This window comes from Falco biarmicus, chromosome 14 (genome assembly GCF_023638135.1).
Source record: "Falco biarmicus isolate bFalBia1 chromosome 14, bFalBia1.pri, whole genome shotgun sequence".
NCBI classification, from domain to species: Eukaryota; Metazoa; Chordata; class Aves; order Falconiformes; family Falconidae; genus Falco; species Falco biarmicus.
The window spans coordinates 3,812,936-3,957,114 of record NC_079301.1 but is presented as its reverse complement, the minus strand read 5'-3'; the positions used below and the strand labels follow the sequence as shown (position 1 = coordinate 3,957,114).

Sequence of the window (144,179 nt, the reverse complement as noted above, 5' to 3'; positions counted from 1 at the left end):
TTTGAAACCTATACTGCATGCAACAGGTTGGAGGCATTTTTTTTTTTTTTTTCTTTTCATAGTCGTAGTGTGATACAGCATGCATTTGAGATACGCTGAAGGTCAGAGCTGGTTTTTTGTGGTGGTACTCATCATTGGTAATAGTCCTAGAGTCAGTAATGTGACAACATTTGATGCATTGGGAAAATCAGTATTGGACATAAGTATTTTTCCCAGTATGTTCATTTGGATACTTTTCCAGAAGCAGCCTGGAGCTTACATTTCCATTTTCAGAAGCCACAGTCCCCATTGGATGTATATGTTCCTCTTGAATCTCTAGTCTTAAATTCTAGCTAGCTGAAAGCAAATTCAAATGCAGAGTTGCTGACAAAGTGCTACCTATCTGAATTAATGCAGGTACCTATGACCAATTTTTCCAGTGTATCATGCATGCTCTTCTGTTTTTAAGATGGTGGATACAGGTTTGAGAATAAACAACTGGATTCATATCTAATGAAATGCTCTGTAGAGAATAATTCTGAACATAGGGAAAAAAAGCTGTGAATGACAAGTGAAGGAGATAGATCAAACACAATGGACAGGAATGGAACCAAATGAAATGACGGAAAAACACCCGTTCATCAATCTATCATGTTAGCTCTAAATTGCTAGAGAAAAACATGGGTAATCACAGAAATGATAGCAACAGGACCTTTCTGACTCAAAATTCAAGTGGAAATAGTCTGCCTTTAGCTTTTAGCACACCATTAGTATGACTTCATCTTCAGCCAGCTGATTTTGCTTCTTCATGGCCTTCTGTATCAGACTCCCTGCCAAAAAGCAATGTACCTTCCAAATTTCAGGTTCTTTATTATATGTTTTAAAGCCTGAAATCATTGTTACAGCAAAATACAAATGAAATAGCAAGGAACTGTACTTGTGTGCCTGGACAGCAGTTTTACCAGCTCTTTTTCTGGGAAGTAAATTATCACTCCTATTTTTTTGTAACTATCACTGACCTTAGCTGAAGCAATAAGCTTCTGTTTTGTTTTGTTTTGTTGTTTGGTTTTTTTGTTGTTTTTTTTTTTTTTTTGTCTGAGCCATGTATGTCTAATTGCATATGGGTTATATTTATTCTCCCATCACTATGAAAGGCTGTTTCTCATTAATGTTAATGAGGCACATGCACTTATCTGGAGAATAGACCACTAATTCATTTTATGAGTCAAAGTTTCCTTTAACATACCAAACAGTTATCTCCTCTTAGAAACAGGTGAGGACATTTTGATTTTTGCAAATTATCTAATCATTTCTAAATTAAGCAGTAATGTCTAAAATCTTTACTAATAAGCAATTAGTTTAAATTTACTGAGTTTTTTTGCAGTACTTGTATTAAGACGTGTCTATGCACAAAAGAGGATAGAGTTTCTTTCAGTGGCAAGAGAATTTCCAGACATAAAATCTCTTCCTTGCTTTCATGTTTGAGCCTTCCAAACTTCAGGCTACTCCTCCCTTTTCACCAGCATGTTAAGAAGTACTGCCAAAATCTGCAGTACTCCTGGGATTCACCTCAATACAGTTTTTTACAGTTCAGGCAGGAACAAGGACAAATCACTTCCCTTTCTGAAATTTTCCCAGAGTATACTATTTCATTAAGCATTACATGCACATTTGTTGCTTTACTATTTTGAGTATTTTAAATCCATTATAATGTTTTGCCTTTCCCATGAGTGAGTTTTTGCATGAGTGGATGCAAAAAGAGCCCCTTAGGAGACCCTGTACGACTCTCATCTCCTTGTCAGCAGGAACTGGCTTCTTATGAAAGTGCAAATAGGATTAAAGCAGAATGCTCCAAGAAAAATGTCCGCCTCTTCACTGAATTTAAATTATTTTGTCCTATTTCTAAGATGAATGTGTACAGCTGTAGGAACAAGTGCTCTACCATGTCTAGAAATACATTCGGTGAAAAATTATGGTTCCTAACACAAAATACAAACTTCCAGACATATAGAACAACAACAACAAAAAAAAAAAGTGAGAAAGCTGCGTTGACAAAAAATTATTCTCTCCTAATATCTATCATAATACAAGGAGGTAACTAGTAGAAATGGGGGAAAGAGATTTATGAAGTATAAATGTTAGGTTAAGAACAATTGGCTGTAATCTGGCCATTAATAAATGTAGTTTGGCTGACTGACACAGTGGTCTTTAAGTAGAAATAGAGTGGAGAAAAAGCTACCTTAAGTTACAGCTGAAGTTCATTAAAGGGATTCTACAGCATCTTTGACTAAAATATTAGCAGAATAATCAAACTTTTGTGTCAGGAGCAGATCTGTGGAGAAAAACAGGTAGTGTGAATCTCCTTATATATGTTTCGGAGGACCTTTGTCGATAGTCAAGTCTGAATACTGTAGTCAGTAGTAGAAGCGCATCTTTCAGTTTAGTTTCCTTCGAAAAGAGTATACAGTGTGGGAAGTACGTAAACACACCCAGGTTTTTGACCTGGAATGTGCTTTTATGCATGAACTTGGTAAATAGGTAATTTTCTTACCTGTAGGATTTTGTAGAGATGTACATACAGATGTAGGAATAATACAGTTAACATGGAAAGGGTAAAAATATTGTAATAGTCAAATTGTATAATCTATTAGATGACTTTTATTACAGAGAAGATAAGAAATGAAAAAATATGAAAGTCAAAAATACAATTGCATAATGACTCTCTTATATTGATGTTTCTGCCTATGATTGTTGATCAAGATACTGTCTTGTTTTAATTAGAAGATAGGTTGATAATATGTCAGTGAAACGATTGATTATCAGTCCTTCACAATATTTCACTTTTCTTTTACTAATTTGAAGATCACTATTGTAGTGTAATAGCTTCAATATAACTTGGAAAAAACGGGTTATTCAAGCTATTATTGTACAATTTTTCTGTCATCACAGAAACCTTAGAAGGTTATATGCTGTATTGTTAACCTTTGTTTTTTTTAAATGTTAGGGGGTTTCCCCGGTGCCTTTATTAAGCAGCTATTTGATCTTCAGTGACTTCCACTGATTTTTGTTTTAATTATATCTTTTGATATAAATATATATTAGAAATATATAAGATTCAGGGAATGGTCATGAAAATGGAATGAAAATCCTTCTATGGGGAGAAATCAAGGAAGTACTATAAAAAGACAAGTAAGAGAAAGCGAAGTTTTGGTTTCTGTTGTACTTTCTAAACATAAGGAAAAGACCCATTAAAGTAATGTAAAATTTTAAAATTTTAAACTGTATTTGGCTGGAATAAAAATATCAGGAAGGTAGCTTTAGAACTCTTGAAAGGGGGCTAAATAAGGATAGCTAAATTGTGTAACCCTTACACTGGTAAGCACTACCAAGAATCTCCCTGCAGTGAAATACTGGTTGTCTGTATATGTCTTCTATTATGTTCAAAGATTTTTTTTCTGAAGGCATGTTTGTTTATTAGCGGTAATTACACTATCTTAATTTAGAATGTGGCTTCCTTCTCCAAAACTGTGACTCAGTGCAGTATCTCATTTAAGACAGTTGGGAGCAGAATCAGGGTCTCTGCTGTTGGGATCCAAATCTTGTTTTTAAAGCTGCAATCACTGCCACTTGGAAAGGAATGTGAAACCCAAATAAATAGAATTTTAGAGTCTGTCTGCTCTGTACTGTCATTCTTGTACTAGTCTGTAATTTAATGAAGCTTTTTTGCTAGTCAGAAAACTGTAAACAAAAGTGCCTGCATTCATGTTCACAGCATCTTTCTCCTCTTTCAAACTCTAGTAGTGCTCAAGGGAGGATTGATGTCTTAGAATACTTGGCACCTGGATATTTTAGTAGATTTTCCTTAATTTTCTTTTCTTTAACCCTTTCTCTTTGAGAGAAATCTTGCTTACAACACAACCTGGGACTGACTGTGCTTTGCCTGCCAGTTTCATGTCGTGCTTTTGAAATGTAACATATGAAAGACTGGTGTAATTCCACACTGTAAAACCTCAAGATGCTGACACTTCCTTAGATATATCCTTCCAGGTTAGTTAGAAATATATGCAGGGATAAGAAATGCAGACAATTTTTGTGTCATCAGTGAGACTGAAGGTGTGTGTCAGCCTGAAATTAGTTTTGCTGAAGGTGTTTTCAGTGTTAGTCCTGAATAGATATTGCTAATGCCCGTTAGACAGTTCAGCACAGTGAACTCCAGTGAGCACTCAGAAGAGCAGTTGTCACCTCCCCTGGAAGCATTTCAACACATAGGTTGAAGCTGGTGAGAGCTAGTTTATTTTATTGCAGATCTGTTGTTCTATCTGTATAATTGTCACCTATCTAGTAAGACAGTCCTGGTCTCTCATGGGGCATGTTATTTCTGGAAAGAGGAGAAACACCAAAAAAATCTTCTAGATTTTTTTTTTCTTGGAAAATCTAGGCCCAGGTTAAATCAGAGATTTATTCTGAAGGCAGGCATGGATTTGAATATAATACACAGAACTATAAATGTAAATTTTCCATTCTGAACAGGAATGATAAAGATACATCCAGTATCTGTTTATCCAAGACCTGACAAAAGGAAGTGTACAAATTATCAAGGAAAGCTGATTTACAGTTTTTTACTTTATACTGTCAGTATTGTTTGTATTCATTTATGCCTCTTTCTGGTCATATTTTCACACCCCTTTTCACATATGGTACCATATATATTTTTTTATAGTAGCATTGTTAACACAACCGCAATCTGTTCAGTTGGCGGAATTGTTGGGTGAGAGCACACATGTGTGGTGAACCTCCATTTCCGTTTATTTTTCTTGTTACAGCAAAGTAATTCTCCCTAGTCAAACAGGGTTAATAGAAAAATAAGAGAGAATGACTGCTTAGTATGTGCCAATTTACACATAATTTCTTCTTGATGTTGACTCTGTCTACAGAGTAAACATCTGTCACATTACAAGCTAAGTGAAATATATTCTGGTTTTTTCTTTATCTTATATTTTACCTCTGTAATTTCACCCATTATGTGCTATAATAGTTAGTAAAGGTATTCATGGAAGGATCTGACCATCTGTGGTCATATACCATAACTATAACATAATAATATCAAGGAGGGGAAGACTTACAAGTGTGTACTGTAGCATACTTGTAGTTAATACCAACGCTGAATAGCCATTCTTAGTACATATTTCTGATAGGGCTATTCTTTACAAAAATCTTAGTTTTCAAGGAAGTAGCATCTGATATTTGTATACTGACTTCTCTCACAGAAACAGTCTATTTACCTGTTCTTGGATTTGGATTTCGTTCCCAGACAATACTAAAACTCTAAGAATTTACTTAAAAGCTCTGCACAGCTTTTGGAATTCAGAAGAGATAGCACGTGTACTTGAAAGCAGCAGAACATTGCAAGGATACGTTTCTTCAATATCTAATGAGTTTATTGCTACATTATTTTGAAGTAGAAAACTTTATTTAAGTCACTTCATTACTTTTAATCAGTCTTCCATGCCTGAAAATATTCTAGCACTGAACATAGGACATGTGAGAGTTAAAATCAACATCTGGAGAAAGTTATTTTCTCCTAGGTACAATAGTATATGCTGAGTCACAAGATTTCCAACTTATATATTTGTTCTAAGGTCGTTTGGTTTTCCCCCATGGATCTGACTATTGTAATTTCAACAGAGGAGAAAATTTTTGTTTCAATGGAAAATAAACTATGTCTAGTCATATTTTTTGGACTGCTAGAAGATTCTGTAAAGAAAATAAATCAGTGTACAGAGCTAAAGATAGGTGGTCAGAAGGAATAGTCTTGCAGCTTATCACATGAGTTTTATAACATGGATATCTTTACTTAGGTATTAAAAGAAAGTGATAGTAAACTGTCATGGATGATACTGTCATATATCACATTACCTGAAGGCCATATTCTGAACACAATAGTTACATGTCATTCCACTGTTAAGGAAGAACACTACACACAGAACACTAGTGTTTAGTGTAATTGTAAAGAGAGAATACTACAAAGTTCTCACTAAACATAATCCAAAGCTGTAGGACGATGAGATAATACAGGTGCTATAGCAAGTGACAGTATTGCAGTTACTTGTACTTAACAGAAAAATTTAAGATCTGACCCTTGCTATGATGTCATCTGAACCAGCAAACATTTACTGTGGTTTGGACAGGCAGCTAGCAGAAACACATTGCAGATTTTAATATGTTGAGGCTCGTTAAGTTGATTGTGTCAATTTGTTAAAGTGCCAAGTAATGATTTTACAGGTAATTAGACTTTAAGAGGCAGAAAAAAATTTATGTCCTTCTTGTTTTTATGATGTATGTAATGATAGATATACTATCATACAAGCTGTTGGTTTTAGGTACACAACGTTTCTTAATGTCCTAAACCAAATGAAATATTACATGTCAGGAACTGATCAGTGACTGTATAAAACACATTAGTAGCTTTTCTTCTTTTACCTACTTTTAATCGAAGCTCATTCATCATGTCATACAAAGATGGAATGTCTTAGGTTATTCTTGCTGCATGGAGAAATGGCAGTGAACCTTTAAGGTCAAGTGGAGAAGACAATAGTTATAGGTTATTACAATTGTTTTTCTATAGCTGATCCTCACACTGCCATAGTAGATTTTGTTTGGTTTACTTCTCAGCATGTGAATGCACAGCGAATAGGGAAACACAGACCTCAGCACTCAGTTTGAAAAGGAGTCTGTGGTTTAGTTTAACTGTGTTTCCATGGCAGTTTGTCTATTTGCTGTTTTCTAGCCTTTGTGTACCAAAATCACAAAAAAACCAGAGGTATTTTTTTAAAGAATAGCATTTATGGTGGCAATAACAATTAACGTCTGTTTCTGTTACTGTTCTCACAGTTGCACATCCTAGGTGGTGATTACAGCTCCCTTCTAAAGTCTAGAAATCAAACTAATAGTGATTTTTAGCCAGTATTAACCGAGTAAGACATCTGCATGTGGAGATTCCTTTGCAGTTTCTCCTGGACCCAGGAATATTAGCTCACAAAAAATGTAGTGTGGAAATTGGCCAGTGGTTACTCTTTTGTGCAACAGTTCAGACTTTGAGGTTAATTAAAGATGGTGCAATAAGCCTGCTTCAGCTTTCAGCTGTGTTACTATTTTTTCCTGCAGGAAGACAACACGAGGAGACAGTATAGATGGTCCATACATTTTTGATTGCATAGACAAAATCAGTTTTTTGTTATGTTCAGCTTTTAATAGCATACAGCTTCCTGTCAATCAGCTCCATTGTTAGTTGAATTGATTATTACTAAAATGTGAAGCTGTAGTCTGCATGATGCTGCCTGTTGTCTGACACTTCAGAAATTAGTTGTTGACTTCAGTGAATTCTTACATGTAATTACAGTTTTGCTATTCATGACGATATAGTTAAAAATGCGTCACACTATTGGAAGAGCTATTTTAAGTGCTGAATAACTGAATGATAATTTATCTTTGGCCAAAAGTAAGTAAAAATATCATCTAGGTGCCCTCTCTGTGACAGCTACAAGAAGAGAAGCTCACTTTTTCCATTGTGAAAATCAGAAGACACAGTAGATCTTTACCTGAGCCTGGAAAAAATAGTCCAACAGTTAGTCTACAAAAGGAAAAAAACAAAACAAAACGGACTTTTTTGTGTTTCATCCCTGAATGGATCTGCTGCTTTGCTAGAATACTTTGGCTCTCATCTCTTTACAGGAGCCTAATTTAGTGGTGCTCTACTGTTAAGCTGGAATAAAGTGGTAAGCAGTCCTTGCGCTTTTTTAGTAGAGTCAGTTTTAGAAAAAAACTTCTACTGATGTCCAATTATAAAGGTAGCACTGCTCAGAGTGAAATTGGTTTTAACATATTTTAACTAAACCAGTGAAAAATAAATGTGATTTAGGTCAATTTCAGCTTCATCTTGTCTGTTTCCAGTTACAAACCAGTGTGAGCTGAGCTGTGGCACTAGTCAGGGGCATTGGTTGTTCATTTTTAATGAAAAATCAGAGCCTATTCTATATTGGATATTAAGTAAACATGTACAAAAATTGGGTTTCATTACCTGCTTTGAAAAATTGGGGATTTCAGCTGCTCTTACTTTTACATAAACAAATTTCTCTGAGGCTACACTATCATACAGCTCTTTCAGCAAATAAGAACTGCATTAAGATCTTCAGTCCACTTTAACAAGGAGATACATCAAAAATTACAGAAATAACTGAAAAAAGTGTAAACTTTTATTACAACAGGTGATGGAAGCATTGTTATTATTCATAATTCTGAAATAGAAGCAAATGTATGATAAGTTGATTGTGAATAGTAGTTGAGGAATTTTTTGTCTTCATTACTCTAAATCTGGACGCTACTTTTGTCTGCAGGAAAGGACTTACATTCCCCATTAGGAAAAAAGTCTGCAATTTTTGCCATGTGTGCTTAAATGTACTAATTCATTTGTAGTGCATTTTAAATTTTAAAATGCACAAAAAGAACATAACTGCAGAATTTTTATTAGAGTTCCATTATGAGTAATTATCTCTGAGATTATAGCCTACAGCTAAATTCTACAACTAAATATTAGTCAAGTCTTTTTAAACATGTTATCTTTACTGTTTTGAGGCTACTCAAGTGAGTCTGTCTCCCTCTTAGTTAGAATAATGTTACTTTGCTTTTGATCATGCCTCATCTGGATGTTACATGATTATACTATGAAACCAAAATGAACGGCATTATTAGCTGTGATCACAGCAGAAGATTAAGAGGTTTTATGTACTGTGGTGAAGACTTTGTAAATATTGTAGTTAGATCCCTGCATGCATTCACAAATAATGGGTGGGACTGCCTATAGCCATGCTCTTCATTTAGTTGTCAAGCAATTCTTAAGTTTAAAAATATCAGTTGTTCGGCACTAGATAAAATCCTTGGACTACATGAATTACGTTCTGCTGTAACTAATACTGTGTCATTCATAAAGTAAAATGTATTATCTGGAGCAATTAGAGAAATATCCATCATTGAAAGTGTGGTTACAATCTACATCCTTGGAGATATTCAAAGCTTAGCTGGACATGGCCCTGAACTTGGTCTAGCTTTAAATCTAACTGAAAGTGTACCTGCTTTAAGCGAGTGCAGGACCACTTCCAATCTAAAGTATTCTCCCATCATAAATCAGTAAAACCAAAATTATTCCCATGAAGTTGTTGGACAGATGCTAATGTCCACCAAAAATGTTGTTTATTTAAATGTAAAGTTATTTTTCACTAACGTCTTCCACACTCCCCTGCCGCTAAATATCACTAATGATGTAAATTACTTCTGGGGTTATTTGAAAGGTCTTTTAGATATCTAGATTTTAAAAATGAGAGTAACTTACTGTTGCCTTAGAAATGTAAATTTTTTTGGTGTAAAATTTAAAAAAATAATTATCTTATTCCAAATTAATCCAACTCAAACAGCTTATTTTGACTCCAGTATCATTTACAGCATTAGCAGGATCCCTAAAATGACCTGCTGTCACCAAATGAAACTGAAATACACTGTTACATTTACTTTTACATTTATCTGTACTATTAGTCTGTGGTGAGTTGACAATTTCAAATGGCAGTTCTGAAAGGCTGCTTCTTTTAATTACTCATGATTCATGAGAATGCTACATCAAGATGGTTTAGTTTAAAACAAAACAAAATGAAAAAAGCCAAACGAGCTACAGCCATTTCCTGATTATTGGTGTACCTATAATGTTTTCCTGTCTAGTTTATCATGCACAAATTACATTTTCTCATGATGATAAATTTAATTTATAAAATAAGTAGGTTCAATATTCTAGTCTATTTATACTATTAATGCTTTAACAACATTAAAACACTTAATATCTGGACTGCTATGTACCAAAGATATTAACTTCCTCATGTAAATCATTATTTATTTTTCTTCCCAAACATTGAAAACCAATCTTTGTTAGGTTGTCGTCTGGTTTCATTTCTTTTTCTTTTATCCAGCCACAAAAAAATAATTCATAGTTCTGTAACTTCACATTATTCAACTATGTGAAATATACATCTGCTTAAGATGACAAAAGAGAAACTGCTTTGAGTAGTTACATTGAGATAAAGAATTCTTTTCTAGTCATAAATTGTTATATTTAAATGAGTAAGTGCTTGGACAATTACTTTTGTAACTTAGAATCTCCGATATCCAGAGCCATCAGGTACTGCTGCAGTTCGTTGTGTGTCTCAATTCATTTGTAAACATTACAATATCTGTAGGGTAAGATAGATAAATAGATGTATTTGACACAGGGCCAAATGCTATCATCCACTTGTAGGAGTCAAGAACTATCTGCTTGTAGCCCTCACCAGCCAGCTGGAAACTCAGTGTGGCCCTTCCACTCACTAACATGGAAATTGGGTCTACATCAGAATGACAAAATATAATGTTTCAATAAAGTCACCAAGTCAGACGCTAGGATCTTGGTTTGTTTGTTTTTTTTAAACGAAATGATTGAGAGACTTGGCATAAGCTGGTGTTGACTGTTATTAGGTTCTTATCAAGGTGATTGCTTCTGCAAGTTGGAATTTGAGGACAAAAGCCTTAACTTTTCATAATTAAGAAATAATTTCAAAATCCTGAAAGAAAATGGTAATTTTATATACTTGGTGGTATGGAGCACAAAGAATCTTCAAATGACAATAATCTCTTACAATATTCAAGATGCGCTGAGAATCAGTACACCAGATGCCTCTAAGAGCCACAGGCTGGTTTTCAAAGTCAATTTAGTAGAAAAGAGTTAAAAAATAAAGTAAAAGCCTGCTGCATTTGGTCACAGTGCAGCCAGACAGCAAAATGTAAGGAGACTGTGATATCTTGCTTTAATTTATGGCTTTTAAGTTTAATGGTTTTGTGAATGTGTATTTAACATTTTGCTAGAATATAAAGTGTTCCAATACCTTTTCTTGCATATTTGACCTTTGGGCTAACAATGAAGCATTGCTGAATCGTGAACTCACTGACTTTATCTGACAGGTCTGACTTATTTTCTCCTTCAATATTCTTTTCCTCTAGTTGTTACAAATTGTTGCATGTCCTGGGAATGTCTGGGTTCCTGGCGTTTAGATTTTAATCAGTTCCTTCTCCCTTTTTCTGACAGCACCATTAAGGGAAGACATTCTTCTACCTTTCAGTTAATGCTACCCTTTATAAGTGTTCTTTGTGTACTGAATGGGGAAAAAAATGATCTGGGTTTTCATTTAAGCTGACGCTTCAGGATGTGTTGCTGCTTGTACACTCATGCCATTAGACCCGCATTGTCACAGATAGGCCAGCGCTCTTTGGCGTGAAGTTTAATTTGTAAATTGGCACACACAGGGACTTGCATTTCTTTCTCTTTTGGGAAGATCAAAGAATATATAGATACATTTTTATGATTTATAGTAGAATATTTTATGTTCTATTTCTTGAAGTATTTTAAGAGGGTTTGCTCACTAACAGTTAATCTTGCTCTTTATCATATCCGCAGAACAAGGCCTTTCTTTAAACACAATGCACTCAAATATGCTATGCTTGTATGATGCAAGTCATACAAAACTTTATTATTTTACTAAGGATATCATCTATTTATTTTAAATTTTAAATTTAAGAAATCTACAGTTCATAGAAATCCAAATGTGTAGAAAGTAATTTTTTTAAAAATCCTCTGATTTACCCATATTTTCATACTATTCTACTCAAGTTCAGCCTTTGCTTGCTATTCTTAATAGTTAAAATATTTAGTGAAATAGATAGCATCCAAGTGTATTTCCTGCAATTAATTTCTGATTCTACAATAATTAAGACAGTTGAGGAAGGAGGAGGAAATGGACTTAATGACAAAAGCTTTTCTTCACAGCACATTTCTTGATAGGGAATGTTTTAATGTGCTGACAGATATACAATTGTAACAGCTACTATTATTTGAGTTGCTTTTATACATGCATAATGTACTCATGTTCTATTTTATGTGATATAAAACTCAAATGTTAACTGGAGACTGTGGAGTGTGGGGAAGGCTCATGTCAATTATACCATAATCAGCAAGCATTGTCGTACGCTCCGGCACGCACAGAGCACAGCATAATGTATTCTGTGGCGTGAATAAACTCCAAGAAGCTGTGATTATTTGCAGAGTGCTATAGCTGCATCAACTTTCACTCCACAATTAGGGTTTTATTTTTCTAATTCCATGGCATAATTGACAGTAAAAGGTATTAGGAATTAGTAATGTGTTATAGGAAATTAAGAGAAAGAAGCACAAGCCAGTATTTCTACAGTAATTGTAAAAGGTCAGAAGAACCTTTAACAGTGGATTCTACTCATAGGCAGAAGCTCTGTGCATATAAATGGAAATGTTATAAAATGTGGAGGAAAAGCATGTTTTAGTCAGGAAGTAAATTGCTTGATAATTGGAAGATTCACTGAGTAAACAGCAGGGAAAATACTTTCTGGGAAAAAAACATACGTGCCTATTTATAGTCATTTTTCAAAGTCATCACATAAAAGAAAGCTATAGGTACAAGAAACTTCCATATCCAGCAGAAATGGCTGTTACTGCCTCTAGCAAAACTGTGGTTTAGAATGGGGTTTTATGTCTACTTTAGAAAGATTTTTTTTTTCCCTAAGCTTCGGGTTTCTGAGTGGCATTGATTCTGTATGGTTACACCAACAACGCTGAAAACATGATCAGAGAATAATCTTGTGATCTGGTGCTTTGATGTGTGAGATGCCTGACTTTCCTTCGTGTAGGACTTGTGCAGTCTTGACTTCAGCTAAAACTTATAGTCGAGGCTGAGGGTTTTGTTTCCTTCAACCCCAATGTAACAACCTGCAGCTGTGTGTCTTTGCTAAATCTCCCAGAAAGGGTTGCTAAAGGAATTATGGTTCATAGTCCCCATGCTATGCTCTAAGGATTTGTCACTGGTTCCCATTAAAGAGAAAAGAAGGATAGGCAAGGGAGTAATCTGAAAAGGGATTGCTGGAAGAGTGGGAAGAAAAGGTAGGGCTAGAACTGAAGAATAATGTCCAGAATCCCAGAGATTATTTTCTGTGTTTTGATTTTAATTTGTGAATTGTTCTTGACTTTGTAGTTGTTATGCAATTACCAGAGGCACTTCAAAAGTTCAACAATTTTAAATTTTCTGCATTTTCCCTGTCTATATAGAGAGTCACTGCATATTCAGAGAGAAACCAGAACAGCTCAGAAAGCAGTATAATGATTTCTTCATAGAAATTCTTAAAGATAACTAGTTTCAGAGTTAAGCAAATTAGAAATTATCTTCTGGATTGCCTACTGAATGTGAAATAGGTTGATCTTAAGCATGTCATGTCAGTAAAATCACCGTGATTATAGCTCTTACTAACTGACTGCATGTTTGGTCAAATTAGTTACTTGTTAAATTTGACGGAAATTAACATCAAACTCTGACACACTCAGTACAAGAGGAAAGCTAACTCCCAGAAAGGTGTCCACATGCTGACTGCATCTCATAGGCAAGTTCTTCATGTGAAGTTTAAGGTCTGATCCACTGTTCAATGCACCTTCAGCAATTTATGATCACAATGGAGCCAATCTGAATTTATTAGAAGTAAATGTGAATGACCAGGTTATCTACTCACTGAGTATGTGATCATCTCAATTCACTGAACCATCTTTCTAGTTCAGTGGCCTTGTAGGCAGATGCCAAAGAACTTCTACTGCTTGTCATGGTGCCAGCAGCACTGATGCTACGGCAACTGTTAAACGATTGTGCATGTTTAAAACTAGAAGAAGTTTTAAGTTATTTTGAAGAATTGAGGCTTTTTGCCTCAGAATGCTAAAAGAGAAAGCAGAGAAATCCTGTCCTCTATTCAATATTTCAAGGTAATTAGATATGATAAATGAAAACAGGGAAATACTCATTTACAAGAAGATACTCAGAGGAAGCAACTGCTTAGGTGCAGCGGCATGAGGAGTAGAACAAGAACAGTAATGTGAGTAGGCTTTTGAGGTTCAGACTATTCAATATTTTTGAAAATTACAATATCAATTTCCTGCTATTAAAGGTAGCTAGGATTGTTGCCACACAGCATTCTACAAGAAATTGTCTGGAATAAGTAATTCTCTGTTTATCACTTGCTAATAAAATAGACATTTAAATAATTAGAGAACACCCTGTCTCAAGAAAAAATCTAAATAGGCATCAGATATCTGTTAAATTTGTTGAGAGAAAGGCAAGAGATGATACATTCAGAGACTATTGTAAATATTTCATTTTGTAGCTATTCCTATTGCTAGAATTTTAGAAAACTTAGGGCTTTGTTATAAAAAAAATGTAATGAACTGAAGAGTTTGTATACATGACAAATGTGTACATCAGAACTACTACAATGAAAGAAAGCTTGATTCCAATGTTTAGTTGTCACTTGAGACCACGTGTAAATCTGCATATGGGAGCAAGGTGTGTACTGACCAGGAAATGAAAAATATCCTCTTTTAAATATGGTCGTCATGTCTGACTGAGAGTGAGTTATGGTATAACCAGGGGATTTCAACTAAAAGCATGAAGTCACTGTATCAGCTAAAGCACATTAAAGTTCTTCACGGAGTAAGGGCAAGCAGTAATCCCCATAAGAGCGCTTCCAAAGTACTGCAACATCCATTACTTTATAGCAGTCTCACTTCCTTAAAAACAGATTTATAAAGTGAAATATCATTTCCCTATGTAATTCTTTTTTAATAGAGTCTGTAACAGTCATCTCCTAACAAGTCACACTTTCAGCGTAATTAACAAGTAACCTTATTTAGCATGTAACTATTGCAAACCTGCTGTATTAAATCCAGTTTATGATATGTGCTTTTCTGAAAATGAAGGTGGAGATGTACAGGTTGTATAACCATAGAAACATAGGGCCGAGAGAAATCTCCAGAATCATTTATGCCAAAACTCTTAGAGTACCACGTAGACCTCAGTATTTGCCCAGCCTCTTTTCAAAACCTTTTGCAGATTATGCTGCAGCTGGCCTGTGGATAGCTCCTTTAGAAAAGAGTGTGCTATATCTGGAAAGCATCTCAAAATGATTGGGTGGGTACATTCCTGGAGGGAGTCTTTGTTACAATGTTTAAAAACAATTGCTTTTTTTCATCTGAGTCGTATATTAACCAAAGCATGTTAAAACTATTAAATCAGGCATTTACTAAAAAGCCCTCAGAATTAGTTTAAAAATTGAGTAATTAGACCCATGCTGCGATGACATTACTTTTCTGATATTATTTCCAACTGAAGCCCAGTTTCACTGCAGTACTTTCATTAGTTGCTGGATGTAAATTAACTGAGAAAGAATGCCGCATGTTTTCAATTATATTTTAATGGAAAAGAACAAGTTATTTTCTTTTAGAGTGTAAGAGTTAGTGGTAGAATATGTAGTATGCATAAAATTGGCTTTGCAATGATTTTCATTTGCAGAAGATTGGTTTGCAATAATTTATCTTTGTGAAGGGCTTATAATCAACTAGAACTCAGATTTACATAAGATTACAGTTATTTTTAAAAATACCTGTAATACAAAGTACAGCATAGTACCTTTTGATGAGCACTATTAGCTGGATTCTGTGACTTGAATGGGAGTTGGAAAAAGCTTCTAATGAGAAAGGTACTATAAAAACAAATTAACTGGTGCCAATGACTGACAGCAGCTAAAAGACCTTCCATCTTAAATATGTCTACTTTGGTACCGTGTGAAGTACTGAAAGATGAAACAGTTAAATTGTGTGAATGTTCAAATCAAAAAAGCCAAACTCCTCAAGAATGCTAATGAAAAATAACTAAATACCAGAAATACTTATGACTCTTTAGCTGTAGAAGGAGTTTTAAATAAGTAAAGGAACTTATTGTGCAGATCAGAAATAGTGATTACTTTCTCTGAATTTTGTTTTATTTATCAATAAGTATTAAACACCTGTTTCTGTGGATTTTCTTGATTAGATTATGAGGTTTCCTGTTTCAATGTGATTTACTCTGTGTGAATATATAAAACTTCAGATCATTCATTCTGGAGCTTTTCATGCAATATATAGAAAATTTGAGGTATTTTCTGAGAAAACTGCAACTTTGCACCCAGTTCATGTAGACTGCCATGACACATCCTGTGTTTTGCAGATGCAAGACACTATCACTGAAACATGTTACTATGAAATAAAGGATTTTCATTTAGTTGGGATTTCAGCCACCTTCCCATTCAAATTTAAGGATAGATCAATACACATCATCATTAAGTCCATTCTCTCTGTATACAGTAACTGGGTCACACGAGAGAAACTAATATAACAAGGCTGAATTCAGAGTGATATACTTCGATTACAAAAATCTGAAAATATTGGAAATCCTAAACAGCTCTGTCCTCTGGACCCTTGCAGCATTCTACTGGGCTCAAGTACGATGGCTGCTGACTCAATGCAGCATAATCATTGTTCCGTCCCTTTTCTGTACCCATAGTATACCTACAATACAGGAGCTAGATGAGATTTGGAGTTAGGCAAGCACTGAAAAACGATTCATCCTCAGCCTGTATCTACCTTGATTTTGATAGGTCTCTAGCATTTCATAATGATTTATTGAATTTCACTGCCAGCACTGGAATGTACAAGATTCCTGCAAGTAGGAGGCTGGCTGGTGGGTCTGTAAAATTTGACAGCATTGCATGCAGATGCTTGTTTCCATCCTGCAGCTGCAGGTTGCATTAGCACAGACGTGTTCTTACTTGCTGGCACAATAAATACAAGGCTCAGTGAAGCAGACCGAGTTGTACCACATGGGGATGACTCGCTGGCTGCTTGCCCTAGCTCCCTACTGCTCAGGAAAAGGATACGCTGTTCTGATCTGGTTTTCCTGCTCATGTTCCATCATGACATCCAATGTGACCGTGTGCATCACGGCAGTGACACTGAACCTGCATTTTTATTCTGCTTACTAGTCCTGATTAGCACCCCACAGCTGCACAGATGGTGCTCTGGGCAACAGCTCCAAAGTGCAAGGCCAGCACCTAAACTCATGCTAGTCATGTTTAAGCTTGTTAAAAGCATGCTACTGTGGGATAAAATGAGCCTCAGAAACAAAGTATCTTTAAAATAACAAACAAAGTAAAAAGTAAAAAGGTGTCCTGGTTTAACCCCAGCAAGCAACTAAGGACCACATAGTTACTTGCTCACTCCCCCCCTCCCCTGCTGGGATGGGGAGGAGAATTGGATAAAGGTAAACCCTGTGGGTTAAGAACAATTTAATAATTGAAATAAAGTAATAATAATACATCATTTCAATAGCACTAATAATAACAATTTTAATAAAGAGGAGAGAGGGAGAGAGAGGAATACAACCCAAAGGGAAAAAAAAGGAGTGGTGCACAATAGAGTGGCCCACCACCTGCTGACCGATGCCCAGCCAGCCCCCCAGCAGTGACCGGCTGCTCCGAGACAGCTTCCCCCTGGTTTATATACTGACCATAACATTCTGTGGTATGGAATATCCCTTTAGCTAGTTGGGGTCACCATACTCTCTCCCAGCTTCTTGTGCACCTCCTCATTGGCAGAGCATGGGAAACTTGAAAAGCCGTTGATTTAGGGTAAGCCCTACTTAGCAACAACTAAAACAATGGTGTCTTATCAACATTATTCTCATAATAAATCCAAAACACAGTACTGCACCAGCCACCAAGAGGAAAATTAACTCTATCCCAGCCAAAACCAGGGCAGCAGGTTTTAATTATTTTGTAGCTTTTATACTATTCTGAATTGTGTTTTCATTCTGATCAAGAATTTTATAATACAAGCAGAAACAGAATGAGTTTTGGTGATGATCCAGACTGTAGATGTAGTCAAAGGCCGTCTCTGACAGGCATCATGGAGGCATTTATCTTAAGCAGATTGTATGGTGAATTGTTTTAGCCAAAATGCAGTGGCTTCATTCTCAGATGCTAATGATCCCCCTTTTGTCCCAAGAATTTTCTGTCTAGTTCTAGGGATTAGTCACCTCTGCACCCTCATAGTCTGTTCTAATGAGAAAAAATCCTCAAAGGTTTATGCCACCTCCTACTTTCTGATTGCATTCGCCAATTACCTCCCGGCTCTTCATTGAAGATAATTCTGACTTCCTTTGCAGGCTCTGCTGAAATGTATAATTATGTCCTAAATAGATGTTTAATGCACATAAAGCATATTCAGGATTGAAAAGGAAACTCAAGTAAAAACTGGAATCGCATTTTAATATCAATTTTATTCTGATTAAGAAAAGGGATGATGGACACTATATTCCATTAAGAATAACCAGTTCCTGTAGTCGCCTTTTGTCTCATTTTGAGCTCTTTCTTGCTTTAGTGGTTTCAGATTTACATGTTGCTTTTAACACAATGCTCTCTACATATTCACTATATTATTTTATATATATTTTTATATATAGTACAAGGTTCAGTTGTGTACTACAAGGAGTTCACTGGATTGTTACTAATAAATATTATTAATTAATAATAGGGGCACTAGCTTCATGTGACCTCTTTTCCAGCAGTTATCACCTCTTGTTTCTCTATTTCTTTATGTTGGCAATGTTTATAATCCTTTCCAGTAGGTAGCTTCAGAAGTTTGGAAATGCTTTTTCACTCTAACATAGTCAAATGGAAATACTGCCATTTAAAATGAATTGTGCATTCTCCATCCAGAAACTGTGTCCTGCCACTTGACTTAATGGTGAATAGTGTTTGCTGTGATTATCCAATGACCAGCAAAAGAAAAAAGAAAGAAAATTGCAGCAGTTGCTGACTCAGGAGAGGATCACTGAAATATGCAGGGAGTTGTAGCTACCTTTTACTTTACTTTAGCCTTTGTGTTAAAATATTAAGGGATAATAAATTATCAGCCTTTAAATAAGGTTGCCAGATTAAGTACTGTTGTTGGCGCTCATACAGGTGCTGGGGAGCAGGCAGATTGACCTGGGAAGAGCATCATCCTGTATGTGTAGGGGGAAAGGGTTTCCCCTGCAGAATGAAGTGGGAATGGCAGAGTTTAATAGCTGCAGCATCAGAAAAGACAAAGATGATATTTCTTTAATTTGGAGAAATATTAGATGTCAAAATAGAAGTATGACATTGGTCATTTACTGAAGCTGGGAATCTAGTTGTTTTAAGGGTAAAATAACAAGACTTACTTGCTCAAAATATAACTAGGAAAAAGCTTCTGATTTCAGGACAAGAAGAAATAAATCCGAGTACTGCAGAGGTTTAAAACCAAAGAAAAGACTGACAAAAAACATTTCATTTTTGAAATCTTTTTGATAACTTCAGTGGGTTTGGGACTTACCTGGGAAGGTCTTATAACTAAAAATATTCACACCATTTCTTTTTTTCTTTTTGGCAGACATGTTTCTGTAATGAAGAACTATCCTAGATAAAGAGGGAAAAAAAAACCAAACCACAAAAAACGGAGGGGGGAGGTAGCTGTTTTTTCCAGTGGCGAAGTAGCAAAATGAAATATGGACATTTGTGTGTGTGTGTGTGTGAGTGTGTTAACATGCAGACATACACATCACCATTAAAAATAACTTTTTAACATTTCTGTTGTGCAGCAGCTGTTGCTATTGGAGAAATTATTCCATTACTCTGCCTGTTACGAGGCTAGTATATTGGAAAAGTCCATGTGTTTAGTAGTAATGTGCTGTTTTAACATTAGCCTCTTTAGCATAGCTTTATCAGAGAAACAAAGGCAGGTTTGGGCTTCTCCTTGCTATTCCACTAGCTTCTGGTCCTGTATTTTTGGGCTTCTGAGTGTCCACCACCCCGCTGAATGTGGGTTAATGTGCTCAGTGTCAACTGCTGCTCTTCCCGCAGCTGGTTCCCTGCCCACCTTCCCTCCTGCCAGCCCTCCCAGCCGCACGGCTGCTCCTGCTGCACGGTATGCTGAGGTATGGTACCTGCTCACTTCCAACATGGGAGATGCATGAAGTCAATCTGGCACAGATGAAGATGAGTTTCTCTTTCTGTCTTGGCAGCATAGCTTCTGTCCTGTGGCAGCTGCAACATTTCTTTGCATTAAGCAACAAAATATTGCTGGTTTTGAAACTCCATAGAAAGGTGTGAGTGCTGAAGTACACCAACAGTCTAAATATCCAAATAAGAGCTGAGGAAGGGAGCTGAAGGTAAATCTTTCTTTGCAAACCTATTATACAACAAAATTTGCAGTGTTGAACTCTTATAAGAATGGCCTGAACTAACCTGTTCCATTTTTTTTTTTTCAAATCATTTAAAAACAAACAGAGATTAAATCATTTCATTATGCCATTATTCAGTAACTTGCTTTGAGGAAACCTCATTCCCTGAAGTTACCCAGAGTGAATATCTGTGATTTTTGTTAGAGGTAAAAAAAGTATCTAGTCAAACTTCAGGGATGGAAAAAGATGATTGCTGATAATAACCTTGTCTAGTTCCCTGTCAACACTCAAGTATTTCATCAGAAACTTACTTACTAGAGTTTTGTTAGGTCCAACTTTAAATAACTCAATGGATCACCTTCCCTCATGGATTTTTGAGGAAGAAAAACTGCAGAAAGTTTAACATACCCTTTCTGTCTCATGTCTTTAAATATATGGACTATGGGCTATAAATATTTCCCAGCTTGAAAAGACTTTCAAACACTTCCCCTGTTGCTATTCCCCTCTGTATTGATTGTTATTTGAGCATTTTAAGTGAGTTCAGTATTTTCTTTCATGGTGATCTTTCCTGCTCCCTCACAGTGTTTTTTGCAGTTTTTCCCCGTGCGTGTTGGTGTTTGTTTGGGTTTTTTTTTATTTGTGTGATACTTAATTGTTTATATTCATCATACAAATTTACCTTACAATTACTGAAGAAAATTCTTCTATAATCCTTCTCTATAAGCATCAACATTATAATTATTTCTCTCAATATTTTTAATAGGAATGCAGATTTGCATTCATTTATGTGTATATACTGGTAAATGAGGGTGTTTGGAAGAAATTTTAAAAGCTAATTAAATATCACTGATTTGGTCCCTTCTAAACGGACATACCTTTCCTTTCATGTTTTTATTATGAATTTACATAGTAACAGTGCCTAGAGCTGAGCCCTGAAAATAGAAGCAATTTGGGGAAAATGTTTCCACTGTTAGTTTTCCAAATAAAAATGAATAGCCATACTTCTACTTAGTTGTCAGTTGTCTGTCAATTTACTCCAGTCAGTTACCCCAGTAACTTACCAGTAGGAATAGTGTTCTGCACAGTACCACTGAGACCAACCATATCTCATTTCAGCTGATTTGGAGCCTTCACCTAGCTTGTTTCTTGATAATTTGCCTGTTCTGCTTCTTAGAGAAGGGCAGCTTCTGCTTAAACGTGTTTGTGTAGGTGAATTGTCACCCCTGTGAGATCTCAGTTTCCTCGTTTCCGTTAACCCTCCTTCCTGACTTAAACAGGTTGTACTTTTGTTTGCTGCCTCTTAGATCCAGGTGTCAGAGACTCTGAAACTTGATTTCTTAATGAAGACCACAATATTGAAAGTCAGATTCTCTAATTGGTCACATATCTGTTTAAAGACAGTGAAAATGGGACTGCATCATGAGGGCAAATTTGAAACATATGTGTGTGCATCAACTTCATAGCAGCAACCATCTAAGAACAATCCCAATGATGGTTTTATACCCTGAAATTCGTTATAAGTAACGTGAGATTATTTTGTGGAACTATAAAGCAGCCTTGCCTTTAGGGATACTTATTTATGTTTGTGAGTGTGTGTCATATATCTCATTTTGTGTATATAGACGTAATCGAGTAAAGACTTTTGAATCAGAATTTGAATAATTCTGTAGTCATCACCTTTCCTTATGGAAGAGAATTCTGTGCTGTAAGTCTGACTCTGTGAAATGTCTTGCTTTCATGGTTGTAACTAATTTTTGTAGGTAAATCTGTGGAAAGAGGAACTGAATCTGCTTGAAACTTTGGAGATACCGGTTATTAAGAAATCTTGAACTAAATACTGTTAGAGTAAACACTTCTGTGGTTGCACAGTACTTTGCCTTGCTGAAAGGGCCAAGTTTTTTAGTGCTTGTTCATATTACCTTTTTGTTGCAATACCCTTTATAGTTGAGCTTTAGTACAATCTTCACTCTGAGTGATAGAGAAAATGGATGTGTTTTGTTACCGTTCCTACTTGGCCATCAAGTAACAGCAGAGAGCACAAAGGTGCCCTCCAGTTATTAGATCATTCTGTTGCTTTCTGATAGATAGTCTGAGTAATGGTGGTAGGTTCTGAGAGCTCATTTTATCTGTACTTACATCTTGCCTTGATCCACTGAGGCAGCAGTTATTCAATTCGAGAGCCAATTTTGGCTTAATATTGAGAAAAACTTAAAAGGATTACATGTGCTTTTTACCTAATAGAGAGCTGGGGGATGGGTGTTGATGGAGCGCTACTGGTGCTCTGGTCTCACCAAATCTATCCCTTGCTTCCTGATTGCTAATTGTCTGAAACAATGAACAGTAAATTGCTTTTGTTTCTCTCACTATTTCTTGGTATTGGAACAGGAATGATTTATGAACCACAGTGTATAACACTATGGAGAAAATACCTGCAGAAAAGTCCTTTTGCTGTTGTTCCTTTGGCCTGTGCTAAGGCAATGGTGATGCGGCTGTGGTCTCGGGGTCTATCATGCCCTGTCCTGCTAATGAATAGCTCTAGCTGAATCAAGCTAACAGTGGTATTGCTCTTTTTTAATTATTATTTCTGCAATAAATACTTTAAATAAGTAACAAAAAGAATGATCAGGAGTGGTAAAAGTGAAGGTCTTTTGATTCAGTAGAAATACAACATATAATCTATCAAAGAATATGAAAATTGGGTTTTGAGTGCAGACAATAACATTCACCTCTCTCTCCAACTTGAAAAAATTACACAAAAGACAGCAACAGGAATAAGGAGAACAAAGTAGAAAGAATCCCAGTACCAGATAAAAAAATCTGAAGTCTTATTAAAAGCAAAAGCTGTCATTTTATCACTGTTGCCATCTTTTTACTAAATATTTTAGTATTCTAGCTTATGCCACCATCTACTGGACACCAGATGAAAGTGTTCAGCTCACTCGCACAGATTCATTGTTAAAACTCCAAAATCTCTTAAGAAATGTTACAATGTCCATAAGGTTTTCACACAGATGTCTGCTCTTTACCTGTGCTTTAGGAATAGATTTTTAAAATGTCATTTTGCATTGACAGAAAAGTGAAAATTGAAACACATGATAGAAATTGTTCCTTGATCAGGCAAAGGCTTTTGAGAACTTCAACCACTAATACTCCCGATGCGCTTTGGAAGCTGGCAACTGTCACTTATTGCTAGAAACTTTGATGCAAATGCTAGAAGTTTTAATTGATGTCCTGAGTGTGTATTGTAGGTTCTCTGTTGCACTTGCTCCGTTGATAACTCATGGAATTATTTTTCCTTGGCATGAATTCACATACCGCACGTGCCACATCTAAAGAATAGTGTTCTAGTGTTAGCAATCTATTTTACCCTTACCTTCTGTTTTTTCAACAAAATGAAATAGAGAAGTGCCAAAACATATATCTTAGGATGCCAAGCCTTTAGAAAAATTTCTGCAGAATTTACAATCAGTTACTATGAATTTGTGGTTTTGGCAAGCATTTTCACTCACTGCATATGAGAAATTGGATGATACAGTACTGAGTTCTGCATGACTAGGGAGGGGATTAGGTAATTCTGCTGATGTATGGCTGTATTTCTTGTGAGCTCTGAAGCTTACATACACACAGTCCCCCCGCCCCGCCCCCACCCCCCCCTCCAAAGCAAATATAAGTGCCTGTGATGTGATGTCACTTCATCCTTTTGACTGGTAACCTAAAGAGACTTCCCCAGCTCTGGCTGTTGCTGCCTTTCCTTTTCCTCCCCCTTCCAGAGACAGACCTTCCTTTCCAGAAGGAGAAGCAGAATACAACCGGTAGTCCAGCCTTCTGGAAAATCTCTATCACCAAAGCAGTTTATCACTTTAAAATGTTGGCCAGAATAAGGTAGGGATTGTGTCAGGAATTTCTTTGTAAAAAATGTCCTCCTGCCCTGCCTTTTCATGGGTTCAGCATGACCAGAGAGTGTTCTTTCCCCAGGCGCCAGTCCTGGGTGCTATTTCCCTCTGTGCACAGCCTGCAACGTTTGTGCTGTAGGCCCTGATGTTCCCAAAGGCTCAGAGTTTACTCACTAGGCTTCAGTTTGAAACAAACCCTTCCTTCTGCATAGGAGGATGCGAGCCACTTTACAGCACTCATTTGAGTTCAAGAGTGGGTTAAATTGTCACTATAGACAGAACCACTCTGACTTCAGAAGACCCCTTGAACTTAAGTCAGTAATTCATTAAAGGAAATGGAAGCCTTTATTACAGACTTTAATTTCCATGTTGCTAAAACCACAAATGAGTATGTGAGAATCCATTCACTACTATGCATGAGTAGCTCATTCGCCTCTCTCAGCTCCATCCCTTGGCCTGTGCCCTGGCAATTTATAAAGTGACGGCAGTGCACAAGCCTGTTATCACTGTGGCAGGCTCCCCATAATAGTTTCTATAGTGATAACTTCAGGGCTCCATGGTAATGGACACAGCCAATTAATTTCCTGTCTATCCTTTTTCCTTGCATAGCTTTACTAATGCCAAAACTAAATGTCAAGTAGGAAAATCTTCTGTTTTGTCCCTCTAGCCTAGAAACAGTAGATAAGCAAAAAATCTAAGCCAAACATTACATCTCCAGAGATTTCACATATGACTAATTACAATTTGGAAGCATATATGCTTTTAATTAAGCTCTGTTTTTTAACAGACAGTAAATACAAAGGACTGCAGTGGTAAGTACCCTCAGGATGTCAGGCTGTGAATTCGACTCTAGAAGTTGATCTGATAAGAGGGGGGGAGTATTTTCTCCCTGCTGTCTTTTGCAGGCTTTACTTGAGGAAGAAAGTAATCTGGTGTCAGGTGTTTAAAGGGCTGGAAGATATTTCTACAGTCACACACCTCACTAGCAATTTGTCCTATGGTGAATGCCTACGAAGATTTGGCATGATAATGTCCTATCCAGTAGCAATTTTGAGATTTTGCAGTGGGAAATCAAACCAGTCTGATGCTGAGCTGGATTTGTAGCGAAATTGTTATTTCCTGTGATAACTGCTATTGCTTCCTATTTGTCATTCACCAGGTTTGTACATACATCACTCTGACAGGTGCTCTTTACGGCAGTGTTTCTGGAACTAGGTCAAGGAGGTTGATACGTAATTTGTGCTTGGAAGACCAGAAAGCATGATAATGGGATGGGAGGTGATTTTGAGTGGTTCTGTCCAACAGTTCATTGATCTACTGGTGTGGATTATGATACGGCGTTTTCACAGGCACCAAGCTGCCAGCCCCACATACAATGTTTTTGTAAAAAAAGGAAAAAAGGACTGGTCACTGATTCATGACTCAAAAATAATGTCTCTTTTTTTTTTTTTTTTTTTTTTAAACTTTCTTTCTAAGAAAATGGGATAGAGAATATAAAAGGTTGCAGGTTTTTTAATCCCTGGGTTAAGTTCAAGGATATTTTCTGAAAAAGTCATCATGATATACTGAAAAAAATATCTTGCTTCATTGCTATGAATTTTAGCACTCATTATGGCTGCAATAAAAATAGAGATATCACAAAGCACATGAAAATAGTGTTAATGACCCTTAACAGGAATCTGCACTGTAAAGTTGATCAGGATCTGTGGGTGATTTGCGTATAAGTGATAGTCAATAATAAGATAATTGTTCACTAATGATTTTGGAATTAAATTAGTAGTATTCACACAATTAAAGTTGTAAGTACGCAGTTGATTAAGTAGGATCAGTCTGCAAAGCCCTTCTATTTAAAAGGATCAGATTTGAAGAACGAAGTCTTTCATCAAATGATTAGTCGGATCATTTGGAATGGCAGCACAGTTGACTGAAACGTGCAGTTACAAGCAATGAAAGGTAGGAGAGATTTCAAAGCTGATAGCTACTCCTCAAGCACTGCCTTGCCTCTAGGACTGCCCAGTGGCCGGTTATGCTGGCTTTGTTTACAGACCACCTTCATCTGCTGTCATCTTGGCCTTCACCCCAGCGAATCCTCGGGTGAATACACATGGCTCCCCTAAAACTTCAGGAACTGATCTCCAGCCCTCAGGGAAGATGGTTAGGGCATCCTGCAGTTAAATGATATGGGCCTAAAAGAAGCTATTATTTATAACCTATGCAGAAGCACCATCTGATCGTGCTTATTCATAGGAAAGTCAATGAAGGAGAAATTTACCGGCCTGCCTCCTCTCGCAGGGATAGCCATCAACTTGGGCAGCGAGTTTTAACTGCTTGCAAAAACATCCTCATCTTTTCTATTTTCTTTTCCCTTCTCACATCGTAGTACAGGCTGTGAATGAGAAACGTTAGAGGTCAGCAGATGATCTTACATGTGTATCAATATCTTGTACTGAGAGTGACTAAAATTCAGAATGATTCTTGAAGTTCAAAGTAGCAGATAGTAATTTTTTGCTCTTCACATCTGGCTTTTTTATTTTGTTTTCTTTCATTGGCTGATACTGACTTGAAGTGATTTACCAAGCAAGTTAGGCAAAACAGCCTTGAAATGCTGCTAATTAATTTCTAAATACGTAAAGAATGTGGTTAAAACTATGCAAATAAATATAAAGAAACATTTCATGACTATTTTATTTTGTCTTTTATACTGAATTTTTGTTCCTGATGGACCTCTTGACAATAGAAAAGCACAACATTCTCAGAACCCTCCGAGAGGCTCACAGCATGCAGGAATAGATTGCTTAGTGGAGCAGAACCAGTACTTGTTCAGTCGTTGTCATGTGTCATCCTTCTGTCGGGAGCCTCAGAGTTCAGGCGTGCTCCCCAGCTCCATTGCAACATGCCAAAAGGTGACAGGGTGTTTGCTGAAGACGCTTATTCCTCTTTGGAGCCCTTTGATACATGTTTCCCAAATGTCTTTGCAAATCTTTGGGAAGCGTGTCTTGATTTACCCAGTATGTGGTTTATAAAAACTTAAGCCTAGAAAACTGTTAAGCAAATCAACAGACAAGTTTTAAGGATGCCCCCCTCTGTAAGAATTGCGTGCCTTGCTGCATGATAGAATAATTCATGCTCATCTCTATCACCTGACAAGTTTTAAGATTTAAAATACAGATTTATTTAAAATGGGGGTTTGTGATAATGAAACAACATTAGAGAAGATAAAATGCATTAACAGACTAGACTTGAAGACTCTGTGGCTGCTTTCACATCTCAGTCTATTTGCACTCACCTTACTGCAGGTTAAACTCAAACCTTCTCTCAGATTTCTAGTGTTCAAAGCAGCTGCTGCTTCCTCCTTCAACAGAAAAGCAAGAGCACAAGCAAAGACCTTCTTTTAAGCTGCCCTGACCTGGAATGCACCAGGCTCTCTGACTTCCCAGCTACAAAAGCCGCCTCCCTCTTTCCTCCAGATCTCCATCTCAGGAAGGAGCCATGTCCTTGCCCCGTCTTCCAGGAGGTCTTTGATTACCATGTCCAGTGCGTGGTTTGCTTAACATATCCAGGTTCTAGGAAGGTGGGGTTGCTTTTTCTGGGTTTTTTTTCCTTCTCTTTTACAAATTTTCAGAAATACCTTGGTAGAATGTCATAGTAACACCATCGCAACAAAGTCTTCTCACTACCACCTCTCATCAAAGATGAGTTCATAACCATTGAATTTTTTGAGAGATGTCTTTTCTCTCCTCTGCATGCTTTTAAATATATTGCATACCTTGAAGGATCCTTACGTATGGGCTAGTGAGGCTGTCATAAACATGGAAGTGCAAATGTGTGTGGTGTCATGGAAATGGTCACAAAAAAGAAATCTTATTCTGTTTTGGTTAAAAATCTTGATTTCTTTTAAGACAAATTAAGGTAGTTTGCTAATTATCTCATACTGTATAGTTGGAAAAAAGAAACAAATCCATAAGTTTGGGGTTGTTTTTTATTTTTTTTTTCTATTTGCTTAGTGAAGGCTTAAGCTTTTATGGAAGAGAAATGGAAAACTTCTAAATGCTAAGAATTTCCTTGCCTACCAGTTTAGATTGTTTAAAGAATCGGAATTAAACTTTTAATACAAAAAAATTCGTAGTGCAGTAAACTATCTGTGACCAAAGAAGCCAATCACTTTAAAATGTAAAGGAAAACTAAAACAAATTATCTGGCATATGTTTGTATTTTACCTAAGGAGAGCTTTATTTTAGTAAGTGTGTCTGAAAGTACAGGGAGTATTGAGCACATATAAATCTAGATATAAATTCAGAATCATTGGTACTGGGTACACATCATATACTTAACTGCCTTGAAAAGATAACACAAACTAGTTCAAATTCTTGTATGTAGGTAATGTACTACTTTAATGATCTATTAATTTCCAGAATTACTTGCATTTACAGCAAAATATATTGGAAAGAAACCCTATGTCATCTTAATGACATACCTTTTGCTGTCAGAAGAGCTAGGCAGCCACCTCCTTCCCCAGCCACCCAAAGGGAAGTTTTGAAGTGGTTTATAAAATGAAGTAGTTCTATTACTTTTAAAATATTTTATAAAATTGGAATGAAAAATATTTTGATATTCAGCATACTCAAAATTATGTTATTCTACTCATAGCATGGCCTTGAATGTGTTTTGTACTTTAACTGGCAGATAAACTGCATCAGTAAATAGATTGTTAAGTAAAGCTTTATAAAGTAAGTATGGTCTAGCACAGGATAATACTGAGCAGGTGCAAAACTGATGGGCACTATTACCTGCTCTGTTGTTCACTGTTAAAATAGAAGGAAAGACAATAACAGCATCTGGCTTGTGCCTGCTTCTGTTCATTATTTTTCATTAGCAATGTGCACAATAGAATAAAACAATATGAAATGTAGTATCTCGTACATACATCTTGTTTTCCCCCAGAAATCTGTTTTGCAATCACTGGGGAGGGCACACTAGTTTAGATACCCTGACATGGGCTTAGGTTGAACCCAGTTGAGCTGTTCTATATGCTAAATATGTTAAATGCACACCACCACACTTCAGCAGAATTAATCAGTGAAAAACAGACAGTTGGGGAACAATTGGCCAAGTAGTTTTTGGTGGTTCTCCACCCCACCACTGCACCCACCAGGAAATGATCTAGAGATTATTTTGTTTGACAAACTGACCATGAGTCAGTAATATCTCTGTACTGGGGAAAGTAATATTTTATAACTGGACTTGTAACAGACCTGTAAGATTTAGCATTTCTGAGGCAGATTATAAAGCCTTACTTATCTTTCATTTTCAGGGAAGGTGCCTTACATTTGGAATAAATCCAGGGGGGAGCAGGAGTCATTAAATACCTAGAAAATATGATCTACATCATAAAATTGAAGTAATTTGGAAATTAAAATGGAGAAGCCTGAAAGGGCGATGCAAGATGCAACAGATTTCAAACACCTAAATAATTGCTAATGTAAAAACAACGTGGTAATCTCTTCGTTGTGCCCAGATAAGCTAAATTTTACCTTGAGTTTTAACACTACGGGTTCAGACAATAGGGAAAACTCCCTAACCGTATAACTCTGGCAATAGTTTTGCCTGGGGAAACTGATTTCAATGTAGAAGACTTCTGAAAACATGTTAATAATGGGCCAAAGTAACCTGCTTTAGACAAATTAAGTAATTCCGTAACATTTGCACATCATATTTTTTTTATTTTTTTTCTCTCCTTGATTTCATATCTGGCATAAGTAGTATTGTGGTGCAGTTCAAAATGTAGCATTGATGTTTCACCAGAATTATTCAGATAAACATTTTTTTGAAACTTCCTTTCAGAGTAATAATTACTCTATCACCATTAACTACTTTTTACAATTTCCCCTGAACAAGTATCCCCATCTGTTATGGCCATTGCCTGCCAGCTTACCTTGATCTCTTCGACTGGTTGTTTTCTCTGGAACAGACATATTTGCCCTTTCCAAATTCCGGAAAAAAATTGTTATCCTCAATTATTACATCTTTTCCAGGTGCACTTTTATTAGAAATTTATTTTTTTATGTGTTTAGAATAATTCTTGACAAATAAGAATGCAAATTCTGTTGCACATCGTATTTTTTTAACCATCTTCTAAGTACATTTATATACGTGTGTTTTTATTTGTGTCTGTAAAGTGACAATGCCACAAAACCATGATTTATTTGTACGTATTTTCACTTGAGATATTATAATCTAATAAAACCTTCAGAACTGTTGTAATTAGAAGTAATCAAATGTTTAAGTTTCAATATTAATAAAAACTTTTCCACTTTATCAGCAGGAGTTCAAGATTCATGGTTATCCTACTAGCAGAATCATCGTTCCCTAGAAGAAAAGCTTCAGAAATTATTATGAAGGAATCGAAGGGCATATTCTGAATAAGGTAAGTGGAATGAATGAACCTCTCTCAAAATTTGGTGATCAGAAACCATTTTATTATATCCAAGATATATAGCATAATGCATATCAGAACAGAACATAAATTCCTTTGACATAAAATTATACTGTTTAATGAAAACAAGCTACAGATGGATGGAAACTTCTACTGAATGCTCTGTCAGTCCCTAAGAATAGTTGGCAACAATAAATATGGAGAAAAAATGAAGATCTTTCTACTCAATTTTACACATCATTTACTGTACCTGTACTGATTTCTTTTAAAAAAATACCCATTTTCCAATGTCACATGCAGTGTTTTGGAGGAAAAGTTAGCCTGGAAGTTGTTGGAGCTGTTCAGAGTGAGCAGCTTGGTCAGTACTGGGCCCACTAAATCAACAGGCTATTCTTTCCAGTGCAGCTGTATACTTTTTTCATGAGAATAGCTCAATTTTGACCAGACTATTTATTACAGGAAACATGTGGAAACTTTCTGTTTCATAAAGCAACTCAGTAAATACACTTAATTTTATTTGTTACACAGAGAAAGACTTACCAGTGAGAGAGCTTGTGCCCAATGTGGTGTACATTGTGCTATAACAGTGAACAAGCAAGGCAAAATAAGTATGCTATACAGAAATGCCAAGCAGTTTTTGAGTACATAAAGTACATTTTTGTGTATCTGTGTTATCTTGCTTTAATAGTCAAAATTTTAACAAACCTTAATGCTCTGTTACAGCTACTAGAACTACTCACCTACTAGTTCTGAGAGTGCTTCAGGTATAGTCCTAAATATAATTCTCTATTTATAGTGTAGCTGATTGAATACTATTATGGGGGAAGGAAAGACAAAAATCTGACTTTCATATGTTTGCATTTTTTCAGAGCCATAACATTGCATATACAATGAGTATATTCTATTTTTTATATAGACTGGGTAGACTAAGGACTCAAATATAAAAAAAGCAGTTTTACAAAGCAGCTAAATACATTTCAGCTAAAATCAGACATTTAGAATATTTTAATATTGGAATCATCTCAATTTTTAACTTTTTTTGTATCTTAAGGCCAAAATGTCTGAAAAAAAAAAAAAGTTTTGCAGAGAAGTCTGTTTTAATCTGGATAGATACTGATCACATTTATTATGTGCACGCATATGTTAGTTTTCATAGAAATGTTTGAAGCTTTTATGAAATGTTGATGTTTGTACTTCAACTCCTTGATACAGTTTTATTATTCTTAAAATTCCAGTAATGCCAAATTTATGTGCATGTCAGTACATATTTTATGAAATTGTTGAGTAGTCTTGTGATCCTGAACTTGAGATAAACCCTCTGCCATGTCTGTCTTTGTGTGGACATGTGGGTCAATAATTAGCGAAAACAAAATAAAACTGTTACTGACAGGTGGGCTTTGAAAAACTATCTTTGCGATGCATATTAACTTCTCTAGAGATATCACCACTGATTCATAGAGGTTTTGTTACCATTAAAAAACATTTGCTTGAAGCCCTAGAGAATTTCTTATACCTTGGCTTTGTCAGGTTGGAAAATATATTTACATATAACATTTATTTGAAGCTTTAGAAAGCTGAGTAAGATAAAACATTCCATTGGATTTAGGTTGTTTTCTGTTTGTGGATTAGATTTTTGATTTCTGTAGTACATTGCTGGGGAGTAGGGGGACAAAAGTTCAGGGGTTTTTTTTATAATTATTCACTTCTTCACAATGTCTTCCTTTTTAAAAAAATAGCATGACTATGATTTAGGCTTCCTAAAAACCTTTTAGAAAAAATAAAAGATTACTGAATTACCTTTACCATTTAATGACTGGAGTCTGTTAATATCTTGCAATCTAAAATTTAAATCACTACAAAACATTTCAAACATTCTGAAAGCAGAAGTGACTTTTAGGTCCCCTCTCTGTATAGATCATCCCTCTAGTCACAACACCCTGCTACAGACACAGATCTGCTACAGAGGTTTCTTATATCTTATCTGCTGTAACTTTGAAGTTTTTTACCACTCAGCATTTTCTCAGACTTTCTCTATCCCGTTTTTTTCCCCTCTTCATTCTTCTGTATCATTTTGCAAGTGAATAACTTTGAAAGCTGAAAAAATTATTATTTTTCTTGATCCAAAAAGTTTGGTTTAAGGTTGTTGGGTTATTTTTTAAAAATTAGAAAAATGCATATGAAAATTTGTTCATATGAATGATGGAAAAATACTCAATGAATAAATGATGGATTTTAGTTCAAAATTACATTTACACATTGTATTTACAGCATAAGGCTCTTGGGCAGAAAATATTACATGATACTCATCTGATTTTGTACATCAATCTGTGTTAATCATGCCTGTCAATGTCAAGATTCTTGGTAGATTTATATTGCTAAGAAAGGAACAGTGTAACTCCATCAGTTTTGCCTTTCATAGCAATTTCTACACTGAAATTTAAAGCTGCTTATTCAGTTTCATTAAAGAAGAATTATCAATATGCAGTTCAACAGCGGACTGAAACAGCTATTTCAAAGCGTGGTCATTTCTGTGACTTTACAAAAATATACCATGAACTAGGAAAGCGCTAGCCGAGCACTCAGATTTTGACTGCATTGTAATTTATGCCAATAGAAGGTCTGCATTAGCATAGCTGAGCTACTGCTGAGTGCTAAGGTCAGTTGTGCATTTCATACTTCAGCTGCAGAGCAAGAATTTTATTGCTTTCCATAGTCATGGTGCAGTGAAAAAGGTGCTTTATGATGTCACAGACAATTAATTGAGGTACATTACCTAGAAACTAAAAAGGTCACACGTGGAACATAATTGACACCTCATAACCCCTATTAATGATTACAGAAATGCAAATTAGTACTTTTCAGTTTCCAACGAGTAGCATAATTCTTCTCCAGCTTTGAATTATGTTTCCATTTGCTTACAATCTTTACTCTTTAAAATGTTTAATTTACCTTTTTTTAGAAAAGTAACCTCAGTCTACATTAAAAATTGCACTTGATATAAATTATACTATTCATAAAAAGTCTATTAAGCTGCAATTATATTTCTGTGTAATAGGCATAGAGTAAGAGAAAGAACTGATATAAATATACGAATAACACACTTAACGCTTCAGTAACCTCTCTTTAAGGCTACGTGTGCTATTACCTTTTCTGTTTCATGGCGTTACCGAAAATTGTAGCCACCCAGTGATGGCTGAGGAAGCCCATGCTAGTTTACTGCAGCTCTGGGTGCATGGGGTTTTTTTCCTCCTAACATGCACACTATGTTACTCAAGGGTGCACATTCTGTACAGTAGAATACTTGCATATTCATAGTACATTATATATCTGTTTTCATTTACACACAGTACTGGTTGGTTGCAAGTTTCTCACTTCTAATGGAAATTAGTACGCATCCTCAGATTGCACTACTGAAGCTTTTTACTAACTACGCATGCTCTCCAAGCAGGGTTGTGTCCTCTTTCAGGTGTGTGTGGGCGCTATTTGAATTGGAGGTCGAGATCTCCCATTACCACAGTTACCTTTATCCTACTTTAAACTAATTTTCAGTGGGCTGCAACACCTTAGCTTGTCTCGTCTTGCCGCCAGAACTTTCTCACTTGGAGGCTGCTTTCTGCATAATTTAGGTAACCGTGTTCTTTTCCCCATCTGTTCTTTGCTTCCCAGGCTGACTCCCTTCATTAGAAGTCCTTTCATTCATCAGTTTTGATAGCTGTAGAGGGTGGGTCAGCTTGATGTAAACTTTGTGCATGTATTTGTTTAACATATAGATAAACACTAAATCAGAGTTTGATAATTCAGGAGTTCAGGCAACAATGGGATTTCAGAAAAATATTTGCCCTTCCTTGTGAAGACAAACTCAACAATCTCACAATATTTCATGTACATAAGTATAAATTATAGTTTTATTTAAAAGCTGTTGTGCTTTTCTTATTGTTGTGTACAAAAGGTGCAATCCTAACACAGAAGGATGGGGAGGCATTAGGAGTTAGCCACTAAACTTGCTCCAGTTTTGTATGGGCAGTTTTCTATGGCCACCTAGAAAGGTTAGTACATTAGGGGTCAGATCTGCCAATTTTATTATAGCTGATGTTACAGCAATTTTGTACTTTCTGGAGCTTGCATTAATACCTGTAGCATCATAGCCTGGCATCATGATATGACATCATTGAACTGTGAGAGTTTCTTTCCTTGTAGGCTGTAACATCTTCAGTGTTGACCAAGACCAAAGAAACATTTGGTGAAGTGTGGAAATTCTTTAAAATAGGGGGTTTTAATGCAGTAACAGGATACTTCATGTCACAGACTTTCAAAGTAGACAAATTTGAAATGAGATCAGGTTTTTCAGGCACATGGCTATACAACACAGAAGGTTTTTCTTATGTATTTCCAAGAGGATGGTGAAGCACTGGAATAGGTTGCCCAGAGTGGCTGCGTCATCTCCATCCTTGCAGATATTCAAAACCTGGCTGGACACAGCAACCTGCTGTAGTTGACGCAGCCATGAGCAGGAAAGCAAACTCCAAAGGTCTCTTTCAACCTCAGTGCTCCCCTGTGATTTCCCCCCCCACACACACTCCTGGACAGCCTGCATAGGACACAAATATCACCTTTCTTAATGTTTGTTTCATTGATTATACAGACCTGTATCTGCCACTAACCAGTACGAGCTAACAAATTAAGGTTTCAGCCTGCCTTGGGCCAGTTTGCCTGATACTTTTTTGTGTCTTTCATAGACAGCACAAGTGTGGCTCCTTTTCTCTTGCATTCCCACTGATGTCATTAGGTTGCAGCAGACCAAAATGTCCCCAGACACCTTTGTTATGGGCCTGTTGGCTCTGCAGACATAGTAAAACAAATGTAAAGACCAATGTGGCCTTTTTTGAACTTTCCTAATTTTTCCAAGTGCCCCTAAGGACTGATCATCCATGTCCAGCTGTCCATCCTGATCTGTGCAACCAGTAATTAAAGGCTTTGGATTACAGATTCCCCAAATTATTGGCAGAATTTAACAAAACAAGCTTTTTTATTTAAAAAGACACATATGTACTACTTATGTCTGTATATTGAAGTGCACTTCACTCTTTTGGGGCAGTGGTTTGCCTCTTTGTTAAGCAAAGAGGCTCATTGCACCAAGTCTTCAGCTGTTGGGAACTGATACAGCTACACTCAGCCTGAATAACCAGCAATACTGAGAAACTCCCTAATTGTGACTGTAAAGATAATCTTTAGCACTTTCTGACCTTTTCAGATTTTTACCTTGCAGAAATGTTTTAGAATGAGGCCATTGATTTATTTGCTTTTCCCAGATGACTGGTATGTTGATTTATAAAGTCATTTGATGGAAGAATTTTTCTCTAAGGATGTCTAAAACAGTGTTGTGCTAGAAACAATTTATTGTTTTGAGCTTCAAAAATTGCATGTATATCTAACAGTTTAAAGCAGGTAGCCATCTTATAATAGAGTTTATAGTTTTCCTTGGTGGCTATCTATCTTATGATGCAGCCTGAATGTTGAAGATGAATGGTGCAGAACCCTCAACCTCGATTGTTGGTAAATAGTGCAGAACACCACCATGGCTCATTTCGCATTTGATTCATTGTGTTGTTCTTTCCCCCTTATTTAAAAGCCATGAGAACATCTTCTTTTGTCCCTTCCTGCTGTTTAAGACCACAAAGACTGTATGCTTGTACTGTACAATGTAGGAGCATGGTAGTGGTGAAGACAACTGAAGAATTTCATTAAAAGAACTTGAGATTTTTGAAGTTCTGACATTCCTACTTTCTTGTGGCACTAATCGTTCTTCTTTTCTCTTTTCAAAACAAAAGGCTACTGAAGCCCAGTGGCTATTCCAGCTCTTAACAGGTATATAAATAAATAAATAAATAAATAAATATAGCAGGCTTAGAATCATAGCCCAGTGTCATAGTAATACTTTTCCAGTTAACAGGTAACTGAAAAGTAATTTCATTTAGTAAACATGAGAAAGATTTCATGGCAGTTTGAATTTATTCAATTATATAATCATCATTATACTGAAAGTCAGTCCAAATAAATAAATATGCGGTAGAAAGAACCACTTTTTCTTAAAAATTTCCTAATAAGCTTATCAAGTTTTAATATGAGTTATCTTCCCAACCAAATTCTGTTCTTCATTAGCATTTTTCATGGATGAGTGATTTAGGGTTGCTCAAAGAATCACGGTCAAATGGATTAGCAAAAGTAGTTAATGTGAATTTGTAAAAGTTCAGCTTAACCATGTTGGATGGCAAGGTTCACTCTGTCACTTACTAACTGGAGGAAACATAGAAAGGCAAACGGACCTAGAATCAAGTTAGGATGATTTACACCAGAGACCAGAAATGCAACAGGCTAAGGGAGACCCTCCCAGTGAGTCAGGAGGTTCAGGTAGACCCCTTTACTTTCTACACTACTAAGGGAGCTTAGGTGCGGCTAGGTCCAATCTTACTCTCAGACTTGGACAACAGTTTATGTCTAAAGGAGTTAACTGCATGGATTTCATTAGTATTAATTTAGCCTGCTGTCTCTCACTTAAGAAAGATCTGTTGTGCATAAGGGGTCTCTCTGCATTGGGTGAGGAAGGATCTCTTGGTCTCAGGTAAGGAATGTCGATCCTTGAGAGGCATCCCAGCCGAAGGGGAGAATCACTGGCACACAGCCCAGTTGCAATTTCAAGAAAGCTTGAATTCAACTCATTGAAAGAGCTGTCATTGATAAAAATGTCTCTCTGCCTTGAGGAGAAACCACGAGGGGCATCCCAGCCCAAGGGGAGATCACTGCCCTGCAGCCGTGCCATGGCAAGCAGGGAGACCTCAGGGAAGACCCACGAGGCTGTCATATTTATGGGACTAAGTGGTTGTCTCAGTCGGGTTGGATACAGTGGCAAGGTACGCGTGAGACTCCTTGTACCCACAGCTTGCTCTGTTCCTTCATCGAGGAGTCCCAAGCCCCACCCACCATCCATGCCTTAACGGCAAAGGCCAGCGCTCCAAGCCCATGTGTGTCAACGTGCGGTGTCCCTGCTCTTCTGCCGGTTACCTGGAGGGGTCCTTGGCTACAGCTCAGGCCTTTACCTCCTTGGGAGCCTGTACCAAACTTCTGCTAGTCTGGTTAAGGGGATCAAGTGCATCCACCACAGCATTTTGAGTAAATGGCCACCCCTTCTCTCCCCCAAAGAAATAGGAGTCCACTGTGAAATTACCATACCCAGACAGAACTTGCCTTTTTTAAGGGCTGCATGCATCTATTTTTTCCCACTAACATCATTTCCTGCTGTTAAATCTGTTATTATTGAGACACATAAGAAGCTTTTAAACTTTTAAAACCCCTAAAAGTAATGGATATGTGGTCAGGGATATGCTATATCTGTTTCTTTCATTTAAAATGCTGCTTCAGACCTGTTTCAAACTTTCTGTACAACCGAAACCTCAGTTTCTCCTGTGTTCAAATACAGTTTTTTCCTCTCTCTTCCTTTACACTATCAACAAAACAGTCTGCTGTTTGTGGTAGTTTTTTCAAGCTGAAATTAAGTTACTGATGTTGTAATTCAATACCATATTAAAAAATTTATTTTCTTTGTAAAAATAACTGGAAGTACCATTACAGATATACTGGCTAGACTGTGTGACTTCCTGAGATCTCACCTGAGGGAAGATAAAAATAAAATTTGTCTGTACTGAATTACAAGACTATTGTGCATGCCACTAGACAGAGGTGAAATGCCAGGAGTTTCAAGTTGTAGGGAGTTTTAAAGATACAACATTTAACGCAATACAAACTTTTCCTAAAAGTGAGATGCAAGCAAACCCAAAGTCATTCATTCAGAAGGATTACAGAATATATTGAGTGTTTTCTTGCTTTTATTGAATGGTTTCAGACATAGAGTTTATCTCATCTTGAATGATCAATTATTCTAGTATTAGCTAATAAAAGATTAGAAGTCAAAAGGTATATCATATTTTTGTTTGTTGATTCTTCTCAGATAATTAATTTGCTTGTTTGCTCATGTTTAATCCTTGTTAGCTCTCCACAGTGAGACTGTTACACTTTTCTATTCCTTTGGCACAGTTTCAGAGGACAGTAATCTTAATTTAGGAATTTACACCTATACAAAGTTTTTGAGATCCACCACTTTTTTTTTTTTTTTTTTTTCTAAAACAGGTTTTATTCTCCACACTTTTTGGGGGGCTCGATATGGGTAGAAAAGCTGATGACTGATTGTGAGAAGTAATATACATTTTTACATCTTTTAATCTCTAGTAATGTCACTTCCTATGAAAACTCTGGAGGGGAGAAATTCCTTAAGTCAAAGAAAATATCTTAATCAGAATATAAAGAAACTAACTTTAAAAACATCAGAGAACTGAACTATAGCATCTAATTATCCATTTTTCAAAATTTAAAAACATATTTATATTTCTCTTACACATACATACAGAAACTATGACACAATATATTTAGCTCAAAAGGGTGTTTAAAATTCAGTAGAGGGGGAGGAAATCATAGTAATGTTGCCAATATAAAATACTGTGGTAGGAAATAGAGTAAAGAGTCATGGTAGAGTGTAAAATGTGCCATGTAGTCACTGACATATACTGTAATATGTATAGGTATGTATATACACATTATACAGGTAATTTATCACCTGGAGTCCATTTTTTTCAGTTCATTAAGTTTGCTTTATTGGTTCCTCCCTTTTTCTTTCAGCCTCATCTCACATACACATCGTTATTTTCAACAATCTCATTACGTGGTCTCTAATAAAAAGTGTAGGTCTTTTAACACTGCTGTTGGACGAGTGGCTGTGTTGCCTTAATTTCTCATGTTTGGGCAGAAAGGCTGGCTAGGGGCAGCAGACCTCATCATGGTAACATAACTCAATTTCTATGAGGCAAAGTCTAGAAAATGCCACCAAATACACACAGTTTGGGTATGTATTTGGTACATGCCCATTTTAAGGATGCTTTTCTTTAGTCCTTGGTTTCAGTCCAGTTAGAAAGTTCTACACTGGATGAGCTCTGCTTGTTTCAGTTTATGGTTCCAAAGCACCAATATGAAAGTAATATCTCAAGTTTTCCTAAGTTAAGGTGAAATTTCAGTAAGATACTACATTTACATATTTTCATTGTGTGATAACAGAAATTACAGCTATTTGTCTAAAGAATTAGCCCGCACCCCACAGAAGGACTACACAAGACCTCAGTCGTCATGACCTGGGTTCATAATCATAGAAACTAAAAAACCCTCTCCTGTTCTTAGCTAATCTATACAGAAATACATAACTTTTTACAGAAATAAAGGTGACAAATTTTAGTATTGGTTACAATTAGCACCAACAATCTACCTATACCTCAAATTGGAAAGGTGAGCCACAGACCTACTTAGGTATGGGAGCAGAGTTTTGGTCTATAATCAGTTCCAGTCACAGTCATAACGAGTTTATGTAGAGATGAGGCTGGCAGTAGGCTGCCAAAAAAGTAAAAATATCACCACATTAGAATACATGTCTTCCAGGTATTTTAGTTTAAAATTAAGTTATTGTTTTATGAAGTGCATCTGTACTTTTTGTCGGTCATGAAACTTAGAAAATAAAATCTGTTTACCAGAAAGCTAAGGCATGGTATGATATACATAACAGAGATTTATTTCTCCATGAACCATAGAGCTTGAATTTATTTCACTTAACAGCAGTTTGTAACAGAAGAGCAAATGAACTTGTAACAGTGGAAAAGAGAAACTTTTAAAACACTGTACAGAAGATACTTTTTAATTTGCAAATCACTTTTAGACTCTCACAAGCCCTTTAAGTCTGGATTCTAGCAACATGTAAGTTTTAAAAAAGTGCTTTCAACTGTTGCTTTTAAGAAGTTGTTTTCTATTTCCCTTTGGAGGCATTACATCTATCATATTGTACTGTTTATTCACTCATTGGGCTCAAGTGCAGTTTCCTCTGGAAACCTATAACTAGCATCTGAAAAACAAGTTAGTCTCATGCTCAAATCAACAGCTTGTAACTAGCAATCAATATCTATGCACAACTACAAAATCCTGCCTTTAGCCTCTTACAAGCGCCTCCTCTCAAATGAGAATTTGAGAATGAAAAGTGTGACTCTACAGGACATTTAGAGCCAAATAGATAATAGTTTGATTCCTAGTTAACTTTTTACTTCTTTAAAACATGCTGCAGTGGTCAATGCATCAATGGCTGTGTGTGGTATACTGGGCTCATTATAAATTCTTTGGCTGTATGTCTGTTAATGTCGTTAATGCTTTAATGCCGACCATTCGGAGATGACATGAACCTGTACTACATGGAAAAAAGTGGGTTGTCCCCATAGTTACTATGAGGGAAAATAAGTGATCAGACTACATAAAGACATTTCAAGGTTGTTTCCCTGGGAAGGTTTTGTTTTAAACAATACTAAAAAAAATGCTATATAAATAAATTATGGGACTATAAACCTTTCAAGATAGTGACAATTATTGAATCAGTTTCCAAACAATATTCCTGAAATAACTGTGGCAAAAGTTTACTTTCATCTCTAGCTACAGTACCTTTATGACAAGATGCCAACATATGTAATATAACTTGCGTTACATCTGTCTCTTGAGGGTTGAACAAACTTGACAGTCCTGAGAGAATTATAAGGGCTTTATGATGACAACCTAGTGAGGAAAAAAAGAAAAAAAGAAAAAAAAAAAAAAAGGAGAAAAAAATGTTTGACTGTGAACAAAAGAGAACAAATACAAGGAGATAACAGACAAAGTATATGTAAAGTGAAATTCATAGAGACTGATGTTTAAAATTTAAGAAAATTTTATCCTATTTTGGTTTTTGTTGTTTTTTAATCACTTTTGGGGTTTTGTTGATTTTTAACCAAGAATGAGTTCAGGCCCCTAAATCCTCTGTGGCTAAAATAAAATAAAAACCTTCTCTGTGTTTAATCGCTATGAATTTTAACTCCTTTGTTATTTCATGCTAGATAATTGAAATAGGAATATATATGAAATTTTCATCTCTAAGATACTAAATATAGATTGAAACAGATTCCAAACACCACATTGGTTTCTGATCTGACAAAAATATCTAGTTGGCAGGAAGGAAACAGGAAAAAAGTCAGTGACGAATACTCTTGAATACTCTTATAGCTTCATTGACTCTCCTCTGCTTCATGGTCCTTTTACTTCAGTGTAGTAAATCATCAAATGAGATTTTTATATTGTATTTTTCTGTATTTAAAAGATGAAATAGAGTTCAAGAGATTCCTCAGAGTTCTTCTAATCTATTCCCTCTAGAGTTTGGAGGGGGGAGGGAACCTGCTCTTTAGTGTCTGTTTTGGCTCCTGACCTATTCTCTCCAATCTTTCTCATTTTTATAGAATATTGTTAACGAAGTGTGTACAATGTTGCCTGGGAAAAACATGCCACAGTGATTTTTCTTTATTTTTAAAGTGTGTTTGATTCCATCTAGCAGCTGCAGGCCTCCTTTTTCACAAAAGAATCTGATTACTGACTGTGATTAAAATGAATTTCTCTTTATATGATGAACTGTTTTTCCCAACTGTGAATCTAACAAGCACATGTTTTTCTGAGTATCACTGTTATACTTGAAGTTGTAAAGACACAATCATCACAAGACTTTTTATTTACTATTGTTCAATACAAACAGTGTAGAGTGAAAGAAAATAATGAGGTCTTTGATAATCAATTCTTATCAGAAATGTCTTGGGCAGAATGTGGTTTTTCAATTATCATCAGTTGTTCGGTAGCTGTACGCATTGGCTTTTTTTTTCATCTAGAAGTGCTGATTTTATCTTTATTTTAAGAAAGATTAACTTACATTTGAATGCTTGAAATTAAAACTGTTCCTATTTGGACTGCTTTCTTGACAACTGGCATTATTTTGTCTTCCATGATTTTACATGTAAGCACTGTCATACAACTATTGAGCTAAATCTTTAGAAGGAAAAACTCCAAGGTAAGAAAAACAGGCAGCTGGCATGCAGAGGTTTGGGGAATTTGAGGGCAGGACTTTTGTTTTTAAGGAGTCTGTGAGAATAGAGAAGCAGGTAATGGGTAGAATAACCTAGGCATTCTCTAGGAAAATGATGCTTCCAAATTTTGAAAGAAATTGGAACAAAGTTGCTGGTTGGTTATGGGAGGAGGGGAGAGGGATGAAAAGACAGCCACCGAGACTGCCAATGTAAACAGTTGCATTGAAATATTAGCGCTAGCTTTTAAAAGGGACCAGTCGGAGAATGAGCAGTTTGAAAAGATAAAGTGTTGAATCCATTTGGATCTTTGGATCTCTTTCCAACTCTACAGCTTGCACCCCAGAAATAAAGACCTTTGGCATTTCTTTTGCTCCACAGCTGTAATTATTGAGGCAATGTCTTTGAGGGGAGGCGAAGGTGTCCTAAAAAGCAAAAGCAAGTTTTGCCATATAATAATGGTGGTTCATAATAGATTATTAATACATTTATGGTGTTTTAACTTGCCCAGATAGAGTATAGTCAAAAATCTCTGAGCTTGGACTTATCTTGAGTTGACAGAACAAGTCATTCGGTAATGAACAGTTATCTCTTTGATGTATGGCAGGGGGAAGGGTAGTTTTCAGGTGGTGTTATATGTAATTTTCCCCAACATATTTTAAATTTATTTGTAATTACAGCTGTGTTATATACTGTATAAAGGTGATAAACTGGTCTCTGTTTCCTGAAAGAAATAATTAATAAGCTGTATTTTTTTAAAATGTTGTACTTCAGAACCTCTTTCTGAATTCCAGAAGCAATGTCATCAAGTTGTACCTTAGTTCCAGGTAATAAGGATAAATAATTTGTATATATATAAAAGCAAGTTGCAGCTCAGTAGTTTTACAGAGAGGCGAGATGAGATGAGACTGCTGGAAAATCCTGGAAAAGCTACATCCAGTCTCTGGGAACAGTATCTCTGTTCACTGCTACAGAGAAGAGATGATGCCCTGCTTTATACCCTATTGAAAAAACCATTAGGATTATGTGAAGTTTCCTTATCTTTCACGTAAAGCACATTGTGTTCACCTTTGTCCCTTTTTCATGATTTTCCTAGTATGGAAAATGGGGAAACAGAAGAAAACACATTTCGTATTGTACTTAGGTTCTTAATATCTCTGAACTTTCTTGCTTAGAAAACATGTCTCTTCTAAAAGACAGGGCTATATAGATGACAGCCCGTCTCAGGAACTGCATCTCCAATGTTAAGCCTGGGTCAGGTCAGGGCACGGCTGTGTGGGCTGGCTAGCTAGCTGGGGTGGGCTAATGGGCCGGGGGCAAAATAAAGGCTCCTCTTCATCAGCCCGTCCATATGCCATTGGCTTTTCATATTGAGCCTTTGCAACTACAGAAATGGTTTTCGTGATATGTACTCAGAAAAATGCAAACCAAGCAACTTTTCCAGTGTGCCAAAACCACCGGAGTGGCACCGGGCCAGGGATGCCAACTGGTGCCTTGGAAATGTTCACAAAAGGTGCTTTGCTGTTTCTTGTAACTTTGATTCCAAATTTGCTTTTAAAAGGTCTGTGTGTTTGTGCACATGGTGAAAGTGTAGGAATGGAAAACAGTTTTACTAAAAACTGTAGTCGTCCCTGGAGATTACAAAGTAGGGAAGTGTTTATTGACAGTCAAAGGAAAAATGCTACTATGAAGTAGCCTCATACTCGCTTATAAAGGCCAGAATTATCTAAAAATTGTTGCCTAGCACCATCTTCTGAGCACAGCCTGTACTGCAAACTGTCAGTCCTGAGCTGTCTGCATCACTGTGCACTCCACAGGACAAAACCCCAGTGCTCAGTACCTGCCTGTCAGGCACTACATCATGAGCAAATTTATCCAGTTTGCTGAGCTAGAGGGCTCACATCATTAAGAACTACTTATTATTAAGAATGTGTTTAACAGATTCATGTCTTCCCTAATTAAAAACTTTACTGACAGCCATCAAGTAACTCTAAGGAAATCCACAATGAGAAAATCCTCTGTAGGAAATGCAGTATCTGCCACACTGTTGATAAAAAGATCTCACGTTACTGCACAGGTTGAAGAAATACTGACATTGTTTCTATAAGCTTTGAACGTAGGCTACCCAGTCCTTCTGGGTAGCTTCTTCAATTCTAAGACATCTAGCACAGATCAGTTAAGATTGTGGTTTAGCAAAAATGTTTTATGCAAGAAATGAAAACTTATACTATATTTTTGTCTGCTATTTTTTTCGGGGTTTCAGTATTGCTCTTAATATTAATTACTATAATTAAAAATAAAAAAATAGCCCAAAATAGTTTCTGGGCTATATAATTGGCAATATATTATAGGGGTGTTGCAATATTTTTGTAATAACTGATTTTGCAATAGAATAGAGAGATGCTTATGATGCTTGAAAATTTGAAAATTACATGGCCAAAGAGCAGCAGTTTTAAAAGTGAGACAAAAATTGAGGAGGTTATAGAAAAACAAGAGAAATAAAAAACAGAAAGTACCTACAAGAAAGGTACCTCTGTTGGCCTCATAAACATCAAAACTGAAAACAATACGCCTATGAATTTGTAAAGTTCAGAAGAAAAGTACATTTCTGGAAGAAGAGAGAAAACCTAGTTAAAGATTAAAGCCTTACAAGTGTGGTTTTTTTGATAATATATGTATATATCAGTCATATAACTGTTCTAAAGGATGCTTCACTCTCAAAGGAAGGAGATCAGAGGACATTTCAGTTTCAGATGACTGCAGTTAAAGTTAGATAGCATTCTTTTGATTGTTGTGACTTTTAGTAGTTATTGTAATTTACTGGAATTTACTCAACTTCTGTTGTGAAATTTATTCAGGAAAAGGGACAGTCTCCTTCTACCGAGTTTATCTATAGAATAGAAGGTAAAGCAATAATCTGCTAACAGAATGCCAGTCTGTCATCTGACAGTTCAAAGGCACTCGCATTTGTTATTGTTTCTGTGCATCAAGGTTGATTGGGTTTGGGTGGTTTTTTTAATATATATTTTTTTCTGCCTACATTTAAAGAAGGAGAGAATGTGAGAGTCTGCCTCTCCAATGGGTCAGGGAATGCCACTTAAATTACAGGCACAAGAAGAGATAACGGACAGTAAATATAAGATGGAGAAAATCCTGCCTTGAAAAGCCAAAATTCTTAGTCACCTAGCTGATCTTTTGGTTTTGTATCCAAATGCACAGGGTCTTGCCCAAAACTAGCCTATTCTTCATACCCACTCCCTGTTCTTCAACACTTTTTGTAACTTTGAAAATGCAGAAATAGTTTGGGTTAAACTTCAGTGTGTTTTCTGTAAATTGAGACTTTTTTGACATTGAGTTTGATTGAAACAGATTCATTTTCTCAACGAAAAGGACAAGTGGAATGGAAAATGTCTTGTTTTAAACTTCCTGCTGCAGTAACATGCAAACACTTTCAGATGTAGTTTTTCTATTAAGTATAAAATATTAATCTATATTCAAAATACCATATTTAAAAGATCATTCCTGGACAGTCTTACCCAAATAAGTTGCCCAAGCAAAAAGTGGGGGATATATTTTCTTCTTAGTCATATATGGTTGGCTTGTTAAAATCTGGATAGTGTGAAGTTAGTGTCGTCCTCTTCGGAACGCTCCATAAATATGATTATTCATGCACAAGAGAATAGAGTTTTTATTTTTTTTTGCATATGTAGAATTGTGATGGAGGAAAAAAAAGTCCTCAGGGAGGTGGGAATGAGCAAGAAAAGGTGTGTAACCTTTAATGACTCCATGTGCGAACGGTGCAGCAGAGCTTTAATGAAGAGAGAGACATGATAGTGGTGAAGATACATAGAGATATCATAATGGTTAAGCTCAGCCTTCAGTCTTGCGCAGAATTGCTTTCACAGGGGCAGTGGTATCCTTGCTTCCCATAGATCACATTATAAAAATACAGTTGCTGGTCCATTTCATGTAAAGATTATCACCCAGTCTAAAGAAGAGTAAGGTGCTTTAAGGGCCAGAGCTTAAAAAGAAAGAAAACACAATGATTTGGGCAAAAAAAAAGAAAAGAAAAAAGAAATAGCACAAATAATAATCATTCTGCCAGTGAAAGTCCTGATGAAAAGCACTGAGCAGTCCAAGGTCAGAGATAAGAGAGGATGGCTCCCTCCCACGCCCTGCTGGCGAGCCAGCTGGACGTGCAGCTGTCAGAGCACCTAACAAGCAAAGATGTTACTTAACTATTGCACCTACTCATGTTTGGAGAAACAGAGGAAATGTGAAGGGATGACACCTCATCAGAGAATATCTCTAGTGTTTCCTTTCACCTAATAATGTCTAAACATCTCCAAATTCTCTCCAGTTTGCTTTTCTTCTCTCTTCCTGTTAGGTGTCCAGTTTCCTTTTGTGAATTGCTGGTTTCCTTTCACATGAATTTTCACTGCTGCACAAATAATGTGGAAGAAAAAAACCCCTAAACCAAACTTTAGTACTAAAAACACTGAGGTACTGCTTTCTCTAGAAAATTAAATTGTGCTATTTTATTGCTTAAATTCAAGTACCAGCTCAAATTTTATTTTGATGCTTTCTAACACTTAAGATTTTAGTCTCATGGTAATTCTTGTTATGTCATCCTAAAATCAATTATTTAAAAATCAATTCCAGATGTGAGTGTGTAATATTCCTCTTATTCTTTGCAATTTGAAATGAACTTTCATATCAATAGCTCCAAACGGGGTTGCCAGCCTGTGCACGACCTGATTCCGAGCTGTACAGAAGCACATATAAGTATCTTGGAAAGAAATGGAAACTTCATTACTCCTGATTTCCATGGCACCTTAACAGCAGATCTCTCAGTACCACCTCTTCAGACAGAGATTGAAGCTTGAGTTTTCACTCAAGGAGAGGAACATGTAGAATTAGTTGTCCACATGTAGTTTTAAAATCCATTGTTCCTCAGGCTGACCACTTTATAAGGTTGCGTTCAGATTGCCCTCTGACTTCTCTGCTTCCTACCCTTCCCATCTTTTCCCATTTCCCCTTACCCATATTTATCTTCGTGGTATTTCTATAACAAGATACAATCTTAAACTTAGAATTTAAAAAGTGTAATAGTTACCACAGCCTTGCCGTAGGAATTAGTAGACCATCTCATCACACAACACGCATATGCAAATATTCACATACTCTGCCTCCGAGGTTGTGGTTCATGGTAGGGAGATTTGTCAAGCTGATAAATGTAGCTGCATGGTGCCAGCTAAAAGAATGCAACAATTTTTCTTTCTTACACTATGTTTTAAATAAGCAAACCTCTTGACACAATTTCTTCATAGAACAGTAAAGAAATACATAAAGTGTAATTTTCTTCTAATACTCTTTTTGAGACTATATTAAACTGGAAATGGTAGTATATTTAAAGATAACTTTAAGAGGATTGCTTCTATCTAGATGTTTATTCTAGGTGTCTCATGCCTTGTTTACTGATAAAGCATTTCATAAAATTTGCAAGCTGAAGGAGGGGACAAAGGCAGGGGAATTCTGTCATCTCTGCAGTTCTAACCTTTGCAAGCCATGCAGCTCTCAAAGGCTGGCCCTGTGTGTTTGCATTACAGTACTCACCCACAGCTGCTGTTCTTCAAAACTCACCTCTTCTGTGCTCAAGCCTTTATTTTCTTTCATTACTGTAGACTTGATTAGGTTTTTAGATATGGCTTTAGATTTTGTAAACCACACAGCTAAGGCCCCACGCCTGCTTTCTCTCACTTGAGGCTGTGTGCCACCTTTTACCCCAAGCAAATTTCAAATTCCATGCAGAGGCTTTATGAGGAAGACCCTTTGCTACTGGCAGTTTACCGGTGTTTACTCTGATGTGCCTCTTGCACTTACGTTCCACATTGTTTGTATAATTTGTATTTTAGAGTTTTAAAAATGGGCATTCAATATTGGTGCTTTCCAAACAAGTGAAATAAGCAAGGTCATACTGGTTGCAGGAAATGGTGATGCGCTGTTATAGAAGAACATGAGAAAAGTGTGATTTAGAGCCTGAATGATGAGAGTAGTGACCCTCTTCCTCTGATCCACACAGGTCTTTATTTATATAAAAAAAGCATACATGGCTGTTGCACAACCAAAGCAGGGATGGACATGAATAGGGAAAAAATGTCAGTATTTTTATTTATAATGTTTAAAAGTACATATTTGATGCAAAAGATGTTCTACGTAGGTGGTGAGGCAGGCTCCCTATAGGACAGGGGAAGAGAGAGAGAAAATTAGCATCTGCTTCATACTCACAAATGTTTTACCATGCAGATTCACTGCCAAGCCTGGTAGTACATCCCCTTGCATTTGCTTCAGATTATTGATTTGGTGGGAAATAAAAATAACTTCCTCTGATGTGAATTCTCTAACCCATGGTCTCTAAACCATAGCTGGTTTAGGGTTTGTTTCCCACTTGCTTGTATCTTTCTGTTGTTTTGTGATGATAGGGTGGTGTTTGATTTGGTTTGGTTTGGTTTGGTTTTGGGGGGGTCCCCTCCACAGAAATGCACACAAAATGAAAACAGTCATGCAATAAAGCTTGTTTCTGGCCCACCAAGCTAGCAAGGGATTTCTGTGTTGGTCTAGAAATTCACAACTAAATGAAGGTAGTTCTTAGCTGATACACTGGTTTTGTTGCATGGTAGCCTCATGTAATGTCCCCAGAAGAAATCATATTAAACTGTACCATGCTCTCAGCCTTCTGAAGGCGATCAGCTCAGGTTTGTCAAAGGCCGGGGGGGAGGGGCAGCACCTTTCGTAGAAAGGGCACCCTGACATGACAGTATTGGTAACTATTTGTGACTCTAAGAAAGAAAAAAAAAATGAACTTCCTCTAAAACCAAGTGCTAGAAGGAAGGTAAATTTTTGTTTATGTGGACCAGATGCAGTAAGGGCTCTAAGACAGGATTTTTTGTTCTTTTAGAGTACAAGAATGGGATTGATACTGCTGTGTTTTCTATTCCTGAAAAAACCACAAAGTTGTTAAAATATAGTCTAAACTTTCTTAGCAGAGAAATTAAAGTTTATTTGAATGTAGCATGCTATATATAAACATAATTGATTTTTAAAGTTAAAAACATTTTTCTTTTATAAATATGCTTATGAGATTTCATCTTTAGAAGCATTCAATAGGATTAATACTATAATTTTTTTTTAAAAATAGCATATTGCTGAATTCTGAAAACACAGTATTCTATGAGGAAAGTTAGTCTATATGTTCAGGGAATTTTCATCTCTGTCCTGAATTTTCTGATACTGACAAAACAACAACATAACAAACACCTAAGCAGATACTCTTCAAATATTGTGCTTTACAGCATGGAATATCTTACATACATTCTTTTTCTAAAATACACTTTCAGCATTTGAAATTATATAAAAGAACCCGAACAAATGAATGCAAAACAAATCAAAACCCTCATTAGAAACTGGCACACAAAAAGAAAATATCATGCATGTGGAATACTTTGTGCTGTTTTCAGGTGATTCTTTTCCCGTTCTTGATTCTTAGCATTCCATTTGTTTCAAATAAAACATAAACATGCTTATATAAATGGTAAATAACATTACACAGTGGATGTGGGTTTTTTCTTATCATATTTCTACTGTACATGAGAGAAAGCTGGTAATCTTCAGCTGAGGTCAAAGACTGTCATATCAATATGATATAAAAATTTCATTTTGTAAGTTATATTCAAGGAGTGTAATTATATAATTGTTTTAAAATGTATATTATGGTGATTATCGCAAGAATAGTCAAATTACTTGAAAGCATACTGACAGATGGTTAGTGGGCAAAGACAAATCCATGAATAAGCTGACACACTGATCAGAATTGAAATATCACCTATCTATGCACTGTGAAAATGATTGCAAATTATATTAGCATTGTGTTTTGACAAAACAGATTTCTTGCTGTTGGCACATACTTAGTAACATAAAGATACCTTAGCCCTACTGTTTCTTAACTTGCACTATTCCATTTAACATACTGCTAAAAGTGGGTATTCTGTTACAGTACTAGTAATACTGGCGGTTGAATAGCAACCACATTCTATGCTTCTTCGATTTGATTGTAAAATTTATTTAGTATTTTATTTTCTGAATATAGAAATGAAGTTACTTCTGCAGAGACTATTCTGTTGCCAGTGATATTTATGGACAAATATTTCCTTTTGTGTAGTTTTCTGTTGAAGGTGTTTCTCTTTTATTTATTTTCATTTGCTTAAAATATAAAAGCTCTTTTTATAAATGTCAGTGTTCCTGCCAACATAGAAAAGAAAAAAGTTTATGAAATCTTATACACCCGTTTACCACTTTACTACTGCATTTTATAAATAACAGATACAATTTTGTAACAAACTGGAACCATTTAAACATATTATTGAATTGTTATGTATTAAGCATAGTAAAATAATTCACTTATGCAAAACTCTCTGATTTTTGTAATGCAGGAAGACACTTTCGTGCTCTAATAGCATAATGGCTTAGAGATAAGTACTCTTTATCACGGAGGGCTGCTAAGATGCGTATAGTCTGTACTGCTTTTGGGAAAGGTTTCTTATCTTCCTGACTCAGTCTTCACGAAACTCCACGCAGTTTAGTTTCACAATATTTATAATCTCAGGGCAACTTCACAACTACAACACATGCTCCAGCTCTCCCAATATTGACAGGAACTTCCTAAAAAAAGGAAAAAAACAAAAGGAAAAGAAAGAGGAAACTTTTAAAGTATATTCCTATGGATAGGACTAGAAGAAGTTATTTGAAGGTTTAAAGGAAAGCAATTTGTTTATTTAAATTAATCTACTGCTAAAAAAGTTAGATTTAATTAGGGCTCTAAAAACAGTTTTGTTTTTTGGGGAAAAGGCTTTAGCAGCCATTGAGAATTGCAGCAGTGCAGGCTGCTGCTGTTACTCCTAAGTTTTGTAAAAAACCTACACATCCCATGTTCCAATCCCACGGACTGTGTAGCTACAAAAGGATCTTGACAGTTTTAAATATTTCCTCTTAGTCTCCGCTGCGGTGGTCATAAACACGAAAACTGGAAAGTGCCTCCAGGAGAGGGCATTGCCGGCAAACACGTCAGCTCTAACAGCAAATGTAGGCACTTCAAGCACAAAATGATCGGTGCAACATGACCCCCTTGGCCGTGCACTGCCTCCAGCCTTTAGGCTGAAAAATTCTGTACAGTTATTTCACAGAAAAGGCAACCAATATTTTATAAAACCTGACTACAGTATTACTGCATCCTAATATATCATTTTTTCACAAAACTGGTGATAATTTTGCGAGACAGTAATTTTTGTTTTGCCCACTACAGTAACACAGGGTGGTGGGGGCTGGACGGAGCCCACCGAGCCCAGCCCGCGGCTGCCCCCGGCCCTCCCAGGGCGCCGCACAGCATGGCCACCGGGCGGGTGGGGACGGCCCCAGCGAAGGAGAACAAAGCTCTTCCTCGTGTCCAGAAGGAGCTTCCCGTGTGGCAGTTTGTGCCCGGTGCCCCTTGTCCTGTCGCTGGGCACCACTGCCGGGAGCCTGGCCCCGTCCCCCTGGCCCCCGCCCTGAAGGCCCCTGGTACCTGTTGGTCAGACCCCCCTCAGCCGCCTCCTCTCCCGGCTGGACAGGCCCAGCTCTCCCAGCCCTCCCTCACCGGGGAGATGCTCCAGCCCCTCATCATCTTCCCAGCCCTGCGCTGGCCCCTCCCAGCAGCTCTCTGGCTCTCCTCAACTGGGGAGCCCAGCACTGGGCCCAGCACCCCAGATGTGCCTCACCAGGGCAGAGCAGGGGGCAGGATCCCCTCCCTCGACCCGCTGGCCACGCTCCTCCCGAGGCACCCAGGGTCCCACTGGCCGCCTGGTCACACTGCTGGCCCATGGGCAACTGGCTGCCCACCAGAGCTCCCAGGCCCCTCTCCGCAGAGCTGCCCCCCAGCAGGGCAGCCACAGCCCATACTGGTGCGTGGGGCTGCCCATCCCCCACCCCCCAGGGGCAGGACCCTACACTCACCTTTGTGGAACTTCATGAGGTTCCTCTGCCCAACCCTCCAGCCTGCCCAGGTCTCGCTGAATGGCAGTGCAGCCTCTGAGGTGTCAGCCGCTCCCAGCTCTGTACCATCAGCAAACCTGCCCAGGGTGCTCTCTGTCCCTCATCCAGGTCACTGACAAACTGAACAGGACTGGACCCAGCACTGACCCCAGGGGAACACCGCAAGCTCCAGGCCTTCAGGTAGTTCACAGCCCTCTGAGCTCTGCCATCCAGCCGGGTCTCAGCCCACCTCACTGCCCACTCACCTAACCCACACTGCCTGGGCTTACCTGCGAGGATGTTGTGGGAGAATGTCAAAAGCCTTGCTGAGGTTAAGGTAAACAACATCCACCACTCTCCCCTCACCCCCTGTCCCATTATTCAGATAGAATTCTTCCTGTCTGCAGGAAAAAATCCTATTATTTGTTAGGCAATTCTTCCTATTACCTCTGTCCACTCGTTATTTTGAGCATCGTAGGACTCCACGGTATCCAGGTACGTATGGCCGTCATAGCCCCCAACAGCATATAATCTGTCCCCCAGAGGACAGATTCCAACAGCATCCCGAGGTACACTCAAGGGGGCCACTGTTGTCCAGGCATCTGTTTTAGGATCATACCTAGGATATTTTACGATCAAAATTAGAAAAATACATTTTAGAAATATATTTCATCTTTGAATTGCTGATACTTGTTTTATTTTCTGTTGTATTGTAGTTCTATTTACACCATGAACTAGTATAGTTACAAGTAATGGGATTAAATATTCAATGTAGCCACTAGAGGGGTCTTCAAGCACATGAAAAATGCCCATATTTTCACTTTTTTATTACAGTCTCTCTATTTCTATCAGATTAAACAACTAATACAGTTTAAAACATAAAATAATGCTGGAGGGAATGATAGCATGGCCACCAATTGACTCAGCAGTTAATTTCAGTATATCCTTCTTTCTCCATTAAGATTTTTTGTTTTCTCTTTTTTGCCAGGACTCATGAGTTCAGAAAATTTCACTGTAGAAGTTAAATATTTCATATAGGTGATGAAAGTTTATAATGCAAAATGTATGGCAGCATTTTACATCAGTGTTGATTTCATTTCGATACGTATTCAGTCAACTTCCAATATAAATTCAAGTGAATTCCAGGGTAGTTCCCACTGTACGCCATCTAACTGAGAACAAAACTTAGCCATCGTTATTCACAACAAGGAGTTGAATACTGGCTCAGTTTCCCTTTCTTGCCCCCAAAGCACACAAGGGTGTCACTATGGGTGCCCAGGGCCCATTGAAGAGCCCGAGTTGCCCCCACTCATCGTGTTCCCCTCTCACCCAGGGCTCAAGTGTTCTCTTCTCCTTCTACACTGTGCCACATGCCACACAGTGGCAAAGCAACATTTGACACACGACACTTTCTGAAAAAGAAATGTCCAGAATTTGCATTTTCTTAAGAACTGTGCTTATCAGTGGAGAATACAGAAATGGGATTAAATAAGGATCAGATAAACAGTATTTTCATTTAAAAAGGTAATTACTTTGAGAAATGGATATAAAACCAGGATTTCACTGCTTGCACTCTGTGCTACCAAAATCGTTAGGCCAACGTATTAATGCACTATTTAGTTCTAAAGTGTGAATTCAAGCTAAAGTAGTTTTCTGCCTGACTTCCTATAGCAACATAGTTTCTTACAGAAACAAGGCTCTTTCTATCAGTTTTCTCCATCAGAAAATGCCTGTGTAGTTACTACTCCTGTTTGATATTCTTCTGTGAATTGTTTGGTATTCTTATGTGAATATCCTGTGATATTTCTTATATTTTTAACCTTTTGGCCAATATCAGCCAAATCATTGGAGGAAGAAACAACTGGGAAGTATTTAGTTCCTACCACCTATGACACAAGTAGCCCAAACCTGGGGTTTGGCACTTGAAAAATCAAAAGGCCACATACTGAATTTGTTTTACTTGTCTTTACTTGGCTCCTGGGCAGCTCAAACAGAAGGGAGAGCGGAAGGAGTTTGACTGTGAGGGTTAATTGTTTTGTTATCACAAGAGTATTGGAAATGTATTCTGCTCAAAATATTATTTCAAAAAGTATATGTATTACAAACATACATTCCAATTGTGAAGAGATTTCCCTTGCTGCTATAAATTATTTTGTACTTCCTTCCTGGAAGGTAAAACAAAAAGGGAAGAAAAAAATTCCTTACCTTTCTACACAGTCGGAAAGCCGAGAGCAGTGGTTGGAAGCAGGTGCATCGTGACCTCCCACAGCATATAAAAACCCATTGTACGTTGCAACACCAACACCACCTCTTCTCTTGGACATCGAAGCACATATACTCCACTTGTTTGTGTGCGGATCGAAACATTCCATGGATTTTAAGCAGGAGCTCCCATCTCGACCACCAACAGCATACAGTCTGGGATAATAACCCACAAGCAGACCAACAATTTCAGTGTGTGCCAGTTGATCAGGTCCCTTTCAAACCCTGGCTATTACTTACTGCCATGAAATTGAATTTACTTAGTGCAACTAATTAGAGACCTATGGACTTGTCCAGAGTAAGTCACCTAAAAATATCATTGATTTGTTTTTTGTTGAATTTTGCTTCAGAAGTGCCTGTTTTTCTCCAGTGACTGCAAAAATTTTTAGACCAATCCTGTATAATGTAACTAGAAAATTCTTGACCACTGTTAGAATAATCCTTTTCTGGCTCACTCTTCTGATGTTTGCGAGTGGAAGACAGGAGAGTTCAGTTGTGCAGTTTGTCACTTGACCCATAAAAAGCTTGAGGATTTGATTTGTTTTTTCATGTCATGCCATTAGATACGGACTAGTTGTTTATACAGCTTTCACAGAGAGAGGAAATCATTGTATAGGCAAACAGATCAGTTGGGATTTTTTGTTTTCCATAACATGTGTGGAAACATGGTAGTGTTTCCCACTCTCTAAGGAAAAGAACAAATATACCATTATTGACTAATGTTTTCAATAGACCATTTACTGGTCAAAAAGTGTTGCTCCACAGAAGCTTAAAAGTTTTTTTCTGGTGGAGCTGAATAGAAAAATAATATGGCATGACTTAGGGAAACAGGAAAAGGAGAAGCATTCTGCTTGGATAGACTGTAGTGCTAGCACTGAATGATGGACGTCTGATCTCGGCTTCCCCTGGTATGCCAGAAATTACATCAGTAGACTAACAGACATGATTTAAGCCAGGCTGGAGACAGCTTCTATCAGGAGTGATTGAGAACAGAGTCAGGATCAGGCTGGATTTCCTCTCTGACAAAGTGGTTTCCTGCATGTTGCTGTGGAAGGTACCAACAGGAGTTTCTGGTGAAGTTTATGCTGAGAACATTTCCTCTAAGATACAGTGGAGACTTGAACAGGCAGTTCTGCCTCTCTTGGACTTTTGAGTTAACAATTAAAATCATGTCAGTTTTGAATGCAAAACCCCAACCTGTATGTGAAGAGGTTTTGCATTTGCAAATATCTGTTTGCTGACATCCTTGTTTCTGCTTTTTATCTTTCTCTTTCTCTGCAATTTAAGAAGTGAACAAGGAAGCCAGTGATAAAGTTTCAGGATAAATGCAGTTGTCTGCCTGCAACTGTAATATTCCCAGCCCCTACAAACTGTCATTGCTAAGAGCTTTCCACAGATTTAAATAAGAAGCTTGGCTCAAGCCATGCTCTGCAACATAACCTGGGGCCTTTTGCAAGGATTTTGTATTTCCAGCACCAGACTATGTTCCTGAAGAAGGAAAACAGAATTCTGCCAGGCATTCATTTACAAATTGTTCTTCCTCGTGCTGAAATATAACTGCTTTCGAATAGGAATGTACAACAAGGTGTAATGCGCTGTTCACTGCAGCTTACACAGTGGATCAATGTATGTGCCTGTTCCCATGTTAAAGTGTTTGAGTGGCTTTAGTGTCTTAGGAGGATGTTTAAATAAGTTTTGAAAATCTTATTGGGAAAAACAATGTACAGTGAACGCATGATCTCAGTGTATTTAAGCAATAGATGAAGGGCAGAATAAATCTAGGTAAGATAAGACTTATAGAAGGCTGTTTATTCCATACGCAGAATAAATCTAGGTAAGATAAGACTTATAGAAGGCTGTTTATTCCATATGCAGAATAAATCTAGGTAAGATAAGACTTATAGAAGGAAGGCTATTTATTCCATACCTAATTATTAGACTTGTCTTCCTTTCATTGAACACACCATATACCTTTAGCTTTTTAAAAATTATTCTCGACTGTGAACTTGTATGTTAAAGTTGTAGATGCATGTGGGAGCTGTAAAATGGCAGAGGATTGAGTGTTTCTGTACATGTTCTTTCACATGGTACTTAGACACAGAGATTTTAAAGTTTAAACATAAACTCGGAATATTTTTTTAAAGTAGCTGACCTAATATACCCAGAAGTTATATTCTAGGTAAAATTCTGATATGCATGTAATAACATTTTCAAATTGCTATAACTTAGAAGGGCTGAAATATGTTTAAAGCATGACTGCAAGTTTGAAAACAGTTTACTACACAACAGAGGAAAAGCCTTTCTTATTTTTGTATATTTTTCTTTGTCTTCTTGAGGTGATTAATTACTATAAGATTGAAAAGAAAATTTAAGGAACTATATTTCCAAGGAAGGAAGCAAATGAAAAAAACCAAAGAGAGTTTTTCCTGTTGACTTACTTGCTATTTAATGCTGCAACCCCTACGGTGCTTCTAGGGGTTGACATGCTAGCAACATAATTCCATTGCCGTGCTTGTGGGTCCCATCTTTCTACGGTGTTAAGGTAACTCCATCCATCATGGCCACCAACAGCATACATTGGTCCTTCAAGCATTGCTACTCCTTAAAAGGCAGAATTTGGGACAAATTACAGTATCTAATAATTTCAGTAACCAATATTGTATTAACTTCATACTTTAATTCCCTGTATGCAGAAAAGCAATTTCAGCAGGTATTAAACTATCTAAAAGCTACCTTGTCATCTGGCAGAATAAGCCAAAGATAAAAAAATACTTCATATACAGTCTTCTTCTGAATAAGCATTGTCTTTTGTCAAAAGGTTAGAGGAAAGTTTCTTTAGTTCTGATTTCTTCTTGGAGGACTTTCATCTCTTCCACTTCTGTTGACCTGTTCTGGAGTAAACTTGAGCCCCTAAATGAGAAGCAATGTTGTTCTTTTAAAGAATGGCAAAGGTTGAGCCTGGCAGTGAAAATATTCCCAGACCAACCACATATTCCAAGGCAGCTGAAGTTCTGTAGTCCTGCCAGCGTGGAGCCTGAGCGGGTGGGTAGCTGCCTGTCCTTACCAGCTAAAGCACCATAACATTTCAATGCCTGTAAGGGGAACACCCTTTTGGATAAGAGCTGGGCTTGTATCTGTAGCCCTTGGGGCACAGAGAGTGAACCTGGCTGTCTGCAAAGCTCTGTGTGGCCGTACCCTGTGTCTCTGTCCCCCTCCATAGAGAAGGGCTTTGGTGCTTCCCCTCTGGGGAGCTGCTGCTGCCGCTGTTTGCTTCATTTGTTAGGTAAGGCAAAATGTTTGAATCTGGCTGCTTAAAAGTTTTCTAAATCTGTCTTTTTCAGGCCTAAATATACATGGCCTGATTTTTTCAAAAGCACTAACTCTCCACTAAATCATATGAAGCTAATAGGAGCTGTAAGTGTAAGGCAGCTGTGCAAACCAGGCTGATGCACAGGTAGAAGCCAAACTTTGAGCAATCAGATTTAGCTCTGTGACCTACTTGCTGGGCAAAACTATGCCCCTGCAGTTGGTAATTGTAAAGACTGCAATGAAAATTATTTAATCTGTTTTATCTTCTTTCCCTTTACCACCTACTAGTATTTGCTTTTATAAATTTGACAGGCTAGCTGGTAAAAATGCTACACTATATATACATTCTCCACAAAGCAGTGGAGCAGGTAATATAGGTCACAAAGGTTTGCTGAAAAATTCTGGATCAATCTTTTTCTATTATTCATTAAAATAAGTATATTCTATGTCATTTGAACTTACCAATGATTTCAAGCAATACCTGTTGCTGTAAACTTAAGAGAAGCCAGCTTTTTCGTAAGAACAGTGATATATAAATCATTCAGAAATCATCATATTCCCTTCCTTGCAGTCTCCCCAACTGTAAGCTTATCCTTATCTTTTTTTAGTTCCAGAAATAAATTCTAGATTTCATATTATTCATTCACTGTGAATAATAGAAAGGTTTATTGTGCAGTAATGACCCATAGATACTAAGTCATGGCAGAACTCTGTAAAACTTATAATTACAACATTAACATTAGCGAAGTTGTACTTATTTCCTTACCACAATGTTTTTTTCAGTGTGGGTAGTTCTCTGATCTGATTTTCAGAGGTGCTCGGTACCTATGGGCTTAACTTAAGTCATAATTTTAAAAAAAGCCAAAGTGAAAATAGTTATTGTATCACAAACATATCTCTCGACCATTAAATTGGATAAAGACTAGATAATTTTCACTGTTGCTTATATTTTGAAATGTTCTAAAATTAAAATTAACTCTGGAAGACCAGTGTAAGTTAGGTGAACACTAATACATATCACTGTCATAAAATTATGGCAATAGGCAACTCTGTCTTTGAAAAATATCTACTACAAATATTGCCACGTGTTATCAAATGTTTCAAAAATTATCTCAACTGTAGTTTTGTCAATGAAAACTCATTTGTATGCAATGCAAGCATTTACAAAGAAAGAGCACCTCTTACCTAGGCCATGTCTGTGTGTTGACATAGGAGGCATTATAGTCCAAACTTTGGTGATAGGGTTGAAACATTCAACGATGTTAGAAGTTTTCAGACCATCTCTTCCTCCCACAATATAGAGCTTGTTGTCAATTACTGCAACTCCAAACTGTAATCGTCTACCATTCATAGTACCAATTTGTATCCAACTATTAGTCCTAAGGTCATATTTTTCAATTGTTGTGGTACCTGTAACAACATAATTATGATGAGATGGCCATGAACTGATCAGTACACAGCAGTCGGTAGCTGGTACAACCCAAAACATTATTAAATTGTAAAATTTTGAAATACTGTCTGTGGAGTTTTAACTGTGGCTCCTTGGTAACTTCAACTATGAAACGTGAACCTAGTAGAGAAAGCTTGCATTAACATTAATTGCATGCATATATAATTGTCAAATCTATGAGAATTAACTGGGGGCAAGAAGATGCAGAACTGAATGCCCTCAAAATTTCAATACTGAAAATTTTAGAGATGAATTAAACCTGTTATTTAAATACCATGAGGGTAGGGGGTTTATGGTTTGAGTTTTGGGGTCTTTTTTAATATCCTTATGAATATGGTACCTCACAACGACGTACACTTTAACCATGTTTGTGCTTAAATCATTAGTGATGATCAAAACCAGAAAATGGGTCCAGGTGTCTGTCTTAGGATTTGGGCACGCCTCTTCATGAATAGTTTGGATGTTTTCCTTGTTATGATGAAGACAGGTAGAAGCCTTAGTTGTGTGTGAGTACACATTTGGTTCCCACAGGTAGCTTCCCTGAGCTTCATCTTTGCAGCAGCCTTGCAGTAACTGCTTGTCTGCTGTAATATATAAGCTGTATTTTCAGTTTTTTCAGGTCACTGAAATTCTAGCCATGCTTTTGCTGCAAGTAATCATAAGGCCCTAGATCTGTGCCATTCAAAACTGACACCTTGCCATGCGCTGGCCCCATCGGTCACTCGTCAGCGGTGATTTCTCCGGTGAGAGCTGATTTAGCACAGTGGGGGGATGGCTGAGTAACGGCCAAGGTAGAAGAGGCAATTGCCAGCTGCAGGTACAGAGCACCCTGGAGGTCAGCCTCACTCAGCTGAAGGCAACCAGCTGAGAAAAGGAGCCGAGTTCCTGCCTGTTCCTCCACTGGGATTTGAGAGGAGAGAAGCAGTATTTTGAGAATTACAATAGGCAGTTAGTGGCTAAAGAATGATTTACAGCAGCAAAACCACCATGCGATAAAGCAGAAAAGAAAGGTAGCATCTGGTTTAGAAATCTGTTAGAGATCATGTGGTAGACTTAATGCATTTAGTGAAATATCCTTATATCTTTTCTCTCCTCTAACATGTTTTTCCGGATGCAGAGACTGGGAAAGAAACCAGCAGATCCATCTTCAATAAAAGAAAAAAATTCTTTTTCCCTTCTCCTGTCTTCTTTTATTCTGAGAAACTGCATTTCTTTGACTGTTCTTCCCCTTTTTTTTTTTTAGTCTGTTTGCTCTTCTTTGCTTTGATTCCTTCTCATTTATTCTATGCTAATACGCGACTGCCCCAAAGTTCTCAGCTTCAAAAGAAGTATCTCGCACACTAACTGAAAAACAGGGAAAATACATTAAGGTATACAGCGTGTTCATATATACCCTGTAGGCTGCAATTTTTACAGAGGCTGGAAGGTAGGTTTTTAAAGTTAATGTGGCTTGGGCACATTCACATTTTTCGAAATACCAGCCCAAAAGTAGCTCTTTGATCTTCTTTTGATCACTTGAAGTTGAGATTTGACTTCGTATACCACCTGAGATAAGCACAAAGCCAAACCTGGTGTTCCCTGCCAGTTTTCTTTATCACAGAAAGCGCATTATTGCCAGAGGTGTAAGTTACTCCCTTCTCAGAGCTGTTCTTCCAGTGCATCCCAGGCTCTTAGGTGGTGTTTCCTTTATTTTACAATCCAGCGCAGGCTCAAAGTATGAGTCAGAGCTGTAGAGGACAGCAGGGAGGAGAGGAAGTGCTGTTCTTCTTAACCATCAAAAGGCGAAAGTTCAAACAATTGGCTTCATTCCAAGGTGATCAGTAAAGGGGGCACCAATGGGAAGAGCAGCTGTTGACTGAAACAGCCCTTTGTGCGTAACCTTTACTGAGAAAAACCCATCAGAAAATCTTATTCTTAGTTCAGTCGAAGTTAGCTTAGTGATTACCTTGAATTCTTGGTTGTTTTATATAATTCATAGTATTGCTAACTAAACTCTGCTAATTGATACAGTTTAACTTTATTTTGCTAAATTGTCCTAGGAATGCATGTTCTCATGTTGTGATGGCGATGAATGTGTATTTTGCACTTGATTTGATTGCATAGAGATAGTAAAGGTAGCATTGCACGAGCTCTCATATAGGAAAAAACAGTCATCAGCAACTTTTTGCAAACCATGTAATGGATTAGCTTCTTTGTGATTCTATTAAAAGTGAAGTCACACAGCTAAAAGTAATACTGTTCAGCAAGTCGCTAGACTTTAAACTAATTATAATTCTTTGGCTCCAAGCTGTGGGTTTGAAGTTAACATTCCTGTAGAAAATGATTCAATATACTGCCTACTAAATATAATACTGTAATGTGTAAAGCTGTAAGCTGATTGCAGTTGTGAAAATCAAATAATAAAAACTGGAATACATTTAAAACATTTAACTTTCAGCCACAAATCTGAGAAATCCCTGTGTATGAACTCCTGAAAAAAAAGCTGCACGTACTGTAGCACTTGTGAAAAAGTACAAATCTTCCCATCTGAAATTTTACAGTAAGGATTGATAAGCTTTAGCTAAGAACTCTCTATAGTTCAGTAATGCCTTTTGGTTTTATTTTCCTCCTCTTTAAAAATTTTTCCAGCCTTCTAACTTTGTCAAAAAAGAGCACAGGGTTCTAAAACAGCATTAAAAGAATCGTCAAACTGCATGCACAACTACCGACAAAACTTTTTTTAAAATCACCATCTGAATCAAACTTCTTCAGTCTGCACTTCAAGATACATGCATATCATTTACAAACATATGCTTCTTGTAAGAAGAAAGAACATCTAACACATGGGATTGTGTTCTGTGGGGCTTTCCCCCCCACCTTTTTCACCCTGAATCACTGTTTTCCTAACAGAAAACTTTAAATAATTTTCAGATATTCTCTCAGTGTATGTGATACAATTGATTAATACAATTAAATTAATTTCTGAACTTACCTTTAGTGGCATCCATACCTCCTACAGCATAAAGTGCACCCACTGTAGATTTTCTGGGCTTAGTTCGAGGACTCTGCATCATGGACCGTCTTTCTGGTAGAAGATGGTACTTCATAGCCTCCATAAGAAGTTTCTGACACTCCAGGTCGTCTGCAAACATTGGACTATTTTCTAGGTCGGCTAGTAACTAAGAAACAAAAAGTGAGAATCTTTTTTATATAGAAATAATTAAAATTCTATGTACTTTAGTAATTAAAGTATTTGTAGCTACAAATACTCATTTTCAGTTCACCGCTCACTCAAGCTTTGCTGGAAACTCTGCCTTAATGCAAGCAAAACAATATAAAGGTAGGCAAAAAAGTCTTTAAGTATGATGTCTTTGCTTTATTTTTTCAAAAACTTTCTTTTAACCTTCAGAAAAGGTTAAAATTGCAAATGTAGTACTGCACCTTCTGAATGCATATTATTTTGATACCTAATCCAAAGTTGAATATTTGCAGCTTCAGTCATGGAGTTCCATAAAGTAGCTGTAGTGTCCTGACAGTCGTCATTTTCCCATAAGCTTTTCTGATAAGATATATAGATTCTTCTATGACACAGATACAATAGTGTCAGCTTACTGTAAAACAGTTACGCCCATCTCTGATGCTTATTCGATGAAGTGCCTCAGTCTTAAAGGACAAGTAATGTCACCGCTCAGAATAGTCAGCAATAGTCTAGACCTTTTAATTTTTGTCTATACTTTATGGCAATAAAGAAATAAGTATTGTGCTTTATCTGTCCTGCAGTTTGATAAATCTAAACGTCTTTGCACGGTATCTTAAGCTGCTGTGTTATTAGAGGAAAACTACTACTGTTGCCGACCCACACAGGAGCACTGTACTTTTGTAATACCATTAGACTGGTATTTTTGTACAGGTAATTCTGAGTCTAGTAATTACACAGGCATTGTGGGTTGTTGGGTTTTTTTTTCATCTGTTGACAAATAATAAGCATATCTACTGTACAGATTAAAAAAAAAAAAAGGCAAAAAATGCACCAAAAAACCCCAGCCAAAACCAGAACCTTTCCACAGAATTGTTTTCTCTGTCTAAGCAATGCCTGAGGTGGAGGCAAGCCTTTCAGCTGGTAGTTAAGCTCCCTCTTCGCCCTTCGCATCCATACCTGAGGTGGAAGCAGAGGCAGTCTAATATAAGAAAGAAGCATTCCTAGGTCTCGTTGCCGATTTTGCAAATCATGCTTCACCCACATCATTAACGCCTGGAATATGGCTTCTTCATCTGGAACATTGATGTCATCGCTAGACAAGAGCTTTGCAATTTCATTGGCAGGGAGTAAAAGAAATTCCTGGTTTTTAATTACTTCTGTGAAGTGTTCCTAAGAAGAAAATAAAATAAAATATATATATTTATCAATGCACTGGTCATTTTCACACCTTGAAATAACATTTTCTTAGATCATGTAGGCTTTGCATAAATTTCATTCCTGTTCTGTTCTACAATATAGGGAAATGCAAAATATATTTTAATTATCAATGAATCTCCTTCTACCATTTAAGGCACATTTTGGCTGCTTTTTGCTGTCTTACTCTTGCAGATCTGAAGAATAATGCTCATCTTCACACCACCGTGCCTACAGACATGTTTGTCAGGCTTCTTGTCGGTATGTCCTGTCTTAGGGATTTCTCACTGACAGTTGTGTCCATCATTGTGATCTTAACACTGCAGCTTTATAGAAACACAGTTTGAAGATATGAATGTTAAGAATGCCGAGCAGGCATTCAGTAATCTGTGTAAGTTCTGTTACAATCAGATTCAAAAGTTTTAAGCAAATTACATTGAAACCTTCTGATCCTTTTACAATGAGCTGTGCCGGGTGTTGGCTATATGTCTCCACTCTTAGTAGCAGGTAATAGAGCGAGGGAAATGAAACACACTTTTCTAAAAGTACTTGTCAAGCAGTAGAAAATTGGATGAGTCCCAATAAAGGGGTCTCAGTCTCTAAGCTATTGCTATGATAAAACTCACCAGCTCCAGAAATGTCCACGAAAATTAAATCCCTAGAATCTTTCAAAGAACTATTTTTCATAAAAATAATACATTGTACAGTCAAGTTATAACAATACTAGAATTTATATTAAAATATATTAAGTATGCTTGCTTGTGCTAAATCCAAAGGAAAAAAGAAATGTTAGGAGAGATGAGGGGGTTATGTTACTTGCAAAGAGATGCGTGTAGGAATTAATGTTTGCATTTGAAATACTCATTTCCTTTTATTTATCTGGAAGTAATACATCTTATTTGGGAACAAGATTGAAATAAGGCAGGTGAAGAAATTTTATTAACTGATATTTATATTATTTGTTTTCAGTAGTGTCTTAGATTTCTGTAGGTCCTTTCAAGAGTGCCAAGGATGTAAATATAGAAGTATCAGTGATTAAAGGAGATGTTAACTTTGCTTTGTTACGCATATCCTGCTTTAATATTTTGTGGCATTCAGAGAATAGGGACAGGAAGGCCAGTCCACATTTAGTTACAAATATAGCACAAAATGTTTATCAGAATGAGCTCTATCTGCACAACAAGACACCAGGCAGGAAACTGTTAATACTTTGCATCAATGGCCAAAGTAATTGAAGGGAAAGGTCTCCATTGTGCTTGTTTTTATTGAATGGATGTGGTGTTTATAGCTGATTGTCTTCTAAAAATATTTTTATACTACTAGTTCATGTACATGGTCTCTACATTTACAGTACAGATTTATAGTCTTTCCCCTAATGTACACATTTACAAGTGGTTGAGGTTGGCATGCAAGAAAACTGAATGGAGTTTTTATCCTCTTCTACAACACTTGTGTGTGTGTGCATTGTTATAATCTTTTATTCTCCAAAGTTTTTTAATGTTACTTCAAGGGTTTAAAAAAAATTCTTTAAGATTTTTTAAGAGGTGCAGATTTCCTCTTCTGTCTCTAAATTGTCAGCAGCTGCAAACTTGGTGGGTGGGTTTATGACATGCAAGGTCCCCTTGCATTCTGGATCTGTGTTGCACGCAAGATACAGGAGGTGGTTCTATAGAGGTGGAAACGCTGCCGGCTGTTTCAGGAAGACATAGTGTAAAATCTATATGCACAGTACTGCTGGGTCTCATAGATTCACCATACTTCACATTAGACAGCGTTCGTAAAGGCCCAACTGTCATTTCTGTAACACACTGTTCTAAAAAATAGTAAAGGTCTAACTCCTGGGGAAAACTGGAGGTTTTCCTGGTTAAAATACCTAAACAAAAAAAGCTCTCTTCTCACCTGACATCATAAAATCATATATCTCACCATACGATTTTATTTCAGTTTTGCAGAAGTTTGGACCATAAATTTTAAAGCTGATGCCCCTGTGCTGGGGCTGGTGGGAGAAATGAGGCAGGAGCAAAGGGGGGAGGTTCCTGGTTTTGGCTGAGTATAAAAAGCTGTGGAGCAGGAAGGACAGCACTATCATACAGAGGCTGAGTGACCTTCTACCTTAAATGCCCTTTTCCAAACTTGAAAATATAAAAAGACTCTAGATCGCTGCTAAGCGAACCATTCATTGGTACGACAGGAAGGAGCACCACCAGTGCGTTCAATCTGCACATGCCACTATCATTTATTTCAGCATGTGGAAGTGTACAGTCTCTTGCTGGAATGCTTTCAGCATTATGAAGCCTCTAAACTCGTTTCGACATACTACACTAATATTTCAAGCATAAAGCTGCCATGTGTCTCCTAACAAGTAGTTCTTTTTATATCTGTTTAGCTGTAGCAGTTGCTATTCTTTTTGAGTTTAAAGTTGCTATAGCACATCTTGTTGCCCTGAATATTTATCCCTTGATTTAGTTTCACAGCAAGCTATCTTGCCTCTCTGTTTCCCACACTCTGAATATTCATTTCTTGCTTTGAGCCAGAGGAGGATTATGCTTCTGTCAGGGATGTGCTTCTTTTCAGCATTCCAAACCTTTCCCATAAATTCTTTGTTTGGGGTCCTTTTATGTGTGTCTCACCTTAAAATCAGCTTTAGAATTTTCTTTGTGTTGAATCAAAAGCCTAAGAATGGGCGATTGGTGTTTGCATCTTGACATTAGCCATGTTAAGGCCCTATTACATTTTCTGGAAGAAATACATACCCACCATACTGCAAATTTAAATTCAGTAAGTATGTCCTTCTAAAAGGCAAAACTCAGAAGGGGGAAAACCAGAACTGATTTATTTATTTATTTTCCCCCAAGAGTGCTTTTCTCTCCTTCCAATGCTTCTGTAACAGTCACAGTTCTTAAATTTCCCTTTGGAGACAGAGCTGGGCAGAGATGTCTCTGCATCAGGGACTCGACAGAATTGACCCCGCCAGCACGGGAAGAGCAGCACCACCACAGCAGCCCCGAGTCCCAAAGGCTGTGTGTTTTCCAGGAGAGTGTTCACACTTGCTGTTAGCATTGTCACTGTAAGGCAGTTAGATTGTTCCTCTTACCATAGTGTACATGTGTGCCACCTTCAGGAGCTCCGTGCAGCCCTGAGCATCTCCGAAAGAGCGAATCCCCAGGCAGTTGGATGGGTGGAGCTGCTTCATGAGAAAGTTGCAGCATACCTCAATAACCTGTGAGAGCTGGAGAAGACAAGCTGCAGCTAGCAAACTTTCTATAGTGTCTTCCTTTAACTCTAGAATACCTGTGCAGTTTGCATATAGCGGGGGGGAAAAAAAAAAAGTTTAGGTTTCAGTCATTTTCTTTATATTATTACTTTAAAGCTTCCCACTCCTCAGTTTTTCTCCTCCTCTGTAAAATTTTGAAAAGAAGTGTTCTGTAATGCACAAATTCATTTTCCTTTCTTGCTGAAGGACTCTTTAAACATATATTTTAACAAACTTAAAGGATTTGGTGGATTTTGAATGCAGTGCTTGCGACATTTTTATTGGAGTTCTAATAGTATTAGGTCTGATTTTGCATGAAAAAAAGTAAAATAAAACAAGTGTGATCGGAGAAAAGCCTGTCCTAAAATTCATATATCAATTAATAAAAATATATATTGTAAGTTTATATTACCCACAAGAACTTCAGTATCAAAAGAGAGGAAATGCCAGCAGTGTGTGCAGGAAACCCGATTTCTTCCATTACCGAGTGTTCATAGATAGACTGAAAGGTGTTAATTTAATAAGATCTTCCATTCTTGTCATCTCGCCAGTGGATGGCTCAATTCCCTAGCTGATATGCAGCACTAAGATCCTATTCTGAAAAAGGAACTGTGGGGGTTTTTTATGGCTGCATTTTCCATTTATCATTACAACCACCAGCCGCCTCAGAAACATTAATTTCTTTTCCAGCCTCTTCTGTGAAAGGGTGATACACACCGTCTCCATTTAACACATGGAGAAGGGCGGTATTGAGAGATTACAGTCAAAATTATCATCGGAGTAGAACTGTAGAGGTTTCTTGTCCAAAGTTCACTTCTGATTTATTGCAGCAGAATATGTAAACAATTCTGAAAATTATAGCTCTTATCTCTGAAAGTCACATTTATATTTCATTACCTAGGAAAAAAAGTAGCACTTAGTTTAGAGGCTTAGTTATTATCACATGAAAACCTGTGACAGAGGCAGTGGGAAAATTCTGTTTTCTATAGCAGTCTCCAGCAATCTTACCGTAGCACAATCCCATCTCTTCCTGATGTGCCTTGCTTTGTAACTTAAATAATACTTTCCAGCTTCTGCAAAAAATGTGGAAGGGCTGGCAGGGTGCAGAATAGGGCAATGTTTGGGTTTGGTTCTTACTATACAACTCAGAATAGTTACTGAATGTATATAGCAAAATTGGTACATGCTCCTGCAAATACAGATTGCAATATAATGGCTCAGAGCAAAGAGGGAATCCTGATTTCACAAGCAAACTTATACTATTTCATAGTTTGGCGTTTGCTTTAGTACTGCTGTATATGTTCTTTCATATGGCTTTGCACTAAGTAAACTGAGATGAAATTTAATCAAGAGGGATGATTTTGAGATGTATGTGGATAATAAGTAGCCCACCACCCAGCTCCTTTGCACTTGTACTAATCTATTTCCTCAGGGAATATATTCTATTTCAGTGTCCCAATATCACTGCATTGTAGATGTTCTGCAGCATTCCCTCTCACCCCCTGTATTTATCTCCTTGTTTGTACCTCCAAACAGGTTTTATTTTGTGTATAGAAACTTATGCTTCCAATTTGGGTTGCAGATTACTTAGCCTTCTTGAGAATTCTCTATGTGACAGTCCAGATATAAGAAGTCCCTGACCTAGCATGTCAAGAAGTCTCCTATTTTTAAAATTTATGCTAATGCTAATATGGCAAATATAATAGGGTCTTTGCTTTACTTTAATCTTTTTAAAAAACCCCAGTCTTTTAATGCCTTTTAAAGTACTATAAGAACAGCAATAAAGGCCTCTGATACATCTTCCATCCTCCCCGTGTCAGCATCATTCAAAGGCAAACAAGCAATGTCCTGGGTGGGACAGCAGATGACAAGGATCTAGTGAATGTTCTTGCTAAGAGCAGTTAGCTGAGGGGATGGATTATTTACCAATAAATGTTCATAAATTCAGAAAGCTGGTTTTCTGGTCAGTTAAGTGTTGTTACTTCCTGGGAGAGTAATCTTCTCCTTTGGAGATTTGGACCTTTTTGGTCCATTTGGCTTGGTAGGGGAGAAAGTGTTTCGCAGGCTTGTCAGATGCCTGAACGTGCAGACTTCTGCAATGTGCATAACTTTGAATGTTTCTAATTGTAATAGAGACTAATACCCTGGTCACGTTCTACAGCATTTTCCCCTGCTCACTAGAGTGCAGATGAAAGGGATTTCACAGTGCTCTGACTTGGTCTTTTTGGCTCTTTGGTTCAACCATTCCAGATTCAGCCATACAGGGGTAAATATTGAAAACAGGAGAAAACAGACTGGGAAAAAGCTACATATTCTAGTATTAAGGTAAAATATTTAATTTCATTAAGATAAAATCTAATTGTTCAAGAGAACATTAGTACACCTTTTTCAGAATGTGGTGGCACTTTCTCATAGTAAAAGTTGTTCTGCTTGTGGGTGTGATCATATTCCTGTTTTCCTGTGATTATTCCTACTCAAGAGCCTTGAGTGAGCCAAGTTAGTGCCACCCTGGCAGACCATTGCTGTAGCTGCCCGTGGCAGGAAGGTTCATCGGATACTCTTGGGTGTCACTGCATAAGGTGGGCAACAGGCATAATATGTTCTCTTTTTAAAATTCCTGAAATAATTTGTATCTAGAGACAGGTGTCCAGTATTAATGTATATGTTAACTTTTCTGCATATCTTCTAGAATAAATTATATAAAACAATTATATTTTTTCATCCTCTCTAGAGAAAGGTTTACGTTACATATGCATGATTTATGCAGGTATTCATGTATTAGCATGAAAAGGAAGAAGTGACACTTATGTATGCATTGAATAAACTTTATCTGCCCTTACAACAACGCTGTGGGTAATGGAGGAAGAATTACCTGTGTAGGCATAGCGCACCAAAGCCTTCAGCGCATCAGGGTCTACTCCCTCCATCTTGATCTCCTCTTGCTTTGCTTCACGTACATCATTAGTAAACATTGCAGCAAAATAATCAGACACTGCACTGAGAACCAACCTTAAAATAAAAAGTATTTTAGGAGGACTGCAAATTACTTCATATCTCAATAGCAAGCATCAAATTCAGTATTATTATATCATAAATTCTGTGTGCAATGGAAACATTATCTTTAGCATAGGACTCAAATCTTACAGCAGTAGTGTGCAATAAAGTTAAAAGGGCAATTAGTAATCTAATTTTCTCCCATAGTGCTTGTTTGGGCAGATTTTCTTCACTGATCTCACAATAGTTTGACAGCAGCAAGAAGGGAAGATGGACATTATTAAAGGTTCAGGTTTGAATTTCATTCTATTTGAAATAATGAATATGAAACAGTGTTCACATAATTTTATTCTGTTGTTGGTTGATGTCCTAATTATAGTAACCATTCATTCATAAATAAACAGGATAGGCATAACTTGGCCTAGCATTTGGAAATTTCAGGCTTTGAAGCCATGTAAACAATATTGGGCAATGTACCTGTGAGCTGGGATCTTTTGGTCTCCAACAATAAGAAGAACATCACACAGCTGCTTCTGTTGCAGATAATTTTCCATTTTGCGGAAAGTTTGCTCTGCGTGGTTTGTAGACTGGAAATACTCATCGGAGCCATTGGTGTTCATGCCAAGCAGCGAGCTGCTGGTCGTTGACAGCCTGCAAGGGAAACAGGCAGCACACTGAGTGTGGCATTATAAATGCAGGTTACATTCTTCATACAATTTTTCATTAAATGGCAGTACAGAAATATCTAAAATTAACAAGCGCTCATAATCTTGTCTTACTCTGACACCATCTTCCATATTTTCCGTTTGGTATCTGCAGGTTTTCATTTTTAAGGCTGACATCAATGGCAGTTTACTGCAGTTACCTGTAGTTGGTGGTGCTACTGAGTTTTCTGCTTCCTGTCAGTTTTGTGTTAAAGATGCACTGTTTGCACAGTGTCGGTGCAATGAATGCAGCCTCTTGATCATTCACCGATAAAAAACATAAAAAAACCCCCTCTTTTCCTGGGATACTAATATCTAAAATATCTTGTGGTATGAAATTTTGGATAATACATGTCTTTAGGTCTTATTTCTGTTTCTCTTCATACTTTGTACATTAAATTACATTACTAAATAGGAATTAATCAGAAGACAACTTGACAAGGACCATATAATTCTAGACAAATTACCAAACTAGAAGGTGATGAAATCAGTACATTATATAGCCTTTAGGATCTGAATGCAAATAATAAAGACAAACTAATTTCTCTGCCTTTTCATGGAAATGTACATTATAAATATATTCCTCCCACTCCAAAATTCTGTTAGCTGTCCCACTTACAAACACCCATGCTGTTTTTTTAAGACATCATTTCTTACTGCCTTTTGATATAGATTATTTTGCAGATCAAAACACCTTTTTGATATTTTCTTAGAAAATTATTTGGGTTTATATTCATATGGTTTTTAGTAAAATAGTAATGTATTTGTTGATATACATGAGTATGATGTCTTGAAAATGCTTCAGTCTTCAGCATTATTTTAGTGAAAGGTTTTTTTATAAAAATGTTTCCTCAGTTTAATATCAGGTATCACTAAAAGGTAAAGCATCTTAAATTTCCAAGCCCAGCTAGGAAATAATGGCAGCTACTTGACTTAATCTACTGGTTGTCTTTGATATAGTTAATGCATATTCATAAATGACTAGGAGAGATAAAATCTCATTGAAATTAACATATTACATTTAGCAGAATGTGGGATTACATTCACAACTGAACATCAGTTCAGAAAATATAGAAATAAAAATGGGTAAATCAGGTTGAATGAGCAATATTATCAGAAAAAAGTGATAAATTAGATCTTACATTTTCAAAGATCATACCTCATTAAACAGTTAATCAGAATTCAAGGGAAACAAGTAGAAATCAAATTATAACATAATGTTGAATTGGGACACAGTAGTGTTTTCTGTGTTCTGCAATACGGTACGTCAGCACTTTTCAGAATGGCACAGAACAAAATCATGGTGGGTATAGCTAGCATGTACCGGGGCTTTTCCAGACATATCTCTTTTTTCTGTCTGAAAATCTATCAAGACGAAGTTTTCTGTATTTCTGTGCTTCATGTATAGACATCCTACAGCCCGTTTGGAATATGGCATCTTTGGGGCACTGGTATGTCAGGAACCTTTAGTTCCCCAGTGTATTTGATGCCTTTCCCATGCTCCAGAGTTCCATGTACTCCTTCAGGCCTGGCCCCACCAGGCTCACAGGGTATGGACAATCACTCACAGTCTGAAGAGACACGTTATTTCTGGTATAGGTGTGGTACAGCAGCCCGGAGGTGTATGTATATGTCTCCGGAGAAACAGCAGACCTGGTGCCTCTGAAATCCCCAGGCGCGCTGCGCGTGAGCATAGTGCACACATACTGGTGCACACATGTTTCTGTCTGGGCAAATTGCAAACACATTAAGACATACCAAATCAGTGCAATAAAGTCTTTAGCTTTCTTCTGAAGCTCTTTGTTACAATTTCAAATGCATATTCTTTTCTTTTTTAAAAAAAGAAAAAGGGGCAAATCAAGTTCACCTATAATGTGTATCCTTTGTAGTTTACAGCTTACAAAACTTAATTTGTCTCAGTGAGTTTAATGACTATACTTTTTCATTTGTTTTCCTTCAATGCTTCATTGAAAATGAAGAAACTGCAAAATTGGATTATATGCTCATTAGTTTTGCATCAGCTACTTGATGCCAAATTCATACTCTTTAACGTTCAAGTTTTGCTATTTACCTCTTAAGCTTTCTTTAATGTTTTCCAGTAAAGTATTTTTTCAAAAATATCTTTTTTCAGATTCATTATATCCACTCCAAGTATTGTACTGGAGTATGCATTACATTGCACTTATCTTTGAAGCTTGCAGAAATCATCTAAAATAATACTCAACCATCCCTATTGCAAACACACAGAACTAGTTTCTTGAAATAAATAATTTCCCATAGGGTATTTATGCGTAGAGCAATCATTTTTAAGCTGCAAATATTTACAAAGGGACTTAAAGTCTAATAATTTCCTTCAGTCCTTGGTAATTTTTTCACATTTTGTAGAATGACCTTTAACTGCAGCAGAAATACCACTAACATAATTAAATCTTTCAAAGACAAAGGTCTTTAGAGACTGAAAAATACTGGAAGCAAAAAATAAGTGCTCCATTAAATTTGTTGATATTATAATTGTTGGTTTATCTTCAGCAGCTGATTCAACATGGTAGCTATAGTATATTATGGAAGGGAAAATTAAATTTAAAGAAAAATATTTATGTGTTTTCCTTACTGTACAACTGTCGCTGCAGAGAACTGAAATACTGACCTTCAGAATATAGTACTGGGGATTAGTGAACTAAAGACAGAAATTTAAGTATCTTAAAGAAAGAAGTCAAGAAAAATATCCTTGAGTCTGATGCCTTTTTGTTGAATTATAGTAGGGGATGCTATGTACTGTGGTGCAAAGATGGGCAAGCTAGCTGCAAATGTGCTAGTGTGGCTCTGTCTACCTGTCATATCATATTCTATGTGGGGTGGGTTAATGTGTTGAGAACAACACATTAAGAAAACTCAAGGTTCACGTGAACCTACCCAGAGAGGAAGCATGTAGAAGACAGAGAAATACTTCTTTTCTATATGTGTACAGGTTTGAACAAGCAAAATCTGAATATTGAGAAAAAAAAAAAAAGTTTCCAGAGGTGCATTAGCCTTGTGGTGACTAAGGAATTATATTCCCACTCAGTCAGGAGGTAAAATTATCAATGAAGAATTATAATCCCAATTGCTTAATGTCATCTTTGCTTTAGTGCTCACTAGGATGCTGAGTTGTCTTAACAACTTTAGCATCAGTAATAATGGTTTAATAACATGGCTTAACCTAGAGAGGGCAGAGATAAATCTATATTTAAATGATTCCAAAGTAGCTGAGTTCTATGAATTTCATTTTAGGTAGAAAGCCAGGAGAAATAATTTCAGCGTTCTCCTGTAAGGACAGTGAAAATATGGTACCTTTTTTTAAAAGAAGAAACATGAAATTTTGAAAAAGGAAATATAAACTGAAAACTTGAAGAAGTAATCAGAAAGCATTAAGCATCTAGACAATAACAAGGAGATAAATATCAGCCAGCACGGCTGTTCAGAACAAATCATGTCATAACAATTTTTATTTTTTTTTTAACAAGGTAACAAAGCTTACTGGGAGAAAAACATTAGTTGTCAGAAGTCATCTTGACTTTTGGATGACTTCTGACACTATTTCACATGACATTTTCAAAATCAAGCTAGGTTGGCATGTTTTAAGTGTAATAAGTATAAAAGATATGAATAACTTGAATAGCTACGCTTGAAATTTATCAGAGATTCACCTTCAAAGGCACACGACATTTGGAATATTCCAGGCAAATTCTGCTTCTGATGCAGCTCCATATTTTTATTACAGACAAGCATATGATAAAAACAGGGCTTAAATATTACATCTATATATGATAGCAAGTCACAAACTTTTGGGGAACAGGATTTAAATTCAGAGACCCATCTCTGTCCTTGTCTTTATTGAACTTCAGGCAAAGACCTGTTAACACATGCGTGTGAGTTGTTACTCGAATGAAGCCAGCTAAGAAATGACGGTTGAGGTAACTGCTAGATTATACTGGACACCAAATAAGCTGTGACTCAAATATGGTGCTGTGGAGGTCAGATTTCATCTTTTCTTTGGTCAGGAGAATTGATGTGATGAGTTTTCTGATTCATTCCAGCCCTACAATTCTTTATGTTTGTTAATTATGTTAAGATTTTTTTGTCTTCATAAAGTACTCTTCATTAATCAGCACAGCACTCTTCATTAACCAGTATATAAAGGATATATCCATTGTCCTTATTATTTAATTAGAACATGACAAAACATAAATGTCATTTATTTACCATGAATGTCCTTTTTAAAATTCAGTATGTGCTTGAAGTGCCTTATTACATGTGCCCATGGCCAAAAAACAGAAAGTAAACCTGATAGTAAGGAAGTTTAGGAGCAGAATGCTGCATGAAAACCAGGTGATAAAATGCAGTATTTTAATTTGATTGTTCTTGATAAACTATTGTTTATATTTTTATGGTGACCACTTCTCTTTTGGTACCTGTTTACCTACTATAATATTTGTAAAATTCAGTTTAATCAAGTAACAATTCAGTTATCTGTGTCTTTTACACCTTTTGATTTTGGATCACCTTACCTCTGCACTGTACATCGCTCCAGCCATCAGTAGCAAACTGGACACCAGTTAGAGACATTTGACATACTAAGGACCTTATCATAGCTGAGGGCACCGATGTGACTTCAGCTCTGTGGTGCGCTGTATGTGCTTCAGCGGTGACAAGGTATCAGACAAAACTGCAACTTCATCAATTCAGTTTGTTTGTGCAGCAATATTTACAATGCAACTCACCTATATTTTTTTTCCCCTCTCATTTGTTTCTGCTTATTCAAGAAAAATGCAGACAGCCCCCACACAGGCAGACTCTTTCCTTTGAGCTCTGACCTGCTGGGCAATGTCGTGGCGTTGGACAGTGAGAGATGCTTTTTTCCTATGCAAAATCATAGGACCACAGCATCTGTTAGAGATAAACCACATCAGTTGGCTGAGATATAAGAAAAATATTTCAGTTAAGAAGCTATTTCTGAACACAGATATAAAGCCGGTGCACCTGTACTAATTGCTTGCTGGTGTAATTATACCATGTCAGTAACTGCCCCAACCTCTGCCTTAAAATTTCTACTGCAGTTGTCTTCTTTGTTATTTATTCTTTGTAAATGTAACAACTAAAGATAGTATTGAATTTTTTAGGGTATGGGTAAAATCTTTGATCCAAAAGAGTATGGAAAATTGTACTATATGTTGATGACTGCTGAGGTAGTAACATTAACATGAGGTAGTGACAGAAAACAGTGGAGAAAAAGGAATAAGCAATTAAAATGTATAATTGTTTAAGTTAATGGAGAGACTGCTGACTTCTAACCTAGCTAAATTGACAATTCCTTTAGAACTTGGAGATCTTGAAACTACCTCTTTTTAATAATTTTTTATTCCTAGTGTTAACACAAACCTGCCACCTTTTTAGTTGGCAAGAGTTAAAATGAATTTTCCCGTTTGGGTTTACAAGTGTAAGTCTTCATATCACCAAACACAGGAGCTTCAGCACGGCACTCGAAGTACTGTAGCTGTTTTGAGTTTTGTTCTTCCCCTTAGACATGATAATATACAGATGAATGCCATTATGATTCATAGCAGGATGAATCTGGGTTATGATATTTTGAATTCTCCTATGAATAGAAAGCACGTATGTGGTGGGGTAATTCCACTGGAAAAGAGGTTGCAGGCAAGTGGCAGAGCCCCTGAGCGCTGTGTACAGTGCTTTATGCTTCATGTCAGCTGTGGCCACATCATGATTTCATGTCACAAAGAGGGGTAGATCCAAACAGTCTCCCCAGTAATCTGTTTTCTTTTGGAAATTGTATATTTATGGTGTTTAACAGAGGAAGTTAATTATAAAATTATTTTCCAGGCACACTGCGGTGCACATTGCTCTTATTGGCATGTGTACTCCCTCAGCTGTTGATCTTTTGTTCCTAGCAAGGCAGTTTGTTGAAAGCTTCGTGCATTCCTTTATTGACATCTTATGTCAACAGTAGAGTTTTATGCTGGCAATTTGCTTTATGCAGGTAATTAAGAAAGGAGTTATTCCTATGCACATAGAAAGCAGTTTCTGTAATTTATTACCATGTAAAAGCACAGTAAGAACTGGTCCAGATCTTCTTTGCTTGCTTTATGGTACTCAGTGAATCGCTTTTAACTGCTGAAGACAAACATTTTAAAAATTCACTATTATGTAAATGCCTATCCAAGAGTCACCATCTATGGGATTTTGTTCCTGAGTTTTGGGGCCCCGTTTTGAAAATTGCTCAGCAATGTATTGCAGACCTATTCACATATTTCAAGAGACATTAAAATTAGGAGTCAACTGGCCTCCACTTCTCTTAAGTCAGAGTGATAGGTTGGGAAAGGCCATGGAGCAAGTCTTATCAGCCTCCGTGGCTTTGCATGCAGCGCCCACTCTGTCTGGCCAGAAGGAATCGAGGCAGCAGTGCAGCTCCACGGGGAGTAAAATCCACAGCTCTGAGGGAGATGCCCAAAGTGCAGTATCCATAGGCTGAACAAAGAGGTTTCTAGAGAGCCAGTTTAAATTGTTGAATTCAATAAAGGGACAATAAAAGGGACAAACACCAGCCAATCTTTCTTCTGATATTTGGTGGTCGTTGGATTACACAGTACAACTAAGGACTTCATCACAGTGACCTGTCAGTGTCAAGATTTGTAATACAGTAGGTGTTTTCCATTTAAGTAATGATTCTTTTCCTGATCCAGACTAATGTGAATATGAAACTTTACTGTAAACATTATAATGGTATGACTTAAGAACACTTATTTCCACAGCATGTGATATTTTCTTAAATACTGGAGCTCTAGTAGTATCTAATCATTCTGGAGACCACACTGCCTGTACGTCCATGAGTACTATTTTATATAACTATTTATATAACTATACAACTATTTATATAACTATATATAACTATACAACTATTTTATTATAATAGTTATATGTCTATATTCAGTCATGAAGTGAGTGTCCCAGACAAATCATTTAAATGAATGCCATTTTAAATTACCAGTCAAAACATCATCCTCCAGGAAAATTAAGACTGTATTCATTTACGTTATGTAATAGAGAATAATAACGAAGTTAAACATTTCAGGTAAAAAGATAGGAGTATGTATGCTACCATATTAAAATTAACCTTTGTTCTGATAATGCCAAACATAGTGGGTGCTGCTTATCTCAAATATCCATGTGCCTTTTTTCTCAAATCATAAACATATTTGAGTTCATTTTTTATTCTTTGTTTGCAGGTATATAATAGCTACCATCTTACTATTCATAAATAGAAAGTTTTAAAGTAGATACTTTGAGATTACAAGTAACTATTGAAAATTAATCTAGAATTAATCAATCTAAAGTCTACCTGCCATTCGTTTATAACTACCTTTATAACTACACAATGTTAAACAGATGCCTTATCAGAATAACGAAATTAGAGAAACTGAATTACAAAAATTGAATATTGCTCTGTAACTATGGTTCATCAGTAATAAAATCAATTTTCATACACTGATAGCAATAGATGTTTTTAAACTAACTTAAAAAGTTTGATTAGGAAATACTAGGTTACATGCTGATGTAGGAAGCAGCAAATTCATAGAAAACAAAGACATTACCCATGATGTTGTTTATATCAGTGATGTTTAGGGCCTCTAGTCATTATTTAGTATACAACAAAAAGCCTATCCTTTCCTCTGAACCGACACGCTTAACCATTAACACACTGATTCAACCATTTCCTGCAGAAGAAGGAAGTATTTCCCTGCATGGTAATATTGTATGTCTGCCACAGTGAATATTGCTATATAACTTATTTTTAAACAAAACCATATTTTAATTAACATCCATTTTTTGTAAGACAAACAAGAAAATCAATACTAAGTCATTATACATTGAAATTTACCATGCAAGATGTGCCATAATGTAGACCATGAGGAATACTTCATTGTTTTTATGAACACAGGCTCCAACAGTACAAGAAGCAATCTGCAGTTGTCACAGCAACGCATGATTTCTAATCTAACATTCGTATTATATGATTATGTTGGAGGGAAACTGAAAGTCATGAAGGAGAAATGCAACAAGGCTGACTAATTCTTGCTCAACTTTCTTGTAGCTAGGGATAATATTGTTAGATATTTTAATAGCATCTTTCTAAAGAACAAAAAACGATGTGACCAGAAGGCATGACATAGCACTATCTCAAGCTGTCATGTACAAAATGAAAAGTAATGACTAAATGCTGGACATGAGCTTGTGGCATTTTTATTTAGAGGACATAGAAAACAAAATACAAGCCAATGGAAAAATTAAATCCAAGCATTACTGTTGCCAGATTAAATTAAATAAATCCATGTTTCTTCATTAAGCACCTTTCAGAAAGACTCCTGTTGGGAGAGATTGTAGGGAAGGCAACCTGCTTTATGCTGTCCCCTTTCACTGTGGTTGGCAAAGAGAGAACAAAGGGGAGCTTGGGAGGTACAAGAATAAGAAAAATGTAAATGTAAAGTGGTTCCATCTCTAGTGAACAGAATTTTGAAAAGCCAGAGTGTAACAGTCTCAATAGCAACTACCCTTGCCCCTATCATTCTGAGCCTTGCAGCTAATTGTATATGGATACTGCTGTGAGGTTTTTTGTAAGACATCTTGATTTATGAAAACACAAACCGCTACCACAGCATCTTCTTTTTTCTACTTCACGAAATGCAAAGGGACTCCATTCTTTTGTTTTCTGGGACCATTTCCTTTTTTGCATCTTTGCCTTTCTACTTTTATCTGTTTAGAATCTAACTAAGCAATAACAAGATTATGTTTCACTTAAATGGAAAAAATATGATAATCCCCACTTCAGCTGAAGTCACCACTTTACATTTCATTTCACTGTACATGACACTTCCCCAGTCATGTAAGATTCTACAAGTTTGTTCCAAAACATCTCCTCACCTGACTCAACTGATCTACTAGATACCTCATTCAAGGCAAAACATTGCTGCAATGGAAAAAAAGGTGTGATTTGTAACCTATTTAGCCAGTGTGCGCCATCATAATTACAGATTTCTTAGAAAAGAGTGAGAGAGAATGTGTATAAAGGTATGGTCAGCCTGACAGACAGGAAGCACATTTGAGAGGTAGACTGAAGTTTTCTACTCCTAAGGTTTTGTTAGCTACATAATTTCACCTGTGGTCAATTCCTCCCTTGTCTTGACTGTGTAATTATACCCTGAGAGGGTTTCCCTCTGTAATAGCCAAATATTTCTGTGTGTTCATAGGTACAGGTATCCTGATACCAAATTATTCTCAGCTAGTTGTTACCTTCTGGTTTTCTGTGTCAGAATACATGACTCAAATCTAGGTCTAGAACAATATTAAAACAACTTAGCCTGCTGTATTCATACCTGGCTCAATCGAGTGGATATTCTTTCAAGTCAGTATAATAAAACCAACATACACTGAATACCTTTCCATATATAGCGGAAGGAATCGTTAATGTTATAAATTATGTACACTATTGCGCTTTATCTCCTGTTTTATCCTTGGTCACTGACTTTCACTTTTTTAATATCTGAGAAATACCTTAGTATTCATTATTATATGAATTTTTGCTAATTTCAGGAACTAATGTCCACTGAACATCTAGCATGCTTGCTGAGAAGAGCAGAGGTTTGAGACAGCAACTTGCAATAATTGCTTGTTAAGGAAACCTCTATTCATGAGTCCATAGTGTCTTTGTAAAAGAGAAGGAGAATTGCCTTTACAACCTTAATAGGTAGGCTTTTGGGTTTACTTTTATTTGACAGTACCAAGTGTATTTAACACTATTTCTGACAACATCTTAAGAAAACCTGTACTCTTGATGCCATTGGTTACTTGGCATTTGTTCTGGCAGATAACAGTGATAACTGCTCCAACAAGCCAGGGTCTGTGTCAATGTCAGCTCACTGTAACTGAATTGGAATAAAACCATGAAATCTAAATAAAAGCAGTATATGAAACCAAAAGAAAAATAAAGAAAGGCTGAAAAGTACAAGTGGAACTGATACAAACTGCAGAAAATATTGCTTACAGTAGTATTATGACAGATTTTTTCCTGGAGTGCCTGTATTCTTCATTATTCTAGGTTGGAGGGAGGCAAAATTGCATTATAATGTGAGCTTACAAAATTTAAAAGATCAATTTTATCACATTTATTCAATAAAATATGTATTACAGCTTTTGCTGAGGTCGTAATACAGCAATAACTATATGAAGCATGCAACAGCATACTACCATAACTAATCTTGATAGAAAACCCAAATATTTCCTTAGATTTGTTTTATGCCTCCTGAAGAAGGAACTGATTATTTAGATTGTTTGTAACCTGCATTGTTTCAGTGAAAACATGTTACAAGATATGCCTTCAAACTATTCACCAAGTCACGTAGTCTCAGTCCGTAGAGGTTTTCAAGCCCTGATAGGATAAAGCCCAGAGCAACCTGGGCTGAACTCACAGCTGACCCTGCTTTGAGCAGAGACTGGGGTGGAGCCCTCCTGAGATTCCTTCTAACCCAGGTTACCCTGTGATCTTATGGTTCTGTGACTCCTGGTGATCAAAAAAACTGGAAAGAAGTAATAGTATAAATAATAAGGATTTCAACTGGAGAGTAAAATCCTTTAAGTAGATTAATGTCAACACTTACCTGTTGCCATCTAAATGTTTTAAGGTTGTCCTGAAAGCATTAATGCTCCCCTCTCTGGAATTATTTTAATGAAGCTTCTCTTTTGGTAAGTTTTACAATTTCTCACAGTTTCCTCTTATAATTAGAGAAAACTTCTATTAGTTGTTTAGTCTTTGTGCAATATCATAACATGGGTTGTACTGCGTTCCTACTGACCATATTTCCACCAGCAAGAAGATCAAATGAGAGTTAATCAAATGTTTTAAATGTAGGTCAGCCTTTCCTGCTCAAATTCTGCTAGACATTGTCTGCTAAACACCCCTTTACTGAATACAATTAATGTTCCCTCCAAATTCAATGTGAAATTTGATGTATTAAATTGCTGCGATGGAGAGACGGGACGCAGCTTGATGCAAGCAAATGTTGATTTATTGTACAGAAACAGGAGTTTATATATAGTTTCAGAACCTGCGTGTTTTAAACAGATTGGTTCTTGAAGCTAAGCATTGCATACTAGGCAATCCCCGACTGGTGGTTAACTACCATCAATTAACAGCAAGGTGTTACCTTTCTTTGGCGCCATCCTTGGTGCCATCCGTCCCCAACTCCCCTATGCTCTCTCAGCATGACTCATCATGTTGTTGTGTCTATTCACACTCCTTGTCCTCCCAGGGTTAGTGACCTACAAGCTCGAGCACATTCCCCTCAGCTAACTGATTGCTATGCATGGTCCTAATTTCCAGCTGGCTCCTGCATTAAGTTGAACAGGCAAAGCTAAAACTGTGTTTATTTTGCTTCTGAGTCAGAACCCTTACTTGCTTGGGTCTTACCTTTATATCTTGCTGCAAGTGTACAGATCATCTTAACATATTGCAAGTCTTTCCTCCAAGTAATCTACATTAGAAATTGGTCTTGCATTTGAAAGAGTTTGTTTGGGGTATAGGAAAACCAGAAATACATCAGTTACAGTTTATACAATTAAAAAGCAACAGATTAAAAGTTTAGGAGCCTAGAAATTAGAAATTTTATATTTTGGCTATGGTATTCTCCAAGATTGTTTTAAAATATGGTTATGATTGAAAGCTACTTATTAGAAAAGGTAAAAATTTGTGGGTTTGAACTTCAGTTGATTCATGAAATATCACAGCAGTAGCCAGTAAAAGTGAAATAACAGCCTCTTCGCTTCATGGCTTGGCTTATGAGGAACAACAAAGGAAGTTCTAGAAACTGTAGAGACTTAAAACAACTTGTGAAAAGTCAAAGATGACGTATCAATCTGATGTATTGTTAAAAATATATAAGGAAATAATTCCAAATGAAGAATAAAAGCTTTAGTAGCATGCTAGTAAATGTGTCAGAGCTTTACTGTTCCATTGAACAAGCCAAACTTTCCTTCCAGTCCTGACTTTGTTCTTTTACTAATTGTGTTAAGTTCAGGTTCAAATTCATTATAACACTAAGAGAAGAAGTATAAGGAAGCTTTAAACAGCTAACTAGTAATTGAGCTACATATTGAATGAGGGAGTAAAAGGCACAGATGAGCTCTACTGCTTTGTGGCATCCCATGGGAGCTTCATGCTGAGCAACTTCATTGGTATATTGTAACACAAAGCCACTCTGTATTTCTTTCATAGACAAATTTGGGATCCTTTAAGTGAATGAAAAAAACAAAAAAACGAAAAAAAAAAAAAAAAAAAAGAGATAAAAAATTAGTCCTGACTTACAATCTTGTTCCTTTTGGTGCTTTTCTCACTGCTTCATTGTGTTCTGAGTGAACAGCCTGGCTGCTGCACGATCACCAGGCTGTAACTTCCCAGGCAGCTGTCTTACACTGCTTGTAAATCCACTACGACAAGCTATATCAGGAAATGGAGTTGGCTGCACTGCTGGATGATTTTACTAGGTCAAGCATCTCAGACAGAAAGATCAAAAGTCCATCCTAAGCCACTGTACTAGCATGCAGAAGTGGGTTTTGGGGAAGTATAAGTAATGGTGTAGGAGGGAATTTCTGGCTTTACATGTAGTTTTCTGTAAACTGACTGACCAGTGGAGAGACTGGAGGCAGTCTTCTATGAATGTCCTGAGACCATCACAAAAATCATGATGTAGAACAAGCATTTTAATCTTTAAATGTTTTTTACAAGGTATTGTTCTAAAAGATATTTATGTATGTTTGGTTTAAAACTCTTGATATAATCATAGTTCAGTGTTTACATATGTTTTGAATTACACTTCATGACCCAGAAAAGAAGCACACAATTCTCCAGTGTACTGGACAAAATAGTGAACTTTCTGCAGGAAGCTGTGGCTGTGACATCTGAAGTAACTGAAGGATTTCATTACTCCAGTTAAAGCACTCTGTAGCAAGAATCATTTTCTGCCTCTTTACTACCTAGCCTAAACTAAACTTTGGTACTGCTAAGATCCTACAGATCTCTGACCCACTATCTCTTTCTTTCTCTTACATTACCCTCTGGTATGTAAATAACAGTATGGTTCACAAATAGGGAACACTGGCCAGTTTGGGTACTAAAGTTGTTAAAGTTTGGTCAGATCAATATATATCCATTATGAACATAATTTCAAACTGTAGAACACAATATTTTTTTGTTCACAGTCTATCTTTATTCTCTTCTTTATCAGCAAGTATTTTTTGGTGTATTGAATAAATGAAAGTCAAGAACCTTTAGTAGCACATCCATAGATGGGCTTAAGTTTTATCTTTCTGAAAAGTATTTTCTTATAAATCCATTTTCTGTTTTTTTAATAATTTTATTTTATTGAGGGGTTTAAACTACAGGTAATTGTTTAATTGCAAGTAAAACTTCAAGACTTTAGAAGTTTAGTACTCAAAATACTGGTTCCTGGCATACCGTATGGTCCAACAATAAAACTCTGAAAAGCTGCTTCCTGAGCTTGCAGCACGCTCCTGAGACCGGTTATATACCTGTTATGTGACTGCACGTACACATGTCCCCAAGATGTGATTCTGCAAGTATGTGCAGTTCTGTCCTGTGCCGGGCTTACGATTCACACAGTGGAATTCCTGAATTGTTTCAGTGCAGTTGAGGTACCTTGCCTGGACAGACAGTGAGAATGCACTCTCTTTGTAGTGGGGTCCAACACTGGATAGTGGTATACAGTAATTACATGCCATTGCCCAAACTATACGCAAGATCTCTAAAACTGAGAGACTGAAATAATGCAAAATTTGAAAAAGTAATTATTTTTCAATAACTCAAGTCCTGTGTTTTCTAAGTTAGTTGAGATGTTGCTCTTTGAAAAAGAGAAGAAAAGGCAGCGCACATTTTCATGCTCTGGGTCCGGCCCCCTGCCTGCTCAGCAAAGGCAGGCATGTCTCTAGCTGTGGCAGAGGGCAGCTGCCTTCCAGGCTCTCTCCTGCCTGGGCACTGACGAGATACAGGGGCAATGCAGAGGATGCTGTGGCGCTAAAGCCTGCGTGGAGCAGGTTATATGATATGATTTGGCAAGTCGCATCTGCCCCAGGGTCAAATGGTTGGCCAGAAGTAGTGTCACCAGAGCTGGTCGTCTTGTATTTTCACTACGTATATGGTAAAGGCAAATAGATGACTGTCTAAAACGGGAACTTAAATACATCAAAATCTATGGTTTTAATGTTTTAACAAATATCCTCAGTCTGGCGACAGAGATTTTTTAATTGCAAAGCTTTTATCACCGTGGTCATGGCAGAAACGAAAAGAACTAACTTCCACCAAAGACGTACAACGTGCCTAAGAAAAATGGCACAGACATGTTTGTCTGCATGTGTGTGTATGTGCTTCTCTATTCCCTCACAGTCTGAAGCATTCTGAAATGGTATGACATGGAGACGCAGAGCTTTCCTGAGCATCTGTGCTAAATGAACACTGTAAAAGAGGTTTCCCTAGCAACACAAACCATATGTAATAGCTTAAAATAGCTTTTCTCCAACTCCTAGGATTTCTTAGTGGTTTGCTCACAATTTCCATTTAAATCTAGGTATATTTGCCCAGTTCAAAAAGGTTCTTCATTTTCTCAACTTCTATTAAAATGTACAGGCTTTGAAAATGCTCATTTCTTGCAAGAATGCCTCCCTTCCCTTGACTTCTAATTTATCAGGTAAACTGAAGCATAGCCAATCGTGACAGTGGCTGTCCACTTTATCAAATGTATTCCCTTTGTTTGGTGTACAAAATATTGTACTGTAAGTATATTGGTGGTCTCTACTGCTTATTGTAATGGGAAACTTCTAGTTAAAGCAGTAGACTTTGATTTTTGTGATATTATTATAATGAGAAGATAAACCATGCAACTATATAGTATAATGCATCAATCATAACGTACTTGTATTCCACTTTGCATTTTAATAGCAATTTGCAGGCAAATTCTGACACTTGAAAACACTCATCAGTTCTTACTGTGGCCTTAGGAAAATAGGTACCAAATGTTATCTTAACCAGGAATAAACTGTGACAAGAGGCTAAGTAATTTCTCTGAGTTTATATAAGAAGCAAGCAACAAATTGAAGACATAACCCATGGGTATTGATTTCCAGATCCTAATACAACTAGTCATAAAGTCATACATTTAAAAAGTTAGAAGCAGGCTGACAGGTCTTGAAATTGATTACATCAAATGTTAGTATACAGGTAAGATATCTAGAATCTTGTCAAAAAAATTTCAAAATATGTATAGCAAACCTGAAGAATAAACCAGGTATCACACATTGCTTTCCTTTCCAATAAATATATTTGTTTATCCTAAATGGGTTTTAGTTGAGAAAACTACAAAGCAAACTTTTATTCCTCTTCATGTATCCATATATATATACATTCATAAATAAGGCAGCCTCATCCAACTGTAGCACACAGCATGAGAGTACAGCACCTATTTCCTGATAAAACATTTCTAGGCTGTAGTCATTTAGATACCATATCATATATTTCAACCTCAAATGTAGTAATGGCTACAAGGTAGGGTCCTTGAAATACTTTTAGTTGTCCTTCTTGTGACCTGTGAGCAGCAGACTTCTCGTGAAGTATCCTGACTTATTGGATCGAATGGAAACAGTTACTAGAATGAAGGGAAAGATGTTTTACGCTAATAATTATTGAATGGGTAGACTTGTTGCAAAGAGCCAGGCTCTAAGGTCTTGTTCTATCTGTTTTAACTAGCTTTGAGTTGAGTTTTGACTATTAAGCATTTGCTTGGAAAAGGAGGGGAGGGGGCGGACTGGGAGAAGATTTGCTGTCAGCTGTGTGGGAAGCTCTCGTGCCAGGGTAGCTGACGACAGTCACTGAGGTAGAGTCTGATTTCACAGAGGAAATTTTCTTTTAGCTTTGGTTTAGAGATTATGTTTTAAGTCTATGTCCTATACTTACCTTAAGCTCTTTCTGTGAATCCCAACAGTGCTTCAGCTTCATTTTGGTGTTCATTTAGCCTGCATGCCTATAGGTCTGCCATACCCAAGCTATATTCTTATACTTATCATTGGATGTAATCATTCTCTAAATATAGTAACATTTTATTCTAGCAGAATGAAAGGAGCTAAATTAAATTTGTATATATTGGGCTACCTTAGCTGTTTGACTATAACAAACAAATCACATTACTTCTTTAAAAGTGAAAGATTTTAGTAATATTCTTCATTACGGTATTTCAAATAGTTCAAAGCAAACAATTCAGCCACAAAACAACAATGAAAATAAATGGTACATTTCTTAGAGAATACTGTCTAGCTATAACTTTCAAATCAAGCAAACTCTCTCTCCCCCCTTCCCAAGAATGCTCCAACAATCGTACGATTCCCTGTTGATCGTACAATTGCATAAGCTCAGTATGGCTGTAAAAACTGCTCTGCGTCAGTTGCATGTGTTTAATCATCTCCTTAACTTTTTCTGGGGACATTAAGAAGTGATTTTAAGAACAGTAATAACTCTTTAAAAAGTAATTTAACAGCTGTCTTTGCTAAGAGCGAGCTGTATGGAGTGGAAATGAGAAGATAATTGAATCATAAAGAAATTGTTTTGAAATGAATAGAATTGTCCTAGTTTCTTAAATTACTATTAAATGACATTTTTTTCCTTTGCCAGTAATAATTCATCTTTGAAAGCTATACATTTCAAATGTAGGCCTGTGAAATATTATGTGGTTTTAGTAAATCATATTATTTCTCATTATCGCTTTTATGGTGGGGGGTGGGTGGACAGGGTTATACTTGGTGGGGGGTGGGTGGACAGGGTTATACTTGGACATCCAGAGGTCCTTTTCAGCTTAAATTATTCTGTGATTCTATTTATGTAGCTATGAAAAAAAAATCTTATGCATAAATAGCCACTCCTTCCACAGGCTAAATATAAAATTATTTTCAAAATACAAACCTACTTCATTTTTTAATAACTGTTTCAACCAATTTTAATTTCACATGCTATATGCTTTTTCAGGTTCCTCATAAGATGTCTTAATGGAAAAAGCATGAATAAAATCTGCTGATGATGCCTTTGAGACATATTGACTTTAATTCCTGTACCAAGAGCTCTTGTGTGAGGCAACAGCATTTGTTTAGTCAGAATGACTTCTTTGGTCACTGCTCATTACATTCACACATGGCCTAAAAAAGTCGTATCCCTCCTTGTGAATTATCTACTTCTGGGAAAAGGCAATTCTCCTTAGATTTTAATCCTGCATTAGATGCCACTTACTATAACTTCACAAGTTTTCTAGACTTAGCAAACATGAGATACCAAAGGAAAATTTTCTTGGTTACTCTCACCTATCATTTTCCATACAGTCATGAGTGAATTGCTGTAAAATGCTATTAAAATTCAGTTTAACGTCACTAATTATCTCATGTGCTACATGTGCCTTTGCTCAGTTCGTAAGTACAACTAATCTCTGGTAGCAGATGCAGCGTCTCAGGGATGGCAATGGGGTGCTCCCCAGCCATCGTTGCCTAGAACATCGCCCTCAATCCCCTGCTGCAAACTGCGCTTCCACTGCACTAAAGCATTGAAAGGCCACATGAGCTTTCAAGCATCACTTCTGAGAGGAGATCAGCTACAGTATCTTAATAAGCCATTTCAAATGTCTCCAGCTTCAAATCCATATTTTGACCTTTATTTAAAGGTCATCTTTAGAAGACAATTGGTTTTTGCTTGTCCCTGAGGTAGCAGTGAAGCATTTTGGTTATCCACAGCAGACTGGCATAAAATCATCTTTTTAAAATACACTACTGAAGTATATATTGTTGTAAGTATTAAAGAAACCGTAAAATTCTCTACCAGACAGAAACATAATTTCTTCTCCTAGCTCTAGCTTCTTGCAAAATTCTCAGTGTAAAAGTAATACTATTTTTGAACACTTAGAAATGAAAAAGAATACAAAGAGTTAGCAAGAATTTGTCAAGCATAGGATGTCAAAACAAATTTCAGTCCTTCATTGAGAGGTTGCAGAAGGTATTATGGAGAACAGAAAAGAAGTAGTTGGCATTTGAATCTTGGACGTGAGAATATTTTTTGTTACAGTCTCATATCAGATAGTACTAAGTTCAACCTGAACTACTGTTTGAAGTAAACCATTATGAAATGGGTGCAAAACTGGTTTGATACCATTTAAAGGAATTATCGGTCGTTCACTGATAAATAGGAAGCTAAATCAAACTGGGTTCCTAAGGAACTTTGCACTGAACTTTCCACTATGACTTTTCATAAATTTTCTGAAGTATTTGAAGAGAGGAGGAAATAAAGAAAAAGCTTTGCTAGGAACTTTATTACAATTAAAGATCAGGCTGATCCGAGAAGAGCTGCAGTTATATTGGAGCATAGGATCAAAACTGAATATTAAATCAGTAAATTGGAGACATTATCTGTTAAACATAAGATGGAATTTATTTGTGCAAAGTACTATATTTAGGAACAAATGACTGGAAAAATGTACAGATGGTTAGGGAACAGGTCCTTGGTACAGGGTCAGGAGATTCACATGAATCACAAGCTGGGCATTGAGGAACAGCACCATGTTGTTGAAAAAAAAAGAACACCGAGCAGGATAGTCCAGCATATTTTTAGTCAGAATGATATGTAAGTAATCCTGCCCTCTACACTAGAATTGTCAGGCTTTAACCAGAACATACTCAGATCTGACCACAGTACTGCAAGTACGGACAGACATGCTGGAGAAAGTCAGGAGAGCAATGAAAATTAGTTGTCTAGCATTGGACTTCTGAAAAAGAGACTGCAAGAATTGCATCTTTTAGACTTACAGAAGTTTTCAAATATAAATGAGTGCTGTAAAGAAGAATAGTGTGGGAATAAGAAGAATAAGGGGAGTAATATGCTATCTATATCCATAGGGGAAAGATCAAGGAAATAATGAGCTTAAATTGCGCTACAGGTAACCAAGGAAGCACCTAAATACAGTTGATCCAACTTTGTCAAAGAAGGACTGGCATGCCATATGACTTGATGTCCAGTGTTCTTTATTATGTTTGTAAACCTTTTATTTGTTAATGTTAAGATTTTTTAAAGCTTTTTTTCAAAATGTTGGAGGTTTAGTGAAAATTAAATTGGAACAGTTATGTTTTCATTTAAAAATAAAGGCTGATGCTATGTGAGATTAGGAATAATAATTTCTGAACTTTTACCTTAGGCATCAGAGATGGTGCATTAAACTGAATTCTTACTCATGAGGGGAAAATAGTGTCACAATGTACCACTCTGAAAGCAGCGCTTCATCATGTTCTCTGCAAAGGATACAGCGTAGCCCTTCCATTTACTGAATGCATTGTCAGTCATTCTCATGAATCAGTGGTAGGATTCTGCTTATTTGGATACCCAGAACTGTACCCTTAATGCAAAAAACGCTCCCTGACTGGTTTGACTAGTGATTTCATAAAGTAATTTATATGCTTTATTTTCACCAGAAAGTTTATCACATTTTCTTCTTTGGAAATGATCTTTTGTTTTGAAAAATTAAGCAGACATCACTTCAGTGAGTATCTGTTGCAAACTTCAGAGGATGTGATGAATGTAATGGCTGTCCTCAAAAAGTGCTAAGCAGAAGGAAACATGACAGCATGTGTCCTTGATCTGTGCCACATTAGCCAACCAAAAAAATGGCATCATATGTGCAAGAAATTGGGGTCAGGCACCGCACACTGATTTATTCATTTCCACCTGTTTCATATCTCCTGGGATACTGCAACCATTAAAGGGGTATTTTTTTCCTTGTGGTACCTGTATTTCACACTGGAATGTGAACCAAGGCTGTTATGTGCTACCAGAAATAAAAACAGAATTCCAGGAAAAACCCTCATATAGGAGATAATATCTGAAATAGTTATGTATATGTATATGCGTATATATTTATGTCAGAGACAGTAAGGGAAATGGTCTGTCAGCTATTTCCATATGGCTGACAAAAAAAAAAAAAAAAAGATAATCAGAAGAGTTTTCTTGTCTTAAGATGAACTATCAAAATAACTGAACATCATAAACTGTTGCTACAGAAAATTGCCTCAGTTAGGAGGATAATCCTCACAGATATGTTTCCATGTACATCAGTACCAACTGTTTGAATTATGACATCAAAAGATTCTATTAAAATTAATTAGAAGTGTATTTTTTCTCATATGGGAAATTAGAAAGCACATATCTTTAGCAAAACTAAGGTTTGTCAGCCAAACTAGAGTTTGTCAGCAATTTTTCAGCCATATAATTAAAACAATGCGTAAGAGAAAAATGATAAATGGAGTTACATTCAGCATTGAAATATAACTGCCTTTGGTCAACGAGGAAAAGAGGTACACGCATATTTTACCAGCACACATGGTCTTCAATAGTATATTATAGAATCATAACATATCTCCTAATAAACATGCATAAATTGATCTGGAAATATAGCATAATGTTAATAAATACTAGGCATAGGGCTCGTATTGAAAGGTCAATACAGTCATGCCAGTGAGTCTAAATGTTATCAAGGGAAGTCATCAAGGTAATTCAAGATCATAGATCCTTCTTATTAGGAGGTACCTGTGCTTTTTCTGTTTATGTGTGCACAAGTGTGTGTTCACACGTTGCACACAAGAGCAAAGTTTTTTGTCAACTGCCAAACAAAATCTAGCAAATCTCCAAGGTTTTGCTGATGTCTCTGGACCATTGCCAGATCACTTTCTTTGAAGGAAATGGAACTGCTTCAAGGTCTGCCTGATGGAGGACCCTGAACCTCAAAAGATTCCAGACAGTTAGAGGAGATCATAGGCGATCATCAGGTAGCTAAAGTCTGCAAAAATACACAACCATGCCTTCTGAACCAGAAGCAATTCGCAGTTTATTTACCATGCATTGTCTTGGAACTCATTTAAGCTCCTACTTACTTTAAGCCAAACCTAAAATCTTTGAAGGCTTTTGCTCTTCATTTGCTCGGCACACTGATTTAGATTTCTGACATTGCCAGTAATGCCATAAAATTATATAGTGGGAAAAAGAATGTACAAACAAACAAAATCGCTTGGTATTTATGCAGGTTTTAGCTATTTTCTCTGTTTTTCACCTGTGAAAAGGTCCCAGCCCTCATTCAAGGAGGATGGTCAGAATCAGACTAAGTCAGTGAAACATGTGTCGTCCACTGCTCAGCCTTTTTCAAAACTATGGACGCAGCTTCTATAAGCATTTTATAACAGGTCAAGGCCCGTCATTTTAGATGCTTCTAGAAGACTGTTTGGTACCTGTTGAGTATGTTCCCTTAGCCACACTGGATGAGACAGTCCCCAGGCACGGTGGGAGGCTTGACTTAACCTTGTGCCAATAAGCAATGTATTTGTCTGTTTTGCACGTAGCAGTTATGTTTGGCCACATCTTAACTGGCTACTGTTACTACAAAACTAATGAGTGTTGGTCATTTAAGCCCTTGTTTACTTTGTCATGTGTTACAGGACATCATTCAGGAGCAAACTTGTAGGCCAGAAGGGCTCCTTTAGGTCTTGCACTATTTAAAGTACAGGAGTACCAAACAAGATTGAAGAAAGCAGAAACAAGTGTATTGATGATAGTATATTCAGAATGGAACTGTTGTTTGGAACTTTCTTGTTTAGCTTCCTCCTCAATGAACAAGCCTTATTTTCATCAAACCCCGGGGTGCTCTGTGTGTATCACTGAAAGCGTTAAGTCCTGAGGTTTCTAGAAAAAGACATCTCAAGTTTTTTTGGGAAAACTAATATTGTTTTCACGTTTCTAAAGTTTTTTTGTAGGAAGCACTAAGGTGCTAGTAGGAATTGTTTTCATAGTCTGCTCAAGACTCTATTCTACCCTCTTCCACTATTTCCAGTGTCCAAGGGACAGGTAGCAGTGCCCTGCTTTAGAGCCCAGCTGCAAGCGGGACCTCTACAGGCACAGATGCACTCACTGGATTAGGGGCAACACTCTGAAGGTGTCATTTCTTTTACAGAATAAAAGGTTCATTTGTATGAGATTCTTTGGTGTCCCCAGGTAAGACTGTGAATGAGCATATGGCTGCAATAATTGTATAGTTTGTTATGCAGCGGCTGTAATGGTGTAAGGAAGTGGACTCTGGGGATGTTGCAAATGCCTGATTTTCAGATGTGTTAATTACTAGCAGATCCCATTGATTACAATTGATTGTGAATATTTAGAACTTCCAAACAAAAATGAGGCCCAAAATGACTTTAAAAGATTATTTGAAATGTTTAAGATTAGGTATTCTGAAGACATGAAAATACATCCAGCAACTAGCTATAGATAGATATTGATATAAGGCTGCTTCTCTTTATTTCTTCTTCTCAATATTTCGTTTCTACTCAGTCAATTAGCATATTAATTCATGTGGCCTGTGCTGGATGCTATAGGGCAAGAGAACAGTGATTTCCTTAATTATTTCTGTTGGTACATATTTAAGAAAATGGAGATATGTGAAGGTGTCTTTAAAAATTTATTTTATTTTATTGAAATAAAATTTTGATTATAGAGAAACTAATAGTCATAAATCATTTTCTAAACAATTTCTAAGAAATTCAGCCTTTTAAGGCATTAAGATAGGTTTTAACCTCAACATGCATAAAAAGCCTTTACTGATAACTTTACAGAAAATGCATTTATTTGAATACAATATTTTATAAAATATATGCATTTCCATTTATAAGATATGCGCATACGCAAAACTTCTAAAAGCTGTACATTTAAACAGCTCATGAGTAGAACTTAAATCTGAATGAATTTGAAGGCACTAAACATCATGAGGTCTTAGCAGAAAGTTTATATGTAGCTGGAGAAAATGTCATATCTTATTTTAGAAGACAGTGTCTTATTACCTTCCAAACTGAATTGATTACGCTTTTTTTACCACCTTCTTCACCCGATAGAGAATCCTGTTTTGATTATTCAGTGTTCCTTGTTTTCTTCGAATGAAATGGACTTTATTTCTAAGGTGTGCCTAAAATTACTTTATCCCCCCTCCCCACCCCCCAGGAAATTTGTACTGTCATTTAAAATGTTATACTAAGAGTCTGCTTCTTACACATTACAAACCAATACACCAGTAAACATACAGAACTACCACATTCATACCTCACTGATTTTATTGTGTGATAATTTTATGCAGTACATATTGACTACTAGTACTGTTCTCAAAATGACATTTTGAAATACATCTTTCTGTTTAGCCTGCAGATGTTCCCTACACCAGATGTATAACTTGAAGAATAATAACTGCTAAAAATACACAAACTGTCAGCTTTAGTTTTACTGGGAGAAACTATAACTTCAAGTAAGATAGATTTGTTTTTAAATACAATGTAAGAAACCTAAATTATTCCCAAAGACTAATGGCAATCTCAACAAATGGTGCAAATAATCACATTATAAATGCATAATTTGAGTCCAAGGTGGGGTAAAGGTAAGGCAAAATTGTTGCTGTATGAACTAATAACACTGAAATCAGTCTTGAGAAAAAAAAAAACAACAACAAAACCCACAAACAAAACCCCATAACAAAATTAAAAAGCTTGCTTGGTCAAATAAGTGGTATTAACATTTTCTTCTGGGTATTAACACCTTAAAAATAGCTCTTTCATTGTGCTTATATCTTTAAGGTCTCATAGCTGTAATGTTTTTTCGGCTGACCTTGCAGAAAGTATTTTTCTTAGTATACTAAAGAAACTGTGAAAGTGATTCCAAACAAACCTTTTTAAAAAAGCAAGTAATGATGCTTCCTTTCCACTTAGTTCAAGGTTAATTATACTTGTCAAGAAGGCAGTAAAAATAAGCAGTGAGAAATTTGACAGCTCGATGGCAACCACACAGACTGTGCACCTCCAGCTGTTCCCATTTGTCAAAGTTGCACCCATTGATAAAGTCAGAATGAGGACAATATTTTAGAAGGCTCATTTTTTCATTGCATTTCAACATAATAAATCAAGACAAAAAAATTAATATGCTGTAAATTGTAATAGAGAAAATCTGACCAACTGACAGATTTTATTTTTATGGAATAGTTATGTATCTTAAGCAAAGATCAAAATTTCATGACAATGTTCCTGTTCATTTTTTAAATGTGAATGTGTTCCTATTCATTTGAGTGTGGGTGTGTACCTATATAAAGTGAGACTAACGCAGTCAGGAACATTGGTTAAAAAAAAAAAAAAGAAGACAGTTTTAGTGATTAACTTGTATAGAAGTAGGGCTTTCTAAGTGCAGACTTTAAAACTCCTACCTCTCTGCAGATTCATCTGAATTTTCTTCTGTGATCATCTGCAACTCCTGTGTGTTTTTACTTGAATCTTCTTTGACACAGTTTTCCTCTGAGCTTGTTTTGGAAATATCTTCATTTGATCGAAGCTGTTCTATGAGATTTTGTTGATGCCAGGTTTGAATAGATCGGTGGTGCACTGGGGTCGGACCTGGCACGGGTGCCAGTATATTGTGGTGGACAGGACTGCTGTTTTTCTTCAGCCCATTTCTGTCCCGAGAGTGGTTCTTCAACCTGTTCTGAACCGGTGTCCCTCTGTGCTCATATCCTTCCTGCTGATGGCAGCCCCCCGTGCCTGTGGAGCCTTGCGAGGGGTGACTGAACCACCTCCAGCGGAGCCTCAGGATCTGCTTCACATCAAACTCTTTCTTTCCAGATACGGACATTTTTTTCAGGAAAGGAAAAAAAAAAAAAAAAAAAAAAAAAAGACAAAAGCCTATTCTTTTAGAAAGGAAATAGATTCTTTGTTATCTCTTGTGTTTCAACTCCTCTTCTTAAGAAAAGACAACAAAAGAACAAATACCGGTAGCTCTCTCCCTCTCTCTTCTGATTAATATACTGCAAGCTCTTCAAGCCGATGCTAAGCTGCTGCTAACTGTATAGGTGGGAATCCATACTGACAGGATGATGAGGTCAGACCTTAAACAAGTAAATCAGCTTAGCACAGGAAAGCAGCAACCATAACACTACCCAGCTGCTAGGCTTACACACTCACAGCACTATAGCACAGCTCTCTAATATATAACCGAGCCTCACATGATCCTAAGGGATCCGAAGCTGCAAGTTAAGATGCAGGAAAGCACATACAAATAAAGTGACAAGACTTTCTATCTCACGAGGTTTTCCATCAAGCCTGCTAACAAGCAATGCTGCATTTCACAGAAGATTTACAGAGAATTCTTTTACAGTTGTCTTACGGAGATTTTTGGTAACGATTCACTGTGAAACTATCCTGCAGTTCGTGTGTTTCCTTAAGCTGTTTGCATTTGTTTATCTTGCTGTGTAAAATTCCTACAAATGGCCTCAGTGTGGTAGCACTTACCTAAAGGAAAGAGGCAGCATTAGAATACACTGTGCAGAACTGTATGTATTTTCTCACCTACAGATAAATTTCTTGATATAATTACAGGAGTATGAGAACAGAGGGAGGAAGCTCATGAAAATCAGAGATGTGCTCCCTGAACGACTGTATCTGTGGAAAACACAGTGTTTCCTGGCTAAGTGCCTGTGTAAACACCCTCTGCCATCCTGCTCTTAATTTCTCACGGATGGTGAAATGAGTGGGGGTTGGGGTTTTTTTTCATTTTTTTTAGAAAACACCTTTCTTTTGATAGTGTACACTGTAACATGTTTTCAACAAATTTAATAGATTAAATATATCCAATGCCATCCATTCATTAATAGGCAGGATCATGAGAACTGTTCCCTGTGTGCTTTGATACAATGTACACAGAATGTTTTCGTGTGCAAATTGAAAATAATCAAGGACTGGATTATTTTTTCTTATGTTATATTCTGCACAGTTTGCTACTGATGATCTATACAAGATCATGTAAGCATTGTGCAGAAATAAAAAAGGCTGTAACACAGAGTCAGTAAAACAGGATTCACAACTATATGAGGGTACCCCTTTCCAATACATCTTACATCTCCTCTTCAGACCTTCCCATTTTAACCTCCTTTTTCTCTCTCTGTATTGTCATTTTTTCTTCTTTTTTTCCTAAACTCTACTGATGGGATGTTGAATCTTCAAATACTAAAGCCTGCTTTGCTTTTTTTTTTTTTTTTTTTGTTTGGCTGCATACAATGCAAACAGAGAAATAATGAAGTACAGTTTCGAAAAGAAAAAGCAAAATGAGGGGACAGGACTGAGAAATCATCCACCTTCATACTGGGCTGTCAAGCTCCTGTCCTGTTCCTGGTATTCAAGCAAATGATATGCAGTATCATGGACTGGATGTATGTGAGAGAAATTACAGGACAAGTGAAGAGCAGTAAAATAGTTGAAAGGTATTATACTATTTAGATACATAGAGGGACAGAAAAGACCGTACAAAGAAAACCTATGAGGAATGGCTGGAAAAGGCAGAAAGGAAGGAGCTGAGGAAAGATATTTGACAGACCTAGCCAATGCATGTTTATTGCTATATAGAGCATTGAGGCTGAGCTATGGCAATAAAATGTACATTAGTATGTGGCTTTGATAGTAGGATAAATGTCTATGACAGACAGAAAAGAAAAACTTGGTTGCAGGTAAAGAGCCTTTTCTTATAGGAAAAAATAAAGTATTAGTGGGAGCTAAAATGCAAGCCCCAGCAAGCCTTACTGCAGTGCTTTGGCGTAATTGCTCCTGTCGCTGACCTTGGTCCTCTGCTACAGGCTACTGTTCTTGCAGCAGTTGTTGGAACCTGTGTGTGCCCTGGCTGCTTCAGTTAAAAGTCACGCGTGACATCCAGCAAAGGCTGCCTTATGCTCAGGCACCAGGCTCAGGGTCCCAGCAGCTCTGCTGCAAGAACCACCCTGCTCTGCCGCTGCCCTTCCCAGTGCTGGGATTTACACAAGAGCAAAGACTGCCACACTGTCATGCATGGCCATCCCAAATCAGTGCAGCTTCCCTATAAAAGTAATACTCTGTTTAGCAGTGCTTCATTAAGATGGATTGGATTCTGTAATATTTACTTGAGAATGAAATAGAAGAAGGATTGCTGTGTTAGAATATCAGGCTGTTAAGTGTTCTTAAAGGAACATATTTTTAAAAGACTTCATTTTCTGTGTTATTGGAATGGGTAGAAACTAGAAAACTTGTTCAACTTCTAAGACGTTATATTAAGAAGAGGTATATAAAGGCCTGTTTGTAATTTTAATACAGGGTTTCAATTTAAGCTTGTTGAGAATATAGGCTAATAAAGAAGTTGCTCCCAAATTTCAGAAATTTGTAGGGAATGAATGAATAAATGAAAATGCTGGCCATTGACTTCTGGACATACAGTAACCTCTCTTACTCAGTGTAAGACGTTTTCACACCTAAATGATGAAGCATTTATAACAATCTGACATTTTCTGCAGAGCCAAATATTTCAGATATTTTTTCTTGCATTACAGCTATGTAATATTTAATTTAATGTTTCTTCACTTTTCCATTTCAGTCTGCATGCCTATGGGTGTTACTCTTTTCAATGTCATAAAAGTAATAAGACTTAGTGGTATCTATATATATATTCCTCAGGATTGCCTACATGGCAGTCTGAGGTCTAATTTAAGGAGGTATATCTCTACATACCAAGTTAATAAAATAATTTATATAAAATCTTGTAAAGGTGGACAGAGAACATGGCTTCTTGCTACTATCTTAATCAGGTCATTGAGCTATCTCAGCAGCTCTGTCAGCTCCTCTTGGCAACATCTCTGATACATTTATTTTTTTTTTACCATGTTCATATTTTTTTATCATGTCACAAAGCTTCTGTTGGTTTGCTTTCCTTAAATCTCTTTTGCAGAAGTCATCCTTTACTCCAAGCTATCATCAAAAGCATATTCCTTGAATTTTACTTGAACTGTGCAAACAGTACTTCTGTTTGTGAATTACTCTGTTTCCTACTAACTCAGTACAGGTTTTCACAGTGTATCTAGCTAAAATTAAAACAGTAAAACTGGACATTTGCTGAAGAGACTGCCTTGCTCAAGAAATCAGCTTGAGTCAGCACAGAATATGTTTCAGGTAGCGCATAAGTAGATTATTTTTCACACAGCTTGTTACCATTCTAGCTAAAATTTCAATTTGCTGTACTAGGGCAGTGTAAGTGATTTGATAATCCAAAACTTCAGGCCTGAAATGATTAGAAGCAGGTGTGTGGCATAAAGCTGCACCTTGTTTATACATATATATGCCACATACCTGCTTATAATCATTTAGATCTATCTTCTGGTGGGAAAACTAAGATTCCTTGAAATTGAACACAGTGTGTTTACTTCTTGACAATTCCTTTATAAATCTCTAACACGTTTTTCAGTGTATCTCTGGCTGGGTTCAAACATCTAAATGTGAAAAGATATTATTTTTCTGTTATTACCATTCCAATGTAATATGTTTGGTGTCATTTAGAAAAATATCCACCATGGAAACTTCTCCCCCCCCCCCCCCCCCCCCCCCCCCCCGCCATGGTTGTAAATTTCCAAAGAACAGAATTTTCTAGAGCTACAGAGCTACAGCAAGTCTATCCAGGGCCATCAAGAAGGTCAGGCAGCTGGAACATGACGGATGAGGGAAGACTGCTAGAATATGATTTGTGCAGCCTTCTGAAGACAAAGCTCGGGGCCGCTTATTGCTGCCCTCAGGCCCCTAGTGGGAGCACGCAGAGAAGGCAAAGCCGGGCTGTTTGAGAGGTGCTGGTGACAGGCCTAGAGGCAACAGGCATGTGTTGGTAGATGGGGAAATCTGATCAAATATAAGGAAAACTTGCTGCTCATAAGGGTGATCAAGCAGGTGGGAAGAAGCTGCCAAGAGATGCTGTGACATCTCTTTCCTCACAGAAAGTGAGATGGCAAAAGGACTTGGTGCTGTGAAACTGCTGTGACTGGACTGGCTGTGAGCACGTGGTTGGACTAGATGAGCTCCAGAGGTCCCTTCCTACCTGTTATCCTCTGCCTGTGTGACATGCCAGGGAGTCTTTGAGATGTTTGTGTAATGAGTAGAGCCAAGTAAAAATAATGTGGTTGTCAGTTATGAAAAAGAGATACATTTCTAGAAACCTTAACTCCTGTTTGGTAGCAAAACAGCTCGGTATCACTGCCTGCAGTTGGGGAGGGTATCTAATTGCTCATCCCACGGGAGGCTTGCTGGTACTCTGAGGAAAAAAGAAGCCTCTAGTCTCTGAAAAACCTCCATTTGATTCAATGGGTATGAGCTTTTGAGGAAGATCTTTGATCAGATTAGGAAATTGCACTAAATATGATGGCAGGCAGGCATCTAGAGGGAAATCTGGCATTATTTTAAAAGGTTTTTATAAACTTGTTGAACTACTAGATAATCTGAAAGGTCTTAATAGTAAGAGTCTAAATAGATGTTTATAATAATATTAAGATTACAAGTGTAAATACCTATACAATATTTGAATTAGCAAATGATAAAATTACTTTTGTCATAAACTACTCGTAAGAAGAAATTGAGAATTTTCTTTCCATCATAAACCATGTTTAAAATAGGCTTCAAAAATTGCTTTTAGCTACAGCTGCTGCCCATGTTCATCTGCCAGCAAAACACTTTACAGTAAGGAGTTTTCTAATACATTTCAAAAGGTCTGGATTTTCTAGTTAATAACTTAGTAATAATTTTTGAGAATTTAAGCAAGTGGAATATATTCAGGCAGTAACATAATGTTTATTCTCCTCTCAAAAGAGACATAGCAAATGATTTCTTATTCTTTTTCTGTTTGCCCTGAGCCGTTCGTTCAGTCCATGTATGAAAAGCCTATTAGAAAAATCTCTGTTCCCACAAGCCTCGCAAGGAATAATAAAAAGGAATCATCTAACTTTCTCGTAGAATAATTCAAGAAAGATACAATTTGCAGACTCTGAAACCAGGAGTATTGCAAGGGATAGGTTACTAGCAAGTGCTAAGGAAGTAGATCTTTGCTGGATGTGAAGCAGACCAGAAAAAGCAGATTTTTTTTATTAGATAAAAGTCAAGCATAGCTTTGGACCAGAGGTCTTCAATGCCAAGCTCACTGACCCAAATAGGACAAATCTGCATATGCTGAGTGAGACAATCAAAAAAGCAAGCTAAGCACAGAAGGTTAAGAATGGTTCCTCATATTTTTCAAGATATTTGGTGTCTACTCTGACATTACATTCTTTAGAAAGACAAGTTAATACAAGCTCATACCAATACTGTATACTCTACAGTGCTTGCATTTAGAGAAAACATCATAGTAAGATTTACATATGTACAGATTTTTGATAACTAAAGTCCTATGAAAAAAAGCTGTACGTTCTCTACCCAAACACTGTATTCTACAGGGTCTTCATAGTTTGTGTACTCAGCCTATGTACTCGCATATGAGGCCAGATAAAAAGAAGAAGTTGAATGTTTTTATTACACTGTTTTGAAAATATTCAAGAGAATTCCCATTAGTCCATCCTTTGTAAAAGAGATGTTCCAGGAAACATCTGCATAGCACAGCACCAACATTAACAGAAGTCAAAGTTAAATGGAAAATAACAAGACAAAACCCAAAACAAATAGCTATATTTAAAATCTGCAGGAGAGTTCAACTTTTTTTTAAAAGAAAACTTTGAATCCCAGCAAATGCAACTCAGCTTAAGACAATCAGTTGCTTTAGATACTTCCTACTAAAGGAGGCAGTAGGGTTGATCTACTTAAGAGAAAGTGTTGACACATTTAAATGCAATTGCTTCCTCAAATAACTGGAAACTGTACTACAGATTGCAACCCACCTACAAAGCTGTATGCCAAAACTGGAAAAAATTACAGCATTTCTACAAGATCCAAGGAAAAAGAATGTGAGAAGTAAGCCTGGTATAAATAAGTCTGATTAAGATCTTGCTAAACAGGAAGAACACTGTCACTCTCAAAATGAAACCAGAATATTAGAGTGAAATAGCAAATAGCCACTTCACAGCCAACTGGGAAGGATGTGAACAAGGACTTGAAAGTGATGATACTAGTGCAGCAAAAGTAAGCTCAAACACATGACTTTAAAAGAAACTCCTGTCACAGGTCAAGAACAAGATATAAAAAAGTGGAAAAACTACGGATAGATGCAAAGGAGTATTAAAAATATTTCATACTGATTTTTATAATATTTAGTAAAATTTGAGATGTTTTTTCTTGATTTTTCTAAATGTCGTTCCCAAGAAAAGCCAATTGTAACATTATTTATCACCTACTGGTAGAATCAGGAACAAAAATACAACACTGTAAGATGGAAGAGGTAGAAAAAGTTAATAATGGTTATGAACTTATTGAGAGTGTGGAAAGTAGCCTTTTATCGTATTTGTTCTTCTGCTGTATACAAGAATATCATATCAGTTGCCAAAGCTAATGAACCTTTTCAGTCCCCCAAAATATATGGTTTTTGCTGCCAGGGACTAAGGTAAATGAGAGAGAAAAGATAAATGCCAACAGATTTGAATAATGAAGAAAGGTGGCAAAGGGTTAGGGCCAGAATTTTCCAAAATAATTACTGATTCTGGATGCCTTATTTGAGAGATCTCAGAAACAGGAACATAGCATTTTCCAAAGCACTATTTAAGTGGTATTGTGTTGAACAGTTAAATATACTGTTCAGTTTAGACAATCTTTTCTAACTTTTATCTTTTCCCTGAAGGTTTACAACAGACCAGATGACCTCCAGAGGTCTCTTCCAACCTAATCTATTCTGTGATTCTCACCCTGTCCAGCACTAAGAGGGAAAATGGTACTGTAAATGTGCTGCCAGTTTGCAGCATCCATCTTTTTAATCTGCAGGTATGTGGTACAGCTGTAACACAGCCCTTCTGCACACTTGCATCCCTTCTGCCGGAGCAGTGACTGTTCTAAATCTCTGCCAGCTGGTATGAGAGTTTGGAACGAGGTATGCTGCGGGCGGTTTTCCTCAGCTCCTTCCCTGGCTACTTAAGAAGTCTGCAGACTTTCTTGATACAGCGTGTGTATAAACTCATGGAATTTTTATGAAGAGAAATTATACAGAACTACTACTCTTACAGAAAATCTGCTCCTTATGAAAAGTAACACTTCCAACTATCAAGAAGGACTAGCAGAACCAGCAAAAGGCAATCTGTAGTGCTGCATGTACAAATGGTGCTTTGCACACTATCATATGTAGAGTAGAAAGCTCATAGGTGCATTTTGACTTTCTAAGAGCCCATTTCTAAGAATGCATTTCTCCAGGTGGGTTAGACAAGAAACTTTTGTCTTAAAATAACTTTAAGTATACTCAAGATGAAAAAATCCTTACGAAATTTCCAAGGTGAAATTTGAAACTTAATACTGGTTTGCTTTTCAGGGATAGAACTAAATTTCTGGGATATGTTTTGTTCTGCACATCTCAGAAACAGCTGTTTTACTGTATGACATTATAAAAATTCCTATTGCTCTGTTTTTGACTTTTACTAATAAGTATGAGCAAAACTCCATAGTCTGCAGATACTAGCCTTAATTATTTAAGAGTATTGTTTGTCTGACTGGATAGGTCTCTGCTTCGAAGTTCTGACAGATTTTAAAATAAATTATGTTGTTAAATTAATCTTGTTGAACGAAAATATGTATGACCTAAAATTGGGAAAACTATTCAAAATGAAATATCTTCTATGCAAAATCAAAACAATTGAATACAGAACTAATCATTGTATTTGTAACAGGAAAAAACCCAACACCTTAAACTGGACTTCCAAAAAGAAAGAGAAGACATGCAGGGAAAATATTTCTTTACAATGTTTCCTACTGCCAACGAGTAGGGTCATTTACCAACGGAGAACACAGTATAAAAAGACATTATGACAGAGATGCTGTTACAAATCAATAGGAAACTTGGATATAAACATGACATGCACCGTTTATGGCTTTAACATCAACAACATACTAATCAGTCACTTCACAGACAGTCAATATAAACTATATAGATTAAAACTAATGTTTACAGTGTTACTGTATCCTAAGCAAGCTCCTAAATTAAGTAAGAGTGGGATCTTGACAATCAAGTTTTTTTGTTATTAGCATAAAGCTGTTAAGTAACTGTGTGATACGCTATGATGTAACCATATAGCTACTGCAAATAATGTAAGGATAATCTCTCAAGGAACTGAGGAGGTAGTAGAAGCCATCATCAGTAAGCCAAGTTCAGTTCAGGAGTGATATAGTGACATAGTTTCTCTTCTTTTTGGGCAGAGGGTTCAATAAAAGTATTCTATATTATTCTAATATAATCCATTTCATAGGTGTAGTAGATAATAAATATATCACATCAAGGATTATAAATCCTTTGTCACAAAAGATTTCAAGCAAGTAGCTTTATTCATTTGAACTTCTCACTAGTTACTACCTGTTTCAGTGTAACTTCTAGCATTAGTCTACTAGTAATTGCCTAGTGTAAGAACTCAGTGTCTTGAAAGTTCATCTTTTAAGCTACAGCACTTGTTTTGCACCTAATATTTCTTATTCCAAACATTACCACAAGTTTGACCTGTTTAATGCAGTTTGTGTAAGATGCCTTGTTGCCCCTGTTGACATCTAAAATAAACCAAATAAAACCAGCCCTCCCTGCTACTTAGTAGTTAATGACAACCCATAAAAGAAATGTGTTGACATCACTAAACTCTCCATATAGCATGCCACATCTTTGTAGTGTGAGGGGACAGCAAGCTTTTGTTTTCAGCACAACTGATTATTTTATATTTAATTGTTTTTGGGAAACTGCACAAAGTACTTGGAAAAATGTCTTGAGTTTTAGAAATGCAGGAAACAGCCCTTTTCCCTTGTTAACCCCAAGTAGCACACAGATGTCACACGTCCTAGGAATAAGTGCAGAGTTGAATCCTAATGCGTCTACCGTGGAGTCAGGAAACGTCTGTTGATTTTTGGTTTTGTTTTTTTGGGGTGGGTGGTTGTTTGTTTCTTTGTTTTTTTATTTTGTATTTTATTGGTTTTGTTTATTCTTGAAGTATTCTACTAGTTCAAGTACTCCAGAACAAATAATATTTGTTCTTCTGTCACTGGCCCTTAATTACCTTCTGCAAGAGTATTTTCGGTAGAGTTTGAAGTAAGCAAATCCTTTCTATTGTAAGAAAATAGATCTGAACAAGTCATGGGCAAAATGCATGAATGAACTAGTTAGTCCCATATTGCATTACCCTTGAACATTCGGTAGGCAGCTATGATCTAAATATAGTTTGTCTTCATTGCTGTTCATGTAAAATGTTGTTCCTTAGGGGGAAAAATATACTAACGAAGCAATTGGAAATTGAGGCATATACTGTGAAAATCAAACTGTTGCTGTATGTTTTGATTCCATTTTACTTAGATGACATTGTCCTTTCTGATGGTAGTGTTTCCAATTTACAAAAGAAATTATTAGAAATAGAAACTGAAGTAAATGCAAGTACATCTGCATTGTTTCAGTAGATACTATCAGCTTAACTCTACACTGCTTCCTATGTGAATTGGCATAAACTATTTTCTTTTACTAATCATTTGAATCAAAAAGGAAAACAATTACCCACAAAACATGATTGTGAAGACATGGTGCTGAGAGCTATGAAGATACTCAAAACAACACCATAGTTATTATGTAAACCTATAATAGGCTGTATCACAGAAAAGCATATCTTTACCTTTTTCTGCAATAGCGTCACAGAATAATTCTGTTTGGAAGGGAACTCAGGAGCTTTCTAGCCCAACCTTCTGATCAACACAGGGCAAGGTACGAGGTCAGAGCAGGTTACTCAAGCTTTTATATGCTTTCATTTTGAAAACCTCTAGGATGGAGACCAGAACAATTCTGGGAAACCGATTCCAGTGTCCTAATAGTAAACAAGTTTTTCTTATAACTGGTCTGAGCCTGCCTTGTTTTAATTTATGCCCACTGACTGTTACCTTTCCTCCTGCTAACATGTTCTGTGAAGGACCTGGCTCAGCCCTCTTGATGACCTTCCTGTAGGCACTGCGAGGCTGCTGAAACTGTGTCTTCTGCAGACTGAACAAGCCCTGTTCCCTCAGACTTTAATCTTTGGGTGAGTGCTTCAGCTCCTAACCATCTTGGTGACCCTCTGGTGAACTCACTTCAGTTTATCAGTATCTTTCTTGTGCTGTTGGGAAGGGAGTGTGCAAACTTGGCAGTATTCCGTATGTGGTCTAATGAGTGCTGAGTAAAAGATGACTACTACTTACCTAGTAAGTAGTAGCACAGTAGATGGAACCATTTATTACATGTAACAAACATGTTGAAACCAGCATTGATTCTTAGCATGTGATGACATCTATTCCATAACTGTAAAACAATGATGATAGTTATGTTCATGTAGAAAATACCTAAATTTTCTTCTTATTTACTGATAATAACAACCCTTATTTGTCCACCAATTGTTATCATTGGCTATTAAAGAGTATGGAAAAGATCTGGCATACTCTCAACAAAACCTCGTATTTAGATTGGACACTTGTCAGTATAGGGCTGTATCATATGCCATCTCAAAGCCATGACAGAATAAAGGTTTATTCCCAAGGTCAGCCTTCTCTGGTAAGTTTTTGAATGTGAGACTTGCTCATTGTCCCTTAAAAACTAATAAATGAAGAAATGCTGTCTTTAATTCCAAGATAGGAGGTCTTCAAGGCAGTTGTACTTCTGTGCAGTGTAGGATGTAATGAACCTTACATGTATTTGGTTTTTAGTCCCACAAATTTCTTCTGAAACTCATGAAAGGCATTGTATACATCAATAAAAAATGCTTAGAATGCATGGCCATGCATGTCCTCTGAAGCATTGACATCAGAGGTTACAAAGCTTTTTGATTATTCATGCAAAAATGACCTGACTTGGAGCAGGTGTTTGAGAGGTCCAAGGTAGTCACTTCCAGTCTGTCTCCCTTAATGACTTCTCTAACCTCCAGCACACATATTGATCCGAACATAGACACATACTCAAGTTCACACAAGCTGGCTTGCTGTACCTACAAGTGTGGAACAAGGTATTCTGGTATACCATCTGGTTTGCCTTCAGATTAACACAGGGAAGCATGGCATTTTTTTAAAAGGCAAGTAATTTTGAGGCTGTTACTGTTGAGTTTTTGTAGCTTAATAATCCATCAACCTTTTCTACCTTCAGTTTCCATCCCAGTTGACATCAGATTTCCTACCAATTTTCCCAGATGTCTGATCTCTCCTTGGTGATGCCATAAGAATGCAAGGGACAGAATACTTTTTTAAAATCATATGATTATAAACATCACAGTCAAAGCTCATCTGAAGTGCTGTAAACAGATATTGCCAGCAAACTGTCTCCCAGCATCCCAACACTATCGTTTTGGCCATGTCACCTGTAAAAGCACACAATAACTCAATTTATACTTTGACAAAAAGCCATAGAGATCCACATCTCACTACTATTGTTGTTCAGCCTGGATCTAGCTATTCTCAGCTGCCAAGACGCCTTGAGGCTGAACTTTTACTCTGTGATGCTAGCCCAGAATATAAAAATACAAACCCATATTTAAACCATTCAAGTACTATCTTTCTCATGCAAAAATCTTTGGTTCAATCATGTTTGCAATTTTTAGAATAGATAGGCTCCGCATGTATATTTTGGTTTGCAAGAAATTTTTAGTAATGTTTTCATATTTTTCTGGGGAAAAAACATAGATGTTGTACATATGACTACTGCATTATAAGATTAAAATCAACGAACCGATAGTAAAATACAGTATGGTTTATCTTCACATATATTTATTAATAATAAAAAGGTACTAAAAACATAGTGGTCAAATTTTCAAGTGATAGCACATTTCAGGGAGAGAATAACAGGAAACCTCCAGAAAGCACAGATTACTGAATATAACATACAGTATTCTGAGGCAAAGCCTATTAATGACAGATTCCCAAAGGAAGAGAGAAATACAGCCTGCTGAAAGAGAAACAGAAGCCAGCACATTAAGTCTGATTATTTAGCATAAAATCGTTGAAAAATCCAGTTACAGGCTAGGACAGGGGTGTGATGGAGAATAGCATCTCTTGGTTCAGTGTAGATTAGACTGTCTTTAATTTTTTTCAAAGCCTTGTCAATAGTCTTATTTGATCCAGTCCTATATCTCTTAATCTTAAACACAAATTTTGCTGTGACTTGTGCCATGCCAGACATCAATGACGTGAGAAGATTATCTGTAGGTATAACAATCCAAGTTTCTGTGCTAAAAGCTGCAGACGAGGAGTCCTTATGACAAAAGCTTTAATTCCATTTTAAGTTTCCAGCTCAGTTTTAGTTGAGATGCAGATAGTCTATCCTCCATACCTGGAAGACAGCAATCCTACAGTACTGTACCGGTCAGCAGGAATTTCTGGTACCTCTGTGATAGTGCCAGGTAGCACCATTTCCTGCAAGGTCCATTGACAGACTGTACAAATGGATGCAGAACAGAAATGCCCATATTTGATGGATATATGTATACTGATGAGATTTGGCAATGGAAGTTGGCCTTTTCTCTTCAATTAAGGAAAATACTTGCAGCTGCATACATTAACAATAGAAATTCTACAGCAAAGAGAGCTCTGTTGTAATAAATTAAACCATATTGCAAATAAACTACCAGAGAACTGTTCTAGAAGAAATTAAGCCTAGCAAGCCTCCTGAAATTAAACTTCTGCTGAAATAAATTGGTAATATCTAACTCATATAGTTTAGCATATGCCACAAACAAGAGATGCTCTTGGTTGATTATGTCAATTTAAAAGGCTGTTTACATCAAATAGTTTTGAAGTCTCAGTTTTAACAGCAGGGGTCATAAGGTACTTTTGCTTTGCTTTAGAACACATTTTAGAATGCATACTTGACACAGAGTGACAGTTTGGCATTTTGGCTTACTGAGTTTCCTAAATGAAGTTACTGATAATACCTCTTGTTAGTGAGTAGCTGATGGCTTCACACTTTCTTGATGCAGTGAACGCTTAGGAATGTTATCACCATTTTAATGTAAAATACGATTGACTTTAAAGAACAAAGTCTGTAATTGTGGTGGTGTTAATGTGGAATTAATGATCACAGGAAAAAACATCCCTATGAAATTCCAAATGCTTTAAAATACAAGCTTACCTTGAAACATACAGAAAAGGCTTTGACACATGATTGCTTCTTAATCACTGTTAGCTGCTGATTTTTTTTTAATGCTTTATTTCATAATGTTATGTTTCATGTTAATGAAAATGTTATGGGAGAAACCAGTGGGAAAAGAAAAGCTATTTGCCTCTCCTTACTTAATAACTCCTTCTTGCTAATCCACTTAGGTATTTTTTTCCCTCTGAAATTGCTTTCTGTATGCTGGAACACACCTCATTGTTTTTCTGCCTGACACAGTCTAATCATTCTGGCTTGCAGACCTCTCACATAACAGCAAGTACATGCCACAGAAAAGGCATTACTGTATTACTAGGACATATAGTCCTCTTGAAAATAATACATATTTTATCTTCCAAAGAAAGCAATACAGAAATTCTAAAAAGCTGTTGTGTGATTCACAACATTTATATATTAGGTTCTTTATATTCTTTTCATGGACTTGATGAAGTCCAAGAAGCTTTAGTAAAAAGATGAAGATTACTCAGCCTGTTTTTTACACCAGTATAAGAATTATTTTCTTTCTGCAACAACCTGCAAAAATAGTTGCCTTTTCACCTGGTACTACAGTGGAGAATTCTTTAACTTAAGTATCTTATTTTTATCAATATTTTCATTAACTGCTCAAAAATTTTTGTACAACGTTGAAATTATTTTCTCTGTTTTATTTTACTTCTTAGGTTTTTTATATATATAATTATATGCTTATAATACATTCATATGAAGCATTAAATGTTGAAGAAACTTGTTAATTCTACTTTGGTTGGGTTTTTTAGGTATTTTATTCCAGGAGTATCAATTAAGGCCTAGTGAAGGAAAGCTTGTTTAAAAAAAAAAAAAAAAAAAAAAAATACAGCTAATAATCAAATTGATGACCTGAGTGCATTTTAAATTCTTTGGCAGTACTCTTACACTCAATACTGAACTGGGGTGAATCCAAGATATTCAGTGTTTCTGGAAGTAAAGTTCAACTCATGTAAGTCTCATTCTTACAATAGTTTATGTCTGAAAATGGAGACAAGTAAATTCACTTGCACAGAGCAACTTCTAATTTACATTTAAGATTGTAAATATATACAGTCTGTATTGGTTAACTTCAATTAATGTATCTGTTGCACTAACCCAAAAATTTTGTACAAAAAAATTTCCAAAAATAAGAGATCCTTTTTATAACAAAGACAATATCATTTTTATAAAACAAGCTACTATGCAGTCTGTTGAGTACCTCAATGATTTGTTGTAATGTGTTGCGTATCAGCTTTCCATTCAGAACATCCTTCCTTCAGAAACAAATAAGTTTTCCCCCCAATATCTTGCAAAGTAGTTTATTTCAGACAGTAAGCTATTTTAAGTTTATTAAGCATATCTATGTTATGTGATGGTGGATCTTCTGATGTGTTTTTCAACTATGTGAAGATTGCAGACTTTAATCGAGTGCTTCAAGATGTATAGCTGAGCTTTCTACAGATGACAATGACATATTTTCTTATCCAGTCCACTTTTAGATATTTAGAATTCTATTCTATTCTTTTTGGCACAGATCTTTGGATTATGGTTAGACTAAATGATCTTACAGATCTTTTATAACCTAAATGATTCTGTGATTCTATGATTAATTGAATTTGAGAGTTCTGAAGAATTATAGTTCTTCTCTCATTATGTTATCACACAACAGAGTTTTGGATTGTGTGTACATTACACACATTCTGCAATTAATAACATGTTGCAAACATTTGGACATATTTTTCCTCCTCCTTCAGTAAAGGAAGCACAAAGCCAGCCCACTGCCTCAGCATCCTTCAGGAGAAATCACACCTTCCTGATACTTTCTGGTTCCCTCTTGGTAAGACTCTTTGGTCGGTACCCAACTTGCTCTCGCCATATATGACATACGATGCCAGGTTTGACCCTTTTAGCTTTTGTCACACATCTGGGTTCGACATTACCCGGTCCCCTGCCCCGCCAGCGCCCCGAGGCCGTGCGGCTGGAGCCTGCGGGGCCCTGCAGCTGGGAGCAGCTGGCTGGGCATAGGCAGGGCCAGGGGCTGAGGCCCGGCAGAGGCCTCTGGTTCATGCGGCGCTTCTCGTTAGCCTGCCTGAGAGAGCCGGGGCCACTGAGGCAGCCTCGGTGGGTGGCCCCGAGGGGACAGGCCGCAGAGCCCTCCCTGATGGCGCCGGGGTGGGGGGAAGCTCTGTGGGGAGCCTGGGGAAGGTGACAGAAATAGAAACTTGGCAGGGAAGGTGAAAAGAAGAATATTGGTATTTTTTGTTCCCTGAAATAACTGCAATAGTTGGAGCACAAAGCGGGGCAGGAGGGAAGGCCCTGCTGTGCAGCAATGTTGCGGAGAAGTGACTCCTCAGTGCTGGGGTCAGTGTGGGCCCTGTCCTGGGGACTGTTCAGAGGCACACCTTTGGAAAGGATCTTGGGCTCTTCACCATTGAGAGTGTTCCTTATCAAGAGCCTAAATGAGGCAGAAACACAGCATCTCAGTTTCTTGCCCTTCATTGCAGCAGGTGTGTAACGGCCTTGCTCCCCCTCCACAGGAAGCAAGGAATAGAGGCTTCTTGAATCCTGCAAAAACATCTACCTATAGCAAATGACATGCTTTGCCAGCATGTAGTTAACTCATTAAGATAGACACACAAATCAGCTTTTGCAAGACTGAGAGCTGAACAGCGGAAGAGCTGCACCCTGAGCTATACATGCTAGAAACTCTGTGAAGGCTTTATTGCAGGGCATTGCCTCCTGAAAACCAAACTGCAAGCTCATTGCCTGGCTGTGTTTGAGCAGGACAAAGAAGAATATATTTAGAACAAATGCAGCATTTGAATTCTCAACGTGTAGGAACTAGTAGTTTTACTTGGTGCCACTATGATATTTAAGGATCAGCTTTACTTTGTGTCACTGTTTTTATAGCTGTGCACAGAACTGTTTGAGACATTATTCACACATAATACCACGTGAAACGGATAAGAAGCAGCAAAATACAGAATTAAAGAGGGATTGAGGCAAAACTAATAGTCTGTCCTAGTCTTTACAAATTTTAATTAGTGTTCATCAACTGCTGCTGCTACTCATCTCAGCTCAGGTTTTGTCAATTAGCACTTAACACCTATGGAGAGCTTTGCAGTGCAGGACACATCTCAGCTGAGTCTTTCAGAAAGAGGGATGTGGGTTTTAGCGGCAGAATTCAGAGACTTTTCAAGCCAATGGACACAGCTTGTGTGGTACCTGAAGTTATCACCATGCAAACAGGCTCTGCCTAGTGGAAACGAGCCCCATTAGGAATGTTGTATGTGCCCTCCTGGGGGCTGAGAGGCACAGATTTGAAATAATTTTAGACCAAGAATTAAAAAAATATGCTTGGAAAAAAGAAATGAAAAAATTATCAGATTCTTTGTTGAAGCCTGTTTAAAATACTCTGTCAGCAGTGTAAAATGATGTAAAATAGATCAGAGCTGCAATCTCAATTTTTAATGAGGCAACCTGAAATAGGAAGATCTCAGGCACCTAGTCCAGGTCAGTGCGAAATTGTCCTTACATTGCGTTCTTTTTAGGAAGCTTTAAAGTAATTGAAACAGATCACCCATTTCTCTGTAAAAGAGACAGCATTGAAGTAACATTTTCTATCAACAGGCTAGCTTTCTTTAACTGCAAACTAAACATTCTTTTTTTTCTTTCTTATGTGCACAGCTGTTCTGTCATTCCTATAAAGACTTCAGTACTGAATTACATAGCATGATTAAACTCTTTCCTTACTTCATTTTTTTTTGGCTCAAGGCATTATATTTTATTCTTTTATTTTCTTGATCTTCCTGTTTTTCCTCAAAGTCCTCTTTTTTTCCCTATATTGTTTACCCCTTAGGCTAAGTGCACATTTCCCACCTCTTCAGTTTAGCAGAAGAATAGGAACACAACTATATGGAAATTCCTGTGTTATGTAATCCACACAGTTCCATTAATAGCCTAACTAATATAAATAATTCCATTTGGAGTTTGAGACAGTCTCCTGAATTGCTTGTTTTTAAAGCAAATAAATGTAATATAAAAACTTTTTGTCAAATTCCTTAGTCAGGAAATTATATGGTCCACCGCTGTAGTCATTATGTTGGTTCCATTCTTTTCCAGTCCTGTCAAAAACCTATTAGGTTTCAGTGGGTTGTCCCCAACCCATACATCTTGCCAAATGTCTTATTTCTTAATCGCATGGTATGGACTGTTGGTTTACAAATGTCGTACAGTATTTTAAAATGTCAGGGATACACAGTTTCAAGTGATTATTTGTTCTACTGAAGCTGTGCTACAAAGCTGTAATTTTCACACTTGCTTTCTTGGCTAGTTTACAGTGCAGTTCTCATTACTTACACACAGTTGTGAAAACATTTTTGGATGGAGAGAAGTAAGCTTACCATGTACTCAACAACTATAGAACACATTTTGCTCTGTTTTATCAGCCATAATGGTAAAAGTAACAAGATACTTCATATACTTGCTGTTACTTTTAAGTATTTGGGGTAGATTTCAATTTCTCACTGCTCTTGTACAGGTACAAAATCAGGTCTGTGGGTTTGTGCAGCCACAGATAAAACATAACTCTGTTCCTAATAAGCAAAAGCAATATGTCTAAAACTCTGGGATTTTTCTGCCAAAAATATCACAGTATTGGTCTAAAAGTTACAATGATAATACATGCTGGGTGGTTTTCAGTATCTTTGATCTAAGGCTCTAAGAACCTCTTCAGAAATCTTATGATTTCTTAGAAAAGTAATGTGCTATTGTCTTTGCTCTACAATATATAAGTTATCCTTTTGGTCTCCATGACTCTTCTCTCATTAAAGCAGGGACCACAAAGCAGATTGATTCATAATTAATTTGGCCTGACCACTGTCCTCGTTTGTATATGTGTATCATCCTAGAAGGAAGTACTTTGGGAAAGATAACATATTGACTATACCAAAAGGTTTCCATGCCCCCAGTGCACATTTACATGCCAAAGCCAATCCTCCTCTATTCTGTTTTACTGTGTAACCAACACCTAGCAAGAATACACACCTGAGTAGAAGAAAATCCCCAAAGACAGTAATGCAATATATCTGTCTCATCAGTATGCTTTCATCATGGCTTTGGGTAAGGTGACTTTAGTGGAAAGGTTTGGGGGCAGGCAGTATTTGATTTACTGGAAAATAATGCAATGGATCCAAACAGATTAGTGCAACTGTTAAGCTACCTAATTTTCACTCTTAAAATAAGGTACTCGAAGAATTTTACATCACTTTTCTTTGACTAGTGTATATTTGCCTGATATCCTTTTGTATTTCAGAAAAATTTGTTGCCAGTAAATTCATCTGGGTAAATATCTCCCCTTATAAAAAACACGCGTTCAGTCATTTTTTAGTCAAATGGAAGAATGTCATGCAAGCTTGTCAGGCTGTGCATGTGCTTTCATAGATGGCTGATGCCAATGGGAAACAGCTCTGCAAACACCCTGATTTACTCAGTCTTAGCTGTACAAGAGCAGATCCTCAGAAGTTTTGTGTGTTTCCATCAGCCATTCAAATGATTCCAGTAGATAGCTAACCACATTAAGGATAGCTGTAGTGGTTCCGAGATGTATTTTCGCCATCTTATGATCAAGACCACAAAAGTAAAGTAGCTATTATTTCATGCTCTTATTAACAAATAAATGATCTACTTTCATGTTAAACTTGTACATAGCATCTCCAAAGTTAGAAGATATTTGTTTCCTTTGGCAAATATGTCTTTCTTCAGTATTAATGTATTGTGTATGATTTCCGTGCATTTGTTAAAGAAAAATAAAAAAAAATAATTGATGTACAATGTCAGTGTGACATTGGCAGCTGATTACATCAGTAATGAGAGAATTTTCTAAAATGCCACAATTTTAGCTCTGTTATGGGATAGGGTGAACTTTATTTTGCTTTGAAAAGCTGTGAATGAAACTGCTAAAATTTCTACTGATCTCTTTTCTCAAATTAATTGTTAAAATGATGCTGCAGGGACTTTTTCACTTGAAGTCCAGAATATATTCTGGGAGGTTTGAAGTCATTTCCTCTCTGATCTAAATCTATAAAGCTCTTGCATGCTCAAAAATTTGCAGGAAGCACTGAAACTTGTGGATACCACTATGTCATTAGAATTTATAAGTACATAAGATTTTTACTAAGGTATTAAAGTCAGGATAATTTCTAAAATTTACTGCTGAGGAAAAATGTGAGTTTTAAAAAGTCTTCTTTCATATTGCTTGTGTGTTTGGAACATTATCCTTGAACTTTCCTCTAAAGATTCAAATATGTTGCCATAATCTGTTAACAAAAAACACATTTGAAATGTGCAGACATATAATTATAGGAAGTATAAGACCTCTGTGTAAAGCATAGCACAACAGAGAATCAGGGAGGTTTATGATTTGAGTGGTTTAAAAGATGGGGGCAGGGGAGGGGCGGTTAATAGCTGATGAAGGAGATTCAGGTTGCTTTAGGAAAGCATATATAATAATAATGCATGCACTTAGTGCAGAAAGAGATGAAACAAAGCAGATATTCTGCTTTTAGTCAATGGTATTTGTATGATAAACCACCTAGAATAAGGTATTTCACAAAGATACTTCTTTAAAAATATTTTGTGAGGCAATCTGATTTATATTTTATGCATGAATCAGCCAGACCTGTTGTGCTTTATGATTTTTGTCCCAGTTATATTGTTTTTGCAGGAAACAGATCTCAGTGATCTAAAAATTTTGGTGAAAAGTTTATATACCACAACATGAAATTGTTAAAGGCAACTTCCTTGTGCTTTGTAGGATTTCACCATTCATGTTATGACTAAATTGAACTTCCCTGTAGTCCATTACATGACTTTGGTATAGTGATGTTATCTGCAGAGAAGCACTCTAGTGATACAGAACCATCATGTTCTGAAAGAGAAAAACAGGTAAGAGCAAATGCTGGATTCAGAATCCATGTATGTTTGCTGTTGAGAAGCCTTCTGAATGAAGTAGAGCATGCTTTTTGCAGATTGTCATCACATTCATTTTGATTTGTGCTCCTCTTTTCAGAGAACACAAACTGCCTCCTTTACTTATCACAGCTAAGATGTGATGCTAGTCTGTGGTGTAGGATTCTCTAACTGCTGAACACTGCAAAGGTGCTACGGAGGCATTTCATTTCTAGCATGAAAAAGCAAGATGTGCAAGGCAGACTGTGTGTATTGAAATTTTGGTCTGCAGATGCCTTGCCATTTGATGTAGGAATATTTGCATTTGCTTGACAGTGAACAGTCTGAGAAAATCCATAGGCATATCCATCACAGAGAGGGGTTTTGAAGATGATGAGCTTTCTTATATGATGTGCCAGTGATTGTTAAACTGCATCTCTTATTTTTAGCTGTTTCCAAATGTGGGCCCTTTTTGAAGACCAAGCGGAAAGAGATTGACATTCTTAAGAAAAAAAAAAATGTCCTTATGTACTCTATCACCTGTCATTCTTTCTCTGTATAGGGTTTTTGAGTTGTTGCAGATAATTGGGGTATTTTTCATTGCAATGCAGTTTAAATTTATATTATCTGTTTGAGAACTTAGAGCTGGGAGAAGGAAACCCAAATTCAAATGCTCTAACAGTTGGAATGTAATGCTAGAATTGTGCCATTGCTGCAGTTTGTGAATGACATTCAAAGCCTTTTATAAATTTAACTCATTACTGCCTTCTCTCCTATATTCATAAAACCTGATAGGTCTAGAGTTTTTTCACACTCCCCTACATTCCATAAAATTAAGGCAACCATTTCTACTGCTTTTTCCAAACTTCCAGGAAACTGAAAAATTACTTATTGGGAAATTTCTATTTTAATTCTGCTAAGGTTCGCAGGTGACTGCACAGGGCAGTGAATAAATGTGCTTTGAACACCTGCAGGAAAAGAAGTGCTTTTTAAACTCTGCTACTTGCTTAAGAAATGGCATTTGTATCTTCTACTGCTTGTATAGAAGTATATAAATACTGCATGCTTGATTTATAGGCAGGCGAATTCATAGTGGAAATATAGCATTTTAATATAAGAGAAGCCAATACTGCAGTCAGAAGAGCTGGGGTAACAGCACTGGAAGTAAATGATGGAGAAAGGACTGCATTCTTTTACATGGGATGGAATTTTTTTGAGAGGAATATGGTTGTGTGTTTGGGTTTTTTTAATAAGAGCTTAGAGATTTTTTTGGAAAAGACCTTGGTTTGAGATCAGCTTTCAAACTTGAGCTCCAAAATTTGGCAGCAGGCAGAAATGTTGCCACGGCAACCTATTATCTAACACTGTATTACTGAACCTCCTGCCAGTTCATCCACAGTTGAATGGTGAAGGCAACCTTAGAGGGTATTAAATGTTCTGTCCTGAAACAGTTCAGCAGGCCCTTCCAAAAATAGGTTGTGGCTTGAGAATATGAACAGCTATCTGAGAGAAAAAAACCCACAAACCCAACAAAAAACAAGAGGGGAAAAAAAAAGCTTTTCCTTTATAAAGGTGAATGAATACACTCTCAATACTGAATTTTCATCATCTCCGTTAAACTATTGGGTATTTTATCGTGAGTGGAGGCAGTTCAGACATTTTAAGTTAGAAGGGTGATTATGCATTTTGTTCTAGAGTAGCCTCTGAATTTAGGATGCTGTCATCTTCGTCTCTCCTGCATTGAGAATAATGGTCTGGATGAGTCTGGGCAGTGCTGTCCTTAAGGAATTGAAGTCAAGACTGGAATCCAGTTACAATACAGTTGTCCTCAGACCAGGTACTGCAAATCTTCAGTTCAAAGTAAAAGGAGATCTTTAGGCTGGCTTCAGAGCAAACAAGCTGATCTACAGCCTTCCCAGACCTTCCTATGACTAAGACCAACACCAACTTATTAGTCAGTTGGAGGGGATAATTTGTTCAGCATTGAGAAATAATAGCAGTAGTCCCACTGTGGTATAAAATTAGCACAGACTTCAGGGTAACACAGCAGTAATGGCCTCAGCAGCCAGTGTTAGCTCAGTCACTTCTCGCAGCAGGAGGTGCAGATTGCCCAGCAGACCAGCCTCAGCTGCACCCGTCTCCAGGGTGCCAGGCTGGGATGGAAGATGTGCTGCGAGTTACATGCACCTTAAGGGCTGCATGTTGGCCACCCCTTTACTACTGCGTTATGTTTATTAAATCTAGCCAGCTGGTTTTAGTGAGGTATCCTCAGTCCAGACAATTTTTAACATCTACAGTTCACAGTATCGTCTGCTCTTTCTTGCTTTTATTTCACAAATAAGCACAGTGCTGGCCACAAAGAAAACTGAAAAATCACAGAATGAATTACATGACTTGTGCTCATATCCCAGGTTTCCACATCTTAAGGACCATTTTCTGTATGCATGCTTGTTATTGCTCTGGAAATATTTGTATCTATTTTGGCATTCTACTTTCCAGACTTCTGTGTGAAGCAGTTATTCCAAATCCCTTACTGCTCTGCATCTCTCTGTGACTGCTTCCTAAACTGTTTCTTGGTTTTGAAATACTTGTACTGTGATACACTTGTCAAACTGTGCAGAGAAAATAAGCCCCAACTAGAAATGCGTGTCAAATAATGCAAAACTGACATTCTAATTAATGACGACTGATACGATTTGCCACAAGCATCAAAGCTTCCAATAAGATGTTATTGCTGCCAGCAAGAAAAAATTTTTTTTTTTTTTTGCTTGAATGTTTTTTTTTTTTCATTCAGTGGTATGATATGAACAAGGTTCGGTTCATATTTACACAAATTCCTTTGTTGTTTGTCTCATGATCTAGTTAATATTGGCACCGTTTAATAAAATGCCACCTCTCATGACATTGTTTTTTATGGTTCATCCATAATACAAGAGTAAAAGAGGAGTCAACTGAGTTACCAGTAAGATTCTATCTTTTTTCAATCATTTGACTTTCCTGTTCTACATCTATCAAGCTGAAATATTTATATATGTATAATGTATATTATTTAATTTATATATTAATGTATTTTATATTACATATGTTTTCATATATGTTTTTATATATATAAAAACTTCAATATTTTAAAATAAATTCGTGGCTTATCTGTGTGTGGAGGAGTAGTTCTGGGAATTTAACTTTCAAACCTAGTACAAGATTACTGCTTAAAGGCTGAGAGACTGCTAGGTTATGTATTGGATTACTGGCAGAATTTCTGTTTGATTGCATGTGCTGTTTAGAAGAAATTAAAATAAAACCTTGACTTTTGATATGAAGGTATCCAATAGTAGAAGGGATAGGAAATTTCATTGGATTTCACACTTTTAAACACTTTTGAACAAATGAAACCTGAATTCTACCTGAATTTCTTTCTCAATTTACTTCTGCTATTTGGAAGCTAAAAACCTTAGTGATGAGCACTCATCAAAATTGTAATATTTTCTCTGAGTTATTGAGGAGCAGATGTAGTCTTAGTTTTATATCCTTCATTCTGCAGGAAGCAGAATCTGCAAAAAAGTTCAATAGTTCTTTTCTTTTTTCTGAAATCATTATCTGGAAGATATTATGAAAATAGAATTTTACATACCTCTAAGGTATAGAGCTATACCTTAGCTCTACTGAAACAGTGGTAAGCAGAGGAGTTAATTCACCTTTGTCACTGCAGGATTTTGAGCCTACTGAAAGCTGCTCTGGATTTGGCAAGCCCCTGTGGGGTCCCAGTGCTATAAGGGATACTGCTACCATGCTGCTGCATTGATGCTGAAAGTGAGGGGCTCAGCAGCAGCTGATCAGAGTTGCTTGCCTAATATCAAGGGAACCTCCAGCTGACCCAGGAAGGCTTCTTACACTAAATAAAGCAGCAAAATTAGAAGCCAAGGGCTGGCATGTTCTAAATTGCATTGCTTAGATCAGTCATTCTTTCAGAGTTTTTATTTCCTTTTTTTAATCATTTTCAAAATCGGCTGTTTACTACATAGCTGAAGTGGCTCACCCACTAACTACAAGACACTCTACCACAAATTTTGTTTGTGCTTGTTAGGAAACTGGATGCATGGATCTTCATTGCTCCATTGGGCAGCTGGGGATCTAAAGGAGAGTGGCAGTCCTTGGTAAGCCTGTCTTTTCTTAGCCTTTCTTAAGAGAGAGGTCTTTCATATTAGGGAGGTTTATAATATAGAATAACACATGGCAAAATAAATGGACTTGTTGTCTCATAGGAGCCAATGCAAGGCTGCCAAATCTAGCAGCTTTCATAATTGAATGCGTGTATAACAACAGTTATTTTATCATTTAAAATTTGCTATTTAAGATTCTATAGCAGTTTCAATAACTCTCATCCTATACCCAGGGCACAGCATGTAGTGTTTTGTCTGGGAGATTCGTAGCTGTACAGCTTGAAAGTGCAGAACATCTCAATAATGGACAGAGAGCAAAGGTCTTTCCCTCTGCATTGGGGATGAGCAAAACAACTTCTAAATGCAGTCTCCTGTGTTAGATGTGTCTTCCATGCAATCACTCGCCTTTCCATGTAACCATGAAAGTAGTGCTGAGTTCTGGTGCTCTCTGGACACAGTTTTAGACGGGAAAAGTCATCAGGTTCACAGAGGCTGAGGTTGTTTGGGACAGCAAAATAACTCTGTGAAAGGTGGCCTATGAGAGCGCTGTAAAGCCGAATTGATATAGCCGCTGTCTTTGCCTGCACTTATGTTGGTGACTCCGAGAGCTGGGGAGGCTTACTGAAAAACAGTAATTGCTTCTTACTTTGCACTGGGACTATCTGAGTGTCATTTTTGGCTTCGCACTCAGCATGTTCCCATCCCTTACCATACAGGCCCCGGCTCCTCAGCTTTGGAGCAATGAACCTGCATTTTGCTGCTTCACTGCTGGGGATCTGAGCCAGCTCTGACATAGTGAAGATTTTCAGGTGCCATAGCAGTTTTAGGAGGAGAGCAAGGTGAGAAAAACTTTCCATTTGCACACTAAGGCAGATGGAATATGTCTCCATGTAATATTTGCATTTCATTGTGTGAACAAATTCAAGTTTTAAACCAAATGTCCAAGAATATTTCAATTATTTTTGCAATTCTCACATTTATTCAGTACCTATAGGAAAAGTTCTTATTAAAGACAGTAGGTAATCTGGGTTTAATACAGATTACTGCTGGGCTGTGTTAGGTTTGTATTTGTTGCATTTGTGATAAATTTTAATATTTAGCATTTGATAATTTAGTTTGCCAGGTTTTTAATGATGCTACTACCATTTAAGATGTTTTTCTGTCTTCAAAAATTAAAACTATTTCAGGATATAAAATAACTCTACTGTTCATTTTAAGGCACATGTCACTGCATATGTTTGTAGTTCTGTTTTTCTGAATGTGTAAGGTTTTTTTACATATATTGGTATTTCATTCTGAACCTGGGGAGAATTAATGTTTACAGTCACTGTTTGAATTCATTTTAGCTCTAATTGTTAAGCCTTATCCTCTGGGAGTAAATGAAGGAATCCCAAGGAGGTAAACAGAAACAAAGGCATGAGAAGAAAGAAAGGAAGGTGATGGTAACAATAGCACACGGGGTTTTTTATATCATTGATTTAGTACAGAAAAGACTGTGTGTTATAAATCCTTTATATATTCCATATTCATTCTAACTGGTAGAAATACCATATTTTTCCCATTCACAAAATTAATTTTGAGCCATGAATTTTGGCCAGTAAAAAACCCTGAATTAACTACTCCAGCTAGAACTATGTCTCATGTTGTTATATTGTGAAAGGATTACGCACCACTTAAACTCCATGAATCTTCAAAAGCAGCACACCAGCAGATAACTGGTGGTGCCATTAGGAGATCTTAGATTTTATATTTTTATTTTTTTTTAGAATCTTACATTTCTGTAACTGGCTATTAAAATTTATTTTATTTATCTGTTTGAAAGGTATAGGTTTTTTCTTTCTAAATGAACAATATTTAACAAGCTCAGAAAGGGAAAAATATAAGCTTCTCTAATGGTAAACTGGTAAACACTGACTGAACTGGGGTTTTTCCCCACCTCCCCGGCTCCAGTATTTTGTCAGCTGTTAAATTCTGCTCATCAGTAGCAAACCATATGTTAACCATGTTATATTTGACAATGATGGTGTCTTACAGCCAAATTATGAGTTCACTTAACAATTTGTGTAATAAATATTTCCACTGTATTTTCTAAGTAACCTGACATGGGATCACTACTCTAAAGAGAAAGAAGTGCTCTGGATTTAATTCATTGGTGAATTTTCCCTTCTCACATCCCTCCAAAAAAGAATTATAATTTAAAACAAGTTCATTTAGCAAAAATATTTTGATGTCAACATGTCACTCAACATTCCATGCCTGTTAACCATGAAATATTTTTTCCAAGTGACATCACTAGATAAAAAGGAAAATCTAAAAGATAGCCTTTAGCATTCAAAAAAACAGATTTCAGTTTTATTTTTACAAGCCATGTAAAATGAATTAAGTTCCATTTTCAGCAACTACATTTATATTCTGACAGGCAGAAAAGCTGTAGGTTTTGGGTTGGGTGTTTTTTTTTTCCAAATGCTGCCTGTTCAATGAAAAGAACTCATTACTGAACTTGATAAAGAGCGGGTATTAATACTAAGCGTGTCCATTTCATATTAAATGTATTATTCTGGCAGAAGAATATTTTCATTTCCAGATCACAGCAGAAATAATTAAAATTTGAGGCATTAATTATACTTTAATTAAACCAAACCATATTTCATAGGATTGTTTTGGCAATATGAGGAAGAAGTCTGTCTCCTCAACAGCTAGTGAGGTGGTTACGACAAATTATAAAATCACTGAAGCCAAGTAGAATTGTTCCGTCAATTAAGTGTGTCTGTGAAGGAATATATACAGTATATAAGCAGATGGAAATAATACAGCAATATTTTAATTCAGACATACACACCCATTGTATAAAATCACAAATAATGAAATCTGCTTTTTTTTTCTCTCCATGTAGTCTAAAGAAGTCCCTTGGGTTTGGTTGGGCTGATGATTCTATGTTAACATGTTAGGTATTAACAACACGTCCGTTGACCTGTTAATTTAGATTTCTCTGAAGGACATGGTTCAAAACACTGTTTCTATGTATGAGAAAATGTGTTTAAAAGCAGAGAACATGCTAAAACTTGTGGCACGCAATGCTTTGAAATTTAATGGAAATGTATGTTATTCTTTGTGTTCATTGCTTTCTTTGTAAATATTTTTACATCTAAATGTAGACATGATCTATAAGGTTTTTTGTGATTTTGTGATTAGAATTGAAATATTAAGTTAATTTATATACTCAGAAATATTCTTTCTTATTGTTATTTAAGGATTATTTTTTTTTTTTTCTACAATGTAAGCAAGTGTCAACTGCAAAGCTTTCTTATTACTATAGGCCAGATTACCCAGCAGGCAGACACCAATTTCCTAAGTATACTACTATGACATAGAGGGTTGGAACAGTGACTGGCATGTGCTGCAGATGTGCAACAGGAAGCTTCGTGCTTCCTGAGTTGCTTCCCATCTCCATGTTCTAAATTCTTCACTTTAGTGAGTAAGATACAGAGATATATATTGGGATTTGTAGTTTCTTTGATTAGTTTTGGCCTTTGTTTAAAAAAAAAAACAAACACCCCACCTATAAACAAAAGAAGCCTAGGAAATAAAAGCCTTTTTAGATATACCTAAAGCTCTTTCTTTTCACGGTGATGATGGTTGGTGTACCAGTGATAGTGGGGACAGCAAACATACATGGATATAGACTGCTGAGAACATTTAGCCAGTAGCACAGCTTTTAATATCTCTTCCATAGGCTTAATTAATTGTGGACAAGACTTTGGATCTGGTAGATATCTGACTCCTATCTTTACTGAAATTAGTTAAGCAAGTAATTAACACTCATGGGACTACTCAAAAGGAATGTCTTTCCTTGCATAGTAAAGAAATTAGATGAGACCAAGGCAAATGTTAAAATGGACAGTTATACAAGAATGTGAGAAGTGCTGATCTATGCAAAGTATTGACAAGTAAAGTCATGCTGACATAGTTTGGTAATCTGAGTTGGAAGAATGTTTGTATTTGACTTTAGTAAATAGGAATAAATCCATATTTGAGTTAGCATAGAGCTGTTAGTGATATGTCCAGCATATTGCTGAGTTAGCCATCTTTCTCTATGGTGACCGTGACGTTACCGAGCCCAGTTAGTTCTAAATTACTTTTGTTAGTCATGCTTCCCATAAGTTAGCTTTTCATGGTAAACAGAACGTGGTAAACAGGTACTACCAAAGGTATTTCCTAACAGATTGGCATGGACATTTAGAAAACTATATAAAACTATTTTAAGGTGTATCAGCCACATATAGAGCCTAATATAACTGTACGTAACAGTTTAAGTTACATCTGAACTTTAGTCTTCAGTGCATGAGTAGGGCGATCCAAATTTGATCCATATTGGGGATTCTCCTGTAGCTGTATTTGAATAAATAGTCAGTAAGTCATGCTAGGAAAAGGACATGTGGTTTGTAAGAGCTCACTTAATACTTCCTGTTCTTAAAACTTCCAAGAAATTTCTAATTAACATTTGTATACAAGTTCATTATAACACTTGCATAATGTATGACAATGGCTGCAGAGGGATTTGAACACTGATGCTAACTAATATGAAAGATTGCATATTATTTCTTTCTCTTTTTCCATAATAGTCTCAGTTATTTCCCAAGTTTCTCATACCTGATGGTACTTAATGAGTAAATCTTAATTTGTTCAATGAAACTGTGATTTTGAAGTGGAAATTGCACAAAAGATGCAAATTGAAGTTAAGCTTTGCAATCTGATCTGTTTTTCCTGTTATATTTGTGTGAATCTACCATGTTAGAACTTTGATTCAATCCTCTTGTATGATACATTGATTCTTAGTTTAAAAAAAAAAAATATTTTGGAAAAGGAGTTTATTATCTGAGAAAAGTCAACATATTTTTTGCAGATTGATCATTTTATCTGTTATGTTCAAAGTTTCCTGAAGCTAGGAACCATCATTATATTTGAAAAAAAAACCACCACACCTTCTAACTGCCATTCCATCTCACTTTGTGAATTTAGAGTACAGTTAGTGAACAATCCTTGCTGTTTTGTCTCATTTTTCTATGAAGCAGGCAGTTCCTTGGAAGCTGTTATCAGCCTCATTTCAGATAAAGTCTATTCCTCTTAAATATTATTTGGACTGCAAAGTGCACCTTTCATACACATGGAGTGCTACCTAAGAGGGAGTTTTACCAGGGGAACTCTTTCCTCATGCTGGCTAACATGTTAGGCTGTTTTCTTGGACACATCATATAAGACTGTAAGTAATTAGTCACAGCCTTGAGTTGGTTATCAATTGGAATTCTTAAGTTCTCCTCTCCTACAAAAGTACTGTACATGATTAGATTTGGTCTCAGATACCTTCCAATTAAAACAGTTCTGCTACCAAAAATAAGCAATATTGGGCCAGAGTAGGTATGTAGTTGAAAAGTGTAATTCCTTGATTCAGTGGACAGAATTGTCTTGGAAGTGTTCTGTAGGTTCCTATCCGCTCTCCAAGAATCTGTATTTTATTAAGCAATCATAAGATAAATGTGGAAAAGGTCCATCACCTCTCCCAGATAAGCACCATGACTGCAGAAAGCCTTGCTTCTTTCCTTGTCCATTTAATACACTTGATTGTGCATTGATCTAGCTGCAGCAACGCTGGTGATGTTTTCCCCAGAGCAGTTTCTAATCTGGTTATATACAAGCCTTCCCTAGGAAGATGGCTTTGCATCAGGATAAAAGCAGCACAGAACAGGTCATCACACCTGGGGGGAATGCTTTAACCACTTAGTTTTGTATGAAAAGCAGGCACAAATACTGCTTTTTCTATTCTGGTCTGTTTTTTAATGAGAATGTTTCTGGGCACTGTACCTACAAGCACAGATGTTATGTTTGGTGTGTTCTGAATACCAGATTCTTCCTTCCTGGACGAAAGATTAAAAAAACAGGCAGTTTGAAAGTCTTGGCCTCTTCAGTGTATAATGAAAGCTACTCAGCTGTTCCAAAATATTGACGTTGTATACAAAGCAGTATTTTAAATGTGTAGGGAACTTCAGTTTTAAAACAGTAAATGGACTACACATTATTTTTCATTGATCTTCCTAAATATTCATTGTGTAAAATGAACTGTCTCCAGTAATAAAATTAAAGTGGTTTTTTTTCATTTATTTCCCCCCCTTTTCTGGTCATATTTTTGCAGTAATCGCTGTACTGTGTATACAATGAAACCATTACAACTTCAAGAACAGATTCATAGGAATACCTTTTTAAATACAACCTATTGTTATATTTACATTAAACATTCAGAGAAAATCCTCATAAACCCTGAGATATTACTAGAGAGAAAATCAAGATACACAGGCTACTTGAATACTTAGATTTTAAGAGTTTTGAGCAAACCTTTTTTATCATGAAGCGTAATTACAGGTCTGAACATTTAAGTCTAATATTTTGTGGCTTAGCATACTACTTCTTACTGATAACCTTTCATATACTGTTTATCTGATGGAGATGGCTCCACATTTATCTCCTACTTTTAAGAAGCATTTTCTTTAATACTGCCTCTTGCACAACAGAAACAGTTTTTCAGATCAATTTAGCTATAGGCTGCTTTTTCTGGTCAAGTTGTTTGTTTGTTTGTTTTCCCCTGCAAAATCTTAAATCTCCAGTTTAAGTCATATACAGAATAAAAAACTTCCCATGAAAGAAAATGTTCAGGATTGCTTTTCAAGACTATATGAAATATAGAACTAAGGGTTAAAGGGGAATTCTCAAAAAAGAAATGCAGACATAGGTGTGAGATGCTTAGCCACGTGAGAATAGATAAAAGGCTATTTCAGAGTGAAAGCCTTTCCAACATGTGCGCACGTGAGAGTGTATTAACAAGGCTGCAATGCCTCTTTGGATATGAGTCAGAAAGCTGCTTCTATTTAATTAGACAGGAAAATTGTGACACAGCCATGGTATGTGGCTTAGAATAACAAAAGCGTTCAGCAAATTACATTGAATGATAGAGCTGTTGCAGGAGGAAAAGTGAAGCATAAACTTGAAATGATTATTTATTTATTTGTTTACAAAATAGTGCTTCTTTTCTGTCTTTTTATAGTGTATGCATTTTTACTATTTTTTATATCATTATTTCTGTTATTTTCTTCCTTCTGGGACTAGTTGACTCCAGTTACACTGCTTTATGGCCAAAGACAAAACTGCCTGTGAAGTTAGCAAAGCATGTTAAATAAGCTGCCAAAACATGAACTGTTTTATACCTTACAGCTCAGTAAGAAAGACAATTTTATACAACTTAGAAGTAAAGACTTTGTGTCACCTTGTAGGACAGCCTGAAGATAGATTGTATATAGCTACTGTTCATTATGATGCATCTGTAGGCTATTAAATTTCAATAATAAATGGTGAAAGAAACATCACAGTCTTAGCAAACCGGCATGATAAAAGGGAGGGTTTTATTCTTCAGGAACATGTTTTAAATTAAAACGAAAAGAATATAAAAGGGGTTCATAATGTTATAGTAGGATGTGGGTAGATAGATGTCAGACATCTTTCTGTGTGGTAAGGAATCCTGAGTTTCAGATATGTGAGAAAACAGCACTTTGAGTGAGAACCTCAGGTACTTCAGAGCAAGTATTTGACTTGCCATCTTTGCATTTCTACCAAGGGTTCTATTCGGAAGTCTGACTACAGGTAGTTTTTTATTTGTTGAGAATTTCATGTTAATTCAATTATATATGTAAGCTGTACTTGATTTACACACATGATAGAGTAAGAACTCTCTGAAAGGTACAGAAATTGTAACTAGAAGAAGCAGGTATTGTATTTCAGCAGGAATAGCTTCATCTTAACAAAGGTAGCATCTCTCACCATCTTCTCTAAAATTCAGGCATTAGAACCTAGCCCTGTCCAGATGAAAGTCAAAGGAGAAGCTGAGTTGTCCTTGATTCCTATTTACTTTTTTGATTCAAGGGAGTATGCTTGAATGCCTCCAAGCCAGAAAATATTATGTGAGACAATTTCTAAATGTGTTTCTAGATTAGCTGTTCCTATGACCAAAGGACTTCTTTGACAGTCATATACTACTAAAAGCATTAGCACTTAGAGCTGTGAGAATTGTACCAGTCCATATTTGCTGAAGCACTGATGAGTACTGACATTTTAGAAATGATCTAATTAGAAAGCAGTGATTTCTTGCAAAGTTTTGACATTTTAAAATACAATAGTATTTTTTGGAGTAACAATGTAAATGACAGTGATTTCTTAAAAAAAAAAAAAAGTCTAAATAGAAATTGATATTAATTGATATTTAGGAAAGATGCCTAACAAAGGGGAAAAAAAAATCTTTCTGTTGACTGCTTATAGAAATGTCAATAGAGAGTAATGGACAAAGCTGGAAAAGAAATAATAAATATGAACCCTGTAGCTAGGGAGCGGAGGGCAACACAGCTTTCTGACAGAGCCCAGAACAAAAACACTTCTAGTTGCATTTGTCTGTTTGACTATTCTAAGATGCTCCCAAAATCATTTGGTAGTGAATTATAGCATTCTTCCCCGCAACTCTTTCTTTCGGTAGTCCTGTAGAGTGTCTAGATGCCAGTATTTTAAGTATTATTAAAACATTTGCTCAAATATGTCAGGCTTTTTCCAAAAAGTTTTTCAAGGAAAAAACTAGGTAGGCTTAAAGAAACAGTAGAACCTGATTCAGGGTTGGATTTGCCATGGAAATACATTCATCTGATGTTGAATCTGAGGTAGCAATAATTACAGTGTGACTGATGAACCGTGTTGAAAGTCCTACCTTTCATAAGCTAGAGAAGCCAGGCTACAACTCTTCATTTCCTCTGTTCTCTTACCTGCTATGACCTATTGCACATCTCCCTTTCTGATTGATTACTCATTTATCCTTAGATTAAGCATGCACACAAGCACCAATAATTATTGATTCCATGTGTTTACAGCTGCTGCTTTCTGTTTCCAAGTGTCACATCTGGATATTTCCTGGTCTGCGTATCCTCTTGTATTTAACAACAGAAAACTCTTACAGAGAGCTATGTCAGTGTATAACTAGACTGCAGGCATCCTGCTTATTAATCAGTCCGCTACTTTGCTGCTTATCTGTCATACTCTCTGCTCCCTATTGCACAGTTAGACTGCTTTATTTTTTACATGCCGTATTGAGACCTTTTAGATTCAGGGAAATACAGGCCTATGTACTTCATGGTTTTGTCAGAAGAATTACTTCCAAAAATAGAATAAGTACACACATGAATAAATTTGCTGTAATTGGAAAGAAGGGAAATTATGACCCAAAATACACATAAGTTTTTTGATGCATTCAGAAAGCATGTTCTTGTTTACATAGATTCCTAAAAAGCTTTTGACAAAGATCATCATCAAATGTTTTAAGGAAACTATACAGCAATGGGATAAGGAAAGTACATAAATGGATAAATAATTGGCTAAAATGGGAAACAAGAGGTTGGAGTCATTTTTAACCTTGGAGGAAATTATTAGTAGTTACATAAGGCTTTGTGCTTCGACCTTTGCTCTCTAGCATATTTATAACAATTGGGAGAAGGATTTGAATTAAAAGTTGTTAACATTTCCTGATGATGTTCAGTAGCAGGATAGCAAAGTCAGGGCCTAATGGTGAAGAATTATAGATTTGAACAAAAAGTCAGCAAGCTCAGTAACTGGGTAATAACATGGCACATAGGATTCAATACAGAGAAGTACCAAATGATGAAGTGATGGGCTCTGAGTTGTGTATTACTACACAGAGGCAAGATCCAGGGTTATGATGATAATCCCATGAAAATACAAAAATGGCAAAAAAGATAAAATCTTTAACATTAATAATAATATTATTTTCTACATAATTAGAAATTATTTGAAAAGAAATAGAGAAGAAAACATTATGCAAAGGAATGAATGCATGGTTCACTTGCCTTGAATACTGTGTGCTGCTCTGATTCAGAACTAGGGAAATGGGGTTTGTATATGAGAAGGAGTTAGACTGTAGTACTTCTACCACAGGGTGTTAGGGATGGTAAAAGTTAACATGGGCTTAAAGAAAGATTGGACAAGTTTACAGAGGGAGAAGCACTAGGATTACTAAACACAAGAAACCGTTTCCAGCTCTGGGGATGTTGAGCTGTGTGCTTGCTCTGCTCTTGCACACTTTCCTGATACCTGCTTTTGGTCGCTGCAAGAGGACACCTTTGGCCTCGCGCCCAGTGACCATCCTGTAGTTCTCACAGTGGCATACCCTGTGACGGAGTTGCTCAGTAGTTTGAAGACAGACTTGAATAAAACGAGAACTCTAAAGCAGGTCGGTGTAAAGCAAATGAAAAATAGTATAAGAACAGAAGGAAATCAAAGTCTTATGTTTCTGTCTAATTTCAGACTGAAATTTATGGACTGAAAAGAGAAACTCAAGGCAGATTTCACTGTGCGGTGCTATTGGTTTAACGACACGCCCCCCCCCCCCCCCCCCCAAAAAAAAAAAAAAGGTGTTGAATTCTTCTATTAAAAAAAGTAAATAACGGAACTTGTAGTTCTGAGATTCCTGGGTGTAGGCCATGTACATTTTATAAATGCATAATCTGGCAAAAAATAATTAGATCAAGAATAAAGATCTAAGCACAATCTGGAAAATACATATGAAAGCAACAAATGTTTCATATTTAAGTTGAAAAAACATAGCAAAGGAAATATCAGGGGTTTCTTTATTTTTTAAATCCTTCCCTCCTTGACTTCAGAAATGTTATTTATAATTTTTTTTCTAGTTACATTGACACTGTTCAAGCCAACAAAACCAAACTAAGTAGAAGGATGGCTAACAAAATATCTTGGAGTACCAATACAAGAAATCCTGCTATTTTTTATTGACTTTCATCTGAGTCTAAAGATTAATGCTTTAAGCACTGCTAAAATGTATCAACTGGTAGAAAATTAATTACTAATGTACTTTTAGTGGAGAATATTAGACTTCAGCAGGTTTTACTATACAACAAACAGTATTGAAAATTATGATCATTATGGATGTCAACAAAAAAAAGACATTTAAAAGACATGGAAACAGTACGTGACTGTGAAATGTTCTGTGGGTTTGCCATAGACAAGTTGGAGAGAGGCTTCTATCGCTTTTCAGGAGTAGAAAGCCATTAATTCTCCACACAGCTTAAAACACATAGCATTTTAGAGGCAATATTTTTACCATGATATTTTTTAACATTTAATTTAGTTTTTCATACTAAACTGTTTTGGTTCTGAGCATCATCTGTAGTTTATCTCCTGGTCAGCCTTGGTCAAACCCCTTAGGTTTAAGATTTTATTGATCTTCCTGAGGGATGTCCTGCACTATAAGGTAGGGTGGATTGCTGTTTAAACAATAAATACTTTTAAAAAATATGCCTACAATGAGGGAAGTGTGTTTAAGACTAAAAACCTCAACAGCTATTGTTAGAATTTGCAAGCATTTGTTGCTATGGCTGTAATTAAAATCCTGAATGATAATCAAGCTTTTAGGCCAACTCCTGCCATCCATAAAAAAAACAAATAACAATTTATTCCAAAAACATTGTCCTCAGTACATTTTGTTATTTATCAAAACAAATACTGATGTAAATTCTGTGTTTATTTTGTTAATTATATTTTCACCAATATACCAGACAACGTTCTTTCAGAATATTAATTGCTTTATGGAAATTAAGGAAGGGGTTTTGAAATAACTGCTGCTGCAAACCATTAATCTGTTTTGTGCTGTAAAGAGATCCAATTTCAACTGATTTCAGGATGATACTCCTAGTTGCTTTCCTGATTAACAGATCTTTCAGAAGGGACTTGGGCTTGTAACTCATGGCTTGCAAGACTTGTGTTTTCAACTTTTCATATGGATCTCATTCAAGAAATACTTAAATGTTCCAAACATAACCGATTATCATTCTTGCTTTTATATTTATACAGGCTTTTAGCAGCCCTGTACTCACAGGACTCCTCCAGTCTTCCTTGACTCGCCCTTTCCCATGCACCATACACTGATATCTTTCCCCCACCCCACATACCAAGAGGGATGGGTGACAAAGAAACAAAGACGTAGTCCAGGGAACAGTTCTTTTGCTCTCAGAAATAATTTTTACTCATTCACTGGCATTTTCTGTAGGCATTCATCTAGTAGGCTTATGTCTGGCATTCATTTAGCCCATCAAATTTGTAATAGTGAGGAGAGATTTGGACGGGTCCATTGCCATGCTTGTTTCCAGACAAAAGTATTCCTAAATAGCTTTGTTTAAGTTAGACATCAGCAAAAAATGATGGATTTTCTGTCCTTGAACAGGTTATTACCTGGGATTATTTTGGGGATATATCTGGCTGAATAAAAGGAATTTTGCCCTTACTACCATTCCTTCAATCCTGAGAATGCAAAGAAAACCAGAAGGAAGCATTACCAATCCTGATAACAGCACTAATAATCCTAGAAATCTTAAACCATCTTTCTCTGGGTCTGTATCTGTCAGTGAAGGCTTTTCTATTTAAGGATGTTATGAACTGGAGGTTCCTGGAGCTCCATTTGCAGCACTGCCCACCTCCTGGTATAGCAGCTGGATGTTCTCCAAAGTTGAAGCTGACTGAAATGGTAGACAAAAGTCCTCTAGGGGATGCAATGAATGAGTGGTCCTGGGTTTTCAGTTGGTTTTCATCAAGGTCATTTGCAGTGATTGTAGTACTGAAATATTTCACAGTCAGTAGTGTTAAGGAGAAAGTCTGTCACTAGCCCAGTATGTTCCAAAGCAAAAGACCAGAGGTGGACACTTCATTTTCCGATCGCTAAACCATACATAAAATGGGGAAAAAAAATGACACCTCTGTACCTATTTGATAGTATTTGCCACAAGGAGGCAAGCTGTACTCTTGGTTTCATTCCAGTGACCGTTAAAAACAGATTTTTAGCTACACTGTGCATTTCAGTACAATAACCTGCAGATGCTGCTTCTTAATAACTGTACCCTTGTTTATAAACACAGTATCTTGAGGCTTGTGTGATTCTCTAAATAGGAAATGCTGTGAAATCTAATTGGAGTTTTTTTAAAACACAAAAATTATAAACTAGCTATTAGTGTTTGTTTAAATAATACAAATGCATTTGGAACAAATACAAAAGTTTGTCTTACTTTCTGGAAGTAACTTCATATAAGTAAAATAGATAAATATTGCATTTTGAAAACAGTTTCCCCCAAAACTATTATAGTTAATTTATAAAAATTATATCTCTGACAAGAAAGAAACAGTAGTCTGTTCTCATGTTTCAGGTTAATCATTCCAATTTCAAAGGCATATAATGCTAGATGGAGAATAATTTGTAAAGAAGTTGTTGCCAGGTTTGTACTGTCCTTCAATGCAGTAATAATGTTTGTTGTATAAGATTTGGTTGAAAGTAAGTCTTTCTAATGATTTTTTTTTTTAGTTTGAAGTGTCTAAATTGAACACTAATGTAATCAGTTATGAAATAAATCTACCAAGGTGCTGAGAGAAAAATTGGAGAAGGGAGAAGCTTCTTCAAAACAGGCTGTCAGGAAACTGTTGTACAGTCTTCCAGAGATAGCAAGCTTGTGAACAATGACTTTAAAAAACACAAAGGTCTACTGAGACAGAGACTTCTGTTTGGCTTTTAAAAAAGGTCTACTGAGACAGAGACTTCTGTTTGGCTTTTAAAAACAGGCCAGGTTGGAGGAGGTACAGAAACCCAGACAGCTTACAAAAAAGCAGGAGTAGGTTTTAGGGGAAAAAGATCTGCAAGGAGCAGGATGAGGTTTAGAAGTTAGTGTTGCGTTGATGCTTAACATCCTTTGCCAAAGCAAGGACAAGGGGACAGTTGGGTTGTGTTTACACCGTAAACACTGGAACAGCTGAAAGGCTGGATTCATTAGCTCAGCCATGAGCTGTTCACAGAGCTTTGTGCGCAGCATATTGTGTTGTGAGTTCAGCAGAACAGAGCACATTAATTCTGTGTGATGATAATGAACTCTCAGAGCAGGGCACAAAGAGATGAGGGGAACCATGGGACAGGTGGTAATGGTTTCATGAGCGTGCTGCCATTTCCTGGGTCTGCGTTATGCTTCAAAAAGACATTAAAATAAGTTGTTTCCAAACCGTGAGTTTTCTAAACTGAATACATCTATTTAAACGTAAGCTAGCTCTTTTGCTGTTACAACATAATGATAATAATAACAACCCTATTGGCCCCTCTTAAAATACAGTTGTAACATTTATAAAGCTATTCTGACTTAATGCTTCCTACAGCATGAAGAGTACTGACAGTCATTTAAAATGCTGAAAGAGAAATTAACTGTAAAAGCAGATGAACCAAACAGATGAAAGACATGTAATTATTATTTCTTATCTAGTAAATACTTCTTCAAACAAAATACATTTTGAACAAGCATCACTGAGATATTATATGGAGGGAAAATTTATAGGTTCCTTAAATGACTGGCTTTATTTCTTAGAATTTCAAATAAGGCCTCCAACTGATTCCTCTTGGAAGCTAATTCTCTTTCAGCAATTCAGTAACAGATACCAGCAAAATAATTTTCAGTATCTAGTTAAGCAATACAGGACTTAAATATCTCCCTTCTTCATGAACATGCTACTGAATTACAAATTACAATGAGGAAGTAAATTTCATATGACATAGATTACTTCGGTCTTTTAGTAAATAAGGAAACACAGCTACATTTTTACCCTTCTTCATTTACTATAATTTTTATCTGACTTTGATGAATGAAGTCAAATATCTAAGGCTGTCAAATGACCCTGTCCTTTATCATCCAGAGTAACATATTAAGACAAATTTTCAAAATTCTGAGATGAGGCACTTTACTGGTAAAACTTCATCAGCATCAACCTGACTTTAATAATACTAGCCAAATTCTCCATGGAAAGAACCTATACATAAAGAAGTTTGAATGTAAAATAATTGCAGACAACGGAAAGCAGTGGGACATTAGTTTAATTCTGCATACACTTACAATATGAAAAAAAGCGATAGAACACCATTCTTTTAAACCGCAGATTGTCTTTTGTTAATTGGAGCATCTACTAGGACAAAAGTGAATGTAGGAGCAGAAACTCATGCAGTAGTTACAGTGAAATCTTTTATTTAATGGATAGATTAGAAGCTTGTTTCTTTATGATACCTTACGCTGGAGTTTTAGGTTTTTGCTGTACATAACCACTGAAAGGGAGACACTATTTATCAAAATACTGCTTGTAAGAATGGCATTAGCACTAGAGGCCTAGTTAAATATATTTTATATTATAAATAGCCTTAGTCTTCCTAAAGAGCTCTTAAAACAATTTTATCATGAGAATAAGTATTAAAGAGCCAAGTTCGTAACTTGCTGTTAAATCATTTAGTGTCTTCAGTAGGTTACATTATGCACATTTTATGTATTTGATCTCACTGCTAGCAAAAGAATTTGTTACTAGGAATGGAAATGGAGATAGTAGTTTTATTTCCTGTGTTTTCCAGTTCTAACATGATGTCTTTGTGTAAATCTTGAAAATGTTTATGACCAAATAAATGAGCTCTTGCACTATGCGTAGTTAGAGAGCTCAGATTGTTTACAGCTTTTCTCGTGCAGCAAAGTCAGAGTAAAAATTAATTCTTTAAAGTCGATATATCACAAAATATCTGTCATCAAACTGTCAGCAATACTGCATTCATCTTCGTGGCCCTTTTTTCTGAATATCTCAAATAATACTCTGTCATGCATTAGGATTTAAAATAAGTCAGTTTTAAGCTTTTTATGGTCACGTGTTTAGTATTTTTAGATAAATACTCAGACTTCATAACTTAATTGCTGAAATAACTTACTTGAAGCATGACCTGAGTTTACTTCCATATATGAATTTTAAGAAAGAATTAAGACTGGCCTTTGGAAAGCAATTCCAGTTCTCTTATTAAGACATCATTCCTTTTCACAGGCAGCTTTGATCTACTATTCTCCAAAACCATGCAGGGGTTTTTTTTGGTCTTTTTTTTTCTTTTTTCCTTTAATAGAGGTTTTGTACTGGATAGGTACTTAGGAAACTAAGTTATACATTCAAATTCTTACTTGACATTTAGTGAAAGGCTGTAATCCATAGAAGATGAATAAACAACCAAATATGAATAACTTAGAATAACTCAGAATAATAATAACTCAGAATAACTGAGTAAAAGATGAATAGTAAATGTTGTGCTCCAAATGGTAGGAATATTGCTGTCAGCAAAGAACAAAATTTCTGAAACAATACTGAAAACCGTGTTTCAGAAAAAGCCTCCAGACATTTTCTAGGGTTATGTAGAACTCCTTTCTTACGTGTTTTGTACCTCAGCTCAACTTTACAGCATTTTTTCTTCCTAACACTGTTACATAGTGAGATACTCATTGCCAGCCACTCTCAGCATCTCTGTTCACTTCAGTCATACCAAATGGTTTACTACCGTTAGGAGTTTGTAAAACTGGGAAGTGTGCAGAAAATGTTACGTTTCTGTCCCAGCTCCCTACTCCTCTACTCCTCTGCAAGCTGCCTGTTGCCTTTGAGGAGTTGCTAGAAAGGAGGAAAGATTGTACAAGACTGATACAGAGAATGAGCAGAGAAAGACAGTGAATAGAAAGACATTACAGTACTACAGGCAGGCATGTTGAGCGATGTCCTGAGTGATTCGGAATGACAAGGTTTGGAGCCAGTGGGGCGGGAAAGAATTTTTGTAGTCTGAATGAAAAACAGTGGATTGCTGAGAAAAATGAGTTAGTTTAACTACATTGTTAGGGAAAAGGAAGTAAATAGATATATCATCGTGATTTTCACCTCTCAGAGAATTCAAAAGTGTTTAACCTGAAGTCCCACTGAATAGTTATGTACTGAAAATGAAAAAGCACTTTGGCGACTTATTGACGAGTGGATTAAATCAACATTCAAAAGTGGCATGTGGACAAATTTATTATTTTTTAAAAAGACACTTTTTCATTATGCCTTCCAAAACAAGAATGGAAATTCAAATAGGATCTAATCGTATTTCAATTTACTTGATAAAATATCTTCACAAGTATAAAAGTTCTTAGCCATCATAGTTTATTTATCTGCAACGAGCTATCTTGCATGCTGTAAACCATTATTTTTGACTATCACTAAACAATAGCATACAATTTGCTTGCTGTGTTCCATGAGTAGCTTCAATATCCTCCTGGTATCTAGAGACTTAATGTGTGTTACATCAGCTCTTGCAAGTTGGTAATGGTGTCACATGTTCTTTTCCATTATGATGTAGTGTAATATAAGCTGTTATACAAGATTCTGTGTCTCAGGCTTTTTGATACAGTACATTTTTTTTATAATTCTACAAATGCTGATACACCAAAATGAAACAGAGAAGTGTTGACAGCATGAACAGTAGGCACAGTGAAAAAAAGCAAAAATTGGAACTGAAAGAGAGTATTGGATTATAATATACAAGTTTTGAGTATCTGATTGTTAAAAAACCATTTTTATAAAGTTAAGATACTGTCGCGACGGAGGGAAGACACAGTCACTCAATATGAGTGATCAGCAGACTTCATTTATTGTCCCTTACAGTCACCTTTTATGCCTTGTTATAATTAGCTCATACATATTACAAAAGTTAAGCTCATTATTGGTTAGTTACCTAAATATCAAGTCCGCCCCTAGTTTCTGTTCTGTAGTTATCTGTTCCCACCTGCAACATTCTTTTCCCACCGCAGTCTTCCTGTTATTTTGTAACTTTTGCTTTACTTCAGATAAGCTGAGAGCGATGTGCATTTTTGTCCAGCCAGCTGGACTATGTCTATGAGACCTTTTTCAGCTAGCCAGTTATCCACAAGATACTCAAATCCCTTGAACTAAAAGCTTAAATCTTATTTGCTTTGCAGTATGCTTTTCTCTTTGGATTTTGCTGGGGGGGAAGGGGGGGAATGGGGGCGGGGAGCATTGATGTTCCTTTCTATCTAGCTGTATCAGACAGTAAAGCTACACCAAATCCTCTTGTACCAGGTTGCCTGTGAGAGTCATAAACTGTTTTGCTCTCCCAGACACATGACCTAAGTAGTTCAAAGAACAGGGAGAACGTCTCACTCTACTAGGAACATTGATCAATCTTTTTCAGACCGCATCTAAAATGGGGTATTTTCTACAGTATTGGTAAACCAGACTGTTTACGTTTGAGATAAGTCACAAAGAGATACAAGTCTCCGTACTTCAGTCTGAACTGTGTGATACCATATTGCTTTCCTCTGCAAGACTGCAAACCAGGTAAACTGTTGGTTCTCTTTAACAATTCTTATGCTCTTAAAAGTATAAATAAAGAGGAAAAACATTGACTTCAGACTTTTTAGAGAAAACATTCTTGTCCCTAGTTTTGGTAAATGTGTGCCAGCGATTTTTAAAGGTTGCTAATTGAAAATCTGACAGTATCTACTGCAATGTCATCATTTTGCTGCTATTTTCATACATCTCTCTATATCTTATTTTATTAAAATTTCATTTTAGCTATTAGTCCATAGCTGACGCTGCTTTAACAGGAAGATTAGGCTGTCTGGGCTAGCACTTCCAGAAGACCCTTGTAGCCTGAATGATTTCATGATTTAAATTGTTATACATGTAATTGCAAAGACCCATGAAATACACTCTGACAATTCAGGGTTGCCCTGAGAAACAGGATCTGCAGGATTGCTGCAGTTAGTGGGGTTTATCCCTTTCTCAGTGACTTTCAAATCCACTCATTTATGAATATTATTACTTTACAAATTAGTTTTAAAAGGGCTTTAAAAATGTTGTAATCTTTAATCATGCTTTATCTGCTTATTTTATTTATACTGATCCAGCACTGGTTGTCTTTGAGTTACAGAGTAAAATTAGCCCACTGCTCAGTTCAGAGAATGTCATATATTTAAGAATTCCTAGAGTTTCATCAAATCTAGGCAAACTGCTGCTTTAAGATACTGAAATTTTTTTAGTGCATATTTTTGCAGGTTATTTATAGTACAGAGTTATTTGTAGTATACACTCCAGAGTGTTTGAGAAAAGGTGCTATGTTGGATCTTGCATACAGGGAGAAATGACAGTGTTGGCCAGACTATCTGCTGCTGTAACAGATACATGTATATATTCCTCAGTAAGAACAAGTGAGAGGGATGCCAGTTCTTCCATCCCATTGACCTTGTTCAGTGAGCCTGATCTAGATTATGTTATACCAGTCATCATACAGTTGGATCTGGTTGTAAATATAATATGACATACAGACTTTGGTAGAGCTGATTTTCCCTTCTGGGTATTCACACTTCAGTCTGTGGGCTAAATTTGGGGGCCTTTCTGTCTAAAAATTCTACACTGCATATGCAATGGAGAGAGAGAGAGGAAAAGAAAACCAAAAATCCTCCAAGGGATGGTGTTACCAGATATTATTATTCCTTGGACGTTTGCCCTGTAATTTAAGTAACCTCAGTTCACTAATGGAACAAAAGTGACACTGTCTTATTATTTGACAAGATAATTATCCAGCATGTACTAAACAAAGTTTGATGTAAAGACTTCATATTTTCATAAGAGAAAAAGCAGACAATCCTGTTCCTTTTCTGAGCAAAACATTCAAATGTTGCATGCTTTGGATTATGCAATTTTAATTTTTTATATTGAAGTCAAATAATTAAATCCTGCCTCATCTGGTTGTTTTGAAGACTCATTGTGTCAAACTTCTGAATATAGCTGTTGAACACATAGTGACTCTAAGGACTGCTTTATCCTTGTATAGTCTGTGGCAAAGTAGGTACTGCTACACTGTGCAAAATAGGTGTTGCACAGTTTGGTCCAGCATAAAGTGTAGGATGCCATGACAATTTAGTGCCCTTTAATACTTTTAAAAATACTTTAGCTGTATCATTATAAGACAAATATAGGATGATGTCTTCTAAGGTATTTTATTCAGTACGAGTATAGGATAGAATCATATTGTAAAAAGAGTTTAACTGGGAATTTTATAATAACTGTATATCACATATGTGTATTGTATACTATTATTTATTCACTTATGAGATTACTCGTTTTCTGTGCCCCCAGAGTTTCTTGTTCTCCTAAATGGACATCTGTGGATTCAGTTGTTTCACGTATCCTAGCATCACTGCCTATTTTGACCCTTTATAATTACAGAGAGTATACTTGACTCCATAAAGGTTTAAATCGATTATGTTTCATCAGAACAGACAGAATGTTGAGGAATCTTGCTTTTCATGGCTGCAATTGTGTTAACAGGCAGTTTCCAAATGGAAAATGGTGTTACCCAAGAGCTAGACAGGTAGTTACTTAGTTCTTGTTTTCCTGCCTCAGAGTATGCTCGTATGAATACAGAAGTTTTATTAAATATGGTGCTTGCAGAAACTGATACTTAACATGATGCATTATCTTGCTCTATGCTAAGTATTTTTGAGAGGTATTTTTTGTTTGTTAGGTTTTTGACAGTAAAACTCCAAGTATGAGTAAAGGTGATATGTTCTTGTTGCAGTCTGAGATAGTTGAGATTTTAACAAAAATAGTTAAATCTTTTTCTTAATTGCAGGACTAAAAAGCAATAATATACTGGCTGTTTTTCAGTAGGTGGCACAATATATCTACCAACAATTAAATAGTAGAAATAATGAACTGTTTAAAAATAAACCAGCAGATTGGTGGCTCTTACAATTGAACCTAAACCTACAGTTATTTGTGCAATATTTATAGGAAGAGGATTACAAACTTCCTCCCCTTGATATTCCCAAATTTAGTCTCCAAACCTGATCCAACCGGGGTCAGGTCTACTGTGTAAGAAAATTAGGCAAGATTAGTGCTTTGTATTGACACTGCCAGCAAGGTGGTGGGTTTTTTTTGTTATGAACTCTGCTAGAGAAATTTATCTGATTCTGATCTCGCACTTCACGTAGGCATATGAATAGTTAGCTGTCATCACTACCTACATAGCTTTAAGATACCCAGTGTATAAAAAAGATAGAACTCTCTGATTATATACAAGTGTCATGAAACTTGGAAGTAACTTGGAAGGATTATTTTCTTCAAATATGTATATATATTCTCCCTTTTTTAACTCCTTCCTCCCTGCCAAGACATTTGACTTATTTATTAATTAAAAACAGCAACAACAAACAAATTGCAGTATAAATGTTACTTCAACATCCTTTTCATTAGCTGATGTGGTGGAGCTGTGATACACACTGGCGATAAAGGCCGAGTCTACACTTCAGAGAAGCTCCTAAGGCACTCCCCATGCTGCTCCCCAGGCATGCTCTGCTGCATCCTGCTTCTGCATGAGAGGAAACTGCAGTGCCCTGCTCGATTGTGCACTCAAGTTTCCTTGCAAAGGAATGTTGGAAAACAAGCCAGTACTATAACACTCCAGTCAGTCCCCCAGTGTGTGCAGTGGGCAGGTTCAGGGCTGCAGGGCACATCCATGCCCTGCACAATCGGCGTGCTCCCAGAGATCCGCCCATACGGCTCAGGGAACTCCTCTCAGTCTTCCCAGTCTTGCAAAGTGAAGCAAATGACTTACAGAAATAAAACCAAAGCTACTGAGAACACCTTTAATGCTTGATGATGTGATCACATCTCCCAACTAGTCTATGTAATTTCTTTGTGCTTTTCTCTTCCAACAAAACAAGTTTGAATTGCTTCTGTACTTGTGCCCTGCTCTTCAATTCTGTTGCATTCCTCCTATTTTACTGTCACGTTAATCTGCATCAGCCATGGTCATTTTAGCATTTTTGATGTTATCGTTTTATGAATGAGATACTTTTAAACTGTTTTTTCCTCACTGAGGAAACGCTTTATAAAGATACACTTTATTCACGTACAGTAAATTAAAGCCTACTTCAGAAATGTTATAAGCATTTAGGCATCCGAGTACACTATCTATTTGAATGCTTTTTGATGAAGTCACTTATTTATCTATGTTAGAAGTTAAGGAAGTGGTAAGGAACACATAGTACTGTAGTTTAAGCCAGAAGGTAGTGTGAGAGCAAAGATACGAACAGTGAACAATGGAGACAGGAGAGAAGGTGTACAAAGACAAGCACCCAGTTGAGTGCAAGACTGCAATCATGCTGATTATTTTCCTAGCGCATTGCTTCTTCCTGGCTTGCAATGTGTTTATGTACTCTTGATACCAGACGTTGTAGGACATATTCACTTTGCCTAGCTTTATAAGCCTTTTGAGTGCACTTCAGAACAACGGGCCTAATTTAGTTGCCCTAAATCACCCTCTGGAGGAGCCTTTCTTTTCCGCTGAGGCATTTAGAGCATTTTATTTCATAATATTGGTATCTGGAATTAAACAGTGTGAATATTCCATATAATGTACTTCTCTCTCTCTTTCCCACTGTGTTTTCAGATAAGCTTGGAAAGCATCTGTCAAACTGAGGGCATTACTACAAGTTCTCTTGAATAAAAACTCAAGGATACCAGAGACCAAAAGATAATGCAACTCTAATTGCAGCAGCTATGATTTCTAGCATTCATTTTTACCTTTGAGAAAGTTGGTGGGGGGTTGTTTTTTGGGGTTTTTTGTTTTAGGTTTTGTTTTTTTGTGTTTTAAGCAGAGAATAAAAGATATGGCTGCAGGCAGGGTTTTTTACTATATTTCCCTATATAAGGGCTTACTGTTCTGCTCATTTGATAATATTACAATAAAAATACCAATAATTAAATGTTAATAAGCATATATTTTGTCTTCATTCATACAATCAGCTTTATTATTTGTAACTAAGGCATTCTTGATACTTAGTGCCTGTGTAGTCAAGTATTTCAAGGTTAAAAATACAGTTCAAAGCACAATATTCTTTTGTACCCACACAGAGGTTTAGTGCTGCATGAGGAGCATGTTTCCTCTTCTCTGCATTTGCTACCAAAAGGGCTGCTCCACCCCTTGTCCCAACACTGGCAGGCTCAGAGGTGACACCCTTTGCAGAGGTGTACTCTGCCCTTTTATCTAGGCTCCTAAAAGACTGACTGAATCATAGGTGTTTCTCTGCAAGCTGTAAAAAGCAGCAAAGTCAACTGTTGCGACGTTTCTAAGATGTCTTCTTTCCGTCATAAACTCATGGTTTTCTGTGAGTTATTCCAAAGGCTCAAATAATAAGCATGCAAATGATATGTCAGGATAGGAACAAAATTAAGCTTTTTATCCTACCTTTAAGAAGTTTCAACTGGAAGTAACCAACTTTCTGATAATGGCACAATGCTGCAAAAGGATCTTGAGTTGTGGAAGGCTTTAAAATAAAAGAATTGCCAACACACGAGTATGTTTTCTCACATTTCAGTGGCAGATTATTTCAGAGAACTCTCTAGCCCATTTCCTATTTCCTTTGCCCTTGGTCTGCTGAGTAATATTGGCATTTTCCCTTAAAACAGCATATCTCCTCTCTGGACGGAAATTTCTGATAAGTGTTTTCCGTTGAACTTCCTCCAGCGTCTACATTAAACAGCGCCTTTGCCAAGGATCATTTCCTGTGGTCTCTGCTTTCTGAACAACATGTAGCCTCAAGATTGTGTCGTGCCTGCCCACTACCACGGTGTGTTACTTGGGACTGCAGGAAGTTTTCCAGTCTCTAAATATAATTATTTCAGAAACCACTCCAGGAATTGTTACCTTCCTATTCTGTGGGGGCTAACTAATTTTAACTTTATTTTAATTTTAATTTAATCTTTTAACTGATCCGATAATACTGAATGAAAAATATGGGGCAATTTTGGAAATAGCAATGGAGATACTTTAACTGGAAATGCTGAAACAGGATGATGTCAAAAAGAAGGTT

The 144,179-nt window shown here is 36.7% G+C and overlaps 1 protein-coding gene across 3 annotated transcripts; it reads right to left on the bottom strand.

Moving 5' to 3' along the window:
* Window positions 1-48,672: 48,672 nt before the first annotated feature.
* KLHL4 (kelch like family member 4) lies at window positions 48,673-143,722 on the bottom strand. Of its 3 annotated transcripts, XM_056359862.1 has the most exons (12): window positions 143,555-143,696; window positions 95,343-95,742; window positions 70,706-70,879; window positions 70,107-70,243; window positions 67,076-67,272; window positions 63,745-63,957; window positions 62,581-62,767; window positions 59,345-59,569; window positions 57,289-57,451; window positions 54,794-55,006; window positions 53,036-53,207; window positions 48,673-51,244 (listed from the first exon to the last, which is right to left on the bottom strand). In XM_056359862.1, the coding sequence occupies exons 2-12, from the start codon at window positions 95,378-95,380 to the stop codon at window positions 51,185-51,187; spliced, it is 1,779 nt and encodes a 592-aa protein (XP_056215837.1). In that variant the 5' UTR covers window positions 95,381-95,742; window positions 143,555-143,696; the 3' UTR covers window positions 48,673-51,184. The 3 variants fall into 3 exon arrangements, with proteins under 3 accessions (XP_056215837.1, XP_056215836.1, XP_056215835.1); XM_056359861.1 differs by lacking the exon at window positions 95,343-95,742 and having other exon boundaries at window positions 143,555-143,722; XM_056359860.1 differs by lacking the exon at window positions 143,555-143,696 and having other exon boundaries at window positions 95,343-95,779.
* Window positions 143,723-144,179: the final 457 nt, after the last annotated feature.

Excerpts from the sequence above, each read along its gene's own strand:
- KLHL4 (XM_056359860.1), bottom strand. The coding sequence starts at position 95,764 with ATGTCCGTATCTGGAAAGAAAGAGTTTGATGTGAAGCAGATCCTGAGG. Across the intron at positions 62,768-63,744 it reads TGCCTCTGCTTCCACCTCAG|TTACTAGCCGACCTAGAAAA; the intron begins GTATGGATGCGA and ends TTTGTTTCTTAG. Across the intron at positions 55,007-57,288 it reads GTTGCAGCATTAAATAGCAA|ACTGTATGCTGTTGGTGGTC; the intron begins GTAAGTCAACAG and ends TTATTATCCCAG.